Consider the following 117,620-nt stretch of genomic DNA (forward strand, 5'->3'; position numbering starts at 1 on the left):
GAGTTGTTTAAATGGCCAGTAGTTCTAAAGAAGTAAAGTAAAGCTTGAGGGAGAGATACAGACCAGCCCGTGTTTATTCGCCAACACTGAATGATGTTAACTGGCATCCTTCTACAGGCTGCTACTTCTGCTATTGACCCCCAAGCCATGCCATTGTATCATCAACTATTATGTAATTACTTCCTCACTTAGCCTACAAGCTATATATAAAATAAAAGTCTATCCTGATTCCTCATTCATTTTTTGTAACAAGTATTTTTCTTTCATTCTTAACAGTAGTAGTTTCTTTATTTAAGTTCAGTTCTTAATTTTAATGGAAAATTCTATTTTTGTAGCTTTTAAATAAGTTTATAACTTTATAAAAGAAATCAATGAGTGTGAAAGTTTAGAAGTGAATGTTTTTCTGTTATTAGCAGGGATTCATGTTAGGTTCATGGGTGATTCAAGATAAGCCAGGTGTGAGTGTGAGCACAAATGGTTGTCTCTGTGTTTTAGCCCTGTTATGGATGGGCTAAAAACACAGAACAATCAGGTGTTGCAATAAGATGCAACACAAACCGAGGAGCACATTGCAGGCCTGACAGCAGGAGGTCCATCACTCCTCCGAGACATCATTTACATTGCAATCTGCATTCATAACTGTACATTCCAAACACACAAATCTCTCACATCTGAAATCCAGGCTGCATCTTGCTGCTATACATCATCGTTCATGTGATCTGGACACCCCAGAGGCTTAAATATTCCCTTAGCAAGTGGCACACAACCAGATGCTTTTAGCAGCCGCCAAAAACCTTCTGGTATAAGTCTAGCTGGATATCTGACCACTGTTCCTGAGAGATTTGGCAGAGCTCATTCATAGGACACTGAGAAAAAGTTTACACAGGTTTATTTACAGGTTGCTAAAAGTGCAGAGAAAAAAACTGTCTGAAATGCAGTGGCTTCTAGGCTGCATATAAGTCTGTGTACACACACACACAGTCACATTTACTGGAGGTGAGGTCTGCAGAGAAACAGAGATTAGAGCAAACTGACAGGAAGCATTAACAGCAGGGATGGCAAAACAAGGCTTATGAAGCTCTGATCCCTTTTTCTACAACTGTGTTAAAAACTGGCCAACTACCCCAAGCTTCATTCATTGCACTCATGGTGGACATCTACTGGCAACAGTGGTTGTTGCACAGCCAAATCTGACTTCATTTGATAGGTCGTTGTTGTTTATACCCAGCACTAAAGACATCTGGCTGAGTAATTCCATCTATAAAATAATAATAAAAAACATAAAAAATATAGTGAAATGGGTTTGTCATTGATTGTAAATTACATAATTGACATGGAGGATATTACATAATGCAATGAGGCAGTACGTATGACTATGTTGTGATGTGTTTATATACAAACCCTGCCCTGATGTCGTCAGTTCATTGTTTTCACCCACATTCCTTTATCTCATTTCCCAATATTCATCTCACCATCTTCCCATATTTATTTCCCAGTGAGTAGGAAGGCAACTCTTGAATAATATGCCACCATGAGTATATTATATTTGAATAAATATGGAGAATAAACTAATTCTGTAGCACCAACTGTAAATATTCCCACACTTGGGAACGTTTCATCAATGGCTCTATTATTGAAAAGTCCAAAATACACCAAAGCAAAAGCTATTAGTAACGCTCAGTGCGCGTAGCACAAGATGTGAAACAGTGAATCAGTCATCTTAAGTACACCGAGTGTAGCTCTGGCCCACTGCTTCACAATAAACAAATTAAAAGCTCCATGGTGCTGAAGGTCAAAAACTCTACTGGGAACTTCTGATTGGAAAAGGGAGGAAAACTTTCATTGATTTTTATTCACATATTAGACACACAGGCTGTGTGTGCTGACTGCACAGGCTCAGGCTGAAGCAGTGCAGCGCCTGGCCCTTTTTCAGGTACCACTAAAGTTACAATGTCACTATTAGATGCCAGTAGATTGCAGTCAACTGAATTCAATTCTCTTAACCCTCCTAACTCCTGTAAATCCTGCATTTGTAACTCTGCAAAAAGCTGACAAACTGAGAATAGACTTAAGTAACAATGAGTAATATTTAATTTCTTTGACAGGTGTTGTTCAACACACCTATTTACAACGTGGCTGTGAAGATCTGCTGGCATCTTCCGGTGAGTTACTGTGACACCTACAGACCATCCACCTCACACCTAAAAACCTGTTTGTGATGAAGTGTAAATACTTTGAGAAAGCCTCTCTTTTGCTTTGCTTTGAAGGCTTTGGGAATTTGAATTCCCAAAAGATTTAGAAGAAAAAGAAGCCAAACCTTTTCTGAAACTGGAAATTTATTTTATTCATTATGTTCACATAACCTCTAAATGAGGCTACGTCCACACGTACCCGGGTATTTTTGAAAACAGATTTCTCTGTGCGTTTGCACCTTTCGTCCACACGTAAACGGCGTTTTTGGTCACTGAAAACGGAGATTTTTAAAAACTCCGGCCAGGGTGGATATTTTTGAAAACTCCGTTTTTGCATTTACGTGTGGACTAGAAAAACGGAGAAAATGCAGCATCAAAGGTGTGCGCATTTTTTGACGTCACACTGTGCGTTATTGTTTCGGTGAAATGGATTTCTACGATACTGTTACTGTTAATTGTACTCTCTGCAGTGTTTAAATGCTTACATATACACACAGTTACTGTCCCTCCACACATACGACTCGGTTCTGCTTCTATGCCCCAGCTTTGTTTACTTTTTCCCACCGAGGCTTCTAGACTTCTGATTGGCCAACATTTCTGCATGGTTAGGAATATATCGCCACCTGTTGCTTTGGCATGTTCATAGCAGCGTTTTCCTTCATTTCTGCGTTTACGTGTGGACGGGATTATTTTTTAAAACGAAAACGGAAAATCTCCGTCTTCAAAAATACCCGTGTACGTGTGGACGTAGCCTGAAACTGTACCGTAAATATCCTTTCTGTTTCAGATGTGGGCATTAAACATAATTAATAAAATGAGGGACAGAGTTTCAAGCCTGAATCCTGCTTAAGTTTCCAGAGGCCATACCTCCTAAATTTCAGTGATTCGCAATTATTAACAGTCCAGCTACAGTGTTTCAATATTTCTGTGATTCTTTAAATAGCTTTAAAAGATAATTCTTCTAACTTTATTTTACCTAAACTCCTCAGCAATGCCAGAAATGACATCCAAACCCTTAAAGAGAAGCAGCAGGAAGCATAAAGCTCCAAACTGCTCACAGCACATGAAGTGGTAATAGAGGTAGTTCCCCCGTGTCCTTCTGGGAGCTTCCTCCTTGCCCCCTTTTGAACATGGCCTCCCAGAACCTCAGCATACTCTCCAGCATTGTCACAAAAGCCACTTTGGCTCAAGTCTCCAAAACCCTCAGAGACATGGAAAGCCAGGACATCTTCTCCTTTTCCATCAGAGATGACATGGTCCAGACTGTCCTGAGGGAGATCAGAGAGAAATATCCAGAAGAAATTCTACTCAACAAAATTGCAAACTTTGCACCAGAGCTTCTCAGAACAATTGCGGACGTAGCAAAGAACACCATATGCAAGATCTTCAAGCCCCCTTTTGGAAGTCCACCAGTGTCTGATGTTATTCCAAATGAAGAACCTTCTTCTAAAGGTCTGCCAATGTCTAATGTTCTTTACACTGAAGAACCTCCTTTTGAAACTGAGTCAGAATTTTAAAGGGTCCTTAAGGTTTAACTTCACTAAATCCTACAAGGACTAAAAACATTTGTTATGCACTGGCTGAGCATTTTATGTAGGCTAAAAAATCATGCAAAATATATTCAAATAGTTGAAATCATCTAAACTATCACACCCCAACATATAGCATAAGTGAAAAAGTGAAAAGCAACTATAATTGCTATAGACAATTATAGCTTGGAGTGTATGAAGTTGTAGAATTCCATTTGCAGAGATAGGCATTATTGCTAAACGTTCAAGGATGCATAAACCATCACAATCAGAAGCACATATTCCACGTTTGTTTTTTGTCCTTTTTACTAATATTCAAAAGAATATTCTTGCTAACTTTGGTTTCCAATTAAATTTAATTTGGTGTAAACAATGAAAAACTAAAAGGGAAAACACGTTTCCAAAAGTTGAAGAGAGCACTGAAAAAACGATTTTACAAAAAGAAAATCGCCACTTCAGAGGGACCTGACAATGAGAGTGAAAGGCAATTATATGCCTCTTCGTAGTCAATGCTAACTGACAATGAGGTTGTGCAGGATGCTGCCATTATGTACACTTGGGTTTTAAGGGGTATTTATTATTTTCTTCTTTTTTTTTGGGTTGTATGGAAGCCCCAAACGCAATTTCATTGTTCTTGACAATGACAATAAATAAATAAATACTAAATATACTAAATGAAAGATCAGCTGTCACTACCAGTGATGTCCGAGAGCCCCCTTGACACGACAAAGAAAACGTCTAGTCAGAAATTATTGGATGAGAAACTTGAAGACTTGGCAATAGGACACCACGAACATGACGAGATAAAGGCTGGTCATCCGATCACTGATAGCGTGTTGTCAACAAATATCTGTGAGAGAGACACGGAGGATGATGTGGTGTTAAAAGCGGTGTTAAAATGCTCAATCAACAATCTCTTTATTCCATACGACACTTTGAGCATTACGTCCGGATGGGAGATTTGCATAGGAGGGTGTCCAGCCAATCTCGAAGTGTCTGACCGTTTCTCACATTCTTATAGTTTCAGCCCCCTCCAAACTAAGCATGCACATTATTTCTCTCTCTCAGTGAGGCTAAGTTACGACCTTGGCTGTCTGTGCAGTATGTTTTGTTCTTTCTAATCAGACAAATAAAGCCATGATTCTCTGCAAACAGTATTTCTTATACATCAGCAGTATAATGCATCATAAAACAGTGTATCATCCCATTCCTGTTTTTTTCCTCAGAACAAACAATTAATTAAATCAAACAATCAATCTGCTGGTCCCTCTCTAGTTTAAACAACAGTGTTTTTGTGATACCCACTAATGTGTGATCACATTTATGTGAATTAATTTAAGTAATTTCACTTTCAATGTAAGTGATATTTCCATTTGGAAATGCCCTAAATAACTACAGTAATTGTAACAGGAAACTTGGTAACTACCCTGGGATATTTGTAGTGGACGCTTCATTTTTATACCAATAGGTGGCAGTGTGAGACCATGGTTTGGCCTGTTGTTAGCAGCCTGAAGCGCATGCTCCGCGCTGTTTTCTCATAATGGCGGAGTATTCAGGAAACGGCAAGCCACGTCTCCCTGTCTGATCATTTCTTTCCTGTTTACAGGTTCGTATCGTGCCCGAAATAGAATATAATAGCAATCACATCCATTATATAGCATAGACTAACCATTACGGTTGGAAAGTGAAAGCGTACAACATTGTGTAGTACAGTAAATTACACTTTTGTAAGTATTTGTTTACGGCTTTAGCAGCATGCTAAGGTTAGCATGTTAGTTTGGGTCGCACACCTCCTATGCTCTGTGATGTTAGTGATCGGCTCCACCGTTATCCTGTATTGTTTTAGTATCTTGTTTCTGCCATAAAGTGTTTCCGTGAATTCAGTGCACATGTCAAGATGGTGCTGATTATACCATTCTTTCAAGCTATTTGAGATTTATAGATTTGTCTTGTTGGAATTCATTTTGAACCAAGTCTTACAAGAAAATTGGTCATGTTTATAACATTGGAATGTGTTATGGAGAATGTGTGTGTGAGCTATGTTAAGAATAAGTAAATACACAGTTGTAATACTGTAAAAGTAATGAAAGGAGTGCATAATTGTGAATTTGAATAAATAATGGCGGAGTATTCAGGAAACGGCAAGCCACGTCTCCCTGTCTGATCATTTCTTTCCTGTTTACAGGACACATATATAGCTGTCTACAGGTGCTGCCACCCGGTACCTGTAACATTTTCAGTAGCTTTCCACTAGAAGATGGTCCCCTGTTATCTACTTACTCCCAGGCAAGCGTGAGCGAGAGTCTACAGCAGTCTTCAACTAACTTTAAACATCTATGAAATAGATAAATGTATTTTCATGAATAACAGGATATTTATTCCATGTTTTTTTTTGTAGTTATTAACAAATATGACATGACACAGCTTACCTTTCTCGTTGACTCTTCTGCACCTGACAATGGGAGAGCAGATTGTCACTTGTAACCAGCGTGATTTAGATGCTACAAAATGAATCTTGGGAGCTGAGTTTGTATACTCATAACTGCTCTTAGCTAAGAGATTCTTGTATAAAGTAAAATTAAAAATACTTAAAATACAACCCTGAACATTTGAAAAATATCAAATTGTAGAATTTCTATCACAAAGCTATTTATAATTGCTAAAGGTTCAAGGATGTATAAGCCATCACAACCAGAAGCATATACCACACGTTTCTTTTTTGGTGCATTTGTAACAGAGTCAGAAAATAGCTTAATGAATTTCCTCAAAATTGATGTGCTTTGTGAATAGTTGGAGCCACCTGGTGGACAAATACCGCAACTGCAACTGTTAAGGTTCCAAATTGCATGCACAGCACATGCAAAGGAAAATACTCCCAAGCTGGTGGTAGGTGCTTGTGAGCAATGCTGTTGTCAATTTTGTATGTGTATTGATGAAAACATTCTCATAGTGGTAATTGTCAACAAATGTATTTTGATTTTTAAGCAGTACTAGCATGTATCCTGAAAGTTACAGGCATTTTGATGCATGGGTAGTAATTTTATTCACGAGTAGCATTTTTAGTTAGCATGCTAAGCTAATACTCGTTAGCTAGTTGGGTGCTTTTTGACTTGCATTCAGCTCTAATTTTTCTCTATGAGATTGTAATTGTTCTAATTCTTGTTAACAGAACTGAACGTTACAGTTGCTTTTCACACTGTTGACGACTGTGTGCTGTTTTTTTTGTACCAGGTAGGCGCTGTTAAGTACAAGTTTTAGTTGATGCTGTTGTATAGAAAGAAAATGATGAACAATGATGTTTGTTTTATTATAGAAGAGCTGTTTTTATATGTTATTGTTGTTGTAGGTTAGGAAAAAGGAGATATGATGTCTCTCATCTCTCAGTTACCATAGGGAGAGAGGTAGATAAATAATACTGCCACTATATAATCACAGGTTTGGTTTCAGCTAGAGCTGGGCGATATGAGATTTTTTCATATCACGATATGTTTTTTTCATTTCAGGCGATAACAATATATATCACGATATAAGCCAAATAACTATATTTGTAAGATTTAAATGTGCCGTTGCTCACAAGTAAAATGTGAAATAATCAGCAGCTTGTTTTTATTTAAATATTTATTTCCCATAATAAGTTCAACAGGGTAGATGTACTTAAGGAACATGAGACTTTTTCAGATAAATAAAGGCAAATATTACAAACTACACAAAAGGAAGCCGCTAAAGCGTTTAAGTTTCAAAATAGAACAAACGAAACAGACTACTAAATTGTCAATTCCACTTAGAAACAAAATATTAATTCTAAAAATATGTTTTACAGAAGAACAGGCAAAACTGACTAACTTTTGTCAATATCAAATAAACTGAGAACTAAAAGGAAATTCTCAATCGCTCCTTGTTGTATAGCTGAGCTTTTCAAACAGTTTTAACAGTTACTTTAGTCTGACAAAAGCCGAATGACGAATTAGCGCTTTCAGTCAGAGACTGAGGCTACGTCCACACGTACACGGGTATTTTTGAAAACGGAGATTTTCCGTTTTAAAAAATAATCCCGTCCACACATAAAGGGAGAAATGAAGGAAAACGCTGCTATGAACATGCCAAAGCAGCAGGTGGCGCTAGATTCCTAACCGTGCAGAAATGTTGGCCAATCAGAAGTCTAGAAGCCTCGGTGGGAAAAAGTAAACAAAGCTGGGGCACAGAAGCAGAACCGAGTCGTATGTGTGGAGGGACAGTAACTGTGTGTATATGTAAGCATTTAAACACTGCAGAGAGTAGAATTAACAGTAACAGTATTGTAGAAATTCATTTCACCGAAACAATAACGTGGCGCAGTGTGACGCATGCACCAGTTTATTGTATTTCCAGACTTGCTTTCGGCACAATTTACAGTGCATGCTACTCTGTTTTTTGTCAGACTTGAAATAGCCGAAATACCTTCACACTACGGAACTTCTATGGCTCTTCCGTTCGACAATCTCTCCAGCGTTGGAACCATCATCTGTTTTCTCTTCGGTCACGCTCGGTTGATTTTTCTAGTCGGTACACTCATTTCCTCCATTACCCGCTGGCTGCTTCCCAAACAAACACACGTGCGGCTTGGCACTTGTGCTGTACGTAACAAGTCACGCGACGTGACGCTGCGGCTGTGATTGGTTCGGCTCTGCGCTACTTAATTTGGATAGGCTGACTTTTTTTTTTTTTTAAGAGGACAAGAGCGGCGAGGTCTATCGCGATAGTTTAATTTCTCTATCGAGTAAAAGTTATATCGCGATACATATCGTTATCGTTCTATCGCCCAGCTCTAGTTTCAGCTAGAACTTTTAAAGAAAGACTTTGTTGATGTTGTGTTGTATAAATATATTCATCTTTTGTTAAGTGTTATGTTTCGATAAAAAAGGAAAATACTCCCAAGCTGATGAACTGAATGTTGCAGTTGCTTTTCACACTGTTGATGACGACTGTGTGCTGTTTTCTTTGTACCAGCTGCCAGAATAAAGAGGGAGCCCAGAGTAAGGGCAAGTCCAGTTTCGCAGTGCCATCCTTTCTACATGGGCATATGACACCACATGCACCATAGACTCACAGAACAGCAATAGTTACACATTTTATTTATAGGCAATATATATATTTATATACATATACACATACATATATATATAAATTATTGCTGTTAGTGTTTACTAGTATTAACAAGATTAACACTCCTTCTTCCTAGCAGTTCATATCTCGCGATGCAGGGTCCGCTGTTTTGCATGTCTTCCTCCACTTCTTCCTATCCATGGCGTCTTCTGGTGTAACATTCGCAGCCTTCATATCATCTTTTGATTCGGTCCATCCAGTGATTTTTTGGTCTTCCTCGTGGCCTGTTGCCACTGTCTAATTGCTGGGCTGTCTTTGCGATAGAGTTTTTATCACTACGGGCAACATGGCCGTACCATTGGAGCCTCGCCTCCCGCATCTTGTCTGTGATCGGTGTCACTCCCCATCGTTTCCTGACATCTCCGTTTCTCGCTCGGTCTAGTCGTATGAGACCCAGAGGCCACCTCAGCATCTTCATCTCCATGGTGTGAAGGGCTTGTTCGTGCTTAGTCATCGCTGGCCAGCACTCTGACTTACAGTTTTGTTCCTCAAGATCCAATTGGTGATTTAAGTGTTCCAGAAATTTTTTGAGCAGTGTGTTTTGCTGATTTCTTTACATTGACGCAGAAAGGTGGTAAGGAGAATGGTATTTTGTTAATGTGCTAGATGGAAGTTTGACTGGGAGGCTAAGGTTATGGAAGAATCACAGATGTACTGCAGCACATCAACTTCCACGAATTGTTTCTTTATATCTTTAATGTCAATTTCTTCATTCAGACTAATTTTTATCATTCTCTGCAAGTCCTTCTGCCTCTTTCCTATTTGATATCAAAGGGTTTTCAGTAGATTGGTCACTTGCCTTCATCATTCTTTGGTCTTAATGACCAGTGGGCAAGTGTTGAACTATCTGAATCTATCTGAATTGAAGAGCCACCTCCACAGGACAAGACTCAGCAGTCCATCTGCATCTTAAGGATAAAGGACACTCTTTCGAGGATGACAATGTTCACATTTTGGACAGAGAGGACAGATGGTTTGAAAGAGGAGTGAAAGAAGCCATCTATGTCCACTGTGAGCGACCATCTTTGAACAGAGGCGGTGGTTTACAACACCAACTGTCTGCCATCTATAATCCAGTTTTGAGTTCCCTCCCCAGACGCCTTAACGCCCACTCACATCCTGGGCCATCTGACCTCAGGAAATCGCATGATAAGGTGGGGCCAACTGGTAACCATTTTCAAATCCTCGCCCCTTCATCATGGAAACCACACGAAGAAGTTCGTATGATGCAAGTTTTAAGTTGAAGGCCATCGATCTTGCTATCCAGGAGGGAAACCGCGCTGCTGCACGCAAGCTTAGCGTCAATGAGTCTATGGTGAGACGTTGGAGGCGACAGCGGGAAGAGCTCATGCAATGCTAAAAGTCGAGAAAAGCTTTCAGAGGACATAAAAGCAGGTGGACTGAACTTGAAAATGTCCTGGAGGAATGGGTGAACACACAGAGAGCAGGTGGCCGAGGTGTATCCACTGTACAGATCTGACTGAAAGCCAAAACAATCGCCCGCGAAATGAATATTAAAGATTTCAAAGGTGGGCCGTCATGGTGTTTCAGATTTATGAAACGTAAAAACCTGTCCATCAGGGCACGGACCACTCTCTGTCAGCAACTCCCCCCGGACTATCAGAAAAAAGTAGAAAACTTCCACAAATTCATTGAAAAAAAGATACAAGAAAACTCCATCGGACCAGACGATATAATCTGCCTCTGACTAGGACCGTTAACAAGACAGGTGCATCATCCATGTTGTTGAAAACAACAGGCCATGAGAGGACGCACTTCACCTGCGTTCTGGCATGCACGGCATCCGGACAAAAACTTCCACCAATGGTGATTTTTAAGCGCATAACTATGCCGAAAGAACAACTCCTGAAAGGCATAGTGGTCAAAGTTAACACCAAAGGGTGGATGATAGAAGGTCTAATGAAGGAATGGTTAACGGAGTGCTATGGGAAGCGCCCGGGAGGATTTTTTCACTGGAAAAAAGCACTGCTTGTTTTGGATAGCATGAGGGCCCACATCACAGATTCTGTGAAAGCAGCGATCAAGAAAACAAACTCCATTCCAGCTGTGATTCCTGGAGGTACAACAAAGTTTTTGCAGCCACTTGACATCAGTGTAAATCGGGCATTTAAAGCTGCACTACGGGTTGAGCGGGAGACTTGGATGACAAGCGGTGAAAAGTCATTCACAAAAACTGGCCGCATGCGAAAAGTATCCTTTTCTGATGTCTGTCAGTGGATTCTAACAGCGTGGAGTGCTGTGAAAGAATCCACCATCACCAATGGGTTCCGAAAGGCTGGACTGCTGCGCGAAGAGAGCGGCGCACCTTCAGAGCCAACTTCACCGGAGGATGACAGTGACACGGAGAGCGAGACTGATGGAGACAGATGTGATGAAGCGCTTCTGAGCCTGTTCAACTCCGACACTGAAGAAGACGACTTCATGGGTTTCAGCGAAGATGATTAAAGTGACTTGTGGTTTCAAATACAGGAAAAATGGAGGTAAATAAATAGCGGTTATTTTCTCTTGGTTCTGTTCCGTTTTAATAAGCAAAGTTGCTGCCGTGTTAAAAGGCATTGTTCGGAAAGAATCTGTTCAGGTACATACTAGAGATGGCACGATACCACTTTTTTATGTCCGATACGATATCATAAATTTGGATATCTGCCGATACCGATATGAATCCGATATAGTGTTTTTTAATCAACAAAACTGTTTTTTAAATATCTTGCTGCATTTTGTATAAGTTCATACTCAAGCTTAAAACAACAACTACACTAAAGCTATTCTGTTATACCTATATGCAAAAAAAAAAAAAAATTTCATAGTTCAGCAATACTGATCAATCTAATAAACTTAAACCTACACCATCCTCCCTATTCTGGTATTTTAAAGAGTACTTAGCGTGAATATTAAGCAACCTAACTAATAGGGTTCCAACTCCCAGCAACAACAAAAATAAATAAATAAAAAATAGGGAACCACCCCTCACACTCCACCTCATGATGCTTAATCAACGTAATCAACCTTAATTTGATGCAGTGTGAAAAAAAAATGCACAGAAATCAATTATTTTTCAAGAAATATTAAATAGATTCAACATCTTTCTTCAACAAAATTGCAGACTGCACAGATGGTACCTTCCCAAAGGAAAAAGTACTATAGCTTACTAGGGTATATATATTAGACTTAATAGTCACTATATACAGTAATTGACTTCTATTCATTTTACATCAGATTAAAACTTTGGGTGTAAGATTCGGATAATTATTTATTAAAAGCTAGACATTTTAAATGAGAATAAGAAAGAAAAGTATGTCTTTGTGCCCCCTTTTCCTTGTTAATGCCCTATCGGCCCCCCTGGCTAAACTTTGCTAGATCCGCCCCTGCACAGTTACCAGCGTCAGCTACGTAGAAAAAGATCCTCGAGTAGAAAGTAATAATAAATAAATTCTAACAACAGCTGATCAAGCTTAAACGTGCTGCTGTTGTTCAGCCGCTGGTTTCCTCTTTCTGGTGCAAAGTGGGCCAAAAACAAACCAGAGAGACGGACTCGCGACAGAAAAGCCGATCAGCTGATCATTAAGCAGTTTCATGATTGAAGTAGCAGCCAGAAGAGGCAGTCGCTCCATATATCGTTTGGTAAGCTTAACGCAGGAATGCTTTACAAACATTCAGAGATGGACTTACACACTGGCTTTACTTCTCTCGGGATAACTTTGTCGGAGATGAAATGCCGGGTTGCTAGCGAAGCTCCACATGCTATCCAGACCACCGACAGGTCCCGCATGCCACAGCCGCTCTATCACGTGATGCATACTGCTCCGACGTGCTAACGTTCTGAGGTGAGTTACGGCGTGTTGCAAGTTTTGTGAGGTGCTTTCGTGATATTTAATGGATCGGATTACATTTTTTATTTTTCTCCGATATCCGATCCAGTAATTTAGGTCAGTATGGACCGATACCGATACGTAATATCGGATCGGTCCATCTCTAGTACATACATGTACATTTGCAGTGCAAGATTGTTCTGTACATGCAGTAGATATCTATTTTTTCATCATAGATATCTGCGGCTTATAGCCGGGTGCGGCTTGTATATCTTTTTTTTTTTTTAATTTTTAAAAATAGAGCGGATGCGGCTTATATACAGGTGCGCTCTATTGTGCAGAAAAAATTAGGGCCAAAAAGAAACAAGCCCTTCAGGCAGACGCTGCCAAATGTGTAAAAATAACTGAAGTGTTTGGCGGTAGCTATGGCATAGCTTCCACAGATTTAGCAACATCAGCAAGTGGTGGAGGCCAGCAGGTGGATAAGGGAAAGGGGAGGCAAGAGGAGGAGAGACCCGAGGCGGCCGCCGGTCATAGTGGCAGAGGAACTGAAGTTATGACCTGCTGTCTATCTGTGTCAGATATAAATAGAGCAGGGCGATATGGCCAAAAATATTTATCACGATATATATTTGAAAATTTGCGATAACGATATAACCGACGATATAATTGATGTGAGACAAAATACAACTCCACAACATTACTAGCGCAAAAAGACAACCTTCCATTTATTTTCACTTAAACAGGAAGCTGGTTTTTATGTACATTAAAGCTTTATAAAAATGTAACAGTGCAAATGCAAATTCCTTGCTGAAAGTTTAACCAAAAGGCATTTCCAGTAGAAATGGGGTGACATATCCTGAGCATAACCATGTATAATATCCACTGAAGTTAAAAAGAGGTGCTTTGCAACATTAAACTGCAGTGTGCAGTACGTATTTTTCGGACCATAAGGTGCACGGGATTATAAGGCACATTAAGCGAAACAAAGCAGTCAGATAAATCAAACTTTATTAAACTCATTCTTCTTGCTTCCTCCACTTCTGTACCATTGATTCATTAATGTTGAATTCTCTGGCAGCTGTTCTATTCCCATGTTGTTGCAGTATAGTAATGACTAACCTTGTATTGTTGATGGATTATCTCAGTTGTTCTCCTGACTGAAGTTTGGTCCGTTTACAGCATCCTGCCATGCGATTGCATTTGTCTCTAACCATGAGGAGCCTTCACGTTAACTTTTATAAGTGGAAAAGTGTTAGTGTTCGTCCTCCAGCTTCACTGTTTATGTTATGCTAACATAGCTGTGTCGCTAGCGATCACGTAGCACATCATTATATACCAGCTAGCCCAACTTCAGTAACCCTACAAACGTCACTGCTGTTTAGTTTCCTGTCTTCATTTATGTTGGAAGTGATAGCAGAGCTGTACGTTTGAACTTTTTCAGAAATCTCTCAGTCAGAACATGCTTTATCATGTTTAGGTAACTAGCGAAACTAGCGAGCTAACTTCCGCTAGCTTCCTGCTAACTTCTAACTCCGTTAAATGTAATAAATTTTGTTTTCATGGATGCCTGGATGTTAAACTTCATAGTTACACCTGGTTAAGCAGCAATGCTGATCGTTTTATTAAAGATGAAAGAATTTAGACAGTTTTTAACTCTCAGTGATGCTGCAGTGTTTGTTTGACCTGAAGGATACGGAGTTTAGGACCCAGATTACTCCCAGATTTAAGAGCATTTTAGTCTGACAAATACGACGGCTGCTTGCATGTTCTGCAAAAAAATGTTCTTTGTCGTGTATCTGACGGACAAACACCAAACCAGTTCCACATCACTGAAGTTGCACCATTTTTACAAACCAATTCTGGTTCATTTGTTTCACTCAACAATCGGCCATGTGCGTATGAAAACAAAGGCACTGCGCATGAGCGTTTTACTCATATTCTATCGCGATATTTCATTTTCCTATCGTTGCCTAACATTATACCGGTATTACCGTGAACGGTATAATATGGCCCAGCCCTAGATATACACCAAGTTTAGTTGTAGTTTGTTTTCGTTGTGCTGACTTTTTACAGTCGCTTAGAATAACTGGTACTGCGTACTAGCTAGCATGACAGAGTTTATATACTGCTGGGTGGGTGCTATGAAGTTACTGATAGTAAATTTTATTTTATGCTTAAGGTTAGTTTCTCAAACTCCTCAAAATCTTAACAAATTGTGCCAATCCTTACATGTTGCACCAGGCTGATTTATCATCAAAAGTGGAGAAGTCTGTGACAGAGGAGACAGAAGAGCAGCAGAGAGAGATGGAGCCAGAGAAAAGAGCAGGAGAGAGAGATGGAGAGATGACTTTATGTCATCCATGAGGGATGCATTTGACATATGTTTCACATATTATAGCCCAACAATTTACTTATAGCAATTTAAATCCGAGCAATCAGTTTTTGGCAAATACCGTAAATCACTTTTTGGCAGACAATCACTTTTTGGCACAACACCGGCTATTGCAGTTAATAATACAACAGCTTCTTGCCATTTTTTGTGTTTCTTTTTATCGCTGTGTAACTGAGTTCAATTGAAAGCCTGCATGCGCTAGTACCTCTTGCCACAAGTTCCCAGAATCCTTTGCGGTTTTACCCCTGAATGACGTCACATTTTTGGTGGGCCGGTCTCTAGTCAAAATGCCCGGGCCGATTTTTTGTCCCAGTCCAGCCCTGACCACGTTGATGTTAAATTGGGGTGTAACGTCATCATAGCGGCTTTGACTGGCAGCTGCAGTCACGGAGAAACTTGCGTATCTCTGTTTGGGAATAGCAGTTAGAGCGTAGGCTCTGAGAGGAGGGCCAGCGTTCATGCTACGAAAATACGATCGACTGTTTTAACCTGACAGCCTGAGGTGTTCTTCAGTAAACTGGACTACCCGACAGAAGGACCTGAGGCCCCGCTGCACTTTTTCGGTAAGTTAAACGTGTTTATAAGCTAATCCGTTACTACCGTCCTTAGCTAGGTCCTGAGACCTAGTCTGCAATTACCGTTACTGTACTTTTATTACAAGTATTATACTGTAAAAGCAACAGGCTGCACTCTGCTTCAGTTCCTATGAAGAGCTGATTATTAAATATGTGCAAACAGCAGCATGTTTTCTTTCTCTTGCCACATCTGTAAAGACAGTAACACCAAATTTTAAAAAAGAAGAAGCTTGTACTTCAGTAACTCCTCATTAATCAGTAACGATGGATTAAACAGTGGAACTGAAAAAATGTAAGACAAGAACTTCAGATCCTGAGTGTGTGGGACAGAGAAGGATCAGCTTTATTTCAGATTTGAGAAATAAACTTTATATTTCAGTTTGTGATGATTCTGTTCTCTTTGACTTAATTTTGACTTATTAACTCAACATTTTGAGAAAAGTAACTTGAAATTTCGAGTTAACGCTGCCAATCAGTAATCTACGTGAATGATGTCATTTCCTTGTTACCTGGAAGCTGAATTAAGCCCTCAGGTACAAATGCTATAGCTAAGTGATGAAATCACTATAAGCTAAAATGATGAAATCCTTGTGTTATTAGCTGAATCACATGGCGTTACTATCAGCAAACGTACCCACAAAAGCGCCAATTTGTTGCGATCCGGTTTTGAGTGCACGTTACTTTGGGGTAACAAGAAAGTGACTTTATTCATGTAATTACTGATTGGCAGAGGTGACTCGAAATTTTGCCTTTTGAGAAAAGTAACTCAAATTTCGAGTTATTAACTCGAAATTTGGAGAAACAAGTCGAAATTTCATGGAAATAACTTGAAATTTCGAGTTATTGATACTTGGGTTTTTTTGGTTTTTTTTAGTGGCGGAAACGGGCTTCCATACATGAATGAATTGAAGGAAAGTTATGAACTGCTTCTGAGAGACAAATAACACCAGGATCCTTTTCTACGTAGCTGACAGCTGGTATCTGTGCAGGGGCGGGTCTAGCAAAGTTTTGCCAGGGGGGCAGGGAGGGCATTAAGTAACGCGTTAGTGTAACTACATTATTATTGTTGTAATGAGCACGGTAACTAGTTATTATGCCAAAATCAGGAACGCATATATTGTTACTGGGATTTAGATAGGGTCATTATTCGTTACTTCGTGTGTTGCATTCGACTTACCTCGTAAATCTTAACATGGACCTGGGAATGATGTCACACTCTGGTTAGCCTTGTCAGAGAAGTCGGGATTCCAATATGCCTTTGAAAACGGTTGTTTTGCTAGCCCTCTACAAGAACAAATTACTACTAAACACATATGCAACTCATCTGCAGTCTGGAGTTACCTACATCTTACTACTCGGATGGCAGAATTTTGCGAGTCCCGAGTACGATCAAAAGCACCACGACTGCAGTTTCCGTGTTGGATGTAAAAAGCGCACATGACGCTGTGACATATGCTAGAATCATCCCGGCCGGAAATGACGGTCCAGGATTGGGGTTTCTCTCGTGGAAATATGCACATTATTTTTCCTTTCTGTTGGTAAAAGACAAGAATATTGTGGTGAACTGTACTCTTTGTGGAGGTTCTATAACTCTTTCAACATCAAAGACCAAGTTAGTTGAAAAAGAACCTGAAGGTAACGTCGGTGACTCTAGCTCTGCTGAGCTATTCCAGCAAAACAACGAAAGCTTGATTTCACACAGCCTGCTGCACAGTCCATCACCCAGCCACAGCTACACAGGCTGATTGGCAGGTATGTTGTGGAAGACATGAAACCCATCTCAATGGTTGAGTCCCATGCTTTCAGACAACTAATTAGTCATATACCTGGGCGAGGGAGAGGTGGGAAGGCACCATGCAGAAAGTCATTTTCCAGTTACCTAGACCAAGAATATGCCAACATGGAGTCAGAGCTCAAAAATACACTTGACAAGGTAGACTATATCCCCACATCAGCAGACATGTGGACTGTGCATAATACTTTTTTTTCTTGGTGTGACCACGCATTGGATAAATGCACAAAACATGAAAAGTGAGAAAGCAGCGCTGGCATGCAGGCGAGTCATAAGTATGACAGTATTGCATCTGAGCTGAACAACATTAATTCATCTCATGGCCTATCATTTAAAATCACATCAACTGTAACGAATAATGGCTCCAATTTTGTCAAGGCTTTTAAAGTGTACCAGCCACCACCTGAGTCGAATGACTCTGAAAATGAGGAGGATGAGGTGACTTCTGTTTCCATTGGGGATGTGCTGCAGAATGGTGCAGATGGTGCAATTTTTTTACCGCCACATCAGAGATGGATATCGCACACAATGAATCTTATCTCTTGCACTGATGTGGAGAAGTGGCTATTGTCTGAAGCTGCAACAAACACGATCTACAGAAGTGCCACCACATAATGTGTAGGGCTGTGGAACAAGGCCAGTCGTTTCACAGTGGCTGCTGAGATTGTGGAAGACATTATTGCAAAGAAGCTACTAGTACCTTGCACAACAATGTGGAACTCGTTCTATTATGCTCTGGAGAGAATTTCAAAGATACCTTTGGTGGAGCTGAACACAATCTCATCCACACTACATTTGAAATGTTTCAATGAGAGGGAGCATCAGTGAGTACAGTGCGGTCATGAAACCACTTACTGTAGCACTGGACATTCTTCAGGGAGAAGACCATTGTTTTTATGGCACACTCCCACCCCCACTGGAATTGCTGATGACCAAGACTCTGGCTATAAAAAATGGTCTGCAAATCCTTGTTGGGCTACCAGATGCAGTTGTCCAGGTAATTGATATTTTCATTTTTTTTTATCTTTAATGAAATGTATTACTCAATTGCTTTTTATATTGTTGTTGACTTGGCTGTCTCTGACCACTACTGTGTGTTTTTTAACATCACCGGTTTTATTCAGCGGGAGACCTCGGTGCGAACTGTGAGGAGGCGCTATCTAACCTCTGAAGTGGCTGCAAATTTTACCAGGGTTTTAGACGAATGCCCCCCTGTGATTTTACCTGCACCCTGCGATTTGATTTTTAATCATTTCAACAGCAAACTGAAGAAAAGCCTTGACTCCGTTGCTCCACTCACCACCAAAAAGATTAACGTAAAACATGCATCACCCTGGAGAAACGAAGAAGTCAAAAAACTCAAAAGAAATTGCAGGGCAGCAGAAAGGAGATGGAGGAAAAATAAAAATACTATCAACCATCAAATATTTTGCGAGCAACTTAAAGTGTACAATAATACATTAAGGAACTCAAGAAATTCATACTTCGCCAAAATAATCAGTAATAACAAAAATAATCCCAAGGTCCTCTTTTCCACTATAGATCATTTATTTAACCCTGATTTTAACAGCTCCCAAAGAACCCCCACAGACTCACTCTGTGAGCAGTTTGCAGACCACTTCAGGGGAAAGATCAGCGCCATCAGATCAGATATTTTATCTAATCGCGATATGTTTGTAAACACATCTGAGGGCTCGATTGTACCTGAGGAGACACTGGACAGCTTTGTCCTGGTTAATGCTGAGAACCTTCAGAAAGTTTTCTCCACAGTGAGACCCACCACATGTCTTTTAGATCCAATCCCTTCTTCACTCTTTAAAACACTTTATGGATTTTTTGAGGCTGAGCTTTTATACATGATGATTGCTCTCTTCAGTTGGGTGTCTTCCCTGCTGCCTTTAAAACGGCGGTGGTGAGGCCCCTTCTGAAGAAGAGCAATTTGGATTGTAATGATTTTAATAATTACAGACCTGTATCCAACTTACCATTTTTAAGTAAAATCTTAGAAAAACTTGTTTTTACTCAGATTAATGACTTTTTGAATGATAGACAGATCCTGGAGATATTCCAGTCTGGATTTAGGGTGAACCACAGCACAGAGACTGCTCTCCTAAAGGTTTTAAATGATCTTAGATGTAACTGGGACTCCCAAAAGCTCTCAGTCCTGGTGCTACTGGATCTAAGCGCAGCCTTTGATACAGTAGACCACGCTATTCTTTTAAACAGACTGAAACACATGGTGGGCCTCTCTGGTGCTGTACATAACTGGTTCACTTCCTATCTCTCTGACAGAACTTTTATGGTGAGTATGGATACATGCTCCTCTAAGATCCATAAAACGACATGTGGTGTGCCTCAAGGGTCGTTTCTAGGCCCTGTACTTTTTAATTTGTATATGCTCCCTCTCGGCAGTGTCATCAGGAGGCATGGAGTGAACTTCCACAGTTACGCTGATGACACGCAGCTGTACATCTCCGTGTCTCCTGATGACACCAGACCAGAGGTGGGACCAAGTCATTGTTTTGCAAGTCTCAAGTAAGTCTCAAGTCAAGTCTCAAGTAATGTCAGGCAAGTCAGAGTCGAGTCTCAAGTCACTGGTGTAAAAGTCCGAGTCAAGTCACAAGTCTTAAACTTTGAATTTCAAGTCCTTTCGAGTCTTTAAAAAAAAAAAATGAAAAAAGAATGTTGCAGTTATGCTAAATGTAAATATTAGACCATGTAATTTTTAAATCTGTGTTTTTCTCAACACATGACAAAATAGTGAACTTAGAAAATATACACAAATTGTGAAATTGCACCTCTATAAAATGCAGCTCAATTAAACCTAGCTCCAAGAATAATTTTCACCGACAGTTCTGAGATAAGCTGCATGTTATTCTTGGATGCGCTTGTAGGACCAGCTTTAAAATCGCATGACAAAAATATCATACATATTAAAAAAAACTGCATCACCAACGTAGCCTGGACAACATTTGCTAGTTAGATGAAGTCAGCTATCTCATCGTAGCATATTTATATGCATATTTATAATTATACGGTTCTTGGAGTGAGTGCATACACTCATGAAGTTTAGTAACTTCAGGTCACTGCAACAAGCCCAGGTACAGTTTACCGACGGATGGGTGCAGGACCTTGAAATGCACCGTGTAGAACGAAAGACCATCGTACCTATCATAAGTTTACCAGTCTCACAAATCGTCGTCATAAATACACATTCGTTAACCGTTTATTAATATAACCTTTGAGCTCAACGGTAATTAATTAGTAGTGGAAATAATTTCTGGTTCATTACAGAAATGTAGCAGTGACAACAATATTGTATGCTGTAATCGTACTGGGCAATTAGTGATACAAAACAACTGTTTTATCCTGTGAATAAAAGTATATGTTTTTGTCAATGTACCATAATAACAGAGGCGAAACGCAATATTGTGTCAGGACAATTCACTATTTATGCACAATAAACAAAGGAGCATAACGCGACAATTTCTGTTCAGCGCCAGACTTGCTTGTAACCTATATCACCAGTTATGTTATGAAAGTGACGTATTAACTACTAAAAAACACTGACCTTCGTGTAAATGCTTGGAGCAGACTAACCTGTGAGCTGGAGTGTTCTGGGACGTTATATTTGATCTTTGAATGGCTGCAATCCAGGCCATCCGTCGCGTCTTTGTTACTTCGGAAACATGGCTCGAACAATTTCTCTTCAACGACGTAATCCGATAACAACCGATCTCTTTACCCGTCGGCTTCCCGTGGCTGTCATGCGACCGGCTATTGCAGTTAATAATACAACAGCTTCTTGACATTTTTGTGTTTCTTTTTATCGCTGTGTGACTGATTTCAATTGAAAGCCTGCGTGCGCTAGTACCTCTTGCCACGAGTTCCCAGAATCCTTTGCGGTTTTACCCCTGAATGACGTCACATTTTCAATCTCTATATAATATGCATGTTAAATTTTATATTTGGGGTGAAATATCAAGTCTTTTCAAGTAAACCGGTTCAAGTCCCAGGTCATTGGTGTAAAAGTCCAAGTCAAGTCACAAGTCTTAGAACATTTTTTCAAGTCAAGTCTAAAGTCATAAAATTAATGACTCGAGTCTGACTCGAGTCCAAGTCATGTGACTCGAGTCCACACCTCTGCACCAGACCAATGGATGCCCTTTTTAACTGTGTCTTAGATATACGATCTTGGATGGCAGAAAACTTTTTACAGCTTAACCAGGACAAAACTGAAGTTTTAATCGTCGGTCCTGAGGCTCAGAGAGAGAAACTCTTGTCTAAATTAGAGGCATTTTCACTATGTCCTTCGCTACAAGTGAAAAACCTGGGTGTTAATTTTGACTCTGAGCTTGGTTTTATCCCACATGTTAAACATGTAACCAAAATTGGATTTTATCATCTAAAAAATATAGCCAGAGTTCGCCCTATTCTCTCTCGGGCCAACACGGAGATGCTGATGCATGCTTTTATTACCAGTCGCATTGATTACTGTAATGCCCTGCTCTCTGGTCTTCCTAAGAAGAATATTTCAACTTTACAACTTTTGCAAAACTCGGCAGCTCGTGTGCTGACGAAGACCAGAGGGCGGGCCCACATTACACCGGTTTTAGAATCGCTGCACTGGCTCCCCGTGTGTTTCAGGATCGATTTTAAAGTTCTTTTATTGGTTTTTAAATGTCTTAATGGTCTTGGGCCTTCTTATCTCTCAGATCTGCTTTTACCATACGAACCCTCGCGGACCCTGAGGTCCTCTGGTACTGGCCTTTTGATTGTCCCTAAAGTCAGGACACATACTCACGGAGAGGCAGCTTTTCAGTGGTATGGTCCTCGTCTGTGGAACAGCCTGCCGGAGGAGCTCAGGGCCGCAGAGAACGTACATGTTTTTAAGAACAGGCTCAAGACCCACCTTTTTAATTTAGCTTTCACCTAACGTTTATTTATTTTATGCTTATTTATTCTATCCTGTTATTCTATTATTAATTTAGACTTTACCTAATATTTATTGATTTTATTCTTATTCATTTTTTAATCTTCTTACTCTATTTATATTTATATTGTATCCTGTTCTTATTTATTTTATCATTTTACCCTGTATATATCCTATTGTGTCATATCTCCAGTGTTTCCTTGGAGGGTGCTCTCTGCACCGGGGCTGTGATCGACCGTGGCTGCTGGGTTTCTGGGGGTCCTCTCAGCCTGGCTGGGGGGCTCCTTGGCCTCCCTCCTGCTGTGTGCCCAGCCTGGAGGCTGCGGTCTGTGACCGGCTCCCGGTGCAGACGGCTCCCTGTTATAGTGTTTCCTCACTTGGCTCATGCGAGCCCAGCCCAATTTTTACTCTTTAAGTGTGCGCGTGTGTGTGTATGTGTGTGGGGGGGGGGGAATATGTGTATTCACATCATTTATGTTAATGAGAGTGTGGGGAGTGAGTTGGAGGGTGGGGTGGGCTGCTTTTAACTATGTAAAGCACTTTGTGCTACATTTTTTTTGTATGAAAAGTGCTTTATAAATAAAGATTGATTGATTGTGCTATGCTGTTGTGTCACATGCAAGTGAATGCTGTTACAGTTTGAGATTCTTAATCCCAATAACAAAATAAATAAAATAAATAAATACAACATAGTAAAATGCACACTATTTACAAATTAAAATACTTGCTGTGTCATTATTACAGGCAGTCAAAACAAGGTTTGCACATGTCCTTGGAAGTGAAGATGCTTTGCTGACTGCTGTTACACTACCAAAATTCAAGCTTCATTGGTTACATGACCAGGCGCGGACGGACCTCACAAAGGCCGTCCGCGCCTTTGTGAGGCGCTCTACCAGCACATCTGCTGGTAGAGTGTCGAAATTTTTCCCCGAGCAAGATCAGCTACAACCATGTTCCAGTGCCACCAAGACAACACAGCACCCGAGTTGTTCTCCTTTGAAGAGAATTAGGACATATATGCCACTGCTGAAGCTGAGGTAGCCGAGTACCTCAAATCAGAAGCAACAGGGTTGGACTCTCTGAAGCATTTCCCGATGATAAAGAAACTCTCTCTTAAACTTAATGCAGCCACTCCTTCAAGTGCCCCAGTTGAAAATACTTTTTATTTTATTTATATATTATTTATTTTATTTCTCTTTGTCAGGCTGAGGCTGTAGCCCTCTGGGAGGCACTACAGGAGCCTCTGGACTAGACCACCAGGTACCGGAACAGCTTCTTCCCTACAGCTGTCAGATTTCTGAACTCTGCCTCCTGATATCTGACCCACATTAAACTCACAGACTTAACATACACACACCCACAACTACCTATAACTGAACACACAATGGACAAAAACAAACAAATGGACAACTGTACCCTCATACACACAATAATAACATGGACTGAACCACTGCTCACGACCACTAGCACAAATTATCCACATATCTCACTGGTCTAAACTGCACCACTGTAGATGCTGTATAGACAATCATTCTGTACAATACGACAATAACAATTCCACAACTGTTTACAACTGTTTATAACTTGCATAGTTCATATTTCTGTATAGTTTTCATATTTATATCCTGTTCATAGCTTGTACACTCACTACAGCCTGTACATACTTATAGTTATAGCATATTCATAACATACCTTCATACGTGTACATTGCAACATACCAATAATAGACCCATATATTGTACCCACATGCCTATATCAGACCCATTTTTGTGATATATCTATATTATTGCTAATATATATTTTGTAATAATCTCTATTATGGCTAAAGCACTTTCTAAATGGATGCAAACTGCATTTCGTCACCTTGTATTTGTGACATGTGCAATGACAATAAAATTGAATTCTATTCTGTTCTATTCTATTCTAAAATACTTTAAGTTTACTCGTCATTACTGAACATGAGGTCTCCAGTTGGTGCAGTTCAGCAGTTAAGTTTACAAAGAATGGACAAACCTCACTGTGTTTATGTTGAACCATTTTTGCACTATTCTGATACCTACAGCTCCTAAATGGTCTGAGGCACAGTTTAATGTTGGCACTGCTAAAAGTATACTTTCTACTCATTTCAGTGGCAAAAATGAATATATCTTTCAAAAGTTTCAACACACTGTAAGTTGTCTTTTGTGATCCAATGCTTCTTCCTAGTGATACTACGTACAATGATTAGATTTATAACACTGCTGCACCAGCCCCAAAATGATGTGTTTGCATTTGTAGAGGGTTGAAATAGATTAAAACAGACAGATAAAAAAGTGACACATAAAAAAAAACATTGTTAATTTCTAATTTAGTTTCTATCATTTCATCATTAACTTGCACTCACACTACGACACTGCCATTTTAACCATTTTTGGTTCAGGCCATTAGGGGGCAGAGTGCACTTGTGGCAGGTTAGTGCTAACATGTAAGCAAGCTAGAAGACTGGCATCCTTGCTGGGTATCCAGTTAGGGAAACAACACATTAATAAGAGAATTATGGGTAAAACCAAAGTTACTTTCCCTAGTAACTAGTTGCTTTGAAAGTAACGAGTAACTTGAAGCAACTGAGTTACTTTTGATAGAAGTAACTAGTAATGTAACTAAGTTACTAATTTAAAGTAACTTACCCAACACTGGTCATAAGGGCAGTTCTTCAAGAGCCATGTATTCAATGAGGTGGTAGTTATTGTGAAAAGTTTGAGAACCACTGCTATAGACTATAGTGTACACTGTACACCCTACTTACTGGTTTTTGATGTGTCAGTCTGCATCTTTCAATTGTGCGTTTCCGTAACAGCTCCGCACCACCCAGGCGGCAAAAAATTTGAGTGCAGTCCAGTCTTAGGAGCACCTAACATACTGCACAGGACCCTCAAGCTTCCAGGCATGTGGTAGACAACCCAAGCTTAAAGGATAAACCACCCGCAGTGGCGAGAGGAAACATGACATGTATGATTGTTATTTATGTGTAATATATCTGTACCTTCATGTCTTTCCTTGACTCTTTCACTTTACAGGTACATGAAAAAATTGTAAATTGAGAGTTATTTGTTTGTGTATGGTTTGTGTGTATTTTAATGCCTCATCTTCTGCCATTAAAACTCTGTATACATAAAATATAAAAATTAAGTTTTCTGTAATACCTTAATAGAGTTTTGATTTCCATTTTAATTTTTTTCCCTGTTATTCCCATGTTTGTGTCTAATCATTCTAGTAATGACAAGTCAGTAAGGGCATAACAAAGTTTTAGTTGCCGTTTAGTACTTATGAAATTTTGGATCCCTATCATGTTATAGGTGGGTCCATGGTCTTAATTCAACATCAGTATATACAGTATAGGGAGTGCAGAATTATTAGGCAAGTTGTATTTTTGAGGAATAATTTTATTACTGAACAACAACCATGTTCTCAATGAACCCAACAAACTCATTAATATATCAAAGCTGAATGTTTTTGGAAGTAGTTTTTAGTTTGTTTTTAGTTTTAGCTATTTTAGGGGGATATCTGTGTGTCCAGGTGACTATTACTGTGCATAATTATTAGGCAACTTAACAAAAAACAAATATATACCCATTTCAATTATTTATTTTTACCAGTGAAACCAATATAACATCTCCACATTCACAAATATACATTTCTGACATTCAAAAACAAAAAAAACAAAACAAATCAGCGACCAATATAGCCACCTTTCTTTGCAAGGACACTCAAAAGCCTGCCATCCATGGATTCTGTCAGTGTTTTGATCTGTTCACCATCAACATTGCGTGCAGCAGCAACCACAGCCTCCCAGACACTGTTCAGAGAGGTGTACTGTTTTCCCTCCTTGTAAATCTCACATTTGATGATGGACCACAGGTTCTCAATGGGGTTCAGATCAGGTGAACAAGGTGGCCATGTCATTAGTTTTTCTTCTTTTATACCCTTTCTTGCCAGCCACGCTGTGGAGTACTTGGACGCGTGTGATGGAGCATTGTCCTGCATGAAAATCATGTTTTTCTTGAAGGATGCAGACTTCTTCCTGTACCACTACTTGAAGAAGGTGTCTTCCAGAAACTGGCAGTAGGACTGGGAGTTGAGCTTGACTCCATCCTCAACCTGAAAAGGCCCCACAAGCTCATCTTTGATGGTACCAGCCCAAACCAGTACTCCACCTCCACCTTGCTGGCGTCTGACTCGGACTGGAGCTCTCTGCCCTTTACCAATCCAGCCATGGGCCCATCCATCTGGCCCATCAAGACTCACTCTCATTTCATCAGTCCATAAAACCTTAGAAAAATCAGTCTTGAGATATTTCTTGGCCCAGTCTTGACGTTTCAGCTTGTGTGTCTTGTTCAGTGGTGGTCGTCTTTCAGCCTTTCTTACCTTGGCCATGTCTCTGAGTATTGCACACCTTGTGCTTTTGGGCACTCCAGTGATGTTGCAGCTCTGAAATATGGCCAAACTGGTGGCAAGTGGCATCTTGGCAGCTGCACACTTGACTTTTCTCAGTTCATGGGCAGTTATTTTGCGCCTTGGTTTTTCCACACACTTCTTGCGACCCTGTTGACTATTTTGAATGAAACGCTTGATTGTTCGATGATCACGCTTCAGAAGCTTTGCAATTTTGAGACTGCTGCATCCCTCTGCAAGATATCTCACTATTTTTGACTTTTCTGAGCCTGTCAAGTCCTTCTTTTGACCCATTTTACCAAAGGAAAGGACGTTGCCTAATAATTATGCACACCTGATATAGGGTGTTGATGTCATTAGACCACACCCCTTCTCATTACAGAGATGCACATCACCTAATATGCTTAATTGGTAGTAGGCTTTCGAGCCTATACAGCTTGGAGTAAGACAACATACATGAAGAGGATGATGTGGACAAAATACTCATTTGCCTAATAATTCTGCACTCCCTGTACGTTTTGAGCGCCTGTCATCTCCTCTTTCAGCCTGTTCTCACTCCCGAGGCATAACATCCTGATGATTTGTCCTAAGGAACGCGGAAGGTGACCTTCAGCGTTCTTATGGTACGCGCCGGGTTATGGGTGAAATACAGTAGAATGATGGTCTCGCGGTAAAACACGTTCCAGCCATGTATTCCAGCCCTAACCCTAACCTTATCCTTAACCAGCACTTCAATGATGTTAAATAGCATTTTCCAAAGTGATCTGAGGAAAATGAACGAACATGTGTGGATTGATTTCAAACGGTTCTCATGCTTCCTCATGTATCCGATCTCATCATTCAGGAACGTTTTGGGTGCCCGGAAGCGTAACATGTTGACGATTTGTCACCTAGCATAAAACATTACGCCTCGGATGTGAGAATGGGTTGCCTCTCCATCTTGTCTTTCTGCCACTTTCCCCCACTGTTGACCTTGTCTCTGGCTATGTCTACACTAGCACGGATAAATTTTAAAACAGCGTATACGCCAGACCACGCTCTGCGTCAACACTATCGTTTTCAGAGTTGTTCATCCACATTGATACGGCCGAAAATGCTTGTGTTCCAGTACTGCACATGTGTGAAACTCGAGACAATTTGACCTGCGTCATTTCTGCCTGCCGATTATTTACTCTGAAACATCACGGCAGAATTTTGAGGAAAAGCACCAAGTTTTTTAAAAATGGACTAACAATGAGGTGGAGTTGTTGCTGCGAGTAACACAAAAGTACAAAGTTGCAGAAGCGAGTGAGAATTAAAGAATTTGAACAAAAGCTATCTGGAGTATGTACAGATAGTAATCTGTAATAGGGCTGTCAAAATTGAGAGCAAACAAAACAACTGCTGTATAATGCCCTTCACTATCTGCATCACATGACAAAATTGTGTCTCCGGGCTTGCTGTCCACACTGCGACACGAAAACAGCGTTTTCAAAATGCTGCGTTTTCCCTTGACCAAAAACACCATCTCAGTGTGGACGGAAGGCCAAAATAGAGAGAAAAAGATGCTAATACATTTTCAAACGAAAACTTATTAGTGTGGACATGGCCTTTGTCTTCATGTTTAGTTTCTGTTCACAGTGAACATTCATTTTGTTTTCCTGCAATGAGGTTGTAGTTAATGTTCTCACCTGATTACTGTAATTACTTACTTAATACGTCTTTAATATATCCTGCGGTTTTACCATTCTCTACTTAGCCCTAAATGCTATTATCTTCTTCTCAGTCCCCCCACAACACTCTGCATTGGGTTTTTGTCTCTCTGACCCTTGCATTTAAGCTTAACCTTGACTGGATTTCATCGGCATGTCTTGAGTTTGACACATGCTTTATATTGTCATTTTAAAGAAGCAAAAGGCAAATCTCAAAGTGTTAAGCGCTTGTACAGCACCAGATGCTTCTCCACTGCTCTCATCAGCATAGAAACCACACACATATAATGTAATTTCAAAAGTTCTATCCAGTAAATGAGTATAATGTTTTTTACTATGTGGCCCTTTTTCTAAAAGATTGCTCTTTCCTCATAATACAACAACCACATAGTGTAAAAATTACTTTAAATAATACACGGATTTCTAATACCAAAACCTTTCTTTCTAAATATTTATTATATGTAGTATTTCCAAATATTACAACATGTGCCAAGTTTTGGAATTTATCAGCAATACATTTTTACATATGCATACTTTTGTCTTTTGGCATTGCCACCAGGTTCACTGTGTATTTAGAAAAGATATGAAAAGTTTGAAATATGACAAAAATAAACAGATTTGAAAGTCAAAAATAAGACTGCAGTCATGTTTCACAGACACTGTATATTACATGTCAAGTAATTTTGAGCTGTCTGACCATGTAACACTTAAAACTTCTACACCAGTGTGGACAAAAATAAGAAAAGATTTAAACATACCACGAGTTCTTTAATCCATTCACATTGATATCTTTAATGTAGGCGCCACACTGGTGAGTTGCTACAAATGTAAATGTCAGTGCAGCTCATGCTGTTGGGCTAACATCCATGCTCTTTCTCCTCCAAACTTGAGCTGGAAGTGTGGTGGCTGTCGATGTTGCTGGAAATATCTGGGGACATCGAGGACAGCAGGGGATCACTGGGGGAAATTGGCCCTAGGGTGTTGTCCCTTACCAGCTCCTTCATTTTACACGCACTAGAGCTGCCGTAAGGGCCAGGTTCCCCCGCATCTGCTGGTATATGGTCAAAGGTGATGGTGCCGTTGTTGAGGTCTAATGTGGTTGGAGGGGACATGTCAGGGGCAGAACTATGCTGGTAGAGCTCTGATGGGCAGTCACCAAGGACGGGCTCCTGCTTAATGGCACGAGCCATTAGCTCTGACGTACAGACAGTTGGGGATGACACCACTGTAAGACCATGAGCACGGGCTTGGATTTCCAACTCCTAGATAGAGATAGAAACGGTGGAAATGTTGCAATGTTTTAACACTGGAACAAAAAGTACATCTACGCTAATCAACTTCAAAATCATGTTTTGTGCAAATTTGCTAAGCCAGCATAAGACCTGGAACATAGAGCAAAGAAGAAAATCCAACTAAAGGCATCTTTTGAAACTCACTAATGGTTGTGCTGCATCTTGTTTGTAAAGTGCAAAACAATTGGTGAAAAGTGGGAGGATGCAAATACACTGCCTGGCCAAAAAGTCGCCACCTGGACTTAACTAAGCAAATAGGTATGAGCCTCCTATTGGACAATTACTGCATGGGCGATTATCGTTCAGCTGGCAACAAGTTATTTAACCCCAACTGGGCTCAGTGCTCAGGGTAAGAAGAGAGGCAGATGAAGTGATGGAGAGACAGTAACTGCCTGTGTATATGTACGTGTGTAAAAACTTCAAGTAGTCAGATTAACAGCAACAGTATTTTGTCTATATCCGCCATTGTAGAAATAATCACATATAAACAATAACGTGGCGCACAGCATCACGTCAAAAAAGGGGCACACCTTTGACATTGCATCTCCGTTTTCCTCGTCCACACGTAAATGCAAAAACTGAGTTTTCAAAAGTCTCCACCCTGGCAGGAATTTTAAAAAAATCTCAGTTTTCAGTGATCGAAAACACTGTTTACGTGTGGATGAAAGGTGCAAATGCATAGAAAAATCTGCGTTTTCAAAAATACCCATGTACATGTGGACGTCGCCATAGACTGGCCACCACAGAGTCCAGACCCCATTGAGAATCTGGATGGAAATAAATCTTGTGACATTGCAGAAACACCCCCGTTCTCTGCTGCCTGTTGGAGCAGGGGGGCTAGGAGGAGGAGTTGGCCGTCCGATTAGGGTCTGGAATGTGGGGCCTGCTGCTGCCGAGTCGGGGCAGTCTGCTTCTCTCCACCCCAGGGAAGAGGGTAACACTACCTGGGTCTGGGTACCTAGACCTGGGGCTTAGAGTACACTTGGGGAGTGTGATTGTGTGTACAGCGTCTCTTTATGTCTGTCTCCACGTTGGGTGAGTGTTGAGTAATTGCATATGAGAGCATGAGGGTGGGAATGGATGTTTGTATCTGTGTGTGCCTGTATGTCTGTGTCTATATGTCAGGTTGGGTATCAGACGCCACCCCTCTAGGGACATCTCAGGCCCTCCAAGGTATGGAGGCCTATCTCCTCCGTGCTGCACAATGATGTTTAATATTTAGTATTTTCTGTTACATTCCCATAGATCATCGTGATGTTGTTTATTATATTGCGCTTTTTTTCCTTCTGATTGTTCTCTCTTTTTTCTTTCTCAACAGGTGATCCAGGTGATTGATACATGTATTTTTTGTCTGCTTATTTTGTTGGTTTTTGTTGTTTGCCCTTTATTACCTTTCCTCTTCTCTGCTGTTTTTCTTTCCCTCTTTCTTTCTCCGCTTTCTTTTCCCCAGTTAAGTCTGTCCCGTATTTAGCAAAGTGAAAATAAAATAAAATAAACAATAAAAGGTGAACCAAATAGACCAATACGGCAAGGCTGGGATGGTCCATTTGGTAAAGTAAATCCGTTGGGCATCTTTCTTCGCCTTTAGACACTAATTCTGATGGCAAAAGAGGCAAGAGGGAAAAAAAAGACATTGCAGAAACTTATCGAAACAATGCCAGAGCGAATGCATGCCGTAAAGGCAGTCCAACAAAATATTAGAGTGTGTGACCCTTTTATTTTGGTGGCAACTTTTTTTTTTGGTCAGGCAGTGTATGACCCAAATTACTCAAAATTGGCTGAAACATCTGTTGAATAGAACAATTTTTTTCCAGATAAAACATTCTCTGGTTTTGCACACAGGTTCTTTTGCCACCCTTCATGCTATAGCTGCCAAGCTATACTGGCTGCTGGCTGGACAGGATAATTCCCTTATATATAAGAATGTCAAACACAAGTAGCTTTCTACATATTACCTGTAATTGATGCATTAAAAGAACAAGCATTTGTTAATTTTGTGTTAAATACTGTACATCTGGGATCAAGTAGATTTTTGCTGTACTAATTTTGTGGTTTTACGTAAAAAAAAAACAAAACATGACCATAATAATTTAAAAAAACCTACATAACGTCTGCAAAGCCTTAGAGTGACCCACCTGTATACGCAACATGAGATGCCGATTTGCGTGCTCCAGCTTCCTCTGTCTGCACTCAAGCTCCTTGGCTCTCTGCTGCTCGCGCTGTAATTTCCGAATATAGTCCACCGAGGCTTTCAGAATAGTGCCCTTATTCCAGCGCATGTCTCTGGGGTATACATGAGACAAATATCTACAGTCAGACTCAGCTGACCAGAACACCTCAGGGTTCTTTACATCCTGCTGAGCAAAACGGCAATTGCATTTTAAAGAGACTTTGACACATTAGGATGTTGAAACACGGTTAATGCATGAATCACTACAGTAGGCAGACAAGTAGATGGCTGGGCACATGCATCCATTAGCTTAAATACATGCAAAAACACTTACGGATCATTTGACTTGGGTATTAAGGTTCCCAGCTCTTTAATGCGATCATTGATGTTGAATCTCCGTCTTCGTTCAACTAGAATGCAAAGTAAGGACATGAACTGTGAACACGGATTATATAATATAGATTATATATATATATATTATAGATTTACGAAAAAACTAGCAGTAGAAAATTAAGTATAAAAATAAAAAAACTATTTGCTTTTTAGGATATTTAGGCGATTGTGTAAACCACTACACAATGAAGCTACTAAAATTAAACATAAAAAATTGAAATTCAGTAATATTTTGATTGCCTTACTTAAGTTGTGGTTGTCCTTCTTCTGTCTCTCTTTTGCCAGAGCACGAACTTCAGCCTCTGTGAAGCAAAAGAAGGCTGAATAGCAATACTTTAGACAAAAGCATTTGATTACAATGTGATTTAATCCAGAGTAAATGATTTCATTTTATAGGTTTGTATTTCACATGCTTTGAGGTTTGTTTAGCATATTTGAAACCTGTTAATCACAAACAATACAAAAAACAACAATCTGAAGGCTAGAACTGGAAAAAAGCTTAAAGTTTGCATCTCAGATTTTGCAATATACAGTAGTATAATGTGTGCAATTTAAAAATACACAAAACACTCAACATACAGTTTCTGAAAGTGAAGTTTTACAGTTTACAAAACATTATGTCTTTTTTTTCTCTTCATTTTGCTTTGCTTACCTACTGGAAAGCTCTCTGGCCTTTGATAGCTTTCATATTGGCCACAGGATCCAGGCTTGTCCAGTACTTGCTTCATGCCAGGAGCTGGAGTAATTATTTGGCACATGATTGACTTAACAGTATTTTGTGCACTTCTAAATTGCACACAATATTGACATCAGCCTAAAGTAACCTATGTATTTAGATGTAAAAGCGTCTGAGTGGACTGGGATTACATCATACAAAACAAGGTTATGCATGTATTTTATCAGCAGTAAATTTTTAGACACAGAAAGGTCACAGAAAAGTGTACTAAACTGAGTGTCCACAAATATACCAGTAGTAAACAACATGTAGTAAAGCCTTATACTTTTTCTAATCCAAACGCTCATAAATTGAGTGTTAGTTTACCAGTGAATTCCCTTTTAATGTTGGGTGGACAACTGTTGATGGCGAGGCCTGGTAGTTGGAGACTTTGGTTGGTGTATACATCCAATAAATTTCCTGACACAGGTAGCTGTTGGTGTTAAAAACCTGTCATTATAGTGTCCTCTTGAAAAGAACAACTGTCATATATTTTATTTAAACTCAAAGAAGGTGTCAACATTACACACTTTGGTATTTATTGTAGTATTTATTTTATCTTAAAATAAATTACCTGGTTGTTCATTTGGAGTCCTGGATCCATCAATCCAAGAACATCGTCGTTGTAGCTTGACTCCAAGCTAATAATATCATCAATGACATCATCCATCTGTATAACACAAAGGCACAATTCATGAACTCCTCACTCTCTGTCGAGACATCTGCATGTAAGGATACTGAATGTCCTCGAAGTGAGCAGGTGTACCTCTTTCTCACAGTTGGTGCTGAGGGTGAGCAAAGCCATGGGACTATTGGGTGCACTGCTGCCAGGACCGGGTGGCATACTGTGTTCGGGGGGCTGGCTGCCAGCTTTACCACCCAGGGTGGTTGACAGATACTGCCTCACCTGCTGCCGCTGAGCCTGCTGGATGTGGTATTTGGTGGGACTTTCCAGGTGGGTCTGGACCTAAGTGGCAAAGTCGTAAACATTACACCACATTAGTTTTGGATTTATTTTTTGACTAAGCTCGTGTGATACAGTTAAGGGTAAGGAGAAAAATACACTGGCACGTAGAGAAAAAAATAGATTTAAAAATGAATGTTTTCATTATAATAATTCATCTGTCCCGGTGTGGTAAAAGCACAAATTAAAAATGCAAGAACTTAAATGTTCAAATGTTTCCAGCTTCAAAGTGCAACTTACAAATCCAAATTAATCACACTATACTACTCTGTTACATTAAAAGTTCCCCTGAAAACAGCCTTTTAAAAACCAAATAATCTAACGTGCTTGCTTTGCAACATTACGGTGATAAGATGTTGAAATGTCCAAACAACATTTCTTTTACATTTTTTTTCATCAAGCTCTTTTTTTCCTAAAAGAGCACTATATAACATTTCAGCACCTGTCCAACTCGTGCAGCAATTTAAATACGACTGTGTGTAAAACAGCTTCCCTGTCTTCATTTAACCAAAGACTTGTGAACTGGGTACACATAATGAAGTATTTAGAACTCAACCCTAATCCTCAACCTTAAGTCCTGTTTTCAAGCGCAGCAAAGATATTTTGACTCTTTTAGTGTAAAAATCGCATCTACTCTTTTTTTTTCTTTTCATATATTTTCAAATATGTCAGCCCATCTCACCTGATAGTGGCTGTATTCAAGCATCTCCAGCATGGTTTTTAGGTATTTCAGAAGTTGAAAATAATGCACATACAGTACAATCCCTTTGTCTTGTTAGCTTACACTGTGGTCCACAGATAGCTTGTGCAAATCTGACAGCAGTCACTGGTCCTGCTTAATTTATCTGATATTTAAGGCTCATTAGTTATGCAAGTTAAGAAATGGAGGAGGACACCAAGACTCATCCTCCCACTCCTGTGTTGTTCCAGATTAGCTATGAATTTATGTCTTTATACAGCCCATTTGACGTCACAACCTGCAGCTCACAAAGGAGTCTTTCTACTGGTTGGCCAGTAGTCTGCAAACCGAAGCTTGCTTAAGGCCAACTAACATTTAATCTTTAGTTCTGCTCATCCAGTATAAAACATTATTTGTTCTGAACACCCAAAACACAATTGACACCATTGTTTCACTACGATCTAGCCATACGAAAACTCAAACGTATGCTGTTTTCCCTAGCCCCATCCATTTAAAACATTTTTTAGAGGTTAATTACATTTGATCATCAGCAGGTAAAAGTTAAAGTCACATTGATATCATGTATATATCTAAGGTGAATGTCTTGGTTTAGCAGCAAAATATTTTTTCATTCCTGTTTTTCCTATCTGGCTACAGTTTTGTGCTGCCTAGGTCAATTATCTTTGTATTTAGGAGAATTAACTTGGAACTGAGCAAAAGTGAACAGGGATTTGTTGCTTTTCAAATCTTTTATTGAACACGCTTCATTTTTGTGAATTGGTTGTCACCAAGTTCAGTCAATGTCGCACTGCATTGAGCCCAGAGGGTGTGCTGAATGACTTGGAAAAAATGTTTTGGCCAGATATGCATGAAGCGTAACGCTGGTGGAAGTCGCGTTGTTTTCTTTCAACTGAAAAATTTACACAGATGGTCCTGATATGAATAAATCTTTTGAACAAAAAAACAACAAGTTGGCTTGTCTTATATAAAGAACCGAGAAGTAGTGACCCCTTATTGGCCCTTAACAAGCATAAAAGATGGAACATGGAGATAATAATACTGAAAGCTGGGAACCAGTGCTATTTTACCCAGCCTTACCAGAAATGGAACTATCAGGAACCATAGATAAGAAACAAAGATGGGGAAACAGCAGAAAGGCATTACCCAGGGTCGAGAATAGTTGCAATGCTTGTCCAACAGGTGGTATAGAGCCACATGTTACACACATATATCAATATTTATTATATGAGTATATTAGGTAAACCGTAGGTGCTGTGTTTATCCAAAAGATTGATGATTAACTTGTGTTACATGTAAAATAATATCTGGGAGCAACAAGGGAACAATGGTGTAAAAAAATAAAACATTGCATTTTTATGCTGGCTGTGCTTTTGTCCTTTAAGCATGAAATACATAAACTGGATGCTTCAAATAAATATGTCTTGCGGCCAAGCTGCAACCCCTGGAACTGGAAAATGAATTCAATGTGGAAGTGACACAAACTGCAGCTCCTCTAGTGGCCTGTGTGGCTGACTTCAAAAGCGAGTCAGCGCGCACAAACGTACATGTTAATTGGCTTTTTAATGCCAGGAACAAAAACAAAATTGCTCTTTATGACTATTTTCCTTTCACCTTAATAACGGGCACCATTTGACCTTCAATTTGACCTTCTTCTGTCAAGAGCGTCCCACAGCGCTACAATAATGTCGAAGTCCAGGGATCAAATCACCTTGTTGGTGCAAACGTATTATTTTAGTTATGTAAAACTGTGTTGTTGTTGGCATTTTTCACAGATTCAACTGGAAAAAATGGGAACAAATTATGTTTGCAGTTTTTTCTTGTGATACAATATTTGAAATTTTAAAACTGTCACGGCTAACAGAGTGAGCCGTGTGGAGAAATAAATGAGGACCCAAGAGCAGGCACTCGCTGAGATGCGAAGGAGGTTTATTGTAGAATAAAACACAAGGAGAGGATGGCAAAACGGAACTAAAGATAATCTATACTGGGTTAAACTAAACGGAAAACCTGAACACAAAGGAAGGTGGGCGAAGGCACATGAAGGTAGACAGCAGGGAGAACACGCACAGGTGGGGAACACAGCTGGAAGTAATTGACAAGACGAGATAGGGCAAGAAAAACTGAATATACTCACATGAGACAAGGACCTTCACAATAAAACAGGAAACAAGAAACAAGGATGCAGACTTAACCCTGAACTAAACCTACACTAAACACGAGGGCACAAGACACAAAACCTGAGAACAAAACTCTAACTAGAATAAACTGAAACAAAGGATTATAATATTCAAAATGAGATAACTAAAGAATCAGAACATAAACCATAATTCAGATAAATACCAAAATACAAGAAACTGAAAATGCTGGAAAAATGACCCAAAACCGTGACAAAAAAACACCCAAACAAACAAAACACTACATTTTCGGAAATATTTGTGGGTACTTTCTTTTTTGTTTGGTTGTTGTTTTGTACTACTTGAACGCTAAAGTGGCCGTCACATGAGATGACCGTGCCAGCAGTGGCCCATGGGTCATTTAAGTTATAGATGCTTCCACTAGGCAGTATCATTCGAAGGCAAAGCATAGATTTTCATTGCTATGCAGATGATACCTAGCTTTCATATCTATGAAGCCAGGTGACACACGCCCATTAGGAATGTCTTAAAGAAATAAAGATCTTGATGGTCTCCTATTTCCTGCTTCTAAATTCAGATAAAACTGAGGTTATTGTACTACTAGCCTACTAGCCTGATACAATATATTATTAACTCTCCTAAAACCTCCCTGAAAATCATTCAGGGTCGATTCAAAATGCTGACAGGAAATAGAATGAGAGAACACAATTCTCCCATATAGGTTTCTTTACATCAGCTCCTTAAACCAAGATTTGGAAATCTCAGCCCAAGGTCTCAAGCCGCATTTTATCGTAAAGACCCCATAGTAGCATATCACACCAACAGAGCACTTTGCTTTCAGACTGCTTGTTTACTTTTGGTTCCTAGAATGAATCTGCTTTTAAGATCAGGCTTAAAACATTCCTTTTTGATAAATCAAATGACCCTGAAACCTCCCTTAGTTACGCTGCAATAGGTCTAGGCTGCAATAGGTCTAGGCTGCTTCCCATGATGCAACATGTATACACCATCTGCATTTAATCATTAGTTATTATTATTAATCTCTGGCTCGTATTCACAGTGTGGCGTTTGTTCTTTTTCCTTATCCTCAACCCAAATTATTATTGAACATTTTTAATGTCAATGTTGCCAATGTTCACGAAAACAGACTAACCATTTTCACTGTACTGCTACTATTTACAGTTTTTGCAGTTTTAATGAGAAACTTCATCACCACATTTATTACGTTACATTTTATTTTTTAAGAAGGGCAAATAAAGCCCACGTTCACAGACACCTGTCTTTTCTGTTTGTAATAGTTAGGGTTGAGGACATTTCACTCATGATGACAAGCAACATTAGACTAGCTGTGCATGTTCTTGTACCACCGACATGGTGTCAAATTTTCAGGCCATACTTCACAGAGGGGTAACATTGATGTCACGCCAAATTATTTTCCATTTTGGGCTCTGCAGATTAACCATTAAATAAAGTTCCACAGTGCTACCAGTAATTAAATTACTCATTTGAAAGCAGATTCAATGTTTTTGCTAAAAAAAAAAAAACTGCAGCATCAATTATTTACACTATTTCACATTGCATTTTGTGATTGTCAATAATATTTTATGTCTGCTTTTACAAGCAGAAAACAACTGCAAAGCGAGAGGTACTCTGCACTGAAAGCTCTTTGTGTGCTTCTTTTTTCATGATGAAAAATAGTACACTATCTCTATAATCTCACATTTATTCAGAGATCCTCTCGATGACGCTTTTTTGACGAGGGAGCTCTTTAATGCCTATATGAGCTACTGCATCTCGTGTACCGCTGATAGAACACGGAGCGTCACGCCTTTGCCTGAATTAGTGGAAACTCAGTAAAAGCTTGAGAGGTGAGCACAAACAGAGGAGGAGCCCCCTGGCTCGACAGAGGTTTATACAATGAAACAGAGAAAGCATTCTTTGCAAACTCATAGTAGAACGTTTCTTTGTCTCTTCTTCACAGCTTGGCCTTTTCCTTCAGCAAAACCTTTGGGTCCAGAGGGAACTATTAACAAGGGATGTATTTCATCTATCCCTACAGCAAGACGAGCTCTCACTTTATTCACAGACTCTTTGTGAGACAGAGGTTTATTACCTTCTCAAGGAAAGCACATGGGTTCGTGCTTTAAACTAATGCCTTTAGGACCAATAACATTTCGAGATAGTCGTCACTCTTTGACCCCTGAAAAGAAATACATCCATTCATATCACTCCACCAGCCCCACTCCACTGTTTCCAACTTCCTTGGCAACCAGCCACACTCAAAGCATTCAGTCAAAAGGAAGATGCTAATTGTGTGAGCTAACATTTAAGAATATGGCTACAGTAGCGGTCCTGACTACTTAAGATCTTTCCTATCTTAGGCAATGCGAGTCAGTAGCAGAAGTACAGTAGACAGATTGAAAAGTCAAGCATTAAATAAATTATTTTAGAGTTCATATCTTGAGTTTGAGAGAACAATATTAGTGCAGTAAAATTTTCTCTGATTCAGCCATGTGCACACTGAATTTGATCATGGTAGCAGCAAATCGTTTTGTGATATCAGCTCTCAGTGATATTATTGCAAAGTGGCAGCATTTAGGAACTACAACAAGTCAGTGACAAAGTGGCAGACCACGTAAAGGCACCAAAGCTCTGTAGACTCAGTAACTGCAGAGTCCAGCCTTTCACGGATTTATATGTAAAACTACAGAGCCCCATAGTTTACAATAAACACACGCACACGAAAAGATTTGATTTCTCTGGTCCCTAGTCAAGCTAAGCCTGACTGAAAGTAGTATTAGACATATCCAGGACATACACATTTCAGTCCTATCAAAGCACTACACGACTAGTAATGGGGGTCAACAAAACTATATAAAACATATAAACAAAAACGGAGGACCACAAAAGTTAAAATGAGGTCCATAAACAACAAAAAGTCATCTGTAAATTCTTTTTTTCTTTTCTTTTCCAAGTAAACCCACAAAAACAGCACTAGTCATGCTTATATTTTGGATCATTTTGACAATTTTTTTTTTATTGTGTTAATTTAAAAGACAAAAATTAATAACGCCTTATAATGAATTTAAAAATACTATACTAGCAAAAAATACTAACATTTTCTTCTGTGTAATTTTCAGTAGTAGAATAATCGATCTCCAACATAATATCATTTTTGTAAATATAAAGTTTTTGTATTTATGGAAGGAATTCACATAAATACAAACACAAATATGAAAGTTTGTGTTTAAGGTGACAAATTTCCCAAAACATATTTTCCTGACAAATGTAAGACATAAGCTGTGAATATCTTTAGTACAGGTATTAGTACCTTGACTTTTTCTGATAATTCAGTAGAGAAAATGTCAGTGCCCATAAATGATGCACTGCAGGATTTTAGCGTGTTCAGTTAACAAACAATTAAATCTGATATATTAATGCATGGTACCGTCAAATTTGTTATTATTTTTTTTCATGTCCTCTAGCCTGATATTTACACCATGTTCCCTTTTCCTCCGTTTCCCTTTTCCTTCTCTCACAGTGCAGAATTAAATCAAGTTGTGGCCACAGTACTTCAGAGTGTAATTACTGCTCCACAAGGGGAGAACTACAAGCGCAAGGAACATCAGACTACCAGCACAGATCATCTAATCTCTGGACGTTCACAAAGAAAAATCTATTGTGACATACAGAACACATGATGTGACTTGTTTGTAGTTGATTCTTCACTTCACTCTGCAGTGCTGGACTCAATCTTAGGGTTCCTCCACCTGCCAAAACCTATTTGAACTACTCATAACACCGTGAGACATAAAGAAGCAGACAGAACATATCGGTTAAAAAGGTAACTTTCACCTCAACTTACATTTCCCATTTTTTGTTGGTGAATAACTGTTCTTAGCTTAAATTTCAAAGTTACCAAAATGACATGCTGCTAAGCAAAACAATGCTTATTTTGATTTAAATGTCAATGTGGCCATTCATATCAATGAAGAATATCTAAAAATGACATTTTTATTAGTCATAAAATAACTTTTACAACATCTGAACAGACCCTAGTAGAATTATTAAGATGGATTTTTCACATTTCTGCAGTGCATAGTATTGTGTGTATTAAATAACTTTTCTAATAATAATAATTTCACTTATTATTATTAGATAATAAGCAGAATTATAAGTCACTGAGTGGGCATCAATTCTTATCTGAGAGAGACCGAGACAGACAGAGTCTGTGGCATCCTTGTCAAATGAAGCTGAACTCCCCACTATCTCTGAGGGAGAGGCCATTCGGACAAAGCTCATTTTCGCCGCTTGAATCTGCGTTCTCGTACTTTCAGGAACTACCCAAAGCTTGTGATCAGAGGCTCCAGTGCGAGCTGGACGCCACCACTCGATGAAGCCAACAGAACCATATAATCAGCGAAAAGCAGAGATGAAATTCTGAGACCGCCCAAGGTGAAGCCTTCCACCACTTGGTTACGCCTAGAAATTTTGTCCAAAGAATTATGAACAGACTCGGTGACAAAGGGGCAGCCATGGCAGACTCCAACTCCCACTGGGAACAAGTCCAACTTATTGCCGGCTATGCAGATCCACCTCTTGCAATGGTTGTATAAGGATCGAATCGCTTGTAGCAACAGGCCAGACAAATACGTGACCCGGGACATTCATTGCCACAGAGGACAAAATTGGGTTTCTTTCAGTGCTTTTTAATATCAATAAGGACCAAAATCTGTAAGAAACTTCTTGAATAGAGGCTTTATTACATTCCTCACTTGCCATAGTTCACTCATGTTGACATGATTTATGATACCGGGACACCAAAATACCAACATATTTGGCAACATAAGTAGATCACAAGAATATGACAGAATACACTTTCCTGGAAAATGGGAAGTGCTTTTCCACTTTGCTTTAGCTGTTTATTCATTTGCACTGTGAAGACATTGAGGATTCCAATGAAAGCTTCATTCCTCCACATATTTATGTGTTTAATTTCTCATAAGACAGCAAGCTTCCATCTGACAATGAGCCATCTCATTCAATTGTCCTGTTACTTTTACTATGTATGATGGTAATAAATGAACATTTAATGTAATGTGTTGGGTCTGTCTAGCACAGGATAAATGAACATTTAATGTAATGCTTTTGTTAAACCCCTTGAATTAACGCTGACAATCAGCCCTTTAATCAGATTTTACCCTGGGTTAAATTCAAATGGTGCTTTAATCAGGAGAAATCAAGGAAAAACAAAACTATTAAAAAACACTGTATTTGTCTTTGAAGTTCACACAAAGATATAGCATTTAACAAGACAAAGCAGTCACATATTTTTACACAACCGTGACCACTGTTATTCCAGAAAACCCCGAACACAGAACACAATCTGCTTTCTACTGAAGAAATGGCCCCCATTAAAACTTTTAATGTTTTAGTATAGGTCGCTGATGTAGATACAGTTATGAATTCCTTTGCGTACATTGCAACAGAATACATAATAAACATAATAAATAAAATGTTACTGCGAAGCCTCTTTTTGAGAAAATTGTTTCTTTTTCAAGAAGGCAGCAAAAACTCTCATATCCAAAGTGGTCGTAAGAAGGATTTTGAGTTGAACAACCACACTATGTTGTTTTGACATGGCCTGAAGGAGTCAGTTTGCTCTCTTGCCCAATGCCCTCACTAGCACTTCTCTTTAGCAAAGGCAGCTACAGCAGAGACAGGCCAATTCATTAGGAGGAGCAGCTTGGGACAAAGACGTGTTCTTTTTTCTTTCCCTAAGGCTAACGGGTAACATTAGAAAGAATGTAACATCCTCTTCCAAGAATGAGACACACAGTCCAGTCAGTGTGGGATTAGAAACATGCACTTGCTTAAGTTACAAACAACAGTGCTTAATTTAGCAGCTACATAAACACGCTGTCTGGCTGTCATGTCTGATGTGGGAGCTTTGCACTAGACTAAGCTTTGAGTTTTAAAATTGAAATTTTAACCAAGCAGCGTACATTTCCATCTTGCCATAATGAGAAGGGTCACGCACTTACTCAGTGCCAGCATTTACAGATGAAATGCAGTATTAAAAATATACAAATGCTATATTTTGGGTTTGAAAATTCTTGTCATGGATTTTGAGACTTGTTGAGACATGTCCTACTCTTGGTAAACGTTATCTCGAAGGATCGAAATTGAGAACAGAGCTTTAGGTATACTCTGAAAAATGTAACAAACAAAAGACTCTCTCTTAGGTCGTTTACAGCTCAGTCTGAGCCAAACCCAAAAATCAAATAGTACAAAGATCTCGCATTATTCAGCTTATGTGCCTGAAGTTTGAGGAAAAGGTCAGTGTAAACCACAAAGGGCTGCACGCGGACTTGAATCTGATGGTTTTTTTATTTAGGGCTACGCAGTGCCATCAAATGACTTTGGAAAATCTTTGATGGCACTGTTGAATAAATTCAATTTTTATGCATGAAGATTTATGAATTTTTAAATTAGTTTACATGTTATTTTAAAAATCTAATATAAAACAGATCATATAAAATAATCTTTTGCAAATAAAATCATACTACCAGTAAACATCCTACTAGAAATAAGAATAATGAAAACATAAATACAAGCTCAGAGTTTAGCACTGAACATTATATTATATAAGCAAAAAAGGTAATAACTGCCACAGGAAAACATGAAAAATGTGACTCACCTGACAGTTTATTAGGAACAACTAGTATAGCATTGGACTGCCTTTTCTGTACAGAATTAATTCTTCGTGGTAGAATAAACAAGGTTCCATCACTCCCTAAAGGTGCTCTGTTGGACTGATATCTGTGGATGGCATTTAAGTAAAGTGAACTTATGGTTATGTTCAAGAAACAAGTTTGAGATAGTTGGAGATTTGTGGCATGGTGTGTACATGCAAAGGGATGGCCGGCAACAATACTCCTGTAGGATGGGAATGATGTGCATTCAGAGATGCTGCAGAGATGCTATTCTGCGTGCCTTGATTATGGTTATTGTTGCTTTCCAATTGGATTGAAGCAGTCTGCAATTATAGCATCAATAAGGGATTTTCACCATTGTCTAAACCCTAGACATCGTTGTGTGGGAAAATCCCAGTAAACTAACCCGTGGGTTCAACAACCATTCCACATGCACTGAGTTTGTCCCACATGATTGGTTTAGATATTTGCATTAACAAACAGTTAAGCCAGGGAAACCAAACAAAGTCAGGTAGTACTGGTCACAGTACCAGGTAGCAAGGAATTGCCAAAAAACTGTAGTTCCTCTAATAGCCTAAACTTAAGAAAAAATTGTGCAGGGGTTACATATTCATACAACTCGCCCATTTAACTTGGCATGTGGCAACTTTGAGTGGCGATTACCATCTGACTCAGAAAGTAATCTCCAGCAGTTTCAGGTTAAGACCACTTCCTATTTGTACCAGTGTTCCACAGGAATCTATTCTTGGACCTCTTTTATTCACTTTCTATATAACCAATATTATCTTTACCCAACCCAATATCACAGTGTAACATGCCAGTCAACCCTAGCTTGTGCCACTATTGTTTATATACATGCTTCCACATCCACCTTGAAGGCTTGTGTATTACGATTTATCACAGGAGATTTTTTTCTTACTCATCATTGTATCATACATAAAGAAGCGGTATGATGCTCCCTGGGAAACTGAAGAGAGCAGCATTTTATGATATTTGTTTACACGGCTCTGCTGAAAAGATTTCCTGCTTCCCTCAGCTTCTTTATGGAATTTAAGCACGCTACTTAGGATGTCACATTACGACCATAGATACTTTGATGCTCATAAATGGACTGAACTACAAAAAATTATGAAGCTGCATTTTCTGATTTCACTGGAACATTTCCACAGATAATATTTTGTGTGATCATGTATAATGTGTCCTTTTATTATGCAGCTGTCTCAGTTTTTGTATAGCCTTTGTGTACACTGGTCTCACCTGAAATATAGAGCTCAATCTCAAAGAGACTACCTGTTAATAATAACCTTCTTAATATGGTCAGTTCAAAATAACTGATCTCTTTTTATGTTCATAGTTTTTATGTTCATTTTTGAATAAAATGACAGAAAACACAAGTCTTATGCATAATGAGCTAGATAAATAAATAAATAAAATTATTATTAATCATTAATCCTTCAAACGATACCATGCAGAATCCTACCACTAACCCAGAAAATAATGGCTTTTGAGCAACTTTGATAGGAGAGAAGCCCGGTGGGACGTCATGTGCGACAGAGCTGTAGAAACAGGTGTAATGCCTTTAAACAAGTTAACTGACACCCTCGGTCCTCTTGCTTCTCATCTTTCTCACACTGTAAGGAATCTCGGAGTGTTTTTAGATAGCTCCTTTAAATTAGAGAAGCAAGTGTCCACAGTTGTGAAAACACGTTTTTATCAGTTATGTGAAATTGCCAAAGCTAAGCCTTATCTTCCTCCAAGAGACCTAGAAACACTTATTCATGCCTTCATCACCTCTAGACTGGACTACTGCAATTCTCTCTATTTGGGTCTCCAACACTCATCTCTCCATCGCTTGCAGTTAGTCCAAAATGCCGCTGCACGTCTTTTAACAGGTGTTAGATTGTATGAACACATCTCTCCAGTTTTAGCAAATTTACATTGGCTCCCTGTAAAATATTGTATTGATTTTAAGATTCTTTTACTTACTTTTAAAGTTTTAAATAATATGGTGCCTAGTTATTTAAACGAACTCAACATTTATGACCCCGAAAGAGCACTGAGATCATCTAGCCAGATGCTCTTAGCACAACCAAGGTCTCGATCGAAGCATAGAGGAGATCGGGCCTTCGCAGTAACAGCACCCAGACTCTGGAATAATCTGTCAGAGGAGATTCGTACTTCAGTCTATTCAGTCTTTTAAATTGCGTCTTAAAACTCACTTTTTTACTGGCTGTTAATTCGAGTTCAGTATGAGTACCATCAGGCCTGTTTTATGCTTCTATTGTTAATTCACTGTCTTCTTATTTATCTTTATTTGTTTCTCTATTGTTTTCTCTTGTTTTTAACAGATTGTGAAGCACTTTGTTCAACTCTGTTGTTTTTAAATGTGCTATACAAATAAATTTTGAATTGAATTGAATTTGAAATTCCGCCTGCACACATAATAAGGGAATTTTATTCAAGCACAGCTGAAGCAAACAAGACAAAGTTCTGAAACTTAGAAGGTGGACTGGCAGGCAAACTTTAAATAGCTGCTGATGGAGCTTTTTCATGTCCGTATGTTGTTCCATGCAAAGTAAAACAGACGTTTTGTAACAGCTCTGATATGATCTTAGAAGCCACCGTGTACACACAGCACAACCCCAAGAGGAACAGTTCCAGCTCATAGGCACAAATTAAGGAAGCTTTCCTATCAGTGGTGCACCATGGAATCAAAAAGCAGTTATTATTACACACTAAGATGTTAAACTGCAAAAAAATCACCTTTAAAATGTTTCTCTAACAAGTTTTCAAACTGAGTGAGATTTGGTTTTTAGATGACCTAAATATAATTTTATAAGCAGTGCTGTCAGTCTTAAGTAGTCTGAATTTTAGCTGGTTCTTAAAGCTTGAGAGCAGCGTAAATATCCCAAACATGATATAGATCAAGTGTTTCTTATCTTACGTTTTACCAACAAGTCGAAATGATCTAAACTATTAAAGAAACATTTCACTAAACAATCCATCCTGATATGCCATTGCAGGAAGTCTGGTTACTCAAGTAAGACGTTAGAGTTTTGTGTTGCTACAGGTACTTCCCAAGGATAACATAATAAATGGGCTTTATTTAATTCATCCCACAATTTAGCAAACACTTGGTTGAAGCAGTAGCTCAAAAAATGACAACATTTCTGTAGGGTTACGAGTAGAAACAACATTATCAATTCCAATAGGGGTCCACAACATGCATCAAAAAAATGAAATGGAAAAGGTTAAGGATGTGGGACTACATTATTCTATTTGTTAAAAAAACGTGTAAACATTATCTCAACTCAAGTTATTTTTTATTAATATTATAGTTGGTCTTTTTTCCTATAGGGTCTTTTCTCCAGCCATTAGGTCTGACAAAAAAGAGGCATTTGCATAAATTAAAGTTTTGGTTTTGTTTTAACAACAACATGTCTTCGCTTCATGTTTCGGTGTTTTATGACCCAAATTTCTCTGCAGCTCAAAGCTGTCTCCTTGGTTATGAAACTGTCAAGCATCAAACCCCATATCGTCATCAATTACCAGCCATCTGCACCAAAATTTTGGCCATAACTCAGTCAAATCCAAAAACAAAGTCATATGCAGTTCTGTGAAACCCAATTCTTAACACTGCTGAGTGAGTGCCTTTGTCTCAATCCCTGAACTATTTTACACTCCATTCTCACAGGGGTCAGAGAAAGCTTGACTAATTAAGGGCCCCCCCCATCCCCTTTTGGACTTCAACTGAGCTTTATGTTTTCACTTTCATGCTCCAGCAGCTCTGCCTGGTACTTCTAAGCTAATTTTGCACTGAATACATGTCTTAAGGGGGGTCTCTCTGATAATCCAGACAGACAAGGTTCAAACTGTCAGGAAGTGTTTGCCCACATGGCATTTCTGTCTGGGTTGTGTGAAAGTTATGAAGTATAAGAAAAAGATCCTCCAAAAGAATTCCATAAATAATCTGCTTTATTACAGTAATGTTGTGTTTTTCCATGTACCAAGTAACATTATGGCAGGCTTAAACACAATGATATATCAAAGGTGCAACACATCAGCAAAAAGACTGAGCAGCAGGAATGAACCCAGTGAAACAGAGCGATGGTAAAGTCATTTTACTTTAACTCAAATACACATCAAATCTATAGAGCCAATCCATCAGCTACACACCAACTATAGTCAAAATTTTCTTTAACAGCTCCTTACTCACTTAAAATGCAGAATGTAAATACTCATACTTTCTCTTCATCTCAAACCTGGAAAAATAACTATATTTGAAGACCTCTTATTTCAGGAAACTAATATTTATAACTAGCGCAGACTGAAAAATGTGTACACTCACACTTTCAGGGTCTATCCGGTCATTCCAGGACTCAGATGAATGAAAATATGTCAGTGTAGTGGAGCAAATAGGATTAAATGCGTTTAATGCCAAATGTCTGGAAACAGGAATTCTGTCAAGAGATAATCCCCTGTATGGAATTAACACAGTCCCCTCTTAAAAAACTGTATTTGTTCATAGTCCATAATAGAGTTGAAATTGTGATTTAAAGAAGAACAAAATCCTTAAGCAGTTTTTGGAAACAAGGATCAACTGGAGAATACCCATTACTGATCATCAGTGACTCAAGCAGGTTTTCCAGAGTCTTGGAAGCCTTACCTTCAGGTCCTTTATGGATGACTGGCTCACAGCAGAAGGGCCAGGTGGAGGCGTCAGGTCGTGGACAGACCTGTGTTGGGCGCCGTGGTGAAAAGGGTGACCGGACTTCTTCTTCCTCGCTTCCCCACACTCTCGAACCTGGTAAGGGGAAAACACTGGCATCTCTTGGAGTTGGACCTGTGACATCACGGCCGGTAGAGGGGGGGAATCCTGGCAGCGCTTGTAGAGGCCATGCTGGTCCAGAGGAGCACTGAAAACACCGGCCCACCCAAGGGCAAAAAACGGAGGGAGGAGTTAAATAAGCCAGGCTAAACAAAACGCTGGTGTGTATGTACTTGGCCAATGGCATTTTTTCCTGAGCCATCCTGAGTCACTGAGCTATATGAGGTATTGTAGTAGAGCACAATGTAATGATTGAGCAAGAGGGAAGCCAGAGATTCTTTTACTGAGAATATGCTATTGTTCTACGAATGAGGGTGAATGATGCATTTATGCTTCATGGACTGTTATACACTATAAGAGGGTGGGTAATTATCTATACAACCCTGAACACGGATGTAATCTAACTGATTAAGTATCCTAAAATAATACAGAAAGCATTACTGTAACGTCCATTTTCTTTTGTAACTCTGCTTTTGGTTTGTAAAAATATCAGGATTTGAGAAATAGCACCTAATGAACATCATGGTGTAACTTTGGTGTAGTGCTACACTGGGCTTTGCAGCTATTCAAATAAACAGTGCTATCTTTAGCACTATAAAAAAAAGTGCCAATGCTAAAAACATTTAGACCAAACTATTAAATTACCAGGCAATAAATGTTCCACAAAGCTAAGGGATTTGTGCTATAATTCCTGGTTATGGGTTCACTGCATTATCTAACCTCTACCATGTTACTCATAGTAACTGACCAATGGACCAAAGGTCATTCAATGGAAAATCAGTAATTGGTTCCAACTTGACCCCTGAAAATGGAAAACGTTTTTTCATACAGTAACCCTAACATTTTTAATGAATTATATAAATCAATATGTAAGTCAAAACAAAGTTTGTCAGGGGTCTGTGGCCCAGCATTTATGTGTTTGGATTCTATTATATAAAGGGTTTCCTTTATGCATACATTTCGATGCCAGGAAAAGTACATTTCTAAGCTGAGCTGCTAAGCTGATCAACTGTAGTTTTTCATTCTGATCTTTACCTCAATGTCAATAACAATGGCCAGATAAGATTGGTAATATCACTGGGTCTGCTTGGGTTTCTATCTAAACTCTGCCAAGTCTGACAATGATTTCAAGGAAATCTAATGCTGACTATGAACTGTCAGACTCCAAATAACCAATCAGCTTTGAGGTGTGAGGCAGTGCCTTAGGCCTTTGGAAAACCTTTAATAAGCATCGCAGATTTACTCATGTGCAAAATCTCAGTCTGTCCACTGAGAGTTCATCCATTCGAATCCATGTACATATTTCAGCAGACAGCAGCTGCACATCCCAAACTGAACTGGGTCTGGCATTGCACACGCTGTCAGGATGAGGCATTCCCTCAGAAAATGATCCTTTTGATAAAACCACTTCAAATCCTCTCAGCCTGCGCAGCTGTGTGATAATCGCACTAATTAGCCTGGCATGTCAAATCTAGCCTCTGGTCGACAGCTATTGCTTTTACATCACCAGTGAAAGAGCTTCAGAAGAAACTCTTGTTTTTTCTTTTTTATGCAACCTATTTCACAGAAATTTATATCTTGTTTCATTAAAAGTGACTCTTTGGGGTCTTGCTTATGAAAAATAAGTTCCAGTTCATTAAGTCGTTTTATAATGTTCAGTGTTTGTGTGTCGGATATTGATTTTCCACAGAAAAATACCTTCCATTTGGCCTTTTAGAAGACAGCAGTTTTCATGCACTTGCTATGGTTTAAATCATACTTGTGTTATAACCATATTTTAAAAAGCTGAGTCATGCTTAATTTAGTCTGCAGTTCATTTGTTAAGGTTCAGTGAGACTGGCTGTATTCTCATTGTTGCCTTGCTGAAAATATCAATAAAAAAATCTATTAAAAATCGAAATAATTTGGATTATTTTTCTAATTTCACAAGAAGCTGAGTTACTGCGAAACAATCCAACTTTGTCCTTAAAACACTGTTCACTACAGACAAAAAAATGATTTACCCTGTCAGGGTTTAGGACATATGTACTTATGAGTCAAAAAAAGCAAACACGCAAAGTGAAATATTTTTATACGCACAGATTTTATATCCATATTATGCTCATGAGCTATTGTTTTAAAGTGTAAAATAGTGAGGTATACATTTAATTTCTTTATATTTTGTTTGGAAAATGGGAAAGTCTTCTTGAAGGATATACAAAGCTCTTCTTTGGATGTTGGCTGCCTTTTGTTCTGGTCTCTATCAAGATGAGCCTACACTACATAATGTTGGGGTGCAGGCTCTGGGGAGGCAGTTTGATGACTTCATTGCATGTTTTTTATTCACCTATGCTTTGACTTTTTTGGCAGCATGTTTGTGATCATTGTTATCTCTGAAGAACAAAGCCAGTCCCAATCAGACTGTTTCCAGATGATGTTATATGGTGGATCAAAATGTGAGTTTCTGAGCTCATAATTCCATCAATTTTGAAAAATCTCCATCTGTGAAACAGAGCCTCCACCATGTTTCACAGATGGCTTTAGACACCCACTGTTGTACGTCTTTCCTGGCCTCCTCCGTTGGATTCACCGCTCTATAAGACCTCTTGCCAATGACTTTAAATATGTAAATATGGCTACCTTTGTGAGCAGCCCTTCTCAAGAGACCATTTCTGATGAAACTCCTGCTTCAGAAAATGGATGGATCAACTGAACGGCCTGATATATTTGTGTCAGGAATTTGCTGGATTTTTTTTCCATTTTCTGAAGGACCTGATTCTCAGATACTCTTCATCTGCTGTAGATATTTCAAGGCCTCGCCTAGTTTCCTCAAATGTTTTAAGGACACACGTTGTAAGATGCCAAGTTTTCAGCTTCTTTGGGAATCATCTTGCTGGTGCAAGTACAATTTTATATCTGTCTGTTAAACTGTGTTATCTTTGGCTTTTTCCATAGATACAACAAAAGAAATGAGAAAAAAATCACATGCTTTTGCAATAGACAGTAACAGTAAGTAAGTAAAAGTGGCTAAAAAATGTCAGGTCTCAGTTCTCAGGAAAAAAGTTGTCAGGTATCAGACAAAAAAAATGTCAGGTCTCAGTTCTTGGGGAAAAAGTCAGGTATCAGACAAAAAAATGTCAGGTCTCAGGAAAAAAATGTCAGGTCTCAGGAAAAAAATGTCAGGTCTCAGGAAAAAAAATGTCAGGTCTCAGGAAAAAAAATGTCAGGTCTCAGGAAAAAAATGTCAGGTCTCAGTTCTCGGGGAAAAAGTCAGGTATCAGACAAAAAAAAAAGTCAGGTCTCAGACAAAAAAAAAAGTCAGGTCTCAGACAAAAAAAAAGTCAGGTCTCAGACAAAAAAAAAAGTCAGGTCTCAGACAAAAAAAAAGTCAGGTCTCAGACAAAAAAAAAGTCAGGTCTCAGACAAAAAAAATGTCAGGTCTCAGACAAAAAAAAAAAAGTCAGGTCTCAGACAAAAAAAAAAGTCAGGTCTCAGACAAAAAAAAAGTCAGGTCTCAGACAAAAAAAAGTCAGGTCTCAGACAAAAAAAAAAGTCAGGTCTCAGACAAAAAAAAAGTCAGGTCTCAGACAAAAAAAAAAAAAGTCAGGTCTCAGACAAAAAAATGTCAGGTCTCAGACAAAAAAATGTCAGGTCTCAGACAAAAAAATGTCAGGTCTCAGACAAAAAAATGTCAGGTCTCAGTTCTCAGGAAAAAAGTCGTCAGGTCTCCGAAAAAAAATGTCAGGTCTCAGTTCTCAGGAAAAAAGTCGTCAGGTATCAGACAAAAAAAATGTCAGGTCTCAGTTCTCAGACAAAAAAATGTCAGGTCTCAGTTCTCGGGAAAAAAGTCAGGTATCAGACAAAAAAAATGTCAGGTCTCAGTTCTCAGGAAAAAAGTTGTCAGGTCTCAGAACACGAGCTATCAGCCAGAGAGAAAATCTTCCTGCAGGTGGCGCTGTTGTCATGTGCCAGACGAATTGATTTCCAAATACGTCATCAACGTGTGTGACAGTGGAAGAACATAAGGTCATTGACCTCACCGGAATTCTACCACAGTTCATGCTCCGAACGACACAACGGCTGTGTCCCAATTAAGAGACCGCATGCTTGGAGTACGCATTTTGAGACCTATTACATCACCGCCACGCGACTATGGCTGTCACAATTCGAAGTGGGGTTAGGGGTCCCGTATGTCCCACAATTCATATGGATGTGGATAATTTTGCCGAGAAATACGGCAGACGGCAGAAGCGGGGCGACCGAAGACTAAACTTTCAAAAGTAAGTACTGAATATTATGTCACTTATTTATGTGCAAATGTTTAATAACGAAGAACACTGAAACATTACTGTTGGCCACATGTCGGCAAAGTTACAAATATTAGCGATGTTTGTACTAACTTGATTTTAAAGCCTTTACTGTAAAATATATGCAGTTCAATAGTTGTCCTTAATCTGACAGAGAATGTGATGATTTTATGGATAATTAAGTTCAGTCATATATCCACAAACAACAAGCTGAAAGTCAGTGATGCTGCTCGGTTTGCAGTCCTGAATATCACGGCACAAGCAGGATTCACTGCACTGTTAATGTTAGCTATGTTATATTGCTGCCTCTGTCCGGTGGTGTCGAGCCAAACGGACTTTAACGTGTGTTTGAACGAGCTGACGGTTCACTCGTTAAGCTGAAAGAAAGATGCTTTAATCACAGGAGTCACACATGTGTCCACTGTACCATCTGGGAACTCTTCTTGTTTAGCACTCGTAATAACACAAACACTAAATCCTCCTTCTCTGGTGCCGTTTTGTAGCAGTGTGTACACCTGAGACTGTCACCTGTCTGTCCTGCACTCTCTCTCTTTTTCTTTCTCTCTGATTGTGTAATAAAGGTATGAACATGTATTAATAAGTTACACTTGTGTTTGAATCCTGCAGCTTATCACACATTTGATTTCCATGTGTGACAACTGCAAGTGTCCAGAGTGAGGACAGACTGAGGGACCCACTGCTGCACATCATCTGTGAGGCTTTGCAGCCCTGATCATCCACCAGGACAAACTCAGCAGTGTGTGAGGAAGAGGAGGAGTGTAGCAAAAAAATACACTTCTTTGATATTCAATTCAATTTTATTTATATAGCACCAAATCACAACAACAGTCACCTCAAGGCGCTTTATATTGTAAGGTAGAACCTACAATAATACATACAGAGGTGTATGTATGAAAGAGGTGAACAGTAGTTACTAAATAAGTTGTACTGTATTGTCATTTATTTTTAATGCTTGATTAAAAAAAGTATTTTTGGAAGAGTCATAGAAACCAGCCAAAGTCGGATACTCCTTTCATCTTCGTCAGATGACATATTCCAGCAAATCTATAAACAACAACAAAAAACAACATATCGGGATCACAAAATATCTTGACAGTAGCAACAGAAAAAGAGAAATAAAGAAAACAGCGACAGAAAGGATGCAGGCTCCTCGTAAGCTTTCAGCTTGTCCATTCGCTGAAACGTATATAAAACAATTACTAACCAGTTTAAATTTAGATCGCGTTTCAACACCACTGTCGCTAGCTAGAAGGAATTAGTCAGACAAAAATAGTGCTGACTTATTTTATCGTACAAAATTAGCTTTCCTTCTCTGATATGCGTTATGTAACTTTCACAACCTAACCGCAACTTAATATAACACAACTGTCCAACAAGTATGGACAAAAGGGAGAGCAAATTAAACTTACGTTGTGTCGTTAGGAGCATGAACTGTGGTAGAATTCCGGTGAGGTCAATAGACCCTGTGCACGAGAAACTGCACAGGGTCTTCTTGGTTTGAGACCGGATGTAGAGTTGCTTTACTTTGCAGTCAATCGCTACTGCGAAGATATACTCCAAAATCAGGTCTAAAACTCGAAAACGGAAAGATTGCGTTAAGTTACAAAGAGCAGCAGGTGGGAACACTCACTACTGTTGTGTCATAAAAAATCTAATGATCAATTTTGACGTTTAAAGAGTTTAGATCGATCAGTTGTTTACATCACTCAACACAAGCAGAACTGCATTACAGAATCAGAAGACACATCGTCCACATTCAGAAGCACATCTCTGTATAGTGACTGGTCTTATGATTTAAACAGGCAAATGTTCAGCATTCACACTGCAGGTGAAGAATAGTCAAACCAGATGTTTCCCCCATTATGTCGAGATCAGCTAGTCAAGCACACACCTACACAGCATGTTAACAAACCGTGAAAAAAAAGCCACACAAAAAATGAATGATTGCTGGTAAGGGTTTCTATACTTTAGTATTTACGAAGGGTATGTTGTGACTTACCTTCAAAATTACAGTGGTCCCTCGCTATAACGCGGTTCACCTTTCACCTCGCTGTGTCGTGGATTTTTTTAGTGCAAGTTTGCATGCTTTTTTTTTTTTTTTACATCACATTGTGTCCTGCGTCCTGATCGCTGCAGACGATCTCCTCCGTGACGTCTCTCCTGTACAGTACAGAATCGCTGCATCGATCGCTAGCAATGTGACTCTGAAGTGCAGTACTGTATGTCCACGATGTCCACGAAACGTTTTGCACCGTCAAAAAATAAAATTGGCTACTTGATTTCACCTATCGCTGGTTATTTTTAGAACATAACACCCGCGATAAACGAGGGACAGCTGAGAAATATAACATTTGAATCCCTTTTCTCTTTTGCTCTGAGGCTCGGGGGAAAAAATATTGTCAAGTCGATGAACATCATTTACAGATATATTAGGTAAATGCCCGAGACATCTATAGAAATGTAAATCGCCGCTTGATTCATTCATTTGCTTAACTTGTTTTGGACCGTAAACAGGGCACGAATAGGACACCGGAAACAAAGCTCCCCACAGGAGTTTCTGCACGGGAAGTAGCATATGCTAACGTGCACATAGTTTGTTTTTTTTTTTTGCACATAGTCTATTATGACTTTTCGTTCTTTCACTGTCACACGTTGATGACGTATTTGGAAATCAATTCGGCTGGCACATGACAACAGCGCCACCTGTAGGAAGATTCTCTCCGTCTGATAGCTCGTGTTCTGAGACCTGACGACTTTTTTTCCTGAGAACTGAGACCTGACATTTTTTTGTCTGATACCCAACGACTTTTTTTCCTGATACCTGACGATTTTTTTTGCCTGAGACCTGATGACTTTTTTCCTGAGACCTGACGATGTCCTAAAATGTACACCGTACGGGGTCTGGTTGAGCATTTGGAGCCTCAATACGTGCTTCCAAACCAGCACTTAATCTCCGAGAACGTTATCCCAGAGAAGTAAAGCAAGTGTGTAAGTTCATCTCTGAATTTTTGTAAAGCATTCCCAGGCTATGCTTAACAACCGATATATGGATTGACTGCCTCTCATTCTCTCTCCCCCTCCTGCTGCTACTTCAATCATGAAACTGATCAATGATCAGCTGATCAGCGTTTCTGTCGCGACTCCCGTCTCTCTTGTTTGTTTAGCGCCCACTTTGCGCCAGAAAGAGGAAACCAGCGGATAAACAACAGTAGCACATTTAAGCTGTTGTTAGAATTTATTTAATATTACTTTCTACACCAGGATCCTTTTCTATTTAGCTGACAGCTGGTAACTGTGCAGGGGCAGGTCTAGCAAAGTTTTGCCAGGGGGGCAGGTAGGGCATTAACAGGGGAAGGGAGGGCACAAAACCATGCTTTTCTTTCAAATTGTCATGTCTAGCTTTTAATAAATAATTATCTGAATCTTACAACCAAAGTTTTTATCTGATGTAAAATGTATCAAAATCCATTACTGTATATAGTAACTATTAAGTCTAATATACCCTAAGCCAGTAGTTCCCAAACTACCGTACGCGTACCCTCGGGGGTACGCAAGTGGCTGTAGGGGGTACGCGTGGGTTGGGGTTGGAGTGGGGATCAAAAGTTTTAAAAGCCGAAATTTGCGCTAATGCAGTTTTTTTTGCCTGTCAAATACATGACTATATACCACCCTCTGGTGTTCAGCAAAAAAATAGCTCTGACAAAATACATGGGCGTGATTTGCCCAAATGACTGACACCTAACAGTTGAAGTTGCCTCCAAGCATTCAGTGCAGCGCGAAAATGGACAAGTGGTTAACAAGAAAAAAAGGCCCTACCACAGAGACACCGGCCACAACAACCAATAAGCTCATATCTGAAGATGCATTTTCCAGTGACCGCACAGGTGATTGTTCAACAACAATGTGTTCGTCAGATTTGGATGCTAGCAGTGCTAGCAGGGATGTATCTGTGGTTACTAGCCAAGTGGCTAGCATAGCTGGAGCCAGCCATGTGGAAAGTGATGAAGTGTCTGATGCGGAGCGTCAAAGTGGGAGAAAGCATGACAGCACGGACTGTAACACAACCTCATCAAAGAAGCGCAAATATGATGACAATTATATTTCGCTGGGGTTTACGTGTATAAATATTGGTGGATTTCCCCGGCCACAGTGTGTTATTTGTGCAAAAGTATTGTCTCAGAACTCGATGAAACCTTCACTTTTGCGCAGACATTTAGAGACAAATCATCCCCATTTGAAAAATAAACCAAGGGAATATTTTGAGCGACAGCTAAAATCACTTTCAACAAGTAAAACCTGCATTCAGGTGCCAGATCTTATGAATAAAAACAGACTACAAGCATCTTACATGGTCAGTTACAGAGTGGCTAAAAACAACAAACCCCACACTATTGTGGAGGACCTCATTCTCCCTGCTGCTTTAGATATGGTAGGGACAATGTTGGGGGAAAAGGCAAAAAAGACGATACAGTCCATTCCATCATCAAACAATACTGTCTTACGGCGCATCAATGCAATGTCAGAAAATGTTTTACAGCAGCTACTTCTGCGCATACGCCACAGTGAATGTTATGCAATACAGCTAGATGAGTCCACGGATGTGGCTGGCCTGGCGCATCTTCTCGTATATGTGCGCTACATTCATGAAGGAACCATCAAGGAGGACATGCTGTTCTGTAAACCGCTGGAACAAAGGACAACTGCCGCAGATATTTTTCAAAAGCTGGACACATTCATGAACACACATGGACTCGTGTGGGACAGATGTGTTGGCATCTGTACTGATGGCGCACGGGCCATGACTGGGAGACACGGAGGTGTGGTTTCGCGTGTGCAAGCAGTCGCGCCAGATGCCTCCTGGGTACACTGCAGCATCCACCGAGAGGCTCTTGCTGCAAAGGGAATACCTGTCCGTTTGAAACATGTTTTGGACACGAGTGTAAAAATGGTTAACTTTGTGAAAGCCAGGCCGCTGAACTCCCGCTTATTTGCTGCGTTGTGCAATGAGATGGGCAGCGAGCATGAGACATTATTACTCCACACAGAGGTTCGCTGGCTATCTAGAGGGAAAGTGCTGACCCGTTTCTTTGAGTTGAGGGATGAACTTAAAGTTTTCTTCAGTAACCATCCCTTTGAGCTGTCTGAACATTTGCATGATGAAGAGTACCTTACCTGCCTGGCTTATCTGTGTGATATATTTTCTCGTCTGAACGAGCTCAATCTCGGATTACAAGGCGTTTCTGCAACTATATTCAATGTTCAAGATAAAGTTGAGGCCATGATAAAGAAGTTAAACCTTTGGAAGAACTGCTTGGATACAAACAACACTGAAGTCTTTCCTGTGCTGCATGATTTTCTGTGCTCTAATGATCTCACACTATCTAAAAGTGTAAAGCGCGAATGTAACGTGCACCTTGAGGAGCTGGCGGTGCAGTTACGCCGATACTTCCCAGAGACGGACGGCTCAAATGATTGGATACGTCACCCGTTCACCGCCGTGCCTACTTCGTTATCACCGTCTGACCAGGAGAGCCTAATTGAAATCGCCACAGATGGATCTCTAAAAGTTGAACACGCTCAAAAGAACCTGGCGGATTTCTGGATAGGGCTGCGCACTGAACAGCCCGCGCTGGCTAAGCGCGCTGTCAAGACTCTGATGCCTTTCGCCACCACATACTTATGCGAAAAGGGATTTTCTGCTTTAACAAACATGAAAACAAAATACAGAGCAAGACTTTGTGTGGAAAACGATTTAAGACTCAGCCTTTCCCAAATTGAGCCAAACATTGAAGAGCTGTGTGCCTCTGCTCAAGCACATCCATCACATTAAATAAAGTTCTGTTTAATGAAAGTTCATGGCCTTTATGCTCTCGACAAAAAAGTGAATTCTAATAAATCCTTTGATACACTGCTAGTATTAAGTAGTAAAGTTTGTTATTAAAACTGTCATTACTAAAAAATATTGATAAATTCATTTGGTGGTGAGAAATAATCGACTGTGCAGTATTTATCTTTATGCATGCGATATTGCAATGTATTTATAGACACTAATTAAGAGTCGTTCGTAGTAGGGGGTATGCGGCTGAGGGTGACATGTCTCAAGGGGTACGTGGCTGGAAAAAGTTTGGGAAGCACTGTACTAATCCATCAATGAATACAACTACAACCATGTGATGGCATGCCACACATGGTAAGCTCCACACCTCACCACCCGTTGATTCACTTTAGTTTAATTTACAGTCACTACTTTAAAATATTCTACTTATTGTTCAATATTGTTTCTTTATTAAATGTATTTATTTTTCCATCACACCTTCCAATGTTTATATGGCGTGCACACATTAACCTTGCAAGGTCAAAGTTCTGTTTTATGTTATATTAATACATCTTTCTTTGTTTGAGTTACCTGGGGGTTGGCTTCTCCTCCTGTCTGGCAAAGGTGTGGCAAAGGGCTGGGAGACCTGAAGTACCACTGACAGCTTAATTGGATTGCACCACATGCTTCATTGCCTGGGGGGTGTTTCATGTTTGTCTAATTGTTTTGTATTAGTTGGTTATATGGCAGCCATCTTGTTTCCCCCGTGTGTGTCATTTGGTTTAGCTAAACCAGTATTTAAGGTCACCTGTGTGTCATTTCAGCAGGTCAGTTTGTCATATGTTTGTTTGAGGTTTTGTTAATTATTATCTTGAGTTTAGTTTATTGAGTTGACCTCTTTTATTGGTCTGCCTGTTTAAGTTTTGGCTTTGTTAAATATATTTTCAGATTTTTGGGTCAATAAAACCCATTTTTTGAATTAAAACCACCTGTGTCCTTTATGCTTTACTGCTTAGTCCCTGACAAACCACAATGTATTTTTTTCAAAGATATGAAATGCTAAAGGATGAGGATATTAAAACACTGTTTAAGTGTAGACAGGCCAAAAAAAGACTATTGGAAACAAACATGTAGACACCCACATTCTCACCCACTGATAAGATGCACAAGTGGATCTTATCAGTCACTCAATATCCTACGTGTTTTGTCATAATTAAGGAAACAACGATCTTCTTCCCATTTACAAAAACATGCTGATGCACAGTGTACATGGATAGTCATGTGATGTGCATTCATGTGTCATAGTTTGAGGTTTCTGTTTAGTTCCTACTTTATTTTGGAATCTCTGATTTTATTGAATGTTGGTTAGTTTGCTTCCATCTTTTAGCTTTATTCACACTGTTACACCATATACTGTTGGAAAATTGTCTTTCAGTGTTCCACATCAAACTTTTCTAAGTTTTTGTTTCCATTTTCTTGCTCAGGTATGAGTTTTTGCATTTTACTTAGTTTCCTTATGTTCCTAGTTGAGTTTTTTGGACTGTTTTGCTTTACTTGCCCCTCTGCCACAGTGACTGACCTTCTTGGTGCAAATGTTTCAGACTTCACTCTATAGGTGTGTTGTGTTTGGGTTGTTCTCCTTATTGCAGTATGGAACAAGATGACAGAAAAACAGCTAAAATAAATCTCCCCGAAAATGTTTTGTTAAACATGTTTTGGAACAGCAGAGTTTTGATAAAACTTTAAGGACACATTTTATACATATTTTCACCAGTCATAATGATCCCAGAAAGTGAATATGGCCACTGTGTAACAATACTTAAGCTTAACTGGTTTAAAAAAAGAGAAATGCCATTAGTCATGTTTTGCTTCTCCATTGTGGTTAGTTTGTTCCTTACATCTGCATGTGTTTGTCACTTTTAAATACAGAACCAACTATCTGTCATAACTAAACCTTTAAGAAATGTGACTTGTAATTGCATATATGCATAAACATGCCCTAGCAGATTATCATTTATCTTATTATAATTGCACACCTGTGTTTCCTAAATTGATTGAACACATATTTAGTGCCACCGTGGAAATTTGACTAAACAATAATGAACTGATGCATCACAAATATAAATAAATGGATCATGTCTACAGCAAAATTAGTCCCACAGAGTTGTTTGTGAAATTAAGATCTCAAAGTCTCCAAAAACCTTTTGCCTTTTGATTTTGTATAACCACAAGCCATTTCTCTACAATCGGCATTTAAGAAAAAGATTTACATGCATGTGCAGCACAGACACACAGCTGATGTGTTGCCAGTTGTTGGTATGAAGTTCCAATTTAGTTAATGATAAACAAGCTTCAGTTAAATGTAGAAAAAATGGGCACGTGAAACATAATATTAAGGGAAACATAGCTGAATTTTATTCTAAACCCAAGAGGCGCATCGACCCAAAATAAAAGAAGATATATTTACAGAGAATCAAGGACGTTTCTTACCTTTTTATTTTCATGACAGTGACTCCAGGATTCACCCTTTACCACTGCTTCAGATTGAGAAATTAGATCCTTTCCTTTTTCTTTTCTTTTTTTAAAGAGCTCTAAAATGTAAGAAGTGACACAACGCTGTCTCACTCATGAGCTGGCCTAAAGACGAGTGACAGATGTCTCCACTTCCGTGATTTAATTGAACATATTGATTTAGGGAAGGAGAATGAGCAATTTTGGAATTTTGCAATAGTACTGTTATCAGGCAACATTTTTTCCATTCAGAGCTGTGATGGTGAACAGTTTTGCACCCCATTTACATCAAGAATGCAGAGGCTGCATAAAATGACAGAATTCAGTAGATCTTATCATTCTGACAATTTAATATGAAAGTAGGTAACAGAAAATGTTGAAACAGAAATTTTGCACGTTTAAAAGGGTCCTTTTTGATGAGCTGGTCCAAGGACCAAGAGTAAAATAAAATTTTATTTATTACAGTAGAAATCAAAAAAGAATAAGAAATAAAACCAGACTAGGTACACTAAGATAAGATAACCTTTATTAGTCCCACACGTGGGAAATTTGTTTTTAAGTATAAGTCAGTAACCCCTTTTTATACGGCACCTTTGAGACACAAGTGTAAAATCAATAAGAAAATTAAGGACTTGCTGCTGATTTTTTTGTTTTTGTTTATTTGTTTGTTTGTTTCTGATGGTTTTCTTTGGTTTTATAGTCACACACGTGCTGTAAAGTACTGATTATTTGGTAAGTTTAGTTTGGAATTTGACCTTTAGTTCTGTGATTTGAGTGTGTTGCTGTTGTAAGAGACTCAAAGCAAGCTGAGCATACCCAGGGTATCTTCCTGCTATCTTGATTCACTAACCCTAACACTGCCAATCAGGATACGGGGTCATACGAAGCCGGTCGGCAGCTTGTTGAGTTCACACAGGCTTTTCTGATCTGGGTATGAGTACACTCACATTAAAGGTGTGAAACTGGCAGCATGTGACAAATTACACTGATTATTTATTATTGAATGGCTGACTTTACAAATGTTCTAATATTAGGAAAAGGTTACTGTTACGTTCTAAGTCTAGGAATGTCTTGAACGCAACAAAACATTGGCCCACCACACTCCACCCAAAACAAGAACCCAAACAATAGTATCTTTTAAAATGCTAAGCAGCCATTTATTTGCTTCAGCAGTGAGCAGTGCCAAAAATAACAAAAAACTCCCTAATGGTCCCTACGCTTCCCTACAAAAAAATGAAAACCAAACAAAAGACAATTCTCTTACCTAACTCACTACATGAAAAACAGGAGAAAACTTAATCAACAAAAATGGCTTCTCACGCCTACTAGGCTGCTGCAGTGAACAATATATACAAGGTGGGGGGGGGAAAATACTCAATTGCTACTTTACAAATCTATTTACAGCTATATACAAAACCACAATGATCACGACCCATGACAAACTGAAACACAGGGCTTAAATACATAGAGGGAGCAATCAGGGAATGGACAACAGGAAGGAAACACAGCTGGGGCAAATCAGAACTGACGAGACAAGGAAGCGTAAACTGAACACACTGAGATAAGACAGACCTTCAAAGTAAAACAGGAAACACATAACAGTCACGCCTAACACAAAACACTGACAACATTGGATCGTAACATTACACACATAATAGAATGCAAGCAACACAGCTGCTGCAGATGTGTGACAGGAAAAGCACTGTACAGTAGTTTAGTGTTAAACATGCTGAGAAACTGCTGAAGAGCGATTTGATAATGAGGAGGCGATACGTAAGAAGTGCTCATCAGTGCACAGGCGTTTTAGGAGCAAATTAAAAATTTAAGTGAAGATCATTATGTCTGTCCTTTACTGTATTTTATATTGATATATACATTGTTTTCATATTTGCTTGCTTATTGATCACTAGTCTTTAAGCAGTGTGTGTTTCTCTGCACTGTGTTATGTAGCAGGATAGCTTATGTAGGTCTTCCTACCATACAGTGTGCAGCACTTGTGCCAAAGGCAAATTGACCATGTTACGTTATGCTATCGCTTCATAAAAATCTGCTGTATCGTTACAAACAGCTTTTCAGTTCTGTGGTGATGGTAGCTCTGAACCACCAAGCGAACCATGACATTTTCTCCACGGGGGTCAGTGTCCTCATTTCCTTCATTATCAATAGAAAGTCTTGTCTCTAGCTTGACATCATGTTGTGTGCTCCAACAGTGAACTAAAACTAATGAAAACCAAAGGTGGGAAAAAATGTTGTGTTCTTAGAAATCTAATTTATTCGAAGTATGTCTTTTGGTGCTTTATTACAAGTAAGAAGTATAATTAGATTTCTGACTCTCACTCACATGTGTTAAATGACAGACGCATATGGAACACAATGATATGGCAGGAGGCTATCCTTAGTCTTCCTGTGGAAGCCCAAATTTTCCGAGGTTGTAAACGCTGCAGCGCAGCCGCTGAGAAACAGGAAGCATGAGTTGTGATTCAGCCATTTCCATGTTGTAACTTGGATCTAAAATTGGTGCTTTCCTTCCCTGACTGTTTCATCACCTTCTTGCACTTGGATGATCTGACTGTTGAGTACCTTCACAGAAGATTTTACAACCCAGCATTTGTCTTAATCTGTGTGAGTACAACAATTATCTAGTGAGTTTTTGGAGGCCTGGTATCCTGTGGAGAAAATAACTTGAAATGATTTATGGTTTAGTTTTTGGGATCAATTGTCAGAAGAAAAAAAAACACATCTGGTGCAAACAAAATCCTGCTGTTTTGCCCTTTAGCACATTAAGTTAGCCACAGACTGTAAATATGGTTTGTCAGATGCGTTTTGCTTCTTGCCCCGCCACCCCCCATGCGTAACTGAGTTAAGCATACAAATGAATTTTACTTGTTGGTGTGTGAGGATGCAACTTGTTACAAGCTTAGTTGTGTGCACACAAAAGGACAATTCAAAGCTACATCTTGTGTTCTTCCCCAATGATAATGGGTTATTCACAGGATCTATTGCAGAATAGCACAGATAATGCTTCCTTTTCCTAGCCCATCAGTGTGTGGTCTCGTAACACACAATGCCACAAGCAAGCACTGTGCTGTAATTCCTTAGGTAGCGCAGAAGTGTCTTCTAAATTTCAAGTCGAATAGAGAAGAATACAGTAAAATGCATCTTTCATTTGTCAGACAGACCCTTCTTTGTCCTCTTTATCTTTAGTTCCTGTGTTAGGATTCCCTAAAGGTTCGGTCACGTTTCAGCAGCAGTTTATGGGAATGTCATGACTCCAAGTACACTCCAAATATCTAATCATTCCATGTGTCAAAGTGAAACAGCAAATAAATTAGAGTGTAAGCTGTACTGTTTGTACTAAAGTGGAAGTACAGTGTATCTGAAGCATGTAATGAGAGTAGAGCTAGAAATTTGATTGATAAAGGGATTTTCTTCTTCTTTTGGTAAAGTAACAAGGTGGTATTAAGAGTTGAAGATGCTAAGATGTTCTTTGGGGGTTACCTGGATGAACCTGGATGGATGAAGATTAGAAATGAGCATATCACAGGGACAGTTCAGGCTGGACACAAAGTTAGAGTAGTGAGGAACAGATGGTTTTGCCCAAGTGCAGAGGAGCAATGGTGAATATATTCGGCAAAGGATGTTGAATATGGAGCTTCCAGGCTGGAGGAAAAGAAAAAGAGCATAGCCGAGATTCATGGATGTGGTAAAGGAGGACATGCAGAGGGTTGGTGTAATAGAGGATAAGGATAGGATGAGATGGGGGTGGCTGTGGTGACCAGAGATGGGTAACGCGTTACTGTAATCTGATTACTTTTTTCAGCTAACGAGTAAAGTAAGGGATTACTATTGCATAAATGGTAATTAGATTACCGTTACTTTCCCGTAGGAACGCTGCGTTACTGCGTTACTAAAACCGTGATTTTTTTTGCGAGAATGTCTCATGGCAGTGACGTAAGCGAGTGCAACGTTAATGACAACAGCTGTGTGCACATCAACAGTGGATCACATATCGATTGTGGGAGAGAGTATGAGCGTGCAGTGTTTAAAGCGTGGAAGTACTGACCTTACTTTAAGTTTGATTCCATAAAAAGTGACAAAAACATTAGCGTCCATTGTGCGTGGGAAGAAAACTTCTTTTTAAAGCGAAAAAACCCCTAAACTTCCAAGCAAACACCGACGTAATGGGAAACTCACAGAGAAACTCGCGGATTCTTCCACTGACCGCTGCGGCACACCTGCACCAGGGCAAACCTCCGCCTACCGCAGTCCTGCTTTACAGGTGAAAATAGAGCAACAGGACCGCTAGTCTTTGACTTTCTTTATTTTCTGCTGTGTTTTACTTGCATCTATTTGAAAGAGTGAGTGTAAACACACACAAAAAAAATATTTTATGTGCTGGAATGTGCAGAAAATAAGTTTAAATGTTAAACAAACTTCTTCCAGTCAGTGAATGGTGCATATAATTAAATTTTTGCTGGATGCATAAAGTTAAAAGATTAAAACTAATAAAACAAGTTTTAAAAAGAGACTTTTCCCTTTGATTACATTTTGTATGATGGATTATGCAGAAAAAGTAGAATTGGGCTGACAGATCTATCGCTTTATCACCTCCTCAGGTTGTAAATTGTGTTTTTAAAAAGTAACTAAGTAACTAATTAATTACTTTTGAAAATAAGTAATCAGTAAAGTAATGGGATTACTTTTTTGGGGAAGTAATCAGTAATTAGTTACTGATTACTTTTTTCAAGTAACTTGACCAACACTGGTGGTGACCCCCAAAGTGAACAGCCAAAGGAAGAAGAGTGATGTTTTATTAATTAATTAATTATTTACCCATAATTACCATGGTATCAGTTTGAGTTTGTTACCATGGTATCAGTACTCTTACAGGATCACAGTGCAATAGGCTAATTTAACAAATATTTATACCTTGACCAACTACCCAACTGACACCTTTCTTAGTGTTGACTTTTAAGTGTAAGGTAAGACTCGACACTGGGGAAACAAAAGCCCATGACCTTGATGAAGACCAATCGGTGTCTTAGGAACTTCCTGCCAAGAAGGTTGCAGCTGTAGGTGTGTTTTACATGACCGTTGTCACTGCATTTTCTTGCAATGACAGGAACAATATCATGAATACATAACAAGCCAAACTAAATGCTCGCTGGGTTTCAAAGCACATCACATTTTGGCTGTTTTCCCTCCTTGAAGTTGTTGAACTCCTGTAGTCCATTATTTGTAATGCTGCAATCAGTCAGTAAAGCAAAAGAAGGTACCAGTATATATTAGCCAAGAACAAATATATATGTTATCTTTTGCCACTTACTAAATACTCAAAAATAGTATGATGAGGAGCAAAAGAGTTAAACAGTTACGGTATTTTTTTTTTAAATGAGGATTTCTTTGTTGTAACCAATCCACGAAGCCATCAGCTGGTCTGCTGACTTGGTGTCTGGGGCCACGGGCAGTTTCTCAGGGCTTTCCATTTACGCAGTGGTTTTTAAGGCCAAGACATTCAGTAACACCCGCTGGTAAATGTTCACGAATGCAGATATATTTGGAAAAACCAATAAAAAGTGAAATTGTTGTTAAGTGATAGCTTCTGCTTTTATAGACTTTGGATGGATTTATGTTGCCATTGTTGGAGGAGCCGTCAGACTCAGTGCTTCTTTACACTGTCTAAAGTCTTTGTGTTTCTCTGGTGAGAATCTATAATAAATATAAATTCTTACGATATTATTTCTTGATTTTTTCCCCCCAAGTTTTTATTGCAAAATATTTTACAGTTTCATTGTACTGTGAGCATCAATATAGTTTGATATTTTAAGAAAAAACTGAATACACCACACGACTCCGTAGCTTTTGCATCATGAATTTGAAGTAATCATTTTCTGTTTGACTTTTAAAGTCTCACATTATTGTGAAGGAATAATCCCAAGCATGAAAGATATCAGCAATGATCTTGGGGAAGTAAGTTGCAGGCCATCAAACTGGGATGAGTTATGAGGTCATTTGAAGTCCATCATTCCACCGTGAGAAAGATTATCCTCAAGTGGGTCATTGCTGCCAATCTTCCCAGGAGCTGACTTCTCAGCAATCACCTGCTTCTCCAATCACCTGCAGAGTATTTTAAAGCAACTCTTTATCTCCACTCACCTTGATTACTGCGGCTGTTTCCCTTTTGTTGTATTTCTTCATTTCTTTTACAACATGTTGAGAATACTTTAGAAAGGCTGAACCTCTTTAGGCTGTAACACTTCACCATGATTTATATGTTTAAGAACAGTGAGACAGTACATCGATCTCATGTTGCATTAGAAAAAAATGTTCTGCTTTTTGGCATCTTTCAAATAAGCACTGAATTTTAGAACAAATATAAGTTACATTTTGACATGTGATAGCTGAAAAACCTAAAACAGATATGTGGGACATACATTTATAAGCATTCAGGTGCCACTATACAAGCATAGAGCATAATAGCAGTTTTTACTTTTCATTTTTCTTCATTACCCACTGGCATGTTTTCTTTTTACTGTGTGAAAGGTTGTTGTGTAAGACCGCTGTTGGTATGTCACATAGCTGACTGCAGTGCACATTATCTTGTAGTCAGGAGATAATGTTAAAGGCTGTGTGAGGTTACTCAACTGGTACAGAAGTACTAGAATAAAGCAGCTCTGTGTCAGTGAGTAGGTCAAACAAACAGTTTCAGGTCAATTTTCACTAGAGGGCGACAAAGCCAAAAAAAAGCCGAACAACTTCACTCCTTTTGACCTGGAATGTTGTTTAGTGTCTAGGTTACGTTGTCTTAATATTGTATCTGAATACTATGACCTCTTGGGATTTGGACCTAAAAAAGACTTTGTTTTCAATTAATTGATTAATTGTTTCAAAAGAGAGTAGCAGCAAACAGAGGAAAAAGTGAGAAAATAAACAGAATTGTGTGCTTATTCATTTAATTACATCAACATTTACCCCCATACCTTCAGAAACGCAGGCTAGTTGAATGTTGATAATAAGCTTCTTTGCATAATGGAACTTTTATCGGCGTTTGTTGATGGCACAAGGAACTGCGTTCACACACAGCGATTTTTGGAAGTGTTCCCAAGCCCATGCAGTGATTTGCATGACTGGATCATGCGTGTTTTTCATAAAGTGTCACCTGAGAACTCAAAGATCCCCAATGTTGATTTTTGGTATTGCACAAAGAGATTTCTCAAGATTAACAGGGAGAGTTGTTGGAATATTATGTACTTCTGCTGATAAGGCATTTTGATTTTATTTAAGTTTTACATTGAGGAACATTATTCTGAAATTGCTCCACAATTTGTTTTGCAGTTTTTTTCTTTGCAGATTTGTGAATCTTTGCCCATCTTTACTTCTGATAACCTCTGCCTCTCTTAGATGCTCTTTTTATATCCAGTGATGTTACTGATCTGTTTCCACTTAACCTGATTAACAGTAAAGTTTTCCTCCAGCTGTTTCTTTAAAAATATAAAATATGAGCTTATAAAATTTGCAGATCATTGGATTCTGTTTTAAGTGAGATTTTGCGCACCATGCCAACATTTTTGGAAGTGAAAGTGTGTGATAGGAACTGATTTGTGTTTTGTGTTGATAAGCTCCTATCTACATTTAAAGCTTGCATTACACATCTAGTCCACATAGTGGCACTGCAACAGCGTGTGAATGCTGCTTCTCTCAGTACAGCTGTTGGATTGAAGTTAAAATTTATTTTTAAAAAATCTAGTGTTGCACATTAGATAAGAAAACAATTAGAAAAAGAACACATTTGTACATAGGGCTGAACAACATTATAACACACAGCATGTGATTTTGTCCTGTCAGTGTGAGTGCTCTGTCTTTACTTGGCTTCCTGTTGAGTCAGTATCTCTCCAGCTGCGTCCTAATAATCTCAAAAACCTGCAAAAGGTTTCGATTCTCTGCCAGTGTGATCACATGAGATTTTGAAGACAAAGAAAAAGCAAAAAGATGTTTTTCAAGGGGAAATTACCCATCCCATACTGGCTTACCTTTAGTTTTTACTACATGATGATCATCATCATCACCTTTATGTATAAAGCACTTTAAAACAACCACAGCTGACACAAAGTGCTGTACATTGGAACTATAAATAAAATTACATGAGATATAAATAAAAACCAAATAAAAGAAAAGTAAAATAATTAATTAAATAACTAATTCAATTAAAAGAGAAACTAAGTCTCACTGAGCAACTATACAAGATATAAAACATGACTTTCTTGATACAAATACATAGATAGCCTGAAAAACATACACTAGAAGACATTAATAAAGGGGTAGAAATACATTAGGACATCGCTACATAAAGTGGCATCCTCATATCTCAGGGTTTTGTTTTTTATGCACATTTGTCACACTTACATGTTTCAGATCACCAAAGAAATTATAATATTAAACAAAGATAACTTGAGTAAGTAAATATTCAGCGTCTAAGGGATTACTTCATTTGTTAAGGGTAAAACGCTGTCCAAAGCTATTTGACCCTGTGCGAAAAAGTAATTGCCTTTCTTTGTTAAATTATTAAACAACTGTTAATGTTACATAACAAAATTACTCCAAGACTGCACTGACAATTCATCCAGGAGTTCACAAAAGAACAAAAACAAACCAAAAAAAATACGAACTTGCCTTATATTTGCCGGAAAACAAACATCTTGATGATCCGCTAGACTTTTGGGAAAATATTCTGTGGACTGAGAAGACAGAAGCTGACCGTCTTTGAAGGTTTGAGCCCCGTTATGTCTGTTATAAAAACAATACTCCATAAAAAGAACACAATATCAACAGTCAAACACGGTGTTGGTACTGTGATGGACTCACAAGCTAGTGTACTCATAGTACTGGTGCCAAGATTGGATAAATGGAAGCGGTGTGACAGCAAGGACAGAAAATCTGTACCACATCAAACTGGAGATCTGTCAGCTGTGGTGACGCCTCGGGAAATAAGGGAGCAACTCAAATTATCTACCTGTGTGTTGTGCATGAAGATTGCTGGAAGCCTAATTTTACCCTAAAGAGTCATCTCCCCTTCCCTAAAGAAATAATTACACAGCCTATAAACTGCATGTTTGCCATGAACGTTGAACAGCTAGCAGAAAGGAACGTGGCAGATGTTGGCAAATCATCAATATGGTTTGAGGAATATAATAAAAACAGCCATAATATTTAAAAATGCAAAAAGGTTTGTTTTTCTTTTTCTTGGCTGGTTTTGATTGTTCTTTAAATTTAAACTTCACTGTCTATACACAGTGTCTGTGTTCTATGATCTTTTTTCCCCCACAACAACGAACTAAAAAGCCCTTCATTTTTACAGAATATGTGGGGGTTGGGTTTCATTTAGTGAAAACCCACTTAATTAATTCACCCTGACCTGGAAAATACTAAAGACACGCTGAAAAGGCCAAGCTGTGAGGAAGAATGATAACTGGTGGCACAGGACCACGGCACAACAGCTTGAAGGTTTAAAAGAGGGGAACGGGAGGGTCAGTGCTCGTTTATTGTTGACTTTACTTATTGTCATCCAGTCTTTGTTCATATCAACCTATTCATGAGCATGTGGAGTTTGCTTGGAGAGGATCTTGGAAGTTGGCCGGAGTTAATGTCTGTCAGAACATAAAGGAAGATGACATTAGCAGCCCATCAAGGTCAAGGTTGGTGTTGGGTGAGTTAAGCTTTACTGGAGGGGGTGGGGGCAAAATGCAACCAAAGACCCAGAGGACAGGATACACACCAACAATGGGCCAATAACTGTGTGACAGTATGTCAGTCAGAGGCCACTCTCAGGAGGGTAGACTTGTCTACGTGCTAACATCTGTTCCACGAGCACAACATAATCCCTTTGTGTTTAAAATCCATGGCTTCCTCCCTGTGCACAAACTAAGGCCCTCTTTAGAGAGTTTCCCCATCTTGTCAGTTGTTTAACTTCAGCTTCAAATCAGCTGCTTCGCATTTATTTGGCTTAAACAGATACATTTTCAGTTTTCAGATCTTCAGTTTTCTGTGAGGTAAAAATGAGTTCATGTACTGCAAATAAGGGTTTTCTTATCTTGGTTATTCCATTTTCTTTTTACATGTATCTGCTTTCCCTCTGTACTCCATATAGGACATTTTTTTGTTACTGTTTTTCTTTGTCTTTTTTAAATAACTGGGTAACACAATGGTGCTGTTGTATTACCATAATGAGAGTACAGCTTATTTGAAGTGTCATCAGAACAATAGTGGGCTAATCTCAATGGGAGCCAAGGCCAAGCAGAGATTTGGTGTGCATGTGAGGAGGTTTGGGGGGGTTTGGTGCACACATGGCACTGGGGTGAGCCTAATCACAAGCTCACAGAAATCCTCACAAATAGGAGGGGGGTTGGGGATGTCCCTGGGGTTACTCATTTAGGTTTGGTGGGCATTTAGCTCCAGTAGCACAGCACGCCTTCGTTTAAACATGAGGACCTTTTTTTTGTTCTCTCCTCCATGCATATACAAGGCTGAGGTAGCCAAGGGAACGTCACCTTATAGCAACACCAGCATGTACTTCAGCTGGTTCATAATAAAATGGACAGTTTCATCCCTCCCATTTCCTTTCTCCTGGAGTTTCTGTGGATTACTCAGCTTTCCTATTGTTGAGCCAACCCCATGTAGGCACAACAGTGTGGCACTCCTTTCCTTTCCTGTGATCACTGGAAAGTCTATAATACACTGGTGTTCTTACAGGCCTGCAATCTAACCTCAACTCCCTGCACAGTATTGCAAATATATTGTGATGTCAGATGGATAAACATGATGTGATGAATGAGAGTGAACCAAAGCATTAAAGCAGCCTGTCAGAAAAGCAAAACGGTGAGTAAAAACATGCTAAAAGGCTCCAAGGAGAGGAGCTGTGGGAAACTGGGGTTTGGATAGGGTTTCCCTTTGAATTTGGCACTGCAGGTGCTCCATTTGACATGAGCAACTAACATGAGCAAACATGAGCAAAATAAAAATGAATGATTGGTTATATCAGAAGTTGTTGCACCTGGCCGTCCCCAAAATCTACTGAAAACCTGGTGCTGTGGAGCTTTTTCAGCTCTCACCGCCAAAGTATTGTTGTTGTTGTCATTGTTTTATTGATTTGTCATGTGGTGTTTTGTACAGCAACCTGTTTGGATCGGTTGGAGAAGACATTTAGCTGGTCGTGGGCCATTTTGCATCTCTGATCCTTTTCTAAAACTCACATTCATTTTTCCGTCGTGTAAAAACTGAGCTGTGGGAAATATATAACACTTTATTCCACTTCGACAAAACGCTTCTCTGACTTCTGGTAAAACTCGCATATGATCGCCATAAAAGCTGCTTGCTATTTGTGTGTCTATTGTGCACAGTTAACAACAACATAAATATATTGGGGAGGTACAACCGCCAGTGCGAAGGGATTAACTATGCCTAATGGACTAAAACTGGCTAAGTCTGGTGCAATAGGGAATACATTTAAAATTACAGCGGTCTTACGAACATAAATTGCTGAATCGCTTTTTAAATCTCCATTACTGAAAGTAGTTAATCTTGGGCTTACTCTGATACAGTGTTTTGTTTTTAATTGTCTCTTCCGCTGAGCAATGGTGGATTTGGGCAGCAGAGAGCGCCTCTCTATTGGCTCCCAACAGTAGCAGTGGGAAATTCATCTGCCCCATCAGGGCATCAGTGGAAGGTAGCGAAGAGGAGGAGGAAGCCGGCAGGAGGCGGGGAGTGTGAATGGATGGGACTCGCCGTGTGCGTGGAGTGTGGTACAGAAGGTTACTATGCCGAGCAGGCAGCAGCCTCTTCTCCTCCTGGACTTTTCAGCACGACTTCCTCTGAAGCGGCTCCTCATTTTAGCAAGAAGTCTCATTGTGAAGAAGCACCCGCTTTTAATAAGGAGCGCGTTTTTTTTTTGTCCTTTCAAACTGACCGGTGTGCGCTCAGACGCTCTGCGGACAGACAATAAGTAGGAGCGATCACATCACAACAAAAGAAATACGGTAAGAATGGTTTCATTCGTACGGGAACATACCGCTTAGAACCGTTTGTTTTTTTTTCTGGAATAATCTAATGTAAACACAGTGTGAGGGGATCTGTAACAGGCTTTCTGGCAGCCACACCGTTTGTTTTGTTTGTCTTGGATTATCAGTATGTGCTCATGTGACACCTGACAAGATGTTTGCTCTTCACCATACTCCAAGCTTGTAAATTAAACACTTCATCAACTCTTTGAAAAACTATATTGTGTGGCAAAAGTTTAAAAACACAAATCTTATGACTGTGACTATGACTGGATCCTATGACTGTGCAACCCGCCTGCGTTTTCCGTGACTACTACTGACCCAGTGTCAGCTGGGTGCTGAACTGTTGACATGTCAACGTGAGTGACTTGCTGGTGTGTTTATGACGTTGTCAATGATTAGTGTGTCCCAGTCAGTAACAATTGTGGTGTGCCGTCAGGTCAGCATAAAACTGAACTCGTGAACATTTTTTTTTAAAATGCAAAAGTCTTAAAGTACTCTGTGGTCAGCCGGTCATTCTCCTGTGTGTGAATATCCTGTTTCCTGGCCAAAACAAACAATGGTTATCCAAGCACGTGATATCCTGTATGGGTCTCATATGAGTGTATTGTGTAAGTGTGTGGATGGTGAAAAACAAAAATACTTTAAACTGAGCCTCTCTATATAAGAAAAGAAGTCAAGGCAAGAGTTTCTCTTCTCTTAAAGTGGAATTCATTTGTGATGATACAGCTCTGGCATGAGGAAACCCAGTGACAGGAAGTGTGTGAGTGATACAGAACAAAGGCACGGGGCTGCTTTGTATAGGTGACTATATTGAAATTGTGCCTCATGAGTGCAACATGTGCTGCCTGTCTTTCTCTTTTGACTCACATACAGAGGCAAACTGCAAAGGCAGCGCTGCTTTGTGTTGACTTTTAGTCTAGGATGTTCAGCTGCTTTTAATGGGGTCAGCGCTTCTGATTCAATAAAGCTATTAACTGTCGCAGAATATTCCAACGCTTGCCTCGGCACATAGGAGTCATTTGCCCATTAGAGTCCATTAACAGCCTTAACCACAGGGCCGGTTTTTTAAAGGGTAAACAGTAATAAACACCACGTCAAGTCCACCTGTGCAGTGTGACCTAAGCTGCACAGGTGCACGTCATTGAAGAGACGTGTTCTCACCTCTCCTCAATGAACCTGCTTTGTGTTAAAAGTTGCTCATCAGCATTTTTTTCTTTCCCACGCATCTAATCATGCATAGGTATGAATGATAACATTTGTCAGTTAGACTATGTGATACAGTCACCATGCAGGTTCATGCAACCCAGCACTTTCAGCAAGCAGAAATCCTGCCAGACTGGTCTGAGAGATGTCTTCCACTCTGGGAGATCAAACTTACTATCAAAGAGTGCCATGTGACATGATGATGTAAACAGCAATTCTTCCAAATTTTACACAGAAGTATAAAGTTTGCTTGCTCCTTTAGCAAGCTTGTGAAAACTTTTAAAAGCGGACATCAGGTATTTCAAGGGCACGAGATTCAGACAAAATATCATAAAACTAACGTAAAGTATATTTAACAGAGCAGGTGCCATCTTAATCTTAACTAGTATCGTTTGAGCACCAACAAAAATCTGCATTAGTGCATTAGTACTGTATTGACATGACATTTTTTAACACTTCAGAGGTACAGAATGCATTCTTCACTCATTGTAACTAAACGTGTGTAAATCCAATGCTTAGATAGCATTAGCTAACATAGTTTTACTGAAATGTTTAGATGCTGCCGGCCATTTACGATTTGTATCTACCAATTTGTGGTAGGTAGCATCAGTCTACAGAAACTCTAGCAGAATCTCTGTGTTTATGCTAACTTTGTTTTCTCCCTCTGTTAAAAGCAACAAATCACAGAAGAGTCTCTTGTGTGACTTGTGTTCAGATATTTCTTTTAAATTTAAGGAAGCTTGAACTCGTGGCCTTAAAATGCATTGTTTTTGTGCATCTCCTCATTTCCTTTAATTGCTACTGCATGAGGGACTTCTGGAGTCTCAATGACTGCATTAACGGGAAATGAGTGAAACTGAATTCTTCATTTGTAAAACGAGAGTTAGCTTTGCAGAAATTCCAAACATAAAATAGATGTTGCCCTTTGATCATCTGACAGTATTCAAGTGTTGGGTCAAAAATATTTCTCATAACTAAAGCAAAAAATGTGTGTTGATTAGACCTCTCGGAGTGCTTGAGGCCTAATTAAAAGGTCAGACGCTGGAGTGTTTTTCAGTTCAGTGTTTGTGGGTCATCAGTAATCTATATTCACAGTGGAAATCTATTCAGATCACCAGACCTCAGGACATCTGAATGAAGAGGTCATGCGGACGTTTAGTGGAAATATTTAGTCCTAAATGTTTTATCACTAATGTGTCAGTCCTCCAGTGTTTGCAGTAAATGACTCTAGTTCTTTCCATAACATAATCACTGAAAAGTTGTGTCAACAGGAATCTGTTCCTCATTGGTAGTGAAACAGCTACGCAGTGTGCAGACATCTCTTTTCCTTTCAGAAAGGACATCCTGAGTAAAACAAAGAGTCTGGACCACAGTTTCGCATTCAAAGCACAGACACTGGGAAATTTCCCACTTTAATTGCCAGTTTCAAAATTTGCAGTACCAAAAATGCCACATGTGTACAGTGATAGTTTTCGCTTGGTTGCTGAGGGATGCGGTCCTTTAATGCGGTGTGCTCAGACTCTGTTTGTGTGTTTATTTCCCTTCAGAATAAAGCAGAAAACACTTGCATCAACCTTGGAGAGTGGATCTGAGCTGGGTTTGGTATTCCTCTGGGAGTCTGTTTCCATATCATTTAGATAAAAGAGACTGCATTAAAACAAGCTCCAATCTGTTTAAGGGCAGGCCCTTCCCAGTTTGTGGACAAATTCCCCCTCAAAATGCATCATTCAAGACCACCTCCTTATGAATTATTTAAAGGATGGACACAAGGTTATATTCACGGGTTACCCACGCGTATCAGTGGCTACTGAACCAGGGACAGGCACAGAATAAAAGGGTAACATTTGTGGTAAAATAAATCACAGTTTCAACTGTGCATGGCTATACCAACATAAGTGTGTTCAAATTGGGCGAAACAGGCAGTTGGCGACCGTCTTGATAAGAAAGCTGGTCCACTTCAGAAGACTTTTGCACAGTATAGCACAGCCCACCTTTTTTTAAAAATCTTTATTAGATATTGCTATATAATGTTGTTGTTTTGTTTTTTTACACACAGCTAATGTATATACACTCCAGTCCCAGTTCAAACTCCCAGTTAAGTCCAAAAACTAGCTGTGATGCATTACATTCAAACTCCTGCTTTCTGGGTGACACCGCTGTCCTGTCAGTTTTTCTACTTCCTCATTTGACAAGATGTTTATCTGGAGCATAACCCTGCAGGCTGTACGGGAGCCCAGTGAGTTAACAAATGACAACAAGGGGTCCCAACAGTATCTAAAAAGAGAGGGTGACAAGGTGCTGTTAATTAGGCATCTGAAATGTTGCAGTATCACTAAAGTGTCAGTGAATACAAGCCAAAAATCCCATCTTGCAATTTGTCTACTTGTATCACCAAAAGTGTTATTAATTCATTTTTATGGTTATATTTCTGCACCTTTAAGGGTCATGAAAGGATTCTGTTCAGGATCTAAGGTTGTCCACTCCACTGTTTGGTGTCACAGTCCAGTGCTTTATTCATCCACCGTCAGCCTCATCCTCTTCCCTCTAACGTTTCTTTGGTACATGCTTTGTTTATCCAAAGAAAGTCATTGCCTGTGACCATAATCCAGCCAGCGATAATGTTTGCCAACCTTGTGTAATTCGGAGAATAACTGAGGGTGTACAGATAACAGAAGAAGCAGTTTCAGTGATACTTGTTTCTATTGCTGCAAAACCCTGTCGTGGAATTATTATTATTATTATTATTTTTACTATGATTCCAACAGCAAGCGGGTCAGTAATGTTCCCATTTATTCCAGAGGATAAACAGTAAAACCCACATAAATGTGTTCGGGAATAACCGGTGTCCTTAATAAAGCTTCCGGGGAGATGCATAAGCTAGAGCGGACTCACTCATTTTATGACAAATGTGGAAATTATGAAGCAGTGGATACCAGTTTTTTGGCATCATCTGATTATTTTTAAAGAAAAAGCGGTGCTGTTAATTTGAGCCAGATACAAACACATACACTCAAAGTAATGATTCTTCATCCTAATTTTAAAATGCAAAATGCAACTGAAATATATAAAAATCAAAGATTTACTTATTCAAATAATTAATAATGAAAGAAAATCTGAATGTATACCAATTAAGTACATTTCATTTGACCTGATTTTAACTAATTTCATTACACAAGTACAGTCAGATATTTATTATTATTATTATTAATAATAATTTATTTTGAGTGTATAGACCAGGGATGTCAACCACATACAGCCACCATGAGTAAAATTGCAGAAAAAAGTCACAATAGTTGATTCCACAGACTGTAGGAAAGTCTGTGCAATGAACTATCAGGACCTTTTTAATAAAATATAAAGTTTTTGTTCATTTATCTTTTATTTAATTTGGTGGAGTATGAATGGTAATGGGAGTGAACAGTCTTCATCATCAACAGGAAATCGTTGCACTCCTTCATGGATTAGAGTTTTTGTCGGGCCAATTCTGGCCCCCGGGCCTTATGTTTGACACCCCTGGTATAGACAGACACAGGCATTTGAATGCCACGTTGGTATCAGGATAGGCAAATAACCATTTTTAAACAATGTCTCTCCATCCACTTACATTTCCTGGTTTTCCCAACTGTCTGTATTCATAAGACTTCTTGAATCATAACACTGTGTACTGCTGCTCAGGTGTGCAGTTGAGATGTGGATCTTCTAGCAGACCTGAGCAGAGGAGCGCCTTCCTCCTCCCAGTTTCAGCCACATCCTCGGGCATTTAAGGGAACCTTGAACCCAACAGCTCAGTGCACAGTTCCGCTCCAGAAGTGAACACCCCCGTTTCTGTTCTTCCTCCTGCTCCTCATCATTGCCTGTTTTTCCGACTAGAATATAATTGCTGTGAGGCTGAGAAAATGAAAATAACAACAAAGCAAAGCCCTCCACCACCTTTCTTTCTATCTGTGCTGCTGCTGTCGGCTTGCCCGGGAGGTTTTTTTTTTTTTTTTTTTTTTTTTTTTTTTTTTTTTGGAGATATGGAGGGGAGTGACTCTCCCTGAAATGATGCCGCTTGTGCACCTCTCTCTATCTATTCAACAATCCCTCTCCTGTAATCATTCCCCATTTCTCTGTATTTCACTCCTGAATACACACTACACCCAAATTACACATTAGGAGAGCTGCGAGGTGGTGATGTAAAGGCGGGTGCTTAAAAGCCTGAATGTTCAGAATGAGAGTCCCTGCCCGGCAAATGTGTGTAAGGTAAAGGCGGAGGGATGGACGGAAAGGGCTTGAGTTGCTATTATTATCCTCTCAGGCACAAATGGAGAGGTACATGGTGGTGGAGCTGGAAAGAAAAAAGCAACCGTGCTTCCCAAGCAGACATACCCCACAGCTTCATACCCACAATGATCAATACTCCTCAGCTCTTAAAACCCCATGTGAGTGTTTCACACATTTAGTGCCAGAAGGGTTAGAGGCATGTTAAAGACACACACTGGAGACTTCTGTGAATATGCGATGCCCTCATAACTCCTCACAAAGTAATTTCCTGCTGAATTGGTTTGATTTTTTTTTTCAAATCATATCTCTATAAATTTATTTTGTGTGGGTCTGTGGCCGTACAGAGTGTATATATTGATGGCTGGATACTGCAGGTGTTCGCTCACTAGAGCGTAGCATTCATCATTAATAGAGGGGTTACCTGAGCTTCCTCTTGTACTGGGTTAATAGTGGAAAGCAACGCCCCCGCTCCAGCTAATACACATGCAGACACTAGCTGCTCACAGATCGCGTGAGTTTAGAAAGACAGAAATCATCCAGCTGCGGTCACCTTCACCATGGCAGCTTGGGATGAGGGGAGGAGTTGGGGGCAAAGGGGGTGGAGGGTGGGTTAGAGCGATCTGCAGGAAGTAATTATCACCTGCCCTGTGGACCGAAAACGAGCATCCTGCTGGTTCACTCAGACAGATCAGACTGAGCTTTCGGACATGGATGAGCGTCTGCATTTTAGCTCTAACATGCAGGAAAGATTTAGGAGTGTGACACAATGACAAGGAAACTGCGTCATAGGGGGAAAACCTGTAATTCAATAGAAAAATACGACTTTGATCTAGAGGGTTTTTTATTTTCAAGGTTGCATTGTGTTCCTAAGAGGCTTGTGTACTGGGTTTGTACAATGTGAGAGTACCCTTTAACCTACTTTATACTATTGTATCAGCCGTGTGCTTACTAAGCACTTCACAAAAGTGTGCTAAGCAACAAGTTGAGGTCTTCCCTCAGCAATGTTACCTGCAGAATCAGACCTGGACTAGAAATAAATGATGTCAGGACAGCATTTGATGACACTCTACACTGGACTTGGATGGAAAGCTGATATGGGGGTTGTGTGCAGGGCACAGTTATAACAGGTGTCGAGCACACCGGGAAGAAAGATGACACTCGGTGTCCTCAGGGGCAGCGGTGGTTGTCATAGTGGCGAAGATGATCAGTGGTTTAAAATTTGTGTGGTTACATTTAAATGGTTTTCCAGAATGGACTTCTGAATATCATCAAAATTAATCACATTACATTTTAGGCATGCCAGAAGTACCAGACATTTGGTAGTTTGTGGTAGTACCAGTAGAACTGCATGAGTCTCGATATCAAACCAAAATTTATCCCATGTACTTAATAATTGTAAAAAAAAAAAAAAAAAAAAAAGTAGACTGGGTACTGTACTGTAGCGTTAGCAAGTTTAGCGTCATTAAGCTAGCTTACGCATTTAATGTTAGTCATTACAAACATTTTAGCGTATGGACTGCAGCAGCTAGGGGCAACACTAGCTGTCAATATGGTAAAGTGTATTTCCAGATAACATAAGCAGGATAATACTTTGGATTTTGTTGAATACTGGACTGAAACTTTGTTTAAAAAAATTGTTAAAAAGATCAAGATCAAGATATAAACAGAAGATTTAAATTTCTAGTTTATAAAATTTCACTTGCAGTCGTCACCTTTGGAAATCTCTCATCTTCCTCTCTTGTCCTGTGCTTCTCTCTCAGTCACACTTTAACATTCTACCACGTAGAAAAACGTTGCTCCGTTTACATTTGCTGCTCTTCTGTTCTACTAGCATATTGCTAAAGTACTGTTACCGCAACTTTACATCTGCCCCTTGAATGCATCACAGTGACGATGAGGGAAAAGGGAGGTTTTGAAGATGTAAGCAGGCTATGTCCTTATTTTCCGAGTAAACATCACCATGGCATCAGATGGAAAGGCATGAGAAATTAACTCATTTGACAGTATGAATTAACCTGCCCATCACATTTAATTGCTCATTAACTGAAGGTGTCAGAATGTCATTCCAGGCCTGTTTAACCTCTGGCCGTATGCAGCTTCCTTCAGTTCCAGAAGAATTGCTTCCCTGGTAGAAACGCTGCAATAAAAGACAAGCAAAAAACAATATCAATAATATACCACTGTGTTTTCAGAATTTTGATATTGAAAAGTATTGTGCTATTTATTCAGGTAACAACTCTGATTTCATGTCATAAAGAAAAAAATTCAAACATTTGCAACATTTTCTGCCTTTATTACTTTTATCAATATTATTATTACAACTCACAAGTTATTTCAATTCAAAAGGTGACTGGGCACCAATAATTTGCACTTTGCTGACAACTTTTGCATGTTGTCTTTATCATTTTCAGTCAAGCCACAAAATTAGAGTTCAGAAAGACTCAGATCCTGTTAATGTTTCTGCTTTGATGCCCTTCGTGTTGTTTTCTTCTTGCTTCTTGCTCGCAGACCACAAAAACGGTTACATGTCATACTTAATGGTCTCTCTGGTTTTAGCTCAGTTTAGGTCTCCGCCTGCTTCACTCACTTCGTCTGATGTTTTTTGCTGTTGTTGGCATCTTGGTCAGTCTGTCATTCTGTTCTGTGGGTCTCTCTGAGTTTTTTGGCAAAGTTGTTTTTTGGAAGCTGCAAATACACAGAAGGAGAGCAGCAAGTGAGGACTTTCAAGCTGTAAAAGCAAAACGATGAACTTAAGAAATTCTCAAATTTAACACAGAGGCAGGTGGTTTGTTTGTTTTATGACCTCTTTTTTATTTATTTATTTATTTTTAAACCAAAGAGTTATTTAAACCAGTTTCAAAATGCAAATACGGATTGGTTCAGCTTTGTGCTTTGCAATGCAGCCTAGTGGACTATATTTTTCAGCTACTGCCTCATCTCTCTTCCTAATCTCAATTTTTGGATGCTTGTGTGTTTCTTTACCACAAGAACTGGGTTCTTTGTCTGAGCTTTGAGCACTTTTTCTGTCTTCATGGCAACTCCTAAGAATATTTACAGTTAAAATTTTAATTTGCTCTCATGTGGTGTGTTTTCAAGTCAATAAAATATTGAAAAGCAATGAGACATGTTTTCCATCTGCTGTGTATCAGCTGTTTCAGAATTTGTGACCATATAAACAGTAAAAGTATTGAATTAGACATACTTGCAGCAGTAAAGCAGAAACAGATGCCCTGTTTTTTTTTTTTTTTATATTTAGGCTCTTTGCACTACAAACTCCATGCACATATAAATCCCCATTTGACTCGCAATGAACTCAACTCCACTTCAAATCAAGGCACCTCATGAAATTGCTCTGACAATGCCAGCACCTTTGGGAGCTCTCGGCCCGCTGAGAGCGCTTGTATTCATACGACAGGATAAAAATAGAGGTATTCTACCATATTGGTGGCTTAATACTGACAGTACAGTATTCCCATAAGACCTCCCATAAGTCTTTACTTTAAAGTGATGTCTCCGTGAGTCTCACGGGTTCTGCAGTGTGCCTGCGCAGGACAGGGGGGTAGACATGTGCACTTCACAGCTGCACATCTGTTGTGGTTTCTCAGACATGTGTTATATGGCCAGATAAGGCCATATCACTGATCTGATTATCTAGTCACTAAATTGGATTGGGAATGATAAGCCAGAGGGACTCACATGTACAGATGCAGATATCATCTGCCAGGTCTCTACTAATCACGAACCGTGGCCACAAAATGGATTTAGACACTTCAGAACGGAAATGTTTTGATTTAACAGATGGGAACGGGAAGACTCAAAGGAATTTCTAGTGTCGATAATTTTACGTGTGTTAAGGGCACAATTTCTGTTATCAGATGAAAACCTGCCAATACATCAGAGTATCAGATCACTTACCCGGGGTGAAAATCAGATTAAGAAGCAACATTAGGAATCAAATTGAACATCCACAAATAATGTAACCACAGATACTAAGAGTAGCATTAATGCAGGCAGGCTCAGCCACAGTACCAGCAGATCACATCTGCTGACATAATTCTAATAAATTCCTCTGGGAAATTTCTTATATAGGGCACCGACAGCTGCTGTACCTCTGCAAGCTGCTTGGCAACCCACCTTCTCCTTGCAACCTAGCTCTCCCTGTTATGCTGTATCCAGCTTAGTCAGTGTGCTGGGTCTCAGATATAAATGACTGCGAAGCAAAGATTGAAATGCATTTTTCAGCCAGCTGGTGAGCTGTTTTAAATATTTGCAAATAATTGTCTGTAAAGTGTATGAAATTTGTATGAGTTGTGTCATAATTTTCCCAGAGCCATCTTTTTAAATTGTCCAAAAGTAACTGATTGACAGCTGTATTTCTCTTTAAATTCACTCGTGACTTCTGATTTCGTGGGGTTCCAAAGCATCATATTTCAGTTTTTTGTATTTGCAAAACAGTTCTTAGTGTTTCAGATCATAATACAGATTTAGATCATAATACCCTCTCAATAACTTCACCCCGTGCATGGCCTCAAGGCTCATTACAGACTGATAGTGTCTCCTCCCCTCCCCCCGCCCTCTGCTCCGTCCCTCTTTGTTTCACTGGGATGCCTGTGGTGATGTGCACAGTGGCCATTCATGTTTTTCGTCACTTGGATATGATATTGAAAACTTCTGACACTGGCTCTTTATGCTTCTTCTAAGAAATGCCTGGGCAAATCTGTGCACCCGCAGTCCCTTGAGGCAACATTTTGTCGTGGCAGTCAGTGTTGGGCTGTTGACTCATATTGTGGCCTCTAGGCCCCCTGCACCCTTCCCCCAGCTCCTGACCTCCTCCTCTTCATAGCATCTGGGTTATTCACACACATGGTTTGTCGTGGCCTGTGGCCTCCAGCGTGCCCCTAAGGGCCATCCTGTACAGCAAGAGGAGCTGGCCCCAAATCCCTAGTCACAACCCAAAAGCCGATAGGTGCATGGTGGCAGCCTGAAGCCCCGGGCCCTTGCCTCTTTCCCGGTCTTCTTTTCTTTTTCCACCCCCCACACTGCCCAAACACACACAGACACACACACGCAAAGCTTTTCTGTCTCACCAATGATTGCCAAATGGAGCTCTATCACACAGTGTTAATTGGCTGTAATTAAGATGTCTTGTGGTTTCTTAAACAGATGCGGTGACAATTTCAGTCAAGATGCATAATAGATATCTCTCACTTACGCTGCCTTGGTTGTCAAATCTGAAAGCTTTTGTCTTTAAAGGATTAGTTCTTTCTGATTTATTGATTTCAAGCCATGTGTCAGGGGGAGGTTAACAACAGTGAGAACACACAAGATGCATAACATCTGATAATCAGCGTAGCCATGCTTGCACTATTAAAGCCCTTTAAAAAGTAGGACATAGACTATGCATGACCAAAGATGGCCTTTTTAATGTTTTATGTTCCACATTTGTTCATCTGTGATGTATGATTACAAATCATGCTCTGATCGGGTGTCATGATCTCAGACAGCTGTGTCCACCTGCTAAATTTCTAACTACAACTGACAGTCGGGAAGCGTGATAAGTGTGTGTGGGTAGGGTCCTGTGAGGAGACGGTACTGTAAGTGAGAGTGCCGACCTGCGTGCGTTTGAATGTTTGTCAAGCGTACTGTCCAAAATGTCTTCCATTCAGTGTGTCAGCTGCAGTCTCTGTATGTGGCAAAGCTCGTCAGCTGCAGGCGTGTGTGGGTGACAGCTGTTTCCCTGCCCTGCTCCGGCTCTGTTCTGTTCACCGGGAGGCCTACCTCGTTTAGACTATTAATCTACCACTTACTGTACACGGTAATTGCCATCCCATGTTGAAAAGAGCCCCGGGACAAGAAACCGTGATGATCTTGGCAGCGTGGCTCCCCCTGTCATGCCCTGCCTTGTATTCTCTACAGATTCAAGCCTATTAACACGAAGCTTCAGGGATAGAATTTGGCTAAATTGTAACAACTTGCCTGTCTGTACTCTTATTACATTTTCAATCCACATGTCACAAGTGAAATAAGAGCTTTATGTGAGGAGAAATGGTGTGACATTGGCAAAAAAAAAAAAGCATGAGGAAAACCCTCCAAACAGAATAATTTACCACAAAAGGATTGCCTCCATTTGCCCCCAAGGGTTGTCTGACACTCTGTTACCCCATCTGCTGGCAATAAAGGTGCATTGCAGCGTCCGCAACAATGATCGTATTCTGTCCGAGGTGAAGTACAACAGCAGCTGGAAAAGAATGAGCCTTTAAGTGAGCACAGCCTTGTGAAAGCACATGACTAATTCAGAGTGACACACAAGTGACATCAGAGGGGGTGACGGACCATGCTGTGACCTCATGGTATTTACGGCTGCTGTGACAGTGGACGATAAGAGGGAACACAGGTGATAAATTCTCTCTGTGAAAGCATTTATTTAGCTGTCGAGTAATCACTTTACCTTGAACTGAGTGGACAGATTTGTACTTGCAAGCTTGTTTTGTGTGAGATTTCAGAAGTTAGAATGAGTGTGTCACTATGATCACCAGGAGACAAAGAAACCTATTTCAGGCATGCAGAGATCAAAGCTGGTTTTGTTGTCTTTTTATGTTGTTTTTAAGCTTCAAGCTCATTTGTGCTCATGAGTTTGCAGACACAAAAAGCAGAAGATGCGCCATTAGTCACGATTGGCCGACACCACAGAGCCCAAAATGCAAGTAACTTGGGAACATAATGGAGCAATTATGTGCTAATTAGCCACACATCCCCTCTAAGAGTTAGAGACTGAATGACTATTCAATATGAGATTTAGTATTTGAGTAGTTGTCACAAGGTGTATACAGTACTGCATCTGCCCAAAAAAGCAGTTATTTAAGATTTAACATTACTTACAGATCTCACAGAGTATCAGATAGATATTCTAAATATGTATCTACCCAACGGATGATATTAACTTTTATCTGGAAAAGTTCATATCAGTTAGTTCCTCTTTGAAACTTGGTATAGAGAGTAAAACTGTGTGTCTTAAAGACAGCATCTGCATGTCTATACACTGATAATTGTTTGTTTAACCAGTGTACCTAGCTAATTTATTGTTCACTCTACATAATGAATGTACCCACTACCAAATGGGTTCATTTAATTTTGCAAGAATCAAAGAGTGATCTTTTTTTTTTTAAATGCAAGAAATTGTTTTCAGGCAGTTTAAATGCTTATTAACCAGGCAGTTTATGTGACATGCTCTAAGTGGAAAGTCAAGATGTTTACATGGCAGAAATGTGTGCCACAGATGCATAAGCCCCTGTTCATGTTTCAGAATGATGTGGACCAGAACACATCGGCCTCCTTTGCACACATGGCAAGCACGTGTGTGTTCAACAGCAGCAACAGTGTCCACCATATGTTTGGCTCTCTCGACCGCTGCCCTCCAGGCAGCTGTGTCTTTGCACGCCTGTCCGTGTTTATTATAGTTAGCTGCAACTTTACATTTAGGACAGTGAATCCTTTCACTTAGAAGTAGATCCATCTGATTCAAGTGAGATGGATTACAACATCACATGTATTTAATCCTTTCTGGACGCTTGAAATGAATGCAAGAAAATGAAAGTGTATCCCTGGCATGCTGTTCGGTACAGTGATGGCACATTACCAATCTTTTGTTTGCCAGGGGCTGCCAATCTGAAAAAAGATGACTTAAATGAAGTAGGAAGGGAGCTAAAACAGACAGTAGCCTGTGCACTTCCTGCACAGAGACGGTGCATGCATAGCTGCGCACACAATGCATTTTAGATACATGGCGGCTCCTGATGGGTGCTAAGGTTGTGTTTGTTTACACACAAACCTTCACTTCCTGCCCTGCTTTTTCATTGGTAATTAATAATACACAATTTTCACTAATAGGCTCCTTCTCTCACCTCTGTCTCCACCCTTCTTCTGTGTTGTCATTGCAGATGTAGCAGACGGTTACATTGATCATGTGCATTGAAACGGCACCTTGTTGTCTGTGGCCACTTTTAAATTTCTCAGAAACTGGGATCACATAGACAAACATCAGGATATTGCTTCGATGTGAGCCGCAGCACTCCCCCATCTCTCCTTTCGTGCTGTTTTTGCTCAACCTTCTCCAAGTTGTAGGTCTGACTCAGGTGTTCAGCTCACGCGTGAAGTTCACCTATTATTTACAGCCGTATGAAAGGAAGAAACAAGGCGTGTTTGCATCAAAGCCCTCCCAACTGATTTTCCCCAGACGGTATCACTTTTAGTTTTGCCTCGTCAGTTTTGCCAGCCATGCTGATCCAAACAGGACCAATTATTTTTAGTGTTTCTGCAGAATATAGAGGGTGGGAATGTCTGGACTCCTCAGGAAATTGCTCCCCACATCCCAGACAAAGTGACGGACCATTCCCACACCCTTTCTCAGACAATGAAACTGAAATAAATGCTGAAATAAAAAAGTAATGCGAGAGATGTAGTCATTCGCTTTTGCCCAATCCCCCCCCCCTCAAAAAAAAAATTCAACATTATACTACTGTGAGCCACAGATGAACGAATGTGGGACTTTAGAGTGGCCAGCTGAGGTTTGTTCGCATGTAAGTTGTATTAGTATAAAAGTGTGTTTATGTGGTGGGAGATGGAGCCTTTGCAGCAGGGGCTTTGTGGTTCTGTCCTGCCCTCCCCTGCACTCTGTGAGGCAGTGTTTTGGACTGGGGCCCAGGACCAAGCCGGAGGCACGCTGCTCTGCTCCAGCCTCTCCAGAGCGCCGACTCTCACTGACATTACATCAGCTGGGGGAGACATAGTAGACTAGTGTGTGTGTCTGTGTGTACTGGAGTGTAAGTGCTCCCTTTAAGCTTGTTGCTCTCAAGCAAAACAAAGTGGTCCACAGATCAGCTCTTCTACTCATTCTGAAAGTGCAAGGTGTCCCCAGTAGAAGAAGAAAGAAAGGTGGCCAGCGGAGAGAAAGAGCATTCGGACATGGCTGTGCGTATCATACGTGGGATGGAGGATCTGGTGGCATCGGGTAGCCAGCTTGTCTGGAGCCTGGCGCATCAGACACTGAGGAGCTGGTACAATCGTGGGCTGATGCCATGCAGACGCTTCCTAGAAGCCTGGTTCAGGATTGGGAAATGCTACCAGGTATGAGGGCATTAGTTATCTCAAGTGGGAGGAAGTCAGATAAAGCTGATTTTACTAGCTGCCTGGGCAGCACTTGTGATTAATTACTGTATTGGATTTTTATGGCCAAACTTTCCTCTGACTGAAGTGAGTCAGTGCTTTTTCCTCATCTGGCTCATTAGTGCATGCATGTGTTTATTTGTGTGAACGTGAGGAGGCACAGGCTGCCTCATGCTGAGTCACAAAGTCTGTTTTTTTAACAAGGGTCCCTCTCCCAGGACACGTGGTAATCATTTGGAAAGCAGCGTGACCGGCCGTTTGATCTCGGCGTCCGGGTAACAAGGGGCACTTCCAAAATTTTCTTTGAAATGCGTGGTTCCTGGAACACCTGAGCGCTGTCTGCGTGGTTTACGTATCTTACTTTCATGGACGTCATCTGGGCAGACTCAGGTTTCTCTCTCGGGTTTTGCTCTTTCCCTGCATGCTATCATGTGAAGGTAAAGTTCATTTGTGTCTTTGAAAGAGCAAACAGAAAACCTGACACTGACTTCTTTGAAAAGGAGTTCTGAAAAAAGACAGGTATCACATCCCTTTAATTTTAAAGCAGCGCTATTTTCATTTTCATAGTACTTGAAATTGACTTCCTCAACCCCCAAAATGCACATAATACAACAATTAAATGTAAGCATTCCTCTATAAATAATTTCCCCCAGGGATCAATAAAGTATTCTGATTCTGATTCTGATGTCACTGAAAAGTTTGTTGTTTCCTAGAATTAATCTCTGAAGCATCAAAGTGGGCCTGTCTGTGTAGCTTTCAGTCTGTATTATTTGTTTAACCTCTTCATATATTTATAATATTATAATTTTGTTTTCCTTTGTATAACCACTACTTATCCATGTCAATACAGCCTGTATTATTTGAATGAACTGATAACTAGATTGGGAAACCATGGGTTAATTTAGTGAGGTGATAACCTGATTTTAGTCATCATAAAGAACGATACAAGACCTTGTTTCTGCTGTGCACATTATTTTACGGAGGACAGGATACCGTTATAGACACTTTTAACAAATAATTAAACATTGACACGGAGAGTAAAAACTTATGGATGAGAGGCTTTGTGTCCCACGCAGTTTTAGATAGTGAGGTCACTTTAACGACTGGCTGTGAGTTTAAAATCGGACCATTATCTAAAGACCTTTGTCCCTTTCTTTCTGTTTTGATGTCCCCGGCTTACAACAATACAGCATTGATAGATAGGCTCTTGGAAGGACTGTGGCTTGGACAGCAACAACAACTCATAAAAGGGTTTCTATAGTGATTAATCCCTGTTTAAACAATGGACATTACTGTCATCTACTATAATTCTTATCAAGGCAAATCTTGTTATGTGTGGAGTTCAGGAGAGTCCTAAATGCAAAAATGTGGCTAAGAGGTAATATAACAATATCAGCTTTAATACGACTTACCAAAACTGTTGCAAGACACAGTTCAAACATAAACCAGCAGAAGGTCGAACAGCACAACACCAAATCAGAAAGGCAACCGTACAGGTGGCCAGTAAACAGATAAACTGATGACTAACAAAGGGAGGACAGGAGTCTAAATACACAGGGAATTAATGAGACTCTGGTCAACGCAATCAAGAGGCATGTGACAATAACAAGGCTAGAAAAAAAACCCCAACAACAACAAAAAGAGGGAGTAAAAACGTGACATGACGCACACGAAAAGATAAGAAAGAAACACTGACAGACACAGACAAGAAAGCCCAGGAGACACAAGACAAAAGAGAGCAAGACACAAAGAAGTATGAAAAGAGAACCACATAATGGGCAGACCACAACAAAGCTGCCAAAGATGTGTTTCTCATACAGTCGAGCTGCTGTGATTCTTTATGTTTGTCTTTGGCAGAGATTCAGAGGCTTAAACCTTTGGACACGTGCACAGTAGACTGAGGAGGTCGTTTTAAAATCTGGAACTTTACAGCTTTCAGCAAAATTATGGCACAATAAAAAGTTAGCATGACCGTACACACAACTGAACACACACATCCAGCTGTCTCTGGAAGCGTAAGTCTCACTGAGGTTTTGGGTGTTGAAAAACAGCAGCTTGGAAAAGCAGCCTGTGCTGTATAAAAGTGAAATGACTGCTCTGTTGTGGTGCTGAGAACAATATGTCCTAGTACATTTAAGGTTAAAAAAGTGCCACAAGACGTCTTCCCTGCCTGTGGTCTCCCTGAATGGAGGTCAGTGTGACCCTCAGTTACCTCCAAAGAGGCCAAATCCCAAAAGTTGTCACCTCAAGTAGGGTAAAGACCCTGCAATGACAGAGGAAAAACCCCCAACAATCAGACAACCCCTATGAGCAAGCACTTGGAGACAGTGTGAAGAAAAAAACTCCATTTTAACAGGAAGAAACCTCCAGCAGAACCAGGCTCAGGGAGGGGCAGTCATGTCCTGCGACTTGTTGGGGGTGAGTGGAGGAAGGCAGAACAAAGGACACTGTGCGAGAAAGCCAGACTTTCAAAATAAAAGATGAAATAACATAGTGGTGTGTAAACACGTGGAGAGTTCCAATGATGGAGAAATGCTCAGTGCGTCATAGCAAGCACACAGCAGCTGGGGCCTATTACATCTTAACTAAATGATCACCTGATCCAGCCCCAATGAGAAGCTTTAACATTATCACTATAAGCTTTCTTATATGTTGAGATTGTGTTTGCTGGCGCTTCTTCCCTCTAGTGTGTTTCACAGGCTCAGTCTACTACATGATATTACAAAAACCACTTTGGGCTGGTCAAACTAAGAGGGAATGAAGTTTTTGAAAGATGAAATAACATTGAACCATGTCAATGTTTCAGCTGTGCTTGTAGTCGAACTTCCTTTTGACAGTACCAAGCTAGCTGCTTCCCATTGTTTCCCATCATCATGCCAAGCTAAGCTAACAGCTGCTCATGGCAGCCTTATATGCAGCTACTCTACAGACAGGAGTGTTTGAATAAAGCCTGCAAATATGAAGTGTGTTCATAGTACATTGTAGCAGACCGATGCCTCCACTAGCAAGGAATAATATATGTTAACACAAGGAAATGAATATAGCAGTGTCGCTGCATTCCTCAGTGCTACATAGAAATCCCTTTTCTGTATTAATGGCACTTGGAGTGTGCACGTCTCAAATGATCAGAACCAGATCAAAGTGTTGGTGGCAGCTTAAAAAATTAAGTTATAAGTTATCACAAGACAATAATGTTTACGGTGCTCTGCAGTGAAAGACAGTTCTGCTGACTGCAACATAATGAGTCTTACAAACCATTCATCATAAACAATAGACTGGGAATTCAATTAAACTCTGGAGGAGGACATCATTGTCTTTCACTGCTCTTTCTTTACAGCAGAGGAAAAAGTGGGATGACGACATCTTAAATGTTTTCATAGGACTAGTGTTGATGCAGAGGAAGGATATGTGGGTGAAAAGGACACACCAGCAGACAGGATATGGGATCCTGTCTGGCGGCAAAAGAATCTCCATGTCTTTTTCTGAGATTCACTGTGGCCTTATAAAAAGCAGACCTGTGGCCAAAGTGTTGCCAGTGGACTTTTAAACAATAGTTTTCAGACATGTAAAGAGAATGATCTTGTGAAGACTTTGATCTTTGGGAGCGTGGGTCCCAAATGGGTGCTTAGCTTGTGGATTTTCTTACCTATTCACTCCTTCATCACAAAGCCAATCGTGACACTGAAGAGGACCTGAAAAGAGGCCTGAAACAGTGGAGGCACAGCTTTGAGCTGAGACGCACAGGTGGATGTGGAGACAGTGAGGTGTTCTGGTGTTGTTTTACAGGAGTTGTCTTTGTTTCTCCCCTCTAGATGACAGAGGGCCGCCTGTGCCAAGTTCACCTCCTTGATGACCGCAAGCTGGAGCTGCTGGTTCAGGTACGTCACCCTTTTAATTTATTTCACATTGTATTTATGGTGTTTTATGTTTAAAAAAATAATAGTAGTAGTAGTTTAAACTGAGCTCCTGCATATTATTTAAAACTTTACAGCCCAAGCTTTTGTCCCGTGAACTGCTAGATCTGGTAGCGTCACATTTTAATCTGAAGGAGAAAGAGTACTTTGGATTGTGCTTCATAGATGACACGTAAGTACATTTCCACATGTGTACACTTTAATGCAAAAGTGCACTTGAGGAAAATTTACTTTAACAATAAAAGGGAAATAATTGAAAAATAGCTGTATTGCAAAAATGATTTTCTTTTTTTTCTTTTGCAATTAATCCCTGCTCAGTGGCCAGAGTAACTGGCTCCAGCTAGATCGTAAAGTCCTCGATCATTACTTCTCCAAGACTTCGGGGCCTTTGGAGCTCAAGTTCCTTGTGAGGTGAGTGAGTGTTTTACTGGAAGCATCAGCCTATCATGTCTTATTGTTCTACACACTATAATAATGAGAGCCCCGTTTTGAAGCAACATCCACTGTTTCGTCATGACCAGCAGGTGGCAGTAATGGAACATGGTTTAAATCCAGCTGTATGTCTTCCAAACAGCATTACTGTGTTGAACATGATGATGTGCTTAATGCTCAAACACTGGCTGACTTGCACTGGCAATCTGTTTCTAGTAAGCCTTACTGACCCAAAATAAACTTTTCACAGGTTTTACATTGAGAAGATCACCCTCTTGAAAGACAACACAACAGTGGAGCTGTTCTTCCTAAATGCTAAATCTCTAGTGTTTAATGTAAGTGTTTGCGAGCAAAATGTGTTTTATATAATATATATGAGCAAAGAAAATCAGCTCACAGCAGGCTATGTGAAGTTGTTACATCTGAAGCAAAATATTTTAAAAAATTATTATTATTTTTAATATTTTGTATAAGGGTATCCAAAACTGGCATTTTAATAAATTGCACACAATAGCTGATTGCATTATGGGAAGGTGCATAACAGCTCTGGGTAATTTAATTTTGAGTAAATATTAAGAAAAAAAATCTACATGATGCACATTTTAAAAATAAAACATGCACTTTTCTACAGAATTAATATTGCCCATTTTGATTCCCTATTGTTTTAGCATGACAAATCACAAATTCCCATCATTTTGCTTCAGATGTAACAACTTCCCATAGCCTGCTATGCGCTGATTTCCTTTGCTCATGGTTCTTTACACTGAATTGTTGTGCCTACGTAATATTTATTCATAATATACTGTTATATCTCTCAGTAGGCCCTCTACCACCGCTCAAGAGCAGAATGCTGCTTTCAGTGGCAATTGGAAACCACCTAGTGTTGTTCTAATTTACTAACGGTGTTATCAAAGTCGAATGTTAATGTTTAGGGTACATTCAAACAGAACAAAAGGTTTCAACACAGAAATGAAAAACTCAGAGCTCCGGAGTCACTTTCCCTTTGTATTTTAGTTAAATTATTTATAAAAAAAAATTAAGCAAAATTATTGTGCTACTTGCTGACAAGAGTTAATAAACGTTAATAGATACTGGTGTTTGATTATTTTTAATCATTTTGAAATAAACTTAAATGTGTGAAGTTCTGCGCAAATTTGCTAAAAGAGGACAGGGGAACGTGGGGTATACGAGGAGCACATGAAGGCAGCACGTGATCAAACGTTGCGGTTGCCGTTTTTTCTTTTCGCGGGGAGAGCAGACTGATCTCCATGGGAGACGCAGACTGTTGAACCTGCTTTCGGACCGTACCACTTTGCCGAGGGGGCAGCAACTTCAGTCAGGGCATTAACCCAGGCTCTCTCTGCACTCCGGTGTGTGCGTTAAGTTTTAACGAGTAAACGACAGGATAAATTCGGGGACTGAAAAACATGTTAAATCCTCTTCACGGGCAGTTTTTTTTTTTTGTAACACGGGGTTGACTTTGCGAGAGTGGTTCAGTCGGTAACGGTGGGACCGAGGTACGGGACGGGAAGGTTTTTCTCTCAAGTCAAGTGTTTCAAACGGGCTACACGTTGTCTTTTTAAATACCCTTGCCAATTTTTTCTTCTTCTTCTTCTTCTTTTTTTAACAACAGGAGACCATTGAAGTGGAGAGTGAAAATGTGTTCAAGTTAGCCGCGTTCGCATTGCAGGTAAGAAAGATTTTGTCGCAGCCTTTCCAGGCTAAAGTGTTGTCACTCAGCCCAAACGAGGACGCTCGGTGGACTCGCAACATTTGAAAATAGTTGTCTCTTGAGGGGGTGGGGGGGCTACAGTCGGAGCTGTTGTTACCCAAACTGTGCCTTTTTATATCAACAGTGACGTCTAAAATCACCTTATGCTTCGACTACATGCTTGCTTTTAGCTATTAGCTATTGAAATGAATGAAATTCAAAATTAAACGTGTTGATGTTTACTATGTAATGTTGCCTTTGTAGTGACTGACCTCTGCGGTAATGTTAGCTACTAGCACAGTTTATTAAGTCTTGACTTTTCTAGCAATATTTTCACTAATTTCTTTGTTTTCCCATTTTTAGGAGGCCAAAGGAGATTACAGCAGGTAAGAACCCCTTGAAATATTGCCTGGCTCAAAGGTCTTTATTACATCAAGTTGATTTTCATTCAAAACAGTACTATCTGTTGAAGTTTAGAAAGATGTTTTGATGTATTGGATAAACGGATTTCCATACACATTTTTATAAGTTAAGTTATGCACTTGAATGCAGGCTTTGCATAATCTATAAAGTATTTGTTCCTGTCATCTATAAAGGAAGCAGAGTTTGCCAAGTTCATTGGTCAGTTCTGTTTGTTTAAACGATGGCTGTCTGTTAATGTACAACTTGCTGGCTCAGATTTTGTATTATGGTGGACTTATCTGAGTTAATAATTTTGTTTTTTCTTTTCTTTTTTTTTTTCTGGTTGCTCTTGTGGCATTTACCTGAACCTCATGTGGCTTGGCATTATCCACATAGTGCTTTCAAAGACAGATTTACTATTAATTCCTGCCTTTGCGTATGCAATTGCAATGATGCAATGTGTTTGTGCTCTAAACATATGGAACACTTTACAGATTTACTTTTTGGCATGTAGTGATGGCGTCATCTATTAATAAATGTCACGTACCCTAACAAACATGGCCTGAATGACACATGTACAAACATGGGACGTAGTGTACACGATTGGGTCGATGACACTGGTGGGAGATTCTGTTCCAGAGCTCAATAATCTGTTCACTAGTTGTGATAATGCTTTCATAGTCAACTTGCTCTCAGAAGCCTGCCTAGTGATAAAGTGTGTGTGGGGGGGGGGGGGTTTGTTTGTTTTTTTTGTTTGTTTGTTTTTTTGTTTTTTTCCCCCTCCAGTCATAGAAGTGAAGGACATTTGCTGCCACTAGTAAACACTGGCCTGTCTGATTGAATGAGCAAGCAGCTTGAAGCAGCCTGAACCTGCATGTGTTGTCTCTTTGCTTTGCCTCTAAAGGCCTCTCCGTCCATTGTGCAGAAACAAAGATTTGTGCTTTGTAAGGCGAGTGCGCTTGTGTTGTTTGAATGGCGATATATATGCAATGCTGAAAATGCAGTTCAACCTCTTGTCAAACCTTTGCCTTTGTTCTCCTGCAGGAAAAAAAGGGAAAAACACAACTTGGCTGCATCTGCTTGTGCTCATTAACTTGCTCCATTTTCTTACAAGCGCGACTGACCTGATAAATATTAATTACCATTTATTATAGCTTCAATGCAGATTTATTCCTCTTGTGTTTCATTTCAGTGTGTTTTGATTTCAGGCTTGTTATATCCTTAAAGTGTAACATGCACTTTACTGTCTGAACTTTCAGTTCATGTGGGTGTAGGGATGGGCTGTACTTTGCCCTGACTCTGAAAGCACAATAAAAGAAAACTGGCCAACAAATCTGTAAGAATCAGAGAGGATGATGGGAAGTTTCCAAATCAAACAGTTCTGTTTTAGTTTTTTGGGAGTTTCGTTAGTCTGTATTTGCAGGGATATCTACTTGCATTGTGGTTGCTAGATTTTAGGCTGTAAAACACAATAGATTTTGTTTACTTTACACATTAATAAATAGAATGGATTTCCCTCAGTGGCAAAATACTTTTTTCCTTGTCTGACTTGATCATAGCACCCCCATCCCATTTATCTACCACTATTATTGTCCTGGTGCATCCCCCACTTCTCTGTGGAAGTATTTCTCATCCCTGTCAGTGATCTCCTTTATTTCTACTCCTGTGAGAGAATAGGCCAAGTAAATCCCCTCAGGAAGCATATGAATGTGCCTCCCATATACTGTATCAGCGAAGGGTCCTGGAGCAGTAAAGATTAGCTGCGGAGGAGTCAGGGAGCCCTCCGCATACAGACACAGCTGCCTTAAGAGGGATGAGCCAGACCCACTGTCCAATTGCAGACAACTTGGCGTCAGGAGGACTCACTGTAGTCATGCTTTTGTTTTGGTGTGGGCTGGCCCCCTGCTGTGATTTGAATTAATGCGCCATCAGGTCTCCCATTGTGTTCTGTGTTAGAATTCCTTTTCCTGTGCAGTATTGCATACTGATTCACACTTTATTGCTGTCCTCTCCGCACCTGCAGGTATAATTCACAGCAACAAGTTTCAGCAGTTCTCTGGGGTTTGGTGGAAGCATTGGAAATCACTGAACTGATTGATGGCTTTAATTATGCCTTACAGTTTAAAGAGCGGCTGGGGATTTTTTTTCTTTCTTTTGAGTAATTGTAATTACCTTCAAACGTAATCTTCAGACATTTGTCTATTCATCTGTTGATGATTTCGAGTTAACTTGAGTGTCTGTTTAGTTCAAAATGTGCGGCGCATAAACCGGCATTACACCCAGACAGTTTTGGTCTTCAGTTCTATTTGCAGGTGTACCCTGTAGTTAGTGGTCGATTCACAGCAACCAGCTCTCTCATTGTGCTCTCTTCCAAACTCGCCATGTCTCAGCCCTGTGGAACAGCTGACACATGAGCATTATCGCTCCCACACTGGGTAGGCTGCTCCGGGTTGGGCTGCACTGGGTGTAGGAATTGCCCCCACGCTGCATTCTGCGGGAAGATAACAGACATAGTAATGAATTCCAGATTGCTGACACGGCAGTGCGGCTGCAGAGTAGATCACCTCGACAACACCAGGCCCCAGCTCCCCATAAAATGTATGCCATCAAACACACAGCTAAGTGCCGTGGCAGCAAAACCCAGTCAACCTAGGAGAGGTAACTACAGGGGAGAATGAGTCAGGAGCCTCTGTCCTTGTGGTGGTTCACTCTTTTCCTTTGGTTTAGGGAGCAGGTTCGCATAGCTGGATCGTTAGGGTTCCGTCTTACCGTTTGATTCCATTACTCTCTGAAGAAGATGAGCTAAAGTGATGACCACAAAGTCAGCTTGAGGTTAAATGGTTATGATCTTAAAGTCATTCAATACTTATTTTCAAGGTTATTGTAATTTAGTTAGATAGCACAAGAGCTGAGGATGTTCTAATAGCTTTATATTAAATATGGTGTGATCTACATATTAATATTATAGGCCTGTCTGAGAAGACATGGATTGTTTTGTAATAGGACTGGCCCATACAGTACTTTTCAACACAGGCAGAGGCTGCCAAGTGCTTGTGAATGGCTTTTGTTCAGGTCTCCAGTGGACTGGCCCGCCAAGCCTGAGCCGTTTTTGTCTGACAGAAACTGTAGACCCAGTGCTCCCATCTACAAGAGGCTGCAGTGACTCATGGTTCAGTATCAGAGACCTTGACAGTTAGTAACACCACAGTTCTGTACAGATAAAGTGATTACAACAGTTGGTTGGTTTGTGCATGAGAACACCCCTTCTTTGGCTTACCCGTGAAGAGGAATCGATATACTATTATTTACATGCAGTAAATTACATAACTGAAGTGGCTTACTGCGGAGAACCTGCATAGAACGGCTTTGATATTTTTTAAGAGATTATTTTTCTCCAAGCCCTTTGTGACTTAAAAGCTCTGCATGTGCTGCGCAAATGAAGTCTGGCAAGACATGAATAAAGCCCAAGTTTTGTCTTGGCGGGACGTTATACTCTTTCTACCTCAGATAAGAAAGATGAAAACAATATCCTGACAGTGCACCTTTTTTAAAGATCTACAAGGGTGAGTTATTGCTGCCATGCCTTAAGATTGAAATCCAAAACGCACTGTGAAAGTCCGAACATGTGGAGAAATGTTCTCGACACATTTTTAGACTTTGGGTTGAGATTTTTGCATAAACACTGAAATTTTCTTTACTCATGGTCAACACAGGCCACTTACTTTAAGGCCAAAACAGGATACCTTGGACTTCTAAGCATGATTCCCATGTATAGGAAGTCTTGTACACTATTGTGTGTTAACAGGCAATAATCTGTGCAGTTTTGGTGCTTTACTGTCACACTGCCAGCAATAAAGGATAGCACAATAACTTTTTCTGTTACTGTAAATTAACAGAATTTTTTTCCCCCACTCCAGTGCTGAAACTGCTACATCAGACCTGAAACAGCTACCAGTCCTGCCCACCAGAGTATTAAGGGAACACCCGTCTCTCAACTACTGGTAAGATATCTGAGATCTTGTGGTCTGAGAAAACCACAAAATGCACGAGGATAATGAATGATTAAGTAGTTTCGGATTAGCACCAAAGAAACTTTTAGCCAACACCACAGCCCCTTTCTTCACGACTCTAACAAATCTGCTCACTGGTCAGCAACGCCTGGTTGAACACAGCAGTTAACTCTTCTGATGAGCTTTTTTAGGTGTCAAGGTTGAATGCAGACCTAGTCTCTTATTGTCAGAAGCTTTTTCCTCTGACAGTGTGACTCATTAGCGTCTGGGTCGTGTTAATTACGTTTGCTCATTAGTCCTGGAGAGCACTGGGAGGTGCTGACAGCCACAGACTGTCTGAAAGATCACTGTCTGCCTCTTCAATCCACTTTGCTCTTGCTTATCTTGGTCATCTGAGGCTGCTACAGTCTCTGAAGCTGATACAGCAGTTTAATATCCTAATTAAAATTACATTGTTATGGTGCTTGGGTGACCACATGTACACGTCTGTCGTTCTCGCTTTCTCTGTGTGTTAAGTTTCAGTATGTTTGCAGTGTGGCTGTTAAGAAATGATTACAATGGGATGTAAATGTGAGGCGTTTGCAGGAGAGGTAGACGAGAGCCATTAGCAAGCCAGTAGGGCAGACTGCATTTTCTGCATGAGCAGTCAGAAAGTGTGTTGGAGAAATGGCCCTCGCACAGCAATCCCTCTGTGGCTTCAATATGCTACACTTGATGGATTATTCATTAAATGTTTTATCTATCCATTTACAGTGAGGAAAAAGTGATTGAACATTACAAGAAGCTGATAGGACTGACCAGAGGGCAAGCCATTGTTCAGTAAGTCATGAAAACAACTCTGTGTGTGTGTGTGTGTGTGTGTGTGTGTGTGTGTGTGTGTGTGTGTGTGTGTGTGTGTGTGTGTGTGTGTGAGAGACTAAAAATGATTTAAGGCTGAACTTCTCTTCTGCATTACAGCAGCTTCTACGTCAGGTCTTACTCTTTAACTTAACATGTCTGCTCTGTGGTGGCTGTTGTTTTAAGAGGTGACTGTCACCATGCCAGAATGTGTCATTAATTAGAGGAGGTGCTCTTAGAGTCGGCAGTTTGCCAGCCAGCCTTGGGAGAGTGTCAGCCCTGCACTGTTTTTCCCAGGACTGTAATTCTGTGCAACCCTGGGTCATTTACACTCCGATGATTTCTGCCCTTGAACTGATCAATGGACTCTGTCACAGCCCTGAAACAAATCGATCAGCTTGCCACTTCAAATGATTGTGGCTTCTCAATGGCTGTAGCTTAAATCCCACTCAGTCTGTTGTATTACAACAGCCAGATGACAGTGATGAAGTGTAAGTGGCTGAATTCCTGTTAACCTGTTCCTCTTTCACTGAAGGTATCTGGCCCTGGTGGAGTCCCTGCCAACATATGGAGTCCATTATTACCCAGTGAAGGTAATGGCAGTGCCTTGTGTCATACAGTAGCTTAACATTAAAACAAGCTTACGTCTACATCTAGTCTAAACACATCAATCTAACCCCTATTCCTACTTTTTTTTCCTATGATGGTTGAAATGTGAGCTTTTTGATTCAGCTAAGACAGCAATCTATCCATTCAGCTTTTCTCACTTTCTTATTCATGCACAGTTTTATTTTTCCCTTACCAAACCTAATTAAATCAAGGTGTGTGAGGAGATCAAACAGCAGTGTTGAAGTTTTAAGAGCTTAAATGTATTTGATCTCTTCTTGAGTTGCAATTGTTGTGAGCCTAACAGGGTAATTACTTTGGTAACAGGCCTCTTTCTTTTTTTTAGACACACCAATAAAGTTACCTCTAAGGAGTGAAAGTGTGGTTTATTTGCATGTGTGTGCTTTCCTGCAGGACAAGCAAGGAATACCGTGGTGGCTGGGAGTCAGCTATAAAGGCATTGGCCAGTACGATTGGCAGGATAAGCTGAAACCTCGACAGGTGGGTTGACCTCTCGTTATAGCTGCTGTATTTGCCACAGTTGCTCTTCTTTCTCTTGTCCTGTCTTTGGTGAAGGTATACTTGTACTGCATTCATCTGTTTGTCAGATGAATCTACTTTGCCAAATTGCATGAAACTTTATGGAGACACAGAGCCTGAACTAAAAAAGGGATATGTTAAATTTTGGTTTGGATCTGCGTTCCTATTTATAATTTACTTGTTTTACTTGTTTGTTGCTTTTGTTTGGTTTGCAAAGTTACTCAGACTAGCTTAGGGTGTGGGCTTTATAAATAGACCTGGCTTTCTTACAAGTGCCATTTAATACTTGATCAAGTCACTCATCGAATGTAAAGTTGAAAGCTCTTAAGTTTGTGGAAGTATGATGCATTGAGGGTCATTGAAAGGCTTTGTCTGATGACAACTCTGCTTCCACTCATGTGTTTCTTGCTGGCTGGTTAATGATCCATCCAGACTGTAAATAGGTGTAATTAAGCCTCTGGTTCCCATGCCAGTCAGGAGAAAGAGGAACACAGATAGGGGGGGGGAAATATTTTGGAGTGTCAGTATGTGCGTAGTGCTTTCAAGGCTGCAGGAGTAAATACAGTATGGACCAGTATTAGCAGGGGTGGAATGCAGAGTGGTATGGATTATAAAATCTGCTTGCTAAGTTTAAGTGGTAAAATACACAAAGACCTACACTTTGAAAAAATAGTGTCATAGTCCTTTTTTGATTAATTCTAAAAATATATCACCAGGCCAGTGTGTTAAATAAAAATAACAGCTCTTGCAAAGCTGTTTTTTTTCTATAATTTGTAGCTTACTCCAGTTATATAAGATTAGTGGCTTTAAAATTATACTTATAACTTGTACTGAATTTGTAGTGGTGTGTGTCTTAAAACATCACTCTGGTAATAATGTAGTTTGTATAGTATCCATTGCAGTTTAAAGATTCCCTGCTTATAGGGCAAACGTTCTTAATGTGTAGCTGTGTCCGTGATTGTTGTCTCCTTTGTCTGGGAGGTGTCATTTAATAATGTTCTACCCAGGCATTTTCACTGGCCTCTTTCTTTAGTCTCATCATAGCTGCTTTTATACAGTATGAACCTGTTGACATAGCAGGGTGTGCAGTACTGAGGCAAGGCATTAATGGGCAGACGCACAGCGTGGCTCTCCCAGCAGTCCTATAGGAGGGGTAATTATGGTGCTCCAGGGAAGCAGCAAAGCTTTGGGACCAGAGTTTTCTCCTCGATAGCCAAGTGGATAGGTAGAATTTGTATTTTGGGATGTTGGAAATGTTCATCCAAAGCAAGACTGCCTTTTTGCCTTTTCTAAGTCTTCTACTCAGGGCAGGAGCATAAAAACTTCATAAGAGTTTCCTGTTGGGGGGGGAGAATGTGGCTTTTTTTTTCTTAATAACTCTTTTTGTTGTTCTTGCTGGTAATTAGAAGCCTCTGTTTCCCTCATTTTCCTTTACCTTGAAGGGAGGTCTCTATATCCGGGTAGTATTCTTGTCTTAGTTCATAGCCCTTGTATTCCACCCATCCCATCCCTCCTTGCCTCCTGCCCATCCCCTCTCAGCATGCTGCATTCATTATGGTAATTATGTGTGTGTGTGTGTGTGTGTGTCTCAGAGGGAACACAATTGATCAAACAAAACAAAACAGTTATCTGTGGATGTGGGTGAGGTGCTGGATTTTAGTATTAAGGGGAGGTCAGTTGACCATCACGGCAGTTTTAAATGTAATTTTCAATTCTGTGTGAACATTTTCCCTTCTCAACAATGTTGCTTTGAACAGTTTTTCATTAAATAGATAACAGGAAATTAGTACTTGCTGCCATTGTTGTAGTGCTGATTTAAAGAGGACAAAACATTTGCTCAGTGCTGCTTTTTTATTTTTTGATTGTATAAGTCTAGTAAAACTAAAAAGCAGCTATGATAGCGTAACCCAATATTATCTTCTTTCCACACACCCCACTTTGATCACTTTTAACTGAATACCCTGAAACTGAAAAGGCCCCTTTCCCTGCTGTGCTTTAGAAAAGTGACATATTTAGTAAAGTGAATACTCTCCCGCTTCCATTATGCATACATAATGGAACTGTATATAAGCATGTAGATAACACCCACTGATTATCTATCCCAAAGATCTGAATGTGGAATGGGAGGAAAAAGATGCAGAATTGTAATTAGGAAGCCTGTGATGCTTTAATATGAAGGAGCAAAACTGGAGTGCCACAACTGTTTCTGGGACTCAGGCAGATGGCAAGTCGACATTTAATTTCTTCTTAAATTAAACCAGGAGTCAGTCTCCCTCTCTCTCTCTCTGCGTCACTTGGGCTCTCTCCCTTCATGTAATGGGACCTCATGCTGGTCCACACGTACGATGAGCCAGCAGAACCAAAACCAGTCTTCAGGTCATTACGAGACAGTGTCAGCTGGGGGTATAAAAGTGTTCTCACTCTCTGTTCAAGAAAAATAAAAACTGAACAAGCTTCTTTTCTATGGTGTGTGTTTTTGTTGTTTTCCTATTTTCACTCAACTCACCTCACTCCTGTTATGAAATAAAACAGGATGTTTTTTGTTCCAGGAGCTACATTTTTATCAGTTTATCACTACTTTGAGCTGTGTGTCATGTTGTGTCATGCCATGGAAATGTACAGTGTTCAAGTAGAACCCTGGTATGTGACGTACTCTGTGATGGGTGTGGCAGATCTTTTTCTGTATTGGCATGTGAGTCAGGGCTCCTTTTTAAAATCCATGTATGATTTTTGAGGACTTGTGGCCCTGGGGGTCCTTGGGCTTGTGGGTGTGTCTCCATGAGAACAGCCTGATCCCATCTGAAACCACAGGCATTTCTGGCACACTTCCACCTGCCTGTAATGACACATTTGGCAAAAACAAGGAAGATGACAGAAAATGAAGACAGAAAATTTTTGTGTGCTGTTAATTCCGGTTAGTTTTCTGGTTTTAGCAAACTGATTCTGCTTTCTCTAAATGTGATCTGGGTGATTTCATGGACTGTTTCCTCTTTGAGAGGTCTCGTGATTGCCGAGTTTGAGGTGTGTCACATCTCTAACATTTTTTCGAGCAGTGGTTCTACCAGAAGCCGCCTTAGAGTTTTATTATGCGCTGGCACACAGGTGTGAAGTTTCTCTAGCAGAATGAGTGAGCCAACACAAGTATCAGTTGTTACTGTGTGATTGATGTTAAATGGTAGTGACTAGACAGTGGTAATTTTCGTGAGGACCTCCACAAGAAAATTAGGTCTTTAAATGTGTCTACCAGCTGCTAGGAGTGCAGTATTTAGTGGAATGATCTGTCATGCTGGAATACCCTGTTTGAACTAAGCATTTATGTACAGTTTCAGTATTGTAGGCTCAGGTTGTAGGGTAATTTGGGCCATGCTGTGTGCTCACTTGCTCTCACAATGGCAAAGAAAGCCACTGCTATTAATGATTATCCCAAAGTTACTTATTGCCAGCATGTTTTCTTGGTGGGGGAGATGGTTGTAGTGGATTATTATACATGGCAGTGCTCAGTCTTCTGTTTACAGTAAGGGCGGCAGAACACTTCCCACATTTAGTGTGGGGCATTTAAATGTCTGTGAGTGACAGTAAGCAGAGCAAAGGTGAAATATCTGGTTCATCAAATAGTTGTGTACAACCTGCTTATCTGGTTTGACCAAAAAGGAAGAGAGCTGCGTAGAAGAGAAGGGGGGGGGGGGGGAAAGAGAGTGCAGAGCAGTACTAAGCACTGGAGGCTGCAGGAGGTGTCCCTGCTATCGTAGGAGGAGAGAGAGGTGGAGGAGGGGTTGGGGTTAAGGAGGGGGGTGGGGGGGCGTGGCTATCTCAACCAAAACTCTTGCAACACCTATCTGGCTTCACAACAGACAAGAGAGAGTATTGTTCGAAGAAGCTCAAGCCCTGTGGGAAAGTCAAAGGATTCAATACAAGTCCAGAGAATTCCTCAGAGATTTGATAAGCACAGATACAACGTTCACGGTAAGCCATGTTGTGGTGTCCACTAGTTACCTGTCAGGCTGATTTAAATAATCTTTAAGTTGGCATGTTTTAGTATCTTTGTGCTCTTCTCTAGATTGTTAGTGTGCTGTGCTTTCTGTAATGTGTAAAGCATTGTGTCTGTCACTGCTGTGATGTGCTGTACTTGTTTTACTGAGAATAAACTCTGAAAATGGAACTGGATACTGGATTCTTAGCCCGAGAAGCATGTGTGTGTGTATATATATACGTTTTTGTACAATGGGGCGTTTCAGTCCTTGTCTCGTGAGTTGGTATCAGGTAAAGCAGTTTCTATGAACACTGGCAGCCCCATTGTTTTGGTCTTATTATTATGTTTTTTCCTGTACGTGAGCAGAAAAGAGTTCTTGAAAGGCAACAAAAACTTTAAATCTGTTTGAGTTGTTTCCGTATCGGTAGAACAGATGTTTCTTCTGACACAGAGAAGTCGTGTCTGTTCTCTTCAACAGAGAGAAATGAAAAGCTGGCTTGCTGCCTGGCACAGTTTTGTTCCTGCAGTTGCAGCAGCTTCATAATTACTCTTTTGTTAGCCTGAACTTACACCTGACTGGCTGGCCCACTGAGTCCCATTCATGACTTGAGCAGTTATTTTGTATACGTTATAAACCGTGTTCACAGGCAGGCTGCTGTGGCTGAATCTAAGCCAGTTTTCTAGATACCCACCTCTCTGCTTAGTATCTTTTGGTGGTATTGATTCCTCTTTTTTGTTCATGTAATGTAAATCCATATTTCTATAGTGTTGTGTTGGCTGATGTGTGCTCAGTGATGTGTAATCTATCTCTGTCTGTCCCTTCCCCTCCTTTCCGCCGAACCCTCTCTGTGTCTCTGCAGTTGTTTCAGTGGAAGCAGTTGGAGAATTTGTATTTCCGTGAGAAGAAGTTTTCAGTGGAAGTGAACGACCCGCACAGGTCAGAAGACAAACCCACTTACTTTATCTTCACTTAACCTAATAGCTGCTTTCCTTGTATTCTGAAGTGTTCCCATTTTAGCAACTGCTCTTGCTTCCTTATCCTACACCTTACACACTGTGAAGGTCATCTGCAGCCACTGGCCCATTTAGGACACCTTGTTAAAGCCTTTTAACATGTCTGTTAAATGAGTCTTTTCCTGCTGCTCAGTGGCTGTTTATTATTCTAAGGTTGTTATAAGCCCTCTGCCCTTAACACAAGCTTTAATGTGCCACTTCCAGCAGTTAAAGCCATTATTAAACCTAACAGACAGCTTCAGATTTAAAATTATTCCTCATATCTACTTAGTATATTATTACACAGAGATCTAGAAGTTTTAATTATTAGTTTTAATTAGATTTAATAATATTTTTGTTCTCCTTGTGCTGTCTAGTTATTTCTAATTTCCTTTGATTTGTTATATAGCTGTTATGTATGTAACGGGTTCTGTAGTTGGATAACAAACACTGTTGCTGAACTACGTGAAATGCTTCGTTGACACTTGAGCCCTTACTTCCTTTATGTACCCATATAAATGTGTTATCCATGTTATCGCTCTGTAATCAGGTTAACTAGCTAGCAGCTAGTTTGGCACTCCCTTAAGCATAGAATGACTGCCTCGCATTCTCCATTTTCGCCAACTTGCTAGAGCTGTGTCCACTAGGTCTGACTTTAAAATGTTTCATCCACAAACAAGCATGTTCTTTTGCTGCCAGTAAGAGCTGACTTTTAGAAGTTTCTAATGCTCTCTGAGAAACTGAGCACCCGGTGGATTAGTTTTTGATGACAGTGTCCTCACAAGAATAGGAGAGTCTGTAGTTGCACTATGCTGCGAGCTAATGTGGCTGAAGTAAGCATTTGATCATTTGCCCACAGGCCAGAGCTAAGTGAGCACCGTAATACTGAAGGACAATCAAAAATGACTTAAAGATTGATTTGAAAACAATAAATAAGAATTGGCTGTGGGTTACTGTTTTTTCTCTTTGTGCTATAGTGGAAGCTAAACTTGGCTGGATTTTTCTTTTCTTTTTTACTGTCATTCCCTTGTAATATATATTTGTAATATAAATACATGAAAAACAAGTTGATTAAAACCTTGTGCTTTATGGGATGATATGACGAGTAGTCTTTTCTGGATACATACCAGATTCATACTGTTGATACCAGCCAACAGATCTTAGACCAGCATTAGTTAGGGCCCGAGCACCGAGAGTGCGAAGGCCCTATTGTATCTGCTCCGTTTCTTATTATTATTCACCCCAAACAAGGGCCTTTTTGAGGGCCTAAACATGCTCAAAAACTCATGAAATTTTGCACACATGCCAGGTTTGGTGAAAAATTTTGTATTTTAATGGTTTTACATATGAGCACTGGGAAATGGCTCTACAGCGCCACCTATGCCTTGTTAAATGCAGCCCTACGACCACATAGTTTGAGCTACATGTATGAAATTTGGCACACATGTGTATCATGCCGAGTCGAACAAAAAAGTCAGTGGGCCCATTGATGCAAACCCAACAGGAAGTCCGCAATTTAGAAGTGAAGGTGACATTTTGGCTCTAATTTTGCCATTTTCATGCCTCGAACTTTTTCGAACTCCTCCTTGGGATTTGGTCCTATAAACTTCAAATTTGGACAGTGTGTACTACACCCTTGTGCCATGTTAAATTGCGGAGCTTTTGAGTTTTCACAATACTATGAGGCCGTGGCGCCATGGCGAATTTCGATGACTCGCCATGAAAATCTTATTGCCTCTCATTCTGTCATACATTTTCTGACCTTGACCAAAGAGCACACATATGATAAGGCTCCACCCCTGAACATATTTCAAGTGCCATATTTGACATAAGGGCCAGCGCCACCTAGTGGGAACAGGAAATGTCATGTTTTACACTTTGGGGTACAGTATTGTGATGGGTGACATCTGCAGCCTCATATTTCTCCAGGAAAGCCTTAAGGAGATGGTCTTGGGTTACAGTGAAAACTGTGAGTTTTCGCGAAAGGGTGTGACCCCAGCAGCATGGCGAACTTTGATGTCTCGCCATGAAGAAACAAATTAGTATAACTCAATGAAATCCAGTCTGATCAGTACCAGACTTTACAGGCATGATGTCAGACCCGCCCTGAACAGATTGATGTGCCCATTGTCAGGAATATGAAGAGCGCCACCTAGTGGGAACAGGAAATGTCATGTCTTACACTTTGTTGTACTGATTTTCACAGGTTCATCGTGGCCACCTCAAAAGCGGTGAATATCAACATCAGTCCCTCGTGATGTTTCAGTGCAAAAATTGTGACTTTAAACTGAACGGCGCACCCTGGTGGCAACGCGGTCCACCATGAAAGATGAAGTGGCTTTTGAGGGGCTTGGAAAGTATATAGAGGCCTTAAATTTAGCACACACCTCCAAACGGATGAAGGCTTTGTTGTCATGTGATCATTTTCATTGAATAGCGCGAAATGGCTCCACAGCGCCCCCTACAAAATTTCAAAACCACAGCCCCAGCTCTGTGTTTTATGTATGAGTCTGAAACCTGGTAAGCTTATAGGAGATACCAAGATGTACAAAAAAGTCTCTTGGAGCAATATCCCAAATCCAACAGGAAGTCAGCCATTTTAAAATTAATGTGCAATTTTGGCGACATTTTCTCCTCTTTTCAGGCACCGTGCTTTGACGTACTCCTCCAAGGGATTTCATTAGATTGATGCAATCTCCTGTGTGTGGAATCTAAAGACCTTTGTGATGTTAAATTGCGAACCTTTTTACATTCAGGGAAATGGGGTGGTCATGGCGGCACGTGGAGTTTCAATCACTCGCCAAAAAGCAGTAATCTGCTGTCACTCAAAATCAAAATGTTCAATCTCTCCCAAAGGTCGCAGGCGTGATGAGACTCGAGCTAGGAAATGTTTGTTATGCCATTTGTCAGTAATGGTTAGAGAGCCACCTAGTGGGACGACTATAATCATGATTGAATGAGATGAAATGATAGCTGGTGGTTAAATGCATGAATTCCATCAATGTGACATCAGATCGGAGGTGCTGGTTTTAGGTGTTGGGCGTGGCTCGACGCGCCGGGGGTGCGAGGGCCCTCATAACGCTGCTTGCAGCTTTAATTTGGCTTATATTTCCTGGGACTGTTTGGGGCACACTGGGCTTTAGGTACACACCCAAAATAAAATGAGGAATCTTTAAATGAACATATTATAGGCACTCGAATTTAAGCAATTAAACAGATTGTATCTGCAATACAGCAAGTATTGGATGTCCATCTTATCTTCTACAGAAGAGCAGTGACCAAGCGAACCTTTGGACAGTCTGGCCTGGTTATTCACACGTGGTATGCCAGCCATTCACTAATTAAAACCATCTGGGTGATGGCCATCAGTCAGCACCAGTTTTACCTGGACATGAAGCAAAGCAAAGTGAGTGTCTGCCTGTTTTTTCTCCTCCATGATTCACTTTGCTTTGTTCACACTGTCTGCCAGTTTTTCTATTGTGAAACACAAAGAAACAGTCTACACCAGTTTACACCAGTAATTTACACTGTTTGATGTGTTTAGAGAATATGCATGGTGGTTTCTCGGAGTAGAGTCAATCATAAGATTGAAGAGACCATAATGGACTTTTTCCTTGTTTTTAGTTTTTAAATTTTGAATGCTAAATCTTCTTGTTATTTGCATGTTTTTAGTTTGTCTTGTGGTGTTGACCTATTTTCAGTAGGCTGTAAAAGGAGTAACCTCTAGATGGATTGCAACAAAGAAAAGCTTGCAGTCTTTTTCAGTTTGAACAGTGACCGAATGATGTTTAAACGGTTTGTTGTGTCACAGCCTTTTACAACAATGACTGTTCTTCATGTGATACACTGCCTGATCCGTGTCCCTTACTCGTGACTAGTGTAAATATCTTGACTCAGAGTTTATCGAGGGCTTCCAGTTTTAAAGTAAACAGATTCCATGCCATTGAGTTTTATGTTGGAAGGTTGTTAGGTCTTAAGTTTAAAAGCTGTTATAATTCATGTAACCAGACCCTCTCTAATTCACTTTTGCAAAATGAAACTGAAAGTGCACAAAGTGCTTGAAATTGCACCCCAGGAAATACTTTTATGATGTTGTGGATATAGTATTCATTATAGAATTGTAGTATTTTACGTATTTTTGTTTTATTTGTAGCTTAAGGTGGGGGGATAAGGGATAAGGCACATGTGCACAAAGAAAGTATTTAGTTTGGAAAGCACAGAAAAGTAAAATACACTGTGAATTAAAAGCAAAGATCCTGGAACAAGTGTTCAACTCTTCCGGAAACGCACACTGGGCTTGAGCACTGAGGCAGGTGTTATGTGTGTTATGTGCATTTCATAGTTAAGATGGTTGAGTGTGTGCGGTTGCAGTTATATGAAGTTATTCAGGCTATGTCTTGGAGGCGCATGGCATGTCAGGTTTGATGCCATGCACAGGAAGTCAATGAAGTCAATTGATGATAAATATTTAGCATGCCACTGCAGCTGTCATGATGCACTGTGCTATCAATAAAATTAAATACTATCGCCTTCCCTTTTCTCCTCCTAATCTTCTCTTTCCTCACTTACAGTCAAAGATGACCACTACCAGGAGTTCAGGAGACATCGCAGTAGACCTCACTGAGATCTCCGCCCCCCGGATCACTAAACTTTCCAGTATTGAGAGCAAAAATCACCTAATAATGGCCAGCAATGGAAGCCTAATCTCAACTGGTAAGCAGACAGATAATCAAATAATGACTTCTATTCTACATCAGATTGATAGGTGATAATGTATTAATTTTTTTTATTTTATTTTGTCCCTGTTCCAGGTTCTGCTGACTCTGAAGTCAGCGAGGAACAGAAGAAAGAGAAGATCGCTGAATTGAAAAAGAAGGAAAAGGAACTTCAAGACAAACTGTCAGCGAAACTTGAAGAACTGAAAAAGATCTGCTTAAGAGAAGCTGTGAGTGTCTGTCTTACTGGATTTGTTTCCAAAAGTGTCAAATTCTCAGCTGACTTCTGGCTGCTATTCTCATTTGCAGGAGCTTACAGGAAGATTGCCTAAGGAATATCCCCTGGCCACAGGTGAGAAGGTTCCTCACGTGCGACGGCGTGTTGGGACAGCCTTCAAACTGGATGATCTTTTCCCCTATGATGAGGTGAATGCAGATATTTGTTTGTGCTGTGGTTTTGCTGTGTGAGGCTGCTGTGACACTTGAAACACCATTAGTGCCCCACTGTTGTTGTTTAGCTACGGCTCATTTAGATCAGCTGACTTTTTAAAGTGAGGCTTTTGGAGTTCAGTTCTGTTTTTGAGGCCTACACTGTGTAACATATCATATGAGACTCTTATGGGGAGCTGTACCTAGTTTCTGTTTTTAACTAAAGATGAGTATATAAAATGACTCTAAAAGACTGATGTCTTTGTGTTTTTAGCTTTGAGTGCTTTATGTCTGTTTCTTTGTTCATATGGGTGCCTCTGCTCCAACAAGATCTGTGTGTTTTTTGGAAAGTCCCCATTAACTGTGTCAGTCTTGTGTTTTCCTACAGGATCCACATCTGAGGAATCTGGAGAGTCGGTTTGCCTTGCAGCAAAAGATTGTGGAAGCAGCCATGAAGCTAGCCAATGAGGCTGACCTGTGCAAGACTGTGAAAAGGAAAAGGAAGCACAACTATCTTGACGCTATGAGAAACCTGGAAGAGATTGAGAAACAGATCAACGACTACAGGGTCAAAAAAGGACAGAAACCCACTCAGAGAGCCTCACTGATCTTACGAGGTAGATTTCACGAACAGTGGCAGTGACACATACTTGCATATCAGAGCTTGTAGAACATTAGTCATAGTGAGACAAGACTGTGGATAATAATATCAGAGACATTTCTTAGAACACTTGTCTCTCTCTGTCCTCTGACCAGATGATCCCCAGCCTTCAGAACTCAGCTCGCTATCTGACAGCCTCACTCTGGATGATGGTTAGTGTGCTCAGTGTGCATGTGCTTCCTAAATCCCATCTCATTTATGAATGAGTTATACTTAAAACAATGACTTTTCACTCCCAGATGATGAGCTTGGCTCCCAGAGGCAGCGGTCTCGTTCAGTCCAATACTCCCCCAGACCACACCACGCAGACACTCTGGATGCTCATTACAATAAAGACAGACGAGCCTCTGCCAATGACCAGCTCGCAGACAGCAGGTATGCGACCAGCACCCACACTCATGGAGCATACTTTATTAGTGTCCTAACACTGTGACTGAAGAGGAGACTGAATGTGAGCAACTACACAACTCTGTTCAGACACAGTATACAGGCAGAGCTCAACACACAGGCAGTTGGAAGTATGTGTGTAAAATGCTAGAAAATAAAAACAATGATACATGTAGGCAAGTTGAGAGAACCACTGGATTGATGGGTATGATGACTGATGACAGGGAAACATGGCTGAACTGTTTTTCTGTGGAGATACGCAATGCCTGTTGTTTCTCCAGGGGCCTGAAGCGTGAAGCTAGTACAGACCTGTAGAGTAGATCCAGAGCTACATTCCTGACAGTCAACCTCCTCCCTCCTTCTCCTGCCTCTCCAACAGTCTGCTTATCAGCCCAAACACACCGGCTTTAAAAATAGATGAAAAAACAACATGTCTCTGCCTGTAAAGGAGCAAACAACAATCCCAAGCTGAGAGGAAAAGGGAAACAGAAGGCGGTGCTGGAAATGTTGTTTAAACACCAGCTACTGCGTTAGTGTTTAGAGTGGTGCGGGTGATGTTTTACTCTCAGGTTCATTTAAAAGAAGGGTGGTAAAAGTCATAATGCTTGCTGCTGCATGAAAAGATTAATGGTCTATGCAGTGGAACTCATTCAGGTGTAAGGAATGACTAAAGTGCCGCAGTCGAGCAAACCCTGTTTTGTTTTTTCCTTTTTTTTTTCTTCCTTTCCTAGATTTACTGTCAAGAAGATAGTGGTGTTAATCATCTGAACATATTTCCTATCTGTGTTCTAGATTACATTATGACCAAGACCAGGAAGCGCACCATTACAGTCACAATGACACCTTATCGGTCTACAGCAGCCCATGTAAAGCAGCTTCCAGGCAGCCACGTGATGCACGCAGCATGCCACCCACTCCCCTCCTCACCCGCAACGCATACAGCAGCACACAGCTGAGGTATGAGCTTTATGTAGTTCTTTCATTATTTTGAAGACCCGCTTCATAAACGGCTCTTATGCATTACATTCACTAAACTTTAATTTTAATTGCAGATCAGAGGATTCTCCACAACACTTCCGCCAGCGTAGCGGGAGTCTGGAGTCACAGTCTCAGCTCATGATCGAGACCAAACCATCCATGCCAACACTGACTGTCCCGTCAGCTCGACGCAGCAACAGCACCGAGATGCTCGATGACGGTTCCTCCTACACAAGCCAGTCTAGTGTGGAATACAGCGTCCCTGGTAACCACCACACCCACGGGCGCAGAGTGCGCGGGCGCCACAGAAAAGACATGTACGCCAACACGGGCAGCATGCCCAACCTGGCTCAGCCAGACACTCGGTGCTATGGCTACCAGCCTCGGGCTCGGCCCACCACAACAGCCTACTATGTCACAGGCTATCCCAACTACGCAGAACCGGAGCCTTACTCCAATGGAGTCTATGTTTACGACAATGAAATGGAGGGACACTATAATGTTAACCCTTCCTACCACCACACCCAAACAGCTTATCAAAGCCCCAGCGTGTATGGTCACTACGGTAATGACGAGATAGACGGTGCATCACAGAACGTGTACGCCACGATACGGCCATCCAGGCAGCGTCCAGTGCCTCGAAGCAACGAACAGATCAACAAGAACATCCAGAAGGCCCTGGTGGCTGAACACTTGAGAGGCTGGTACAAACGTAACACTGCACAAAAACAGGCTGCGTACGACTATGAGTATGACAGAGGCTCCCAGCAGAGTCTGGGCTATCCAACCACACATGCACCACAAGCCTACAGCAGCAGGAACCTTTCCTACTCGTCAGGTTAGAAAATTTCACAATGTCCTCTGAATTATGTTTCTAACACTGGTTCTACATGTTGGTGGGTTGTTTTCTGACTTGTACCATTTTTCTGCCATGTCCTCAGTAGCCTCCAGTGGAAACTGGCACAGTCACATGACCGGCAGTGCTATGCTGGAATATGACATGCCCGTGCATGCACCGCAGTCTTTCTCTTACAGCACAGCCTCCTACGCCCACTCCACCCACAGCAGGTAAGATGGGAAAAACCTGGCCCTCAGCTCTTCTACTTATCCAATAAGCCACTCCCTGATCCTTCTTATCCTCAGAGTTAAGTGCTAGTGTTTAATTACCTAGAGGGAATGGCTACAGAAAACACGAGCTGCTATTTGGTGTTTTATCCCTTACACCCATCAGCAATGTGAAATAATGTGTTGCCAATTTCATCTTTTCTTTACCTTCACCTATAAATTATGAAACTGAATCCACAAACAGGCCAGTGTTTAATTTCACAGCCGTATTCATTGATGGGATTAGAGGATCTGTGCTGCCCGCAGTCAGTTCCTCCTAAGAGCTTAAAAATGGTTCTGCTCTCCCTAACTGTCCACTGGCCCCTGCTCTCTTATAGATATGGCGACTCCTGGCACAGCCCTGATGGCCAGAGGTGCTGTGCCTTTATCCCTGCTAGTTCTTCCTCCTCTGGTTATCCTTCCACTTCCTCCCTGCCCTCTTCTTCCTTTCCCTCCTCCTCCCCCTCCTCCTACTACTCCCCTGGCTGTCGGGTCAGGCAGGTGGCCTCCAGCCCTGCGCAGCCACAATCCTCCAGAGGGCACAGGCTCAGTAAGGTGTCTTTTTCTAAAGGTAGCTCATAGTAAGTAAACAGCATCGGCCAGACCCCGTGCAGTTGCTTCTTTTAGTGTGCCCGCAGTCTGACTCGTGAGTCTGCTTGTTGATGTTTTGAAGTGAACTTTGCATTTTTGAGATGTTTGACTGATCATTCAGTGTCATGTCTGATACTGTGATTGCATGGCTTCCTTAAGAAAAAATATAAAAAAATATAAATATGCTTGTCCTACTTCCTCCTCAACTGCCACATTGTCATCCAGTGGTCACATTTCTCCGCAGTCTTCCTTTACTGTCAAGATTTTGTTTGTTTTTGTTTGTTTGTTTTTTCCCTCCACTCTTTGCCCATGCGCTTTCATTCACCACTGACCTTTGCCCCCCTCTCATGCACAGATGTCTCCCAGAGTTTGAGTGGCGAGGATGTGATAGGATGGCATGCCCCCCTGGGTATTTAGAGAGGTGTGGTGGTGCTTCCTATGCTACTGACCAGGAAAATTATCCCCTCCCCCCCAATAATCAAAGTCACAGGAGAGAAGAAAGGGTGAGAAAGTGTAAAAACTTCCCCACATGGTGATGGTGATGTGTTAATTTTTATGCATAGCAGGGACTGACAGAAAGCACCAGATCATTTGATTTCACTGACGAACTTTGGTGCCTCGTGGTGGTGGTGGGAGAGCACTTGTGTGGCAAAGGGAAAATGTGACCCCTGAGCACTGTTGCATTGGAAGGCCATGTGTTTGTGTATAGACGGCTATTGTGTCTGTGTGCATCTGCCTTATAACTGGGTGAGAATGTTTGACCCTGGCTTTGAAATCAGCATTCACATTACAAAATCTGAAACACAGGTGATGGCTCACATTGCTGTTTTATATTGACATTTTACCTTTGTAGTTTAGATGCACAGCCCAGGGTTAATCGATTCTAACCCCGTAGTCAGTCACAGTCAGCAGTTTGCAGCCTAATGTGTTTGTTTTGTGTGTTCATTACAGATCCTATATAGATGTCAGCCAAATGGACTCCCACATCAACAGCCAAATGCACACTAACATGGACCCCGAAGAACAGCTTTACTGGCATGAAGACTCAAAACCAGGAACAATAGTTTAGCCGGATACCTTACAACTGTGCAAAAACTTCACCTTGACAAAACGTCACTGTGCCTTAAACTGCACTTACCTGTTTTGTAATTTCCTTGTAAAAGGAACCCAAAGAATGAAGGAATTTAACTTCTGTGGAACTCAGCACGTTAAATGAAGTATTCTCATTTCTGGATCTCTTGAACGCAGTTGCCAAACTGATGCCCATCCCTGTATTTTAAATCACAACAAGAACCCCATTGGAGTGTCTAATCATGGGGTTGCGAGTGTTTGTAGTGATGGGACCTGTGCACTGAAACTATACCAAGCCCTGCAGTGGACTGAATGGTATAGCAAAGGGTATAGCATTACTCTTTAGAGATACTGAACCAAGGACGAAAACTGTCTCTCTAAGAGGATACCGAGCGGCAATGAACAAAGAACATGACTGATCCTGTTGTGCTACTTGCACACTCATATGAACACTGTAACCATGAAGGATTAGACACGGATTTATAAGGTCATTAATGAAGCACTGAACTCGTTAAATAGGAGTCGAGAGAAAAGGCTACTTCCGGAAACATTCTGCAGTCACCTGATCCACGTTTCTATTACAACATCTGTTACCATTCCGGTCTCTACACTCGTTTGTCATTTACAAAGTATTCAGTTTGCTTCACTGTCAATACTTACACCATAATTGAGCCAAATGCTTATTTGTTGCACCACTTAAGTATTACCTGAGTCACCAGTTTCGAATATTACTGCCTCTGTGGGAAGACAGAAAAACCAGTTTTGTTTTGTTTTGTTTTGAACATGGTTATTTCATCCATGCTGGAAATCATGGACTGGTGCTCCAAATTTCTCTCAAGAGATTAAAACTGTGTAAATGTTGGTATGTAAATACACTGGCTTAGTCTTTTTTTATTATTTTAGAGCATTTTTATGTATTTGAAAAGCATGTAATATATAGTAAACAATTATTGTTAAGCTGGTTCTTAGTAATTTGTATAATTACAATGGTTTGGATTAAAAAAAATTGAATTTCCCAGTGCTTTTGTTTGTGGGTGATATTTATTTAAAACTGAGCCTTCGAAGCGTCTTATCCCCCTTAGTGCAGGACAACACAGGATTTAAATCCAAATCCTTTGAATTAGCTAAATGAACGTCTGCTGGGCCAATTCAGTTAATGAAATTGGGTATAAAAGTGCAATAATCACCACTTCCAGAAGGAAAATAGGTAGAAAACCTAAAGTGTCATTTACATTTAATGACTGCAGAACACAACACAAATGAGTTTTCCTCATATAAATGGTTTGGAAGCTGCTTATCTGGTGTTCATTCAAGGAAGCAGATTATAGTAAGAGAGATAACTCTAAAGTACTGGGTTTTTTTCTTTTGAGCATCTTAAGAATGAATGAATACAGAGCTGCAATCACTCATAATGACAGTCAAGTGTGAATAAATGAGCCGGTTTTAGAAACTCACTGCTCTGCAGAGTTCTGTCGCTCTGCTGTACTTTCTCACTGCCTTGCTGTGTAACCAGGCGCTTTTTTGTGTGTGCGGGTTCTTAAGCTGTAAACCGACCAAACCAGTCTTTAAAGGCTGTCACACCCACTATGGGCTATAAAACCTCTCCTTGTGTCTTCTGTGTGAATGACAAGCTAGTGTTTATAGCATCAAACCCTCCCTGCAGGCATTCATGTTATGAGAAGTCTGTTTTACACATGTTATCCGAGCCCTCCTCCCTTCACATTGTACTATAACCTTTCACTACCATTCCCCTTCCTTTCCTTCCTGTGCTGCTGCACATTTTCTATCGATGTATCCTGCCTCGGGTCCCCTCTTTAAGACGGCCAGAGTTGAGCAGCTTTCCTTGCTCAGAGTGCCTCTCAGTTTTATGCTTCTTGAGCAAGCTCAAGGGAGGTCTTGGACAATTCCAGCTCCTCGGGCAGCGAAAGAGGGGGAGAGCTCTTCATCCAGCTGTCTCCCTGTCTCGGCCGCGCCACACCAGCTGTAGTTACACATCATGGGAGGCTGTTCCAGCTGACACTTCACTACATAAACAATAGATTTCTATTGACTTTCTCTTTATCTAAAACGCAACACACAAAACTCTTGTAATGCAGAGTGGATTAAGGCTGTACATGGACTCCAATACCTGTGTGACTAATGGAAACGTCAGTTACGCAAAGTATTGAAACCTGTCAAGTACTGGAAGTACTGGCATCAAATATCTGTATTACAAGTTCATTGACTGAATGGTTTCTGATTTAAACCTGCACTAAACAGTGTTGAATAGTGTATTAGATTACCATGAGAACCATAGATTGTACATAAATGATCGACACAGCTCCTGGATCCTGAAGTGCCTTAGACCTGCATTCTGCATAGAGGCTTATGGGGAAAAACAACCCTTGGGGCAAACTAGGGAAGAGAGTGGTTGGAGACTGCAGCACAACCCAAATTATCATGAATGTGTGTAATGAACTCCTCACTTCGTGTCCTTGATGGGGTCGCTTCGTAGACAGGGACCATGTCTACGACCACTTGCTGTCAGTTGGC

General features: G+C 40.2%; 3 protein-coding genes across 16 annotated transcripts; 2 read left to right on the top strand and 1 right to left on the bottom strand.

Annotated features, from left to right (window-relative positions):
• Positions 1–28,762: 28,762 nt before the first annotated feature.
• Positions 28,763–48,507, bottom strand: mitfa (melanocyte inducing transcription factor a). 4 transcript variants are annotated; one of them, XM_085407854.1, is made up of 9 exons: positions 48,262–48,507; positions 33,847–34,047; positions 33,655–33,750; positions 33,408–33,513; positions 33,018–33,101; positions 32,611–32,667; positions 32,307–32,382; positions 31,938–32,085; positions 28,763–29,772 (listed from the first exon to the last, which is right to left on the bottom strand). In XM_085407854.1, exons 1-9 carry the CDS (start codon positions 48,445–48,447, stop codon positions 29,368–29,370), a joined length of 1,359 nt encoding a protein of 452 aa, XP_085263980.1. In that variant the 5' UTR covers positions 48,448–48,507; the 3' UTR covers positions 28,763–29,367. The 4 variants fall into 4 exon arrangements, with proteins under 4 accessions (XP_085263980.1, XP_085263982.1, XP_085263981.1 ...); XM_085407856.1 differs by lacking the exon at positions 48,262–48,507 and adding an exon at positions 34,727–34,862; XM_085407855.1 differs by lacking the exon at positions 33,018–33,101.
• Positions 48,508–57,168: 8,661 nt separating this feature from the next.
• Positions 57,169–58,560, top strand: LOC146669213 (zinc finger BED domain-containing protein 5-like). The gene has a single exon (XM_085407792.1). The coding sequence runs from the start codon at positions 57,169–57,171 to the stop codon at positions 58,558–58,560; it is 1,392 nt and encodes a 463-aa protein (XP_085263918.1).
• Positions 58,561–72,805: 14,245 nt separating this feature from the next.
• On the top strand, positions 72,806–116,101 carry frmd4ba (FERM domain containing 4Ba). 11 transcript variants are annotated; one of them, XR_014911697.1, is made up of 25 exons: positions 72,806–73,085; positions 91,550–91,615; positions 91,729–91,823; positions 91,970–92,062; positions 92,334–92,418; positions 93,717–93,773; positions 94,158–94,180; positions 98,114–98,197; positions 98,960–99,025; positions 99,579–99,636; positions 100,064–100,150; positions 105,020–105,096; positions 108,420–108,558; positions 109,724–109,865; positions 109,964–110,097; positions 110,177–110,293; positions 110,685–110,913; positions 111,053–111,109; positions 111,197–111,332; positions 112,137–112,301; positions 112,397–113,160; positions 113,267–113,390; positions 113,765–113,997; positions 114,373–114,520; positions 114,969–116,101. XR_014911697.1 is itself a non-coding variant. In XM_085405701.1 (24 exons), coding segments are annotated over exons 2-24 (3,045 nt in total). In that variant the 5' UTR covers positions 72,807–73,085; the 3' UTR covers positions 114,970–116,101. The 11 variants fall into 11 exon arrangements, 9 of the variants coding, with proteins under 9 accessions (XP_085261827.1, XP_085261829.1, XP_085261831.1 ...); XR_014911696.1 differs by having other exon boundaries at positions 72,807–73,085; positions 113,264–113,390; XM_085405701.1 differs by lacking the exon at positions 114,373–114,520 and having other exon boundaries at positions 72,807–73,085; positions 113,264–113,390; positions 113,765–114,007.
• Positions 116,102–117,620: the final 1,519 nt, after the last annotated feature.

Source organism: Rhamphochromis longiceps, linkage group LG5 (assembly GCF_057381845.1).
Source record: "Rhamphochromis longiceps isolate RC_006_pf linkage group LG5, R_longiceps_female_GT1.1, whole genome shotgun sequence".
Classification (NCBI taxonomy): domain Eukaryota; kingdom Metazoa; phylum Chordata; class Actinopteri; order Cichliformes; family Cichlidae; genus Rhamphochromis; species Rhamphochromis longiceps.

Excerpts from the sequence above, each read along its gene's own strand:
- mitfa (XM_085407854.1), bottom strand. The coding sequence starts at position 48,447 with ATGTCACAGGTCCAACTCCAAGAGATGCCAGTGTTTTCCCCTTACCAG. Across the intron at positions 32,668-33,017 it reads GCCAGAGAGCTTTCCAGTAG|AGGCTGAAGTTCGTGCTCTG; the intron begins GTAAGCAAAGCA and ends TTTGCTTCACAG. Across the intron at positions 32,086-32,306 it reads ATACCCAAGTCAAATGATCC|AGACATGCGCTGGAATAAGG; the intron begins GTAAGTGTTTTT and ends TGTATACCCCAG.
- LOC146669213 (XM_085407792.1), top strand. The coding sequence starts at position 57,169 with ATGTTGGGGGAAAAGGCAAAAAAGACGATACAGTCCATTCCATCATCA.
- frmd4ba (XM_085405700.1), top strand. The coding sequence starts at position 91,550 with ATGACAGAGGGCCGCCTGTGCCAAGTTCACCTCCTTGATGACCGCAAG. Across the intron at positions 94,181-98,113 it reads GCCAAAGGAGATTACAGCAG|TGCTGAAACTGCTACATCAG; the intron begins GTAAGAACCCCT and ends CCCCCACTCCAG. Across the intron at positions 110,914-111,052 it reads AGCCTCACTGATCTTACGAG|ATGATCCCCAGCCTTCAGAA; the intron begins GTAGATTTCACG and ends TCCTCTGACCAG.